The 124,893-nt window shown below is 40.6% G+C and overlaps 9 protein-coding genes, 1 long non-coding RNA gene and 1 other non-coding gene across 20 annotated transcripts in view; 4 read left to right on the forward strand and 7 right to left on the reverse strand.

Moving 5' to 3' along the window:
• LOC147856229 (PX domain-containing protein EREX-like) overlaps positions 1-3,768 on the reverse strand; it is an 8,929-nt gene extending 5,161 nt beyond the window's left edge. Inside the window, exons 1-5 of the mRNA XM_087329200.1 lie at positions 3,612-3,768; positions 3,337-3,465; positions 454-552; positions 140-232; positions 1-48 (exon numbers count right to left, since the gene is read on the reverse strand). The exon at positions 1-48 is cut by the window's left edge and continues 61 nt beyond it. Of these exons, the coding sequence (XP_087185326.1) occupies positions 1-48; positions 140-232; positions 454-552; positions 3,337-3,465; positions 3,612-3,701 (459 nt within the window). The 5' untranslated portion in view covers positions 3,702-3,768. The remainder of the gene's footprint in view (positions 49-139; positions 233-453; positions 553-3,336; positions 3,466-3,611) is intronic.
• A 28,030-nt stretch (positions 3,769-31,798) lies between these two features.
• Positions 31,799-43,260, forward strand: LOC147856230 (uncharacterized). 5 transcript variants are annotated; one of them, XM_087329222.1, is made up of 8 exons: positions 31,799-31,921; positions 38,551-39,263; positions 39,335-39,486; positions 39,578-39,660; positions 40,296-40,395; positions 40,510-40,749; positions 41,487-41,621; positions 42,849-43,260. In XM_087329222.1, exons 2-8 carry the CDS (start codon positions 38,557-38,559, stop codon positions 43,082-43,084), a joined length of 1,653 nt encoding a protein of 550 aa, XP_087185348.1. In that variant the 5' UTR covers positions 31,799-31,921; positions 38,551-38,556; the 3' UTR covers positions 43,085-43,260. The 5 variants fall into 5 exon arrangements, with proteins under 5 accessions (XP_087185348.1, XP_087185347.1, XP_087185344.1 ...); XM_087329221.1 differs by having other exon boundaries at positions 39,335-39,504; positions 39,605-39,660; positions 40,296-40,749; XM_087329218.1 differs by having other exon boundaries at positions 40,296-40,749.
• On the reverse strand, positions 33,049-35,093 carry LOC147856231 (uncharacterized). The gene is made up of 2 exons (XR_015530681.1): positions 35,012-35,093; positions 33,049-33,277 (listed from the first exon to the last, which is right to left on the reverse strand). It is a non-coding gene; the product is annotated as an uncharacterized LOC147856231 (long non-coding RNA).
• Positions 43,261-44,434: 1,174 nt separating the features above from the next.
• Positions 44,435-50,500, reverse strand: LOC147856232 (hexosyltransferase GAUT11-like). Of its 2 annotated transcripts, XM_087329353.1 has the most exons (4): positions 50,435-50,500; positions 47,968-48,144; positions 47,715-47,788; positions 44,435-46,005 (listed from the first exon to the last, which is right to left on the reverse strand). In XM_087329353.1, the coding sequence occupies exons 2-4, from the start codon at positions 48,041-48,043 to the stop codon at positions 44,545-44,547; spliced, it is 1,611 nt and encodes a 536-aa protein (XP_087185479.1). In that variant the 5' UTR covers positions 48,044-48,144; positions 50,435-50,500; the 3' UTR covers positions 44,435-44,544. The 2 variants fall into 2 exon arrangements, with proteins under 2 accessions (XP_087185479.1, XP_087185480.1); XM_087329354.1 differs by lacking the exon at positions 50,435-50,500 and having other exon boundaries at positions 47,968-48,159.
• An 11,452-nt stretch (positions 50,501-61,952) lies between these two features.
• On the reverse strand, positions 61,953-76,416 carry EMB2458 (FtsH extracellular protease family). Its single transcript, XM_087329036.1, has 19 exons — positions 75,017-76,416; positions 74,100-74,502; positions 72,823-73,023; positions 71,781-72,071; positions 71,413-71,688; positions 68,499-68,579; positions 67,740-67,871; positions 67,469-67,642; positions 66,664-66,785; positions 66,381-66,582; positions 66,120-66,248; positions 65,548-65,730; positions 64,337-64,456; positions 63,990-64,175; positions 63,813-63,887; positions 63,445-63,504; positions 63,257-63,364; positions 62,689-62,769; positions 61,953-62,527 (listed from the first exon to the last, which is right to left on the reverse strand). The coding sequence occupies exons 1-19, from the start codon at positions 76,369-76,371 to the stop codon at positions 62,486-62,488; spliced, it is 4,221 nt and encodes a 1,406-aa protein (XP_087185162.1). The 5' UTR covers positions 76,372-76,416; the 3' UTR covers positions 61,953-62,485.
• Positions 76,417-81,306: 4,890 nt separating this feature from the next.
• LOC147856234 (uncharacterized) lies at positions 81,307-89,278 on the reverse strand. Of its 3 annotated transcripts, XR_015530666.1 has the most exons (5): positions 89,065-89,278; positions 87,847-87,917; positions 87,656-87,768; positions 81,653-81,685; positions 81,307-81,584 (listed from the first exon to the last, which is right to left on the reverse strand). XR_015530666.1 is itself a non-coding variant. In XM_087329055.1 (3 exons), exons 1-3 carry the CDS (start codon positions 82,484-82,486, stop codon positions 81,498-81,500), a joined length of 459 nt encoding a protein of 152 aa, XP_087185181.1. In that variant the 5' UTR covers positions 82,487-82,594; the 3' UTR covers positions 81,307-81,497. The 3 variants fall into 3 exon arrangements, 2 of the variants coding, with proteins under 2 accessions (XP_087185181.1, XP_087185180.1); XM_087329055.1 differs by lacking the exons at positions 87,656-87,768; positions 87,847-87,917; positions 89,065-89,278 and adding an exon at positions 82,311-82,594 and having other exon boundaries at positions 81,653-81,848; XM_087329054.1 differs by lacking the exons at positions 87,656-87,768; positions 87,847-87,917; positions 89,065-89,278 and adding an exon at positions 82,311-82,592 and having other exon boundaries at positions 81,653-82,229.
• A 6,565-nt stretch (positions 89,279-95,843) lies between these two features.
• On the reverse strand, positions 95,844-101,410 carry LOC147856235 (Lipase/lipooxygenase, PLAT/LH2 family protein). Of its 3 annotated transcripts, none has more exons than XM_087329305.1 (4): positions 100,977-101,243; positions 98,412-98,540; positions 97,544-97,954; positions 95,844-96,701 (listed from the first exon to the last, which is right to left on the reverse strand). In XM_087329305.1, the coding sequence occupies exons 1-4, from the start codon at positions 101,101-101,103 to the stop codon at positions 95,974-95,976; spliced, it is 1,395 nt and encodes a 464-aa protein (XP_087185431.1). In that variant the 5' UTR covers positions 101,104-101,243; the 3' UTR covers positions 95,844-95,973. The 3 variants fall into 3 exon arrangements, 2 of the variants coding, with proteins under 2 accessions (XP_087185431.1, XP_087185432.1); XM_087329306.1 differs by lacking the exon at positions 100,977-101,243 and adding an exon at positions 101,317-101,410 and having other exon boundaries at positions 95,845-96,701; XR_015530689.1 differs by lacking the exons at positions 95,844-96,701; positions 97,544-97,954; positions 100,977-101,243 and adding an exon at positions 98,698-100,970 and having other exon boundaries at positions 98,411-98,540.
• Positions 101,411-108,945: 7,535 nt separating this feature from the next.
• On the forward strand, positions 108,946-110,651 carry LOC147856236 (fatty acid elongase 3-like). Its single transcript, XM_087329917.1, has 2 exons — positions 108,946-109,335; positions 109,688-110,651. Exons 1-2 carry the CDS (start codon positions 108,971-108,973, stop codon positions 110,208-110,210), a joined length of 888 nt encoding a protein of 295 aa, XP_087186043.1. The 5' UTR covers positions 108,946-108,970; the 3' UTR covers positions 110,211-110,651.
• A 1,521-nt stretch (positions 110,652-112,172) lies between these two features.
• On the forward strand, positions 112,173-112,253 carry TRNAS-UGA (transfer RNA serine (anticodon UGA)). The gene has a single exon. It is a non-coding gene; the product is annotated as a tRNA-Ser (tRNA).
• A 2,351-nt stretch (positions 112,254-114,604) lies between these two features.
• Positions 114,605-118,440, forward strand: LOC147856238 (CRS2-associated factor 1, mitochondrial-like). Its single transcript, XM_087329196.1, has 5 exons — positions 114,605-115,250; positions 115,977-116,104; positions 116,662-116,887; positions 116,980-117,107; positions 117,182-118,440. The coding sequence occupies exons 1-5, from the start codon at positions 114,635-114,637 to the stop codon at positions 117,752-117,754; spliced, it is 1,671 nt and encodes a 556-aa protein (XP_087185322.1). The 5' UTR covers positions 114,605-114,634; the 3' UTR covers positions 117,755-118,440.
• Positions 118,441-119,835: 1,395 nt separating this feature from the next.
• On the reverse strand, positions 119,836-122,144 carry LOC147856239 (universal stress protein PHOS32-like). Its single transcript, XM_087329197.1, has 4 exons — positions 121,878-122,144; positions 120,858-120,955; positions 120,463-120,581; positions 119,836-120,236 (listed from the first exon to the last, which is right to left on the reverse strand). The coding sequence occupies exons 1-4, from the start codon at positions 122,050-122,052 to the stop codon at positions 120,146-120,148; spliced, it is 483 nt and encodes a 160-aa protein (XP_087185323.1). The 5' UTR covers positions 122,053-122,144; the 3' UTR covers positions 119,836-120,145.
• Positions 122,145-124,893: the final 2,749 nt, after the last annotated feature.

Consider the following 124,893-nt stretch of genomic DNA (forward strand, 5'->3'; position numbering starts at 1 on the left):
TATATCAGAAAGCAGTTTTCCTAGCCAATCTATCAAGCCAAGTCTTCTCTGCGAATAACATTCATAATAACATAATTTGACTCTGATATTTTGCTTTACACCTAGACTACAGAATTAAATAAATAGAAAGTCATATTACCTCTTCGAGGGAATTCTCACTTGCTTTCATCCACAATGTAGAGTTTTTTGGTGGCGTCATAGGCAACATTTTCTTTGGGAATGCTCGTTTTAACTAGAAAATAAATTAATTTTAATCATCAAAATAAAGTTTGTTAACTCATTGGGTTGAGTTTCATAAAGTTCCATATGGACTAAAATATAGTTCATATTTCTGCTGATATAGAACATTATGGGAGATCATTGATTTCCCACATGCTTCCATCTCTCCCCAAAACAATTTCAAATCCCCAACTAATTATGACATTAGAAAGGAAACAGATTATCGGAAAATACCGATGCATGGAGCTTTAAAAAATCGCTAAAGCGTCTCAGAACTTTGCGTACTGTGCTTACTCCTTGTGGAGATTGTATCCCAATTTGCACCCTATAAAACTGAATCATAAACAATGTCATATGAAAAGAATGAAATTCTAGCAAATCATGTTAACATCCCTCTCAAATAAATAATGTGGCATGTGGACTAGTGTAAAGGTGTAAAGGTGTAAAACATAGCATTGAAGTATTGCTTCAAATACAAATTACATTCATTATTTTTAGATTTCCTATAGATGAGAATATAATAGCCAAACAGAATCGGATAAAACATGCATACAAAAAAGGTTCAGTATAAGTTACAATAATCTCCCTGAATTGGAAATAACATGATATGGACTTGATATATCGTTAATAGAGACAGCCGACAGCAATTTTCATCCTAGGAAACAAAGCTACCTGCATCCATATATTATTCGGTCTTTTCCGGCACACAAATGCCCCAACATAAATGGTCCAGAAATTTTTGCATCCATAGTAAAATAACAAGCTTCTTATTAAATAGTAAAATAAAAAGCTTTTTTTATACGCAAGTTCTTCTCTGGAACCATATTAAATTTTCATTTTTCCATTTTCAACTTCTATATTTCCTATAAGCAATTTTGTTTGTAATGTAGCATTGCCTTTCTACTTTTTGGTGCAGTTCACTTTAACAACCACACTAAGTTACTATGAATCTTCAATGGAAAGACTGTATGTGACCATAATATGGAGCCTACAGGATTATTTGACCTAAGATCACAGTGCCCCATGAAATCATCAGAACCGAGATGGCAGCATCACTGATACACATCTTAAATACACACAGATTGAGTATTCTTCATACATAATAATTGGGAGCCTCATGAAAGCTCATCATGGAAGGGAACATCTTGCTTGCATGTTTACATGACTTCATGATTTTGAATTGAATCAGCTTAGGGCATCTTCTAGGCATGATTATGACATATGAGGGTGGGTGTCTTTGTTTTAACATCTCTAAGAGGCCACTCAAAAGGTTATATATGAAATTGTTATCCCATCAATAAACTATGAGAACAGACAAAAAGAAGGAACTGATTGAAACTGAAATTGGTGTATTCTAAAACTATTCATCATAGCAAGTGCTAAATGGCGATGCCCAAAATGAAAGGAAAGCATTTTCTATGTTGGTATCTTCTATCTCCTCTTACACTCTTGCTGTACATTCTGTGTTGCTGATATAAGAGATCTTGATCCTCTCTCCATTGGACCTACCTATGTCTCCATTGTCTTCTCACGAGCGCCTTATGCTTTGCACCGTTTAAAGGCCCAATCTTGCTTCACAGACCTTTCGATTTTGGATCAGCCTATGCTGAAAATTTCCTGAAGCAGAAGTTTCAGCTCATCGAACATTAAATGCTAAGCTAACAGGATTCTCTGATACTTTAGGCCATTTTACTCATTCAGTTATATCTAATTTTTTGCTGTTATCAAAGATGAAACAATATTTTAAAATGCAATCTGTTATTTGGTCTCATTGGCCCTTGCGGCCTATTGAAAGATATTAATATATCTTTCTTCTGCTGAACACTTCATCGCATCACATTGATTTGAGAGATTTTTTAATCATAGAGATGTCACAACTTCTGCATGTTGGTTAGACACTAGTCCGCAATCACTGATGCTCCCCTCCTCCAATAACAAGGGAGGAAGAGGTACATTCACCACTAAGAAACCCTATGATGTAGCATGACCAGTTTTGCATTTTGTATCATTCCAACAAGTTTATTATGAAAAGCAGATGTTTTTGTAAGCTAAATTATGTATAGACCTTGAAGATATACAATAGTTTGGGTGTTTTCCTCTTCAAAGATAAGACACAACCAGATTTAACATACATATCTCCCATTCTTGCATTCAGATTTCCCATAATGAGCACCTTCTCCCAGTCCAATAATGGTGGTATCTTCGCATGGCACTTGTTTTCCCTATAAGGTGGATAACTCACGTGGAAATTGGAATGTAGCATCATGCAAAGAGGTCATCTTTATATATAGTTTTTCTTACAGTATATATTGACTCTGCAAACAACTTTCAGAACATTTCTCCACATTGTCCAAAAATTCTATACTCTTTTGGCCATCAGATTCTCCACTGTAGAAATTTAAGTAACATTCAGAGTAAAGAAACGAGCGTGGAATTTCAGAGACCAATTAATGTATAGATCCAATTAGAACAATACCGTACAATCTGATATAGAAATTCAGATGAAATAAATGTTTTGTTTTTTAAGTCCCACTCTACACCATCTGTTTGTCAGATGGCCCACTGCAGAATTTCTAGCAGCAGATCTGACAAATGAATATATGTGTTCAAAACCCAACACTTAAAGAAATCAATTCAAATAGGTATTCGTTCAAGTATGAGATCATGACTTAATGGACTAGGTCATTATTATCATCATATATACATGGCTATTGAAGCTATATATGTCAAGCTTAACAGTTATCATTAGAGGACCAAACTCAGGACCTATGAACTCCTCACCATCACAAACACATCATATTCATGCAGTAAATTCATTAAAATGACCTATTGTCCTCACATTATACATGAAAACTTGAAATTTGAAGCTATGATGCCAAACTCGAATAGTTATTCATTAAAACATGGAGTGATTCCATTATCATCATCACACACACAAAATTTGAAGTTGTACTGCCAAATGAAAACAGATACACAGTAAAGTGTGAAATTATGAAATATGGCCCGATCATCAGCAGAAGCAACGTCAACATCAACGTCATCATCATCAAATCATCACATATACATGAAATTTGAAGCCTCAATAGAGAAGTTTAAAAGAATGGAATTGTAACCAACCACAATGGGACTGGCAAGATTGGAAGAATCTGTAGCCTTAGCATCGGAGAGAGTAGTCCAAGAAGGGATCATAACACAGTAGCTCCATCCCGTCCGCGGATCATGAGGCCAAACAGAGTGTGGTCCAATCTATAGGGGATGAAAAAAGAACACGAAACATATAAAAAAAAAAGGAAAAGTTCAATCGATCTGGTTACCAGGATCGTGCGTGGAAACCGAAGGCATCAAAAGAAGAAGAACGAAGGGAGAGGGGGGTGAGATGGAGGGAGACTTACCCAACGCGATGGAGGAGGGCTATAGTCCATGCCGAGAGGGAGAGGAGAGGCTCCATCGTGGCGATGGCGGGGCGAGCTTCTGCTCGCCATATCCAGCAAACAGCACGCGGAAGTGGATCTCAGCAAACAGCGAAGATGTCTTCCTTTCCTTTATTTTCTTTCTTCTTTCTGTTTTTTTCTTTTTTCTTTATATATTTATTTATTTATTTATTTTTGTGTGTGTGTACAATTTTTTAACCTTTGCACAAAGAAGAAGAAGATTTATTTACTTTACCCGAGTCAAGAGTGGGAGTCGGAATATTGTGTGAGACCCTGGAGTCGGGGGGTCGGGGGTCGGAATTGGAGTCAGTGGCCTGCGTGAGTCGGGAGTCAGAATTTTAGTCGGAGTCACACGTGAGTCGAGAATCAGAGTTCGAGTCGGAGTCGGAATCACGCGTTTGTCAGAAGTCAAAATTTTGAGTCAGAGTCGTGCATGAGATGGAGTGGGGGTCTAGTCACGAGGGAGATGGAGAGGGGGTTTGGGGGGGGTGGAAGAGTTTGAGTCATGCGGGAGGGGGATTGGAGGAGGTTTAGTCTCGGCTTCACTTCAATGACCACCTTCATCATTGCCACTCCCTTTGCCCTTGTCTCCAGGAAGACGTCGAACTACTTGTCTGCAAGCATCTTGTGGTATGTCACCGAGCTATATTTCGTAGTTCAAATGAGTACTTCCCCTGTTCCAAGTCGAACTATTGTTGATCGACGCACCTCTGTTTGAAAAGAATTTTGCGTTTATGCATCACTATTCTTCATGTAGTACAAACAATTCCTCGATTGAGTGAGACTCTATTGGGGATTGTCGATTCATGTAACTCGATTTAGGAATAATATTTGGTCATATGGCATTATTCCCAAAGATGTTGTGCGATACAACCCAGTCCTCCATTGGGCCCCACGGATTTCAATAATCATCTATCCAATTAGCGAGTTCAAGAAATTTTTTGCGTTATATGCTTATTCATCAATTTTTTTCTTACTAAAAATATACTCTTGATTCCACAATATTGTGGATCATGTAGATGTTGTGTAACCTTGGTTTCTTCAACCAATCAAGTGTTAACTGATTCATGTCCTTTAAGCAATCCCTTTATGTCATCCATAATTTGTTGATATGGCTACTTCACATTCTCTCAACTAGTCAAAATTTTAGGGATTGTCTAAGCACGATGCATTGCATTCTTTGTGATTTTGGATGAAGCATCAAGTAGAGATTGATGTTTCCTAGACTATGAAAATATTCCAACTATGAGAAAAATAATGGTTGAATTTTGGGTAATGCATGAAGTAGCTTTACAATTAGCAATGATCCCCAAGGTGTTCTTATAAGCATGGAATGCATAACTATTATGTATAGTATGTGTTTGTGAGCATATGTGGTGGTATCCTATGGTCATTAGTACGATGGAGGGAGGCAATGACATCCACAACTTGCATTAGGTGTCCTTGAGCATATCATGCATCATTGTAAAGAATCGTGGTATGATTATGTGCAACGGAATATGTTAGAGATGTGTGTTTGTGTGTGTGTTTGAGAATAGGAGAGGAGAGAGGCACAAGATAGATAGAATAAACAATAGAAAAATACTCAAGAAGATGTATATTACAAAGGAGATTAACCGGCATATACAAAGTAGGAAGAGAGTGTTTTATATAGTCTCTCTCTCTCTTCATTAACTACCGAAGCTCATGAGTCATGGGGAATGTGCAAACTCATTAGTTATGTGTCATAGAATATGATTCTATGACACATAGTTAATGTATAAAGAGTAGTGGTGTGACTTTTGACTTTTGAGTGTTCATACACTCTTACGGGTGTGTTCACGCACTAGGCTAGGTTGACCTTGATTCTCAACACACCCCCTCAAGCTCAACTTTGGTCGGCTTGTCCGCTTTGGCTGGTACCCGGTTCGGACAATATCCATTTCTCTCTTGTTTGGTGTCCGCTTCAACTGATACCCGATTCAAACGTACTCCCCCTCAAGCTTGGCAAGTCAAGGATCATCAATCCCAGGTCTAACATGAATTGTTGAAGCTTGTCGGCTCCTAGGGCTTTGGTGAAGATGTCGGTTGTCTGAAGATTCATGATGATGTGTTGAAGGTCGACATCCCCAGCCTGGACACGCTCTCGAATGAAGTGATAGTGCACTTCGATATGCCTCGTGCGTGCGTGGAACATCGGGTTCCGAGCCAGATGAATATTGTTCATGTTGTCGCAGTAGAGGGGAATCCGATCTTTGATGGGAATGCCCATATCCTTAAATATCCTCATGAGTCATACGACTTCACATGTGGCCACCATCACGCCCCTATATTCGACCTCTGTGCTCGAAAGAGCGACAATTGGTTGCTTCTTGCTACTCCAAGAGATGGCTCCGTTGCCGAGGGAGAAAACAAAACTGGAGGTTGATCGTAGATCAGCTTTATAGTCGGCCCAGTTGGCATTTGTGTACCCTTCGAGTTGAGTTGGCGTGGACAATTATAGAGAATACCATAGTCCATCGTTCCACTCACGTATTGTAGCACTCGCTTAGCACAATCCAAATGGATATCTCGTGGAGTTTGCATGAATTGGCTAAGGAAGCCGGCCGGATAGCGGTCAGGTCGAGTGATCGTGAGGTAGATGAGACTCCCAATCAGTTGTCGATATTGAGTCGGCTCACACTCTCGATCAAGAGGGGTTGCCACAAATTTGCACTCAATCATCCCAAACTTGTATAACAAGTTGAGGATGTAGTGTTGTTGAGATATCATAATGCCGGTTGGAGTTCGAATTACCTCGATGCCAAGGAAGTAATGAAGCTCTTTCATGTCCGTCATCTCGAATTTGTTGGAGATGAGGGACTTGACCTTGTTAATGTTGACTAGATGCTCACCTCCAATGACCAGATCATCCATGTATAGGATGATGACATTTAGACTTTCGGAATCGCTTCTTACATAGACGGAATTGTTGGATTTTGACATTAGGAAGCCGATTCGATGAAGATATTGTGTTATCTTTGACCCATGGAATTCTATTTGGCCCTTACGACACTTCAGGCATAATCGATTATACCAACTCGGAGTTTGTCGGCTACATAGACAGTTGAAAGTTGACAACCGTATATTGCTTTAAACTCGGCAATGGAGCAATCTCGTGGAAGTTGAAACTTTAGGAGTGCATTGCCACGTCAACGATCGAGGCCGAATATGTCGCCACTTCCAATGGGGCGAAAGAGGCCTTATGGCTTGGTCAGCTCGCACGTTTCGACAAGTTGATTTTGACTTGGCTCAAGTTGTCTACAATGACAGTCAAGGTGTTGTCGCTCTGTCAAAAAATCCGGTTCAGCACAACGCCTCGAAGCACATCAATGTGAGATACCAATTTTTTCGGGACTGCGCCATTTCAGGGAATATCGGCCTCAAGAAGATACCTACATCCGATAACACCCATTAGGGAGGAGTGTCAAATACGGGTCTCTAATGGATGTATTCACATTGTCCCATTGGACACATTAGATTTAGGTTATTTTTATAAATAGTGGAAATGGTAGTTGCTCTATGTCAGTTAGTATTCAAACTGACTTTTGTAACCTAATATGAAGGTGGTTCATTTCTTTGGTTATTACGGCCATTTTCGTTTTGTAACTTAGAGATCAAATAATACAATTACATTGTGCTTGTGCAATCACTGGTTTTCGTTTCTCCTTGTAACTCTGTTGATCTTGTCTCATGATTTAGTTGTCTATTGCTCTCAATCTATTTCTGCCTTCTCCCTGATGATCGTTATCACAAAGAGTGTTGAGATATCGTTTCACACCTAGACGACTGCTTACAACAATACTCACTTGAACAAAAGGGTTAAAAATGTTACAATCCATCTACCCGAAAAGTTCGAGTGAGTCAAGATGTCATTTTCGACGAATTAGCATCCTCTCGGCCGTTGAACAATCAAAGCACATCTCGGCTGAGTCCGACGTTGGACAAAGGGAAGGCCAAAATGCCGAAATACGAAGATCCGATCAACAACGAGTCAACTCACTCCCTTAATGGTGAGTTTGAAGGCCTTGATGTCCCGGTTATCCAGACAAATGGAGTTAAGAAAGCCATAGTTGTTGCAAACGAGAAGCTCCGTTGCTCCACCCTAGAGAAAAACCAGGTTAGCCGATTCGGCTATGACGACTATATGGCATACCGTTGTCGAGATATTTCGCAAGTGCGTGTGGAGATGAGGCGGGACCGCGGGGGTCTCGAACCAAAGAGCAAGCGAGGGAGGAGAAAGAGGGAGAACCGGCTACGCAGGACCGGGGGTACACAGGGACACGGCCCTTCAGCACGGAGAACGCGAACAGACACCGACACAGACAGACGCGAACGACTAAATATGTATATTAACAAAATGGCTAACACGACTACAACCCTCGATGGGGCACAGGTTGGTTACAACCGAACAGGCCGGCGAACAGATGCCGATGCCTGTTCGCTTCGACGCACAAACGGGGTAGCAGGTCGGAGGTGCTGCCGGAAGCACTCGGGCGTTCCTCGAAACAGCGCGAGCCTCCTCGGAACCCTGCACAGAAAGCTATGGAGCTCAAGAAGGAAGGAAACAGAGAGAGAAGCGTCCAGAAACGGTCCGACAGCACTTCGTCCTCTCTGCGCGAGATCTCTGCAACAGCTCTTTCCTGCTCCTTATATAGGCCGACGAGCAGGCCGTCATGTCAGCTTTATTCCCTGTCCCTTTTGGACAGGGATCCGCTCCGTTCTTCACGCATCCGCGTAGTTACGCCGCCGATTCGTACAGTTCGCGCGCGTGACCGAAAAGACTGTTCGCGCGGTCTTTGTCTTTACTCGTGTTAGGGCCCGTTCCTGCCGACCATCCTCCTAATTCGATTCTATGTACAACTTGGAGCGTGCGCGCGTGAAGAACCGGTTCCCACGCCTTGGTGCGCCGATTCCGCTTATGGACGGTTTTCTTCACGACATCTGCCCCCACCTAACCGCGCATCCTCCGGTATGCGCCAAGAGAGTTGGGACGGAGAAAACCGGCCCGTCTTCATTCCTCGCCCGTCGGTTCTTCCTCGTTTCCGGATCGTTCGTCACTGCTGACTAGGAGAGCCGGGTCCGGCTCGTCGTCATGTCGCTTCTTGAACGCTTTGATCCGCTTCCCTGCAACCGGTATCGCCACTCTCGTGCCGTCGAGTTCCGCCAGGTGATATGTCCCGTTGCCATTGGCGCTCCGTACCGCGTAAGGCCCAAACCACCTACGTGCGAACTTCCTGGTAGCTCGGTGCTGGTTGTCGAGACTGCTGTCGTAGACGAGCACCCAGTCACCTTCTTCGATCTTCTTCGGTCGGAGCCGGTGCGTTCGGTCGAACCTGGCTTTGTTCTTTGCCCTCGCCACCCGGAGCCTCTCCGTAGCCAGTTCCACGTCCTCCGGTCTCCGCTCGAGTTGTCGTATACGCGCGGCCAACAACTCCTCCCGGCTCATCTCGTCCCTCCAATCGACCGTTGCCCATGAGGAGATTGTCCGTTCCATCGGCATGATCGGCTTCTGTCCGAACATGAGCTCCGTCGGCATGTACCCGGTTACCGAACTGTGCGTGGTCCGGTCTGCCCACAAAGCATAAGGTAGCAACCGCGGCCAGTCACCGACTCGGCCTCCGCATGCCCGGACCAACGCCTTGACGATCGGTCCGTGTCCGCGCTCCACCTTTCCATTCGCCTCCGGATTGTATGCAGTGGTGAGCGAGAGCTTGACTCCCAGCCGGTCGAACAGCTCCGCGGCTTCTTCGGCGTCCAACTCCCCTCGGTCAGCCACGATCTTCCCGACGCACCCGTACCGGCATATCACGTCCTCGATTAGGAACCGGCATACGGCCGCGGTCGTTTTGTTCGGAAGGGCCCGGCCTTCCACCTGGTTCGTCAGATCCTCCCGCGCTAGGACCAGGTACCGCATCTGTCCTACCCCCATTGGCATCGTCACCAGATCTACCATCCATTTGAAGTGGATGGTCGGAGGGTACGTGGGGTGAAGCTCGTCCCGATGTCGGACTATGGAGTGCATCTGACAGCTCTCGCAAGTTGTCACGAACCGATGCACGTCCTGGTACTGCCCCGGCCACCAATACTTCCCCTTCAGTTTCTCAAACGTAGCCCATGTTCCACGGTGTCCAGCCCAAGGGCTGTCGTGGTAGGCCGTCAGCAGCTCCTCCTGTTCTTCCTTCATCGCCACCACCCGGAGCGGAGCGCCGTCCCTCTTCTTCGGGTGCTTCCATAGGTAGCCATCCCGGAGAAAGAACCGGTACGCTTTCTTCCGGATCCGGTTGGCCTCGTCCTTCGTCCATGACGCATCGGGCGTCATCGCCTTCAAAAACCCACCGATCTGCAGCCACTCCCCGTCGTACTTGCTCGCGTCGAAGTCGTTAAGCGCCGGAGTGCTTGTTCCGTCGGTTGTTACATACGCGGTCTCGAAGAAGTCCACGCCGACCTCTTCGTCCTCCGAAACCATGCCGCCCTCGTCATCGAATCTCGCCCTTGAAAGCATGTCGGCCATGGCGTTGTCTTTCCCGGAAATGTGTCGTATTACCGGGTCTAGGGACTTGATGTACGCTATCCACCTGAGCATTGCCAGGTCCGGCGTCGCGCATCCGGAAACCATGCCGAGAATCGGCATGCAATCCGTCTCTATGATTACCTCCGTCCCGATCAGATAGTCCTTGTCGGCCTTCACCGCCGAAACGATACCCCAGAGTTCGCGTTTAACCTGGGCGTATCCTCGCTGCCGTTCGCTGAGGACCTTCGCGCCGAATCGGATCGGAAACCGATTTCCATCCTCGTCTTCTTGGTTGACGACCCACCCGATTCCGGTCGGACTCGTGTCAACCGTCATGTACACTGGGGTGCCCTTCCTGTAGACGGCCTTTCGGAGCGCCGGTGTTGCCGAAAGAGCCTCCTTCAGCTTCCGGACCGACTCCGTGTGCTTGTCTAGCCATTCGAATCTTCGCCCTTTCCTCAATAATCCGTATAGCGGCTCCGCAACGTGGGCGTAATGCGGGATCCATATGTGGTAGAATGCGCATGCCCCCAGGAATCTTCGTACTTCCGTGACCGAGCTGCAGTCGGGCTTCATCGCGGAGATGGCTTCTACCTTTGCCGGAGACGGTTTCCAGCCATATGGCCCACATAAGTGTCCGACCACCATGATTTCCGACTGCCCGAAGGCTGATTTCTCCCCCGAGAAGGTGAGCCTCGCATCCTCTAGCCTTTGCAGCACCTTCTCGCAGTCGTCGATGTGCGCCATCACGAATCGCCGGCATCCGTCCGGCCCGACCGTCTCGTCCTTCTCTTCTACCGGGCATCCCTTGATCGGGATGTCGTCTAGAAACGGCATGGTGATGTCCGGGATGCAGTCCCTCAGCACCTTGTTCATCGCATTCACCATGTGGGCCACCGAGTTGGTCCCTCCTTGCGGCAGCGTACACATCCGCACTAGGCCGAGGGGAGTTCGCATCGTCGTAATGTCTCTGCTTTCCACGGCTAGCTGGAACTGGTCGTACCCTGAGTATAGATCACCGACCGAGTAAATCGACCTTCCGGCGAAGGCCTCCGCGAACTCGTCTATGGTCGGCCCGATCCCTGCGTTCCGAATGGTCACTCTATTGACCGGCTGCAGGTCCTGAATGAAGCGCAATGATCCGTTTTTCTTTGGTACGGTAAACCAGCGGTTTGAATACGGGGCGCTCGACGGCTCGAGAATGCCCATATCAACCTTCTGCTTCAACAGCTCCATCAACTTCGGGATGTGAGCTCTCGGAACCGAAATTGGCTTGAGATTCCACGGTACATGAGGTACCGTGAATATCACCATCGGCTCTACGATCGCCGGGTCCACGCACCCGATTTCCTCCGGCGAGAATGCGAAGGCTTTCCCGTGCCTTCCGAGCATTCTCCGGAACCGGTCTTCCTCCGCCGGCAGTAGGAACCCGCCCCCACCGACCTTCAGCTCGCGGAGCGTCTCGTTGGTGAAGGTGTGTCCTATGCAGGCCCGATCTCGTAAGCTGGGGTCCGCAGCAACCCCTTTAATCCGGGATTCGCTGCCCTCCGGTAAGGGCGCCGCAACTGGCCTCACCTTCCGGTCCACCGTCTTGTACTTGGTGCTCACTCGGGCCGTCCGTTCCGACTCGAGCCCTCGACCGAAGTCCGCGATGACTTCGTACATTTCTTCGGAACATACCGGTATCGTCCGGTCTTCGTTAAGGTCTTCTTCGACTACCTCCCCCAGCATCCCCAAGGTGTCGTCGAAGGAGACTGCCTCCACGGCTCCGTTGATTCCTTCGTCAGGGCCGAGAACTCCGCACGCCCGAAGTCTCCCCTCCGTCTTTGTTTTCTCTCGGCCGGTGATGCCGACCATCGTACATGCTCCGCTGTCGGAGAAGCAAAATTTCCTACCTATTGTACACGGTTTTATCGTACAGATGTGGGGGTTTCCCGGAGCATCCGGACTGTCGCGGCCCCACGCCTTGGCAGTCCTCTCTAAAAATCCTCTCGGTTTTCGGAACCGAGGGAATCGCGGTTACGTTCGTGGTTCGGCCGTACCGTCAGAAACTGGACCGAATGGCGCCCGTCTTGGCTTTTGACCCTTGCGTAGGCCGAACCATTGTCCAGCACTTTGGTCTCCATTCGCGCCGCCGTGATGTACGGCTCTCCCAGAATGACCGGATGCGAAGACGTCTCCTGCACGAAGAAGTGCTGGTCAATCTCGACGTCGCCGATCTTGACTCGCACATTCGGACAGGCCCCGTGCAGTTCCTCGGTGGCGCGCGTTGCTGCCCTTATTTTCCACCCGTGCTTGGTGTTGATCGGCCATTTGCCCTTCTTATAGAAGTCCATGGACATCAAATTGATCTCCGATCCGTGGTCCACCAAAGCTATCACCGGTTCCTGGACATCGCCGATCTTCACCGGGGTTTCCGTGGTCGCTCGGGCCCAGTGTGGTCTCGAATAGTGGCTTTCCGCCCACTCGTCTCCCAGCGCCATGTCGTCTAGGTGCGTCGTCCGCACTTCCACCGGTCTTTCCGGTTCTGTCTCCGTCGACAGCCTCTTCCGTTTCACCAAGTCCACGATGGAGTCGTGGAACTCCTTCTTGGCGATTCCCAGCACCTCTCGTAACGACAGCTCCACCTTGCTGTCGAGGATCCGTTCCTCCAGGACCTTTCGTAAGTCCGTGGTCCTTTCTATCTCCGTCCCCAGACGGTACCCGCCCTTCTGGGGTTTATCTTGCGTACCGGCCCCGCCGGCTTCGTCCCGTCGTGGCCCGGACCGGGTCTCGTATCGTTGTGAGGGCCCGGTCGTCCCGGGTCTCCCCACCCGCTTCTCTTCTACCAGAGCCTCGTAGTTCTGGCAAGCGGCTTCCACGAAGCCCGTCCTTTCCTCGACCGGGTCGCTCCACCCGGTCATCTCCCGTACCCGTTTCTCCGCACGGTCCGATTCCTCCCCTTTAAGCCTTGCACCGGCAAGGCCTTCCAGCATCGTCGGCCAGAATCCGGCTTTGCTTTCCCTTCGGGCCTCGCCGCCCCCGACTCGAATGCCGGCCGACGCCGAGTAGTGGACGGTTTCCGCGTGTCGGGCCGCCGCCTCTTCCATCAGCCTTTTCATACCACCCTTTCCGTCGTTTCGGCTCAGGGCCCTTCGGGTGTCGCTGGCATGCACCCGTCCTTCCCACAGGTACACCACCCTGTTCCTCAGCGCCTCCGCGAAGTCGCCGCAGTCCTTCCGAATGTGGCCGACTTCATCGCACCACATGCACCTGTTTCCTGCCGCCGGCCGTCGGTCACGAGCCGGTTCGCCTCCTTCTCTTCGGGCCTGCGCGATTTGGAGGTCTTTTATCGCCTTCGTCAATTCCTCCAGCGCCGCTCCTCCGGTTGAGCCTCTGACTACGCCGGTCGAAGCCGAACCGGTATCCAACCACTCTCGGGTCTCTTCTTTTCGCACCTGTGGCGCTGGATCGGGCTTCCTTGCTGCGACCGAGCCCGACCCGGTTGCACCGTTATCCGCCCATTCTCGCCGTTTGTCGAAACGGCCACAGACCTTCCTGACAGCCGCCCAGTCCGTAGTGAGCCCGTCTTCGGTTTCCAGCAAGAGGCCCACGTGCTCCCGATCCCGTTCGTCGACCGACTTGACAAACAGCAAGACCCGGCTCGTGTCCAGGATGGTTCGGTCGAGCGCCGAAAGGCGCGCAAAGTTTTCCTCGAACTCCCGGAGGAGCGCCGACGCGTTTCTTCCCTTCCCCGGGGACTCCACCCATTCCATGAACCTTCGCTTCGAAAGCCGGAGCGCGTCGTCCAGCCCGTATTTCTCTAGGAGCCGACCTTCGAACTCCTCCCAGGTACGGCTCTCCGTCCGCACCTCGAGCACCTCCGCATGGATGCTCGGCATCGCCACTCGGGGAAATCCGGCAAGACGCCTTTCTTCCGGAATGTCCCGCATCAGCATCTCCGCACCGTAGGACGCCAAATACTTCGTGGCATCCTTCCCATCGAACCGGCCGATCGTGCCGATGACCGCCTCAATAGCTCTGTCGAGGGCACCGGTGCTCTCGCGCGCGTTTACAATCCGATCCACGGCCGAAGCCATGGCCTCTGCGAGATCCGACCCCCTCATCTTCTGCTCTTCTGCCGCCTCTTTCACGTCGGGTTCACCAAAGATGTCGAGATATTTCGCAAGTGCGTGTGGAGATGAGGCGGGACCGCGGGGGTCTCGAACCAAAGAGCAAGCGAGGGAGGAGAAAGAGGGAGAACCGGCTACGCAGGACCGGGGGTACACAGGGACACGGCCCTTCAGCACGGAGAACGCGAACAGACACCGACACAGACAGACGCGAACGACTAAATATGTATATTAACAAAATGGCTAACACGACTACAACCCTCGATGGGGCACAGGTTGGTTACAACCGAACAGGCCGGCGAACAGATGCCGATGCCTGTTCGCTTCGACGCACAAACGGGGTAGCAGGTCGGAGGTGCTGCCGGAAGCACTCGGGCGTTCCTCGAAACAGCGCGAGCCTCCTCGGAACCCTGCACAGAAAGCTATGGAGCTCAAGAAGGAAGGAAACAGAGAGAGAAGCGTCCAGAAACGGTCCGACAGCACTTCGTCCTCTCTGCGCGAGATCTCTGCAACAGCTCTTTCCTGCTCCTTATATAGGCCGACGAGCAGGCCGTCATGTCAGCTTTATTCCCTGTCCCTTTTGGACAGGGATCCGCTCCGTTCTTCACGCATCCGCGTAGTTACGCCGCCGATTCGTACAGTTCGCGCGCGTGACCGAAAAGACTGTTCGCGCGGTCTTTGTCTTTACTCGTGTTAGGGCCCGTTCCTGCCGACCATCCTCCTAATTCGATTCTATGTACAACTTGGAGCGTGCGCGCGTGAAGAACCGGTTCCCACGCCTTGGTGCGCCGATTCCGCTTATGGACGGTTTTCTTCACGACACCGTTATGCCTTTATGATGATAGGTGACGACGGTCCAAGAATCAGAAACTTTTTCCGAGACAACCAAGGATCAACGATGGATCGAGGGCATGAAGGAAGAAATGCAGGCTCTATGTAAGAATGAGACATGGGATCTCATCCCTCGTTCCCCACATAAGAAAGCGAACAACTGCAGATGGATATATAAAGTGAAATATAATGTTGACGGCTTGGTCAACCGCTAGAAGGCAAGACTCATAGCTAGGGGATACACTCAAACACACAAAGTCGATTATGAGGAGACCTTTGCCCCAGTGGCAAAGATGACGATTGTTCGGACATTCATTGCTCCAATAGTTGCTAAAGGCTGGCACCTCCACCAATTGGATGTAAAGAACGCCTTTCTTCAAGGTGAATTAACAGAGGAGGTCTTCATGATTCAACCACTTGGTTTCGAATAGACCAAGCATCCGACTGCAATCTGCCGACTCAAGAAGCCATTGTACAAACTCAAGCAAGCATTGCGTGCTTGGCACTCGAAGATCACTCAGTATCTTCATCAAATCGGCTTCCGAATGTCGAAATAGGATAATTCCCTCTACATCAGAAGCATGTTTGACAACCCGATTGTCATCATCCTATACGTGGATGATCTAGTCATCGGAGGAAAGAATCTAGCCGATATTAGTAAGGTCAAATCACTCCTATCCGACATATTCAAAATGAAAGACATGCACAAGCTCCATTACTTCCTCAATATAGAAGTAATTAGGACACCAATGGGGATTTTGATCTCTCGGCGGCACTACATCCTCAACTTGCTCTACAAGTTCGGGATGACTGAGTGCAAACATTTGTCCACCCTCCTCGATCAAAACCTTAAGCTCGATGCCGACTCAGGAACCCAAGAGTGTAAGCCGACTCAATATCGTCAACTGATCGACAACTTAATCTATCTAACCATCACACGACCCAACCTTAGTTATCTGATCGGTCTACTTAGTCAATTCATGCAGAAACCTTGGGATGTTCATCTAGATTGCGCTAAGAGAGTACGTGAGTACATCTGTGGGACGATTGATTACGACATCATGTATAAGTTGAACACGATTGTTCAACTCGAAGGGTACTCGGATGCAAAGTGGGCCGGTTATAAGGCTGACAGTGTCACGACACAATGATGTCAAATACGTAGTCAATGAGGATTGAACCTGCAACCTCACATCTACAAAGATGTCATGCTCAACAATTTTGATATGAGCATGCATTTGTATATAATGGTTTAGTATTCTATAGTCTAGCATATAGTACATTTTCAAATTAGAATATTCTAGTCGTTAGTATATTCTAAAAATATTGTACGACATATTCTAGACGAGTATATTCTACAGATATTTCTCAAGTATATTCTAGAGATATTTAATCTTAGAACATGTATAAATACTTGTAACCTCCTTGGTCCCTTTCAAGGGATTCAACACCAATCATTGACACATCAATCTAGTATTCTCGTTTCATTCCATCTTGTCTCCTTCTTCATCTTTGTCTTCATTCTCTTATGTCGTTCCTAGCTTGTCAAGTTCCTCGTAGCCTTGTCATTCGTGCTCCGTCCTAGTCCGCAATTGGTGTGTCCGTTGTCGCGTTGTTACGCGCATGCGTAGAGAACGAGGCGGGACCACGGGGGCCTTAGACCGAGGAATAACCAAATGAGGGGAGGGGAAGGAAACTAACGATGTAATTCATATGCGCACAGACCCACAGAATCATAGGAATTGCAACTAACTACAGAACGTGAGATGGAGATAGAACGAATGTTTATGTATATATAAATCAAGGTGTTACAACCGGCAAGTCGGCGAGTGGTGGGCTCCGACGCCTGCACACACACACACACACACACACACACAACATGAGATGGAGACTTTGCCGAAAGCACTCAGGCGTCCTGTGGAGCAGAGTCAGCCTCCCGAAACCTGCACAGAACAATTATGGAGACGACAGAGGAGAGGAGAAGCGCTCGGTTCCAGTCCGGCAACACTTCGTCCTCCACAAAACGCGATATTTTTTTCCTCACTTCTCCCTCTCTTTTATAGCCCAAGGAGGGAGGCCGTTACCACCCGTTACATCATGTTTATTCCCTGTCCTTTCGGACAGGGATACGCCTCGATTTCCTCCCTACCGAATGCGTACTACCTAGGATTTTGCCTCATGCGACTTGTACCTATCTACGTACTATATAACAAAACTTGTGCCCACGTGTAAGGGCTGATTTACGCACGTTATACCCGGTTTCCGCCCAGGGACGGTTTTCTCCACGACATCTGCCTCCGCCTAACCACGCATCCACCGGTATGTGCCAAAATTAGACTCTTGCCGGAGAAGACCAGCCCACGCTTATCCTTCATCTTCCAGATCGGCATTTGTTCCGAGCCGGTCGTTGTCGCTATCTAGGTTGTCTGGGTCCGGTTCAACCTCGTGCCACTTTTTGAATGCTTTGATCCTTTTCCCCGCCACCGATACTGCCATCCTTGTCCCATCGAGCTCCGCGAGATGGTAGGTCCCGTTGTTGTTGGCGCTTGTCACCACATACGGCCCGAACCACCTTCTTGCAAACTTCCGCGTTGCCCTATGCTGGTTGTCGAGGTTGTTGTCATATACTAGAACCCAGTCGCCTTCCTCGATCTTCTTCGATCTCAGTCGGTGAGTTTGGTTAAACCGTCCTTTGTTCTTTACCCTCACCACCCGTAGCTTCTCCGCGGCTCGGTCCACGTCCTCCGGTCTTCGCTCCAGCTGCCGAATCCGTACCGCTAACGGCTCCTCTTGGCTCGTCTCGTCCTTCCAGTCCACCGTGGCCCACGAGGAGATTGTCTGCTTCGTTGGCATGATCGGCTTCTGTCTGTACATTAGATCTACCTTTTCCCCGCCACCGATACCGCCATCCTTGTCCCATCGAGCTCCGCGAGATGGTAGGTCCCGTTGTTGTTGGCGCTTGTCACCACATACGGCCTGAACCACCTTCTTGCAAAATTCCGCGTTGCCCTATGCTGGTTGTCGAGGTTGTTGTCATATACTAGAACCCAGTCGCCTTCCTCGATCTTCTTCGATCTCAGTCGGTGAGTCTGGTTAAACCGTCCTTTGTTCTTTACCCTCGCCACTCGTAGCTTCTCCACGGCTCGGTCCACGTCCTCCGGTCTTCGCTCCAGCTACCGAATCCATACCGCTAACAACTCCTCCTGGCTCATCTCGTCCTTCCAATCCACCGTGGCCCACAAGGAGATTGTCTGCTCCGTTGGCATGATCGTCTTATGTCCGTACATTCGCTCTACCAGCATGAACCCGGTTACCGAACTATGCGTGGTTCGGTCCGCCCACAATGCATAGGGTAAGAGCCGCGGCCAGTTCCCGACATGGCCTCCACACACCCGTACCAACGCTTTGACGATCGGCCCGTGCCCGCGCTCTACCTTCCCGTTAGCCTCTGGATTGTATATGGTGGTGAGCGAGAGTTTAATCCCTAGCCGGACAAACAACTCTTCCGCCTCTTGTGCGTCCAATTCTCCGCGGCTTCCGCCTCTTGTGCGTCCAATTCTCCGCGGCCGGCCACGATCTTACCTACACACCCGTACCGGCATACCGCTTCTTCAATCAGAAATCGGCACACGGCTGCGGTCGTTTTGTTCTGCAACGCTCGACCTTCTACCTGGTTTGTCAGGTCTTCCCGAGCCAACACCAGATACCGCATTTGCCCTGCCCCCATCGGCATCGTCACCAGATCCACCATCCACTTGAAGTGGACGGTCGGAGGGTAGGTCGGGTGGAGCTCGTCCCGATGTTGGACTATGGAGTGCACATGACAGCTTTCGCAAGTCGTCACGAACCGATGCACGTCCCAGTATAGCCCTGGCCACCAGTACTTCTCCTTTAGCTTCTCGAATGTGGCCCACGTCCCGCGGTGCCCGGCCCAAGGACTCTCGTGGTACGCCATCAACAATTCTTTCTGTTCCTCTTTCTTCGCCACCACTCGGAGTGGGATGCCGTTTCTCTTCTTCGGGTGCTTCCATATGCTCCCGTCTCGTAGGAAGAATCGATACGCTTTCTTCTTAATCCAGTTGGTCTCTTCCTTCGTCCATGCTGCGTCCGGTGTCAATGTCTTCAAGAACCCACCGATCTAGAGCCACTCCCCGTCGTACTTGCTCTCGTTGAATTCGTTAAGCGCCGGAGTGCTCCCCTTTCTTGTTGTCATGTTAGCTGACCCGAAGAAGTCCTCACCGACTTCTTCGTTATCTGAAACCATGTCGTCCTCATCGCAGAACCGTGCCCTTGAAAGCCTATCGACAATGGCATTATCTTTTCCGAAGATGTGTCGTATCTCCGGGTTCAGGGACTTGATGTACGCGATCCACCTGAGCATTGCCAGGTCCGGAGTCGCGCATCCGGAGACCATACCCAGAATCGGTAGGCAGTCCGTCTCTATGATCACTTCCGTCCCGATCAGATAGTCGTTGTCGGCCTTGACGGCCGAAACGATACCCCATAGCTTGCACTTGATTTGGGCGTATCCTCGCTACCGCTCGCTCAATACCTTTGCCCCGAATTGGATCGGGAACTGTACGTCGTCTTCATCTTCCTGATTGATCACCCACCCGATCCCGGTGGGGCTCGTGTCCACCGTCACGTAAACGGGAACTTCCTTGCCATAAACCGCGTTTCGGAAAGCCGGTGCCACGGTGAGCGACTCCTTCAGTCTCTGGACCGACTCCACGTGCTCCGTCCTCCATTCAAACCGGCACCCTTTCTTTAATAACCCGTAAAGCGGTTCCGCGACATTCGTGTAGTGCTGAATCTAGATGTGATAGAACACACACGCCTCAAGGATCCTTCGGACCTCCGTGACCGACCCACAATCATCCTTCATCGCGGAGATGGCTTCTACCTTCGTCGGGGACGGCTTCCGGCCGTAGGGCCCGCGCAGGTGTCCGACTACCAGGATCTCCGGTTGTCCGAAGGCTAAATTTTCTCCGGAGAAGGTGAGCCGCACGCTCTCAAGTCTTTGTAGCACCTTCTCGTAGTCACAGATGTGAGCCATCACGAACCTCTGGCAACCGTCGGGCCCGACTGACTCGTCCTTGTCCTCCACCGGACATCCTTTGATCGGGATGTCGTCCAGAAACGGCATGGTGATGTCCGAGATGCAGTCCCTCAACACCTTGTTCATCGCATTCACCATGTGCGCCACTGAGTTCGTTCCTCCTTGTGGTAGGGTACACATCCGAACTAGGCCGAGAGGAGTCCGCATCGTCATGACATCCTTGCTCTCTACGGCTAGCTGGGACTGATTGTAGCCTGAGTACAAGTCCCCGATCGAGTAGATCGACCTCCCTACGAAGGCCTCCGCGAACTCATCGATGGTCGGTCCGATACCTGCATTTCGAATGGTCACCTTGTTGACCGGCTGCAGGTCTTGTATGAAGCGCAATGTGTCGTTCTTCTTCGGCACGGTAAACCACCGATTCAAATATGGGGCACTCGATGGTTCGAGGATGCCCATCTCCACCTTCTATTTCAGCAGCTCCATCAGCTTCAGTATGTGAGCTCTGGGTACCAGAATCAGTTTGAGACTCCATGGCACATGCGGTACCGTGAAGATCACCATTGGTTCCACAACCTTGGGTCTACACACCCGATCTCCTCCGGTGAGAATGTGAAAGCCTTCCTGTGCCTCCCGAGCATTCTCCGAAACCGGTCCTCTTCCGTCGGCAGTAGAAAACCACCCCCACCGATCTTGAGCTCCCATAGCGTTATGTCGGTGAACGTGTGTCCTATGCTGGCCGGATGTCGTAAACTTGGGTCCGACGCGACCCCCTTTATCCTTAACTTGTTGCCCTCCGGCAAGGGTGCCGCGACTGGCCTCACCTTCCGGTCCACAGTCTTGTACTTCGTATCCACTCGGGCCGTCCGATCCGACTCGAGTCCACTACCGAAGTCGGTGATGACTTCGTACATCTTTTCCGAACATACCGAAATCATCTGGTCCTCATTAAGGCCTTCTCCGAACACCTCCCGTAACTTCCCCAAGGTGTCGTCGAAAGAGACCGCCTCCACGACTCCATTGATTTCCTCTTCAGGGCCGAGGAATCCGCATGCCCGAAGTCGCTCCTCCGCCCGCTTCTTTTCCCGGCCAACTACGCCAACTATCGTACAACCACCGCTATCGAAGAACCAAAATTTTCTACCGCACAAGTCAAAAGAGAACTGTGGGGAGTCGTGTCGGCGATAAAATCGGATCGGGATTATTTGATCGGAGCCGAAGTGGTGATCGAGACGGATTGTCTTCCAATACTCGGGATGATGTGGTGTTGTACGATACCGGATGTAGCTATGCTAAGGTGGGTTGCATATGTCAAGTCGCTTAATCCGGAGGTTCGACACATCTCGGGGAAGGACAACGTGATAGCGGATATGTTATCAAGGGCTCGGTTCGGAGATGACATAACCGAATCGGATAATGAAGAAGTTTCCGAAGACTACTTCGCGTCGGAGCACATATGCCGAGTGAATGTAATCCGAGAATTCCGGGAAGAAGAATACGAGGGAGAAAGTTTGATGATCAGAAAGATGTTACAAGAGGCCGAGGACTCAACAAACGATAAAGGAAGAAGAGCCGAGATCCGAAGGAAGAAGAGGCAAGTCCAAAAGTTCTTCTTGGAAAACGGATTAATATGGAGGGCACCGAAAAGACCGGATGGTATACCACTTCGAGTAGTCGGGACAAAAGAGCAACGAAACCGGATAATGTCCGAGTTTCACGAATCCGATTGGGCTGGACACCGAGGAACATGGGCAACATTTGTGAAGATCAAGCAAAAATATTGGTGGAAGAAAATGTACAAAGATGTCGTGGAGTTCACGGAAAGCTGCGAGAAATGTCAAGTCTACTCCGGGGTTCGACATCGAGATGAGTTACATCCGACATTCTCACCGACAATCAACTTCAAGTGGATGGTCGACATTGTGGCCATGCCGACCGGGATCGGACAAAAGAAATACTTGGTATTAGCTCGGGAAGATCTCACGAATCAAGTAGAAGGTTGAGCGCTTCAGAGGAAAACGTGTTCCGCGGTATGCCAATTTCTTTTGGAGGAAGTATTTTGCAGGTACGGGTGCGTAGGGCAAGTGATTGCGAACCGGGGAGAGCTCGACTCGGACAAAGCTAGGGGATTCTTCGCCAAACACGGAGTTCGGTTATCGCTGACAACGGCATACAATCCGGAGGCCAACGGGAAAATCGAACGAGGACATAGTCCGATCGTGAAAGCACTTGCGAAGGCATGCGATGGAAAGGTGAAGGACTGGCCGCAGATGCTTCCGTATGCACTATGGGCAGATCGGACGACGCATAGCTCCGTAAACGGTTACATGCCGGCAGAACTCATGACCGGACAAGCACCGGTAATGCCGACGGAAACCGTGATCGCAACATGGACAGTGCTACCGTGGAAGGAAGAGATGAGCCGGGAAGAACTACTAGCGGTCCGGATACGACAACTAGAGGGAAGACCGGTAGACATAACGGAAGCAATATGCCGATAACAAGAAGCACGGTTCCGGAACAAAAGCCGGTTCGACACAAAGCACCGACTACGACCGAGGAGGATTGAAGAAGGAGATTGGGTGATCGTCTATGACAGTAGTTTGGACCATCAACATACAACGATGCGGAAATTCGCGAAAAGGTGGTTCGGGCCATACGGGGTTCAGAAAGTCTTCGACAACGGAACGTACCGATTGTCCGAGTTGGATGGAACAATACTACGAGTGCCTATAGCCGGGAAGCGGGTGAAGATTTTCAAGAAGCGGACCGACAACAAACCCTATGTGATCCAAGCCAAGGCCGACAACGAGGAGCAATCAGACGAAGACCACGGTGATGCGGGAAGCGAAGAAAGTGAATTACAACTCATAGTCGACATTAGGGGAGAATCGGAGGAAGCTTTGGGTGAAGACGGATATGAGGAATCGAGAACTTCGGCACATACCGGAGGATGTGCGGGTTCGGAGGGGGCGAGTGTCGTAGTGTATTCCACACACTACGTGAAAACCATAAAATAATATATCTGATTTTAGATACATATAAATAAATAAATAATATATCAAAATATTTATCACGTGCATAAGGCAAGATTCAAACCCTATACCTCCACGTAGCCAAACCTCAACTTTACCATCATGCTACCTTATCTTTAGTGTTCTACAAATAGATTTAATAACTATAAGTGCTTTATTTGTGCCTACCTTTATTAAAAGGTAAATCATGCATTTTTAGAGTGCGTGAATATTTTATGGAAAAACGCAAGCAACTAAAAAGTGACTCATGCACATCTAGCGTGCATGAGCACTATATTTAGCAAATAAAAGCAAGGATTAAAAAAGCATCACATGCACATTTAGTGTGCATGAACATATTAGAAAAAAGCATGTAGCTATGCTTAGTCTCTCCCATCACTATATAAGGATGGGGAGCACATTGTAGTTATTGTTGATTTTTTTTTCTATAATGATCAATCAATCTAAAATATTCGTGGGATTCACGAATTTGCTAAAATAATTCTCTCTTACTACCTAAATATTGACTAAATATACTAAACTCATGGGATTCACAAGATTCTTATCTTATAACTCTTTATACCTATTCTTTACTAGCCTTATTTGTATTTTTCTTCCTCCTAGTCCAAAACCTCGGCGGTTCCCACCCGACTCACGCAACGATCCGGAGCCGAAAGGCACGACAGCGCCGCTTGTCGAAACGACCGCAAACCCTCCTTACCATGGCCCAGTTTGTCGTGAGCCCTTCATCCGTTTCCAACAGGAGATCCACCTTCTCCCGGTCCATGGCGTCCACCGACTTGACGAATAGTAGTACCCGGCTTGTATCGAGCACGGTTCGGTCCAACGTCGACAGCCGTGCGAACCGTTTTTCGAACTCTTGGAGGAGTGCCGACATGTTCCTCCCCTTCCCAGGGCTCTCAACCCACGCCATGAAGTCTCGCTTGGACAGCCAAAGCGAGTCATCGAACCCATACATCTCGAGGAGCCGCAACTCGAACTCCTCCCAAGTCTGGCATCCGGCGAGCACCTCGAGCACCTCTGCGTGGATGATGGGCGTCACCACCCGAGGGAATCCGGACAGCCGCATGTACACCGAGATATCCCTCATGATCATTTCGGCCCGATAGGCCTCCAAGTAGCTCGTGGCATTCTTCCCACCGAATCGACCTATGGTGCCGACGATCGACTCAATGGCCCTATCGAGGGCACCCGTTCCCTCGCGAGTGCTCACTAGCCGGTCGACGACTACAACCATAGCTTCAGTAAGCTCGAATCCCCTCATCCTTCACTCCTTTGCCGCCTCTTCACGTCGGGTTCACCAAATATGTCACGTTGTTACGGGCGTGTGTAGAGAACGAGGCGGGACCACGGGGGCCTCAGACCGAGGAATAACCGAATGAGGGGAGGGGAAGGAAACTAACGATGTAATTCACACGCGCACAGACCCACAGAATCACAGGAATTGCAACTAACTACAGAACGCGAGATGGAGACAAAACGAATGTTTATGTATATATAAATCAAGGTGTTACAACCGGCAAGTCGGCGAGTGGTGGGCTCCGACGCCTGCACACACACACACACACACACAACATGAGATGGAGACTTTGCCGAAAGCACTCGGGCATCCTGCGGAGCAGAGTCAGCCTCCCGAAACCTGCACAGAACAATTATGGAGATGACAGAGGAGAGGAGAAGCGCTCGGTTCCAGTCCGGCAGCACTTCGTCCTCCACAAAACGCGATATTTTTTTCCTCACTTCTCCCTCTCTTTTATAGCCCAAGGAGGGAGGCTGTTACCACCCGTTACATCATGTTTATTCCTTGTCCTTTCGGACAGGGATACGGCTCGATTTCCTCCCTACCGAATGCGTACTACCTAGGATTTTGCCTCAGGCGACTTGTACCTATCTACGTACTATATAACAAAACTTGTGCCCACGTGTAAGGGCTGATTTACGCACGTTATACCCGGTTTCCGCCCAGTGACAATTTTCTCCACGACACCATGATAGACAGACGATCAACTTTAGGATTCGTCTTCTCCCTTGGCAGCGGAGCAATCTCTTAGAGCCGCAAAAAAGCAGTCGACAGTCGCACTGTCGAGCACAGAAGCCGAATAAAGGGGCGCGGTTGTCACCGCATGTGAAGTTGTTTGGCTGAAATGTATATTAAAGGATTTGGGTGTTCCCATCACGGATCTAATTCTCCTATATTGCGACAACATGAGCAGTATTCATCTGGCTCAGAACCCCGTGTTCCATGTTGTGTGGTTTTCCATCGGGGTCTCGGAACAAGGAGCCGGAAGGTGAGAGCAGGAAGGTTGTCATGATCGGCGTCTAGATATCTTCTCTGGATTGGTGTCCAATCACGTATGCGGTCTGAATCGGTTCCCAGATGTTGGTCAGTGAGCGCACGGGTTCAAAGATGTGTGTTGTTCCTTACCGGTCGTTGGATAACTACTTACAAGCAACGAGCACACAGGGTGAAGACTCAAGTAAACGCGAGTGGTAGACGGACGCAGGATGGAGATGTGTACTCAACATAGAGAGAGCAAATGGATACAATGAAGACGAAATAGATTAAGCAAGGAAGGAATACAACCGGACTTAGCCGGTGTCAGAGCCAAGCGCTCTCAAGACACACACACACACAGAAACAGAATGATGAACCTCTGGTCGAGAGCTCACGGGCTTCCTGTGCGAGCAAAGGCTTCACCTTCTTCCTCCAATCATTACAAAACACAAGACAGAGAGAGGGAGAGAGCTTGGCACTCAAACCGATAACACTCGTCTTCCAAATGGTGGATCCCCTCCTCCGTCTTTTCTCCTTCCTTTTATAGCTCAAGGAGGGAGAGAATGTTACATCAGGCTGTTAAGACAGTCGCTTTCAGTCCCTGATTTTTCTCCTCGATTCTCTCATACCATATCTCTAATTCTTCTTTGTACGTGTGGGGTGAAAAGTACTTTATTAAATCACATACGTAGTATTCAACACACATAAGTATTTACATATGTTTGTACATAAACACTAGTTCGTGTGCATCTGTGCACATCCGCGTTCACACGCATCCTGACCCTCTTTCTCATAGTAGTCGGAATCCTTCATGACAACGTGCACACGAAGCATATCAAAGTGCACTATCACTTCATCCGAGAGTGCGTTCAGGTTGGAGATGTCAACCTGTTGCACATCAACACGAATCTTCAGGTTGCTGACATTTTCACAAAGTCCTTAGGAGTCAATAAGCTTGGGCAATTTTCATCTTCATTGCTAAACTTGAGGGGGAGTAGGACAACAGATGCCGAGTAAAACCCTTGAACGAAGAAGTCGCTACACGCAACCGAATAGCAATCGATCAGTTGATCAATGGACACAAATCGAACAAGGAGCCGAAACAATCGAAGTTGACCGATCATTCGGACACAGAGCCAAGAAACCCAGAAACCTGAAATGAGCCGAACAACAATACAATCTCTTTGATGACAGGAAGTTGTGTTCGAAGGGGCATGTTGAGAATCAAACCCAACTTCCTGTTACTCCCTCCTAGAGAACACCTTCGATTACTGCTCGTGAGTAATCGGGTCAAGGAATCGTGGTGTGTAAGAGACTCGGGTCACAACATACTAATGAGCACTGCTCGTATCGTTTACAAAAGAATACGATGGACATGCTGAGAAATTGGCTACAACCGATTCACACTTACGTCCTTAGACGGACCAAACGTTAAGTAGATATAGATATATGAGATGAGATAGACATAGAATTTGCCCACAAAGTATATATGTATACTTGATTACTTTAACATACAATTACAGATACAAGTACTGAGTAGAATCAGTCACTCTCACTCACTCTTTTCTAGTCTATATCTAGGCTTAGTCTCCTCCAATAATGCCCTCCCCTTCTATGTTCATTTCTCCTCGATATATATAGCTTCCCTTTTGCTCGACGTTTACCACTCACTACTTCCTTATTTGGTTGTTAGTGCTTGGCTACTTTTGCTATGTTTCACACTTGTCCCATTGGGTGACACTTCCCCAATGAAGTGGCTTTCACACTAGCAAGTTAACATACTAGGCTAGTGTTATAAATAGTCTAAAGGGCATTTGCCCTAGGCTAGTTAGTATTGAAACCAACCTTTTGTAACTTAGTTACTAGTTGGATGTAATTTCATTTTTTACTAATATAACTTCTTGTTCTAATATCTCTCTCTCTCTCTCTCTCTCTATGTGATTGTCTTACGTACACACACACACACACAACTCACTACCGCTGCACAACATCACCTACACCCACGCTTCTTTACAGTATGGAATGGTCTTTTGGTACCAGATCCCTTTGTCAGACATGTACTCTTTGAAGCCTCAAGAGGTGTATTCACCTCCATTGTCGAATCAGAGTGTCTTCACTCTATATCATGATCGTTTCTCCACTTCAGTTATCCACCGAGTGAAGACCTTGAGCGCTTTGTCTTTCGACCTAATCGAGTAGACCCAAACCTTCCATGTACACTCATCTACAAATGTGATGAAGTATCAGGAGCCTCCTAGTGATCGCTCGGGCATAGGTCCACATATATCTATGTGCACGAGCTCTAGGGGTTGTCATACTGTCTCATAGTGGAGAGAGTGTGGACTTTGGGTATGTTTCTTGTAACGACAATGCTTGCAGAAGTCCACCTTTGACTGAAGCTTCGGGATGTAGCCGATCGCCATCAGCCAGTCCAGTCCGGCTTGAGACATATGGCCCAGTTTGGATCCTGCGATTCGACTATGTTCACTACCCCTTCTAGACTAATCGCCATCAGTGGATATAAGTTATTGTACTTATATCCATTTCCGATTTTTAGATTTCCTCAGTTGATCATCCATGTTAACTCACTGAGAGTTGTTCGATACTTGTCTTCGGCTATCATGCCGATGTAGACTAGACTCCTTTTGAGCTCGAGTACGTGCCAGACTTGGTGTAGAGTGATTGTATTGCCATTCGACAATTGGATGTTGGCCTCTCATATCCTTGTGATTGTGCACTCCTACATGTTGCCTAGTTGGACTGTGCCACCGACATCAGCCAAATAGTTTGAAAACCATTCGATATTCGGGGACATGTGAAATGTGGCACTGAAGTCTAGTAGCCACGTTTGTGCATATTGCGCACTATAAAGGACTTCTCCGATCATCAAGTCCTCTAGAGAGAGGATTTCTCCTAATCAAGAGTCGGCAACATTGATTTGGTTGCCAGGTAGAGAATGGTTCGAGTCGGATCGTCCTAGGTTCCGCTCGAATCGCCAACCACTCTTCTTCCTCTTGATCGACCAAAAGCCGGAAATGTTGTGAGCAGTTTTTCTACAATGTGTGCAGAAATCACTTGGTCGACTATTCCTAGACTTCAATCGTTGTCGGTCTCCCCTCTTTCTCGGTCGACTAGTATTCCGACCGGTTCTTCCGACTTATTCTCTCGATCAACTCGAACGAGTGGTGGGCTTCTACCGACTCGTCGATGGTGAGTCCCATCAATTTTCGTCGAATGTCCTTTGTGAGGGCTTGGCCGATTGTTTTGTCCACGTTCAACCTAGGGCAACTATTGGCGAAAGTCCTATAGAATACCTCCCAACTCGCCGACAAGCTCGAAAGGAGGGCATGGGCCTTAATTTCTTCTTCGAAGTTGATCCCTTGGGAAGAGAGTTCAAACAACAACCGACTGAAGGTGTTGGATCCATCTCTCTCAACTTCATGTTGAATAACTGTCGGATTAGAATCAACTTTGAAGAGGAGGACTTCTTCTCATATACAACCTGTAACTTCTCCCACAAAGAGAATGTTGTTGTCTCCTTAACCATCATGCTGAAATAAATGTTTTTGGCCAGATGCATCCGAATAGTGGAGCGTGTGATTTCATCCATGGATCTCCACTCTTCAACAGACATTGAAGTAGGCTTTTCGCTATGCTAGATGGCTTCAACTTGTCTTCGAATGATTAGCATGTATTGCATCATTTCTTTCCATAAGGTGAAGTTCTTTCCATCGAACTTCCGAATCTCCACATTTGTGTCGGATTGTGTCGCCATTTTTCTGGAAGATGAATGTCGTTGGCCTGTCGTTTCTTTCAACGTTTTCTACTTTTCGTTCTCGTTGAACAACAAGGTCGCTTTGATACCACTTAATGAGAAGTGTATGTATAGATATGCGAAAGAATGTGTGAGAACATGTGGAGCTATGCACAACAAACAACACAGATGCATGACAAGAGGAGAACAAACAAATAGACTCAGATTTGAGCTTCAATGGAATTTCTTCTTCTTCTGTCTCTCTGTAACTCTTACACTCCAAGACTCAAGAAGATTATAATTACAATGTTAGGGTTGAGCTTATATACTCAAGCCCTAGCTAGAGGACGTGTTCACAATATGGATACAAAGTGGAAGGAGTTAGCATTTTATGCAACAATATCTAAGGCATTAGCTTCATTTGATGCAATGACATCTCCCATTGACAAATTTAATGGTGGCCTCTTGCACATATACATGCCTTGAGTAGAGTATGGTTGATCTTGTATCTCCATGACTCTTGCATAGTTTTGATCCACATCTATTAGCATCTAATTGTGTGAGATTAGCACTTTTCTACTCCATGTTATCATCTAATTGAGTGAATTTACCCTATGGTTTTGTTAATCTTCAAGTGAGCCGGTGTGTGTGATGAAACGTCAAAGGAGTAATATAAGGGATGTAGTTTGTTTATGCAAAACCATGACACAATTTGGATTTGGAAAAAGCAATATTGACCTAATTGAGTGACTTTACCCTATGTAATATTCGAGCAAGTCAATGTGAGTGATGAAATGTCAAAAGAGTAATACAAGGGAGGTAATTTGTTTATGGACGCCATTTGGATTTGCAAAGAGCAATATTGTCCTTGCTCGCCACATGCTTAGAGAATTTTGGACCCAAATTGGCATACCTATGTTGAGAAAGCTTCCATCTACTATGAGAGGAAGGAAAATAGCTTGATTGTAGCCTCTATATTACTCATTAATGGTGCAACCATCTTCACCCAAAAAAATATATTGGGGTATGGATGTTTTAACACGTATCATTTTATAGATAATGGACATATGAGGTCTTTCTACACATAACACATGTATGTATACATATTTACAATGACAATTTGAATTATGAACTCAAATATATGTTATATAATAGTTTAGGGGATCCCAAGAGTATCAACTATCTAAAAGTTTGGATGTGGCTATTAGAGCTATGTGAGATATTCTCCTTAGTTTTCCCAATGATGCATACCCCATTGTAAGTGAAACATGTGCCACCTCTCTCGTGGAGAAGATAAGGAACATGGATACTAGAACATTCTTTCTTGTTCATCCCACCAACTCATGAATGTATGAAATCCACTCCCCTTAGTGTGGCCCAAAAGTTTCTCGACTCACTTAACCCCATCTAGTTTATGGCATCTTTACCCCAATATACCAAACAATGATGCCTTGTGGTTGGCCCGACATAATGACAAGTTAAGTGAACTACCCTCAATAGTTGTTGTAGACAATCAAAACAAACTTATGCTCTACAAATGTTAGTGCACCATTGTAAGATACAAAACTTAAAGGCCACCATGACTTGAGCACTCAATTATTGCTTACTTTCAAGATAAGAAGAATGAACACTTTATTACTTAATTCTAATTATTAGGAGTTGTGCAGTTTTTATCCATTACATGAAAAGACACTAATCACCAAACTATTGTAGTTTGGTCAATGATGTTATGAACATGGCAAGTCACTCAATGTCATTGATTGACCACGATGACAACTAGAACAAATATGATTCTTTGTAGGTACTAGAGCCCAATTGTACCTTTGCATAACTAAAAGGGCAATGCCTTAGAGTGACAATTTGACTAGTAGAGAGCCCGAATGCTAGATGAATGATCAACTAATGGTATGCCCAAACTACACATAAACTAATGCTAATTTTAAAAACACAATCATATAGACGATGAGTTGAACATATAAATGTCAGCGTGCAAGAAATCAATAGCAGTATGGACTTAAGAAAGGCGAAACAACATCAAACAACTATGCTCGCTCAACAATAAAACTAGCAGATGATCACGGAGGCAAATGGTTCGACATGGCATCTCGCTCTAAAACATATCAATTATAGCCAAGCAAAACGAAAGTTTTCCATGTGGACTTTTCAATGCTATTTAAAGTCCTACTAGGTCCTTCATTTTCCTAATTTGCTGAGCGGGGATGTATGGACGAAACCACAACACAGTAACCATGATACTTATCGAATCAGACACCCGAGGTTTCTTTTTTCCCCCTTAGAAAGGGCGTAATGTAGTCGGGACTGGACCTCACTCGCCCACACCACACTACACACCCAACAGTCGAGTCGAGTCGAGTCGAGTCGACGAAGGACACGATCGGGAAACAACTTTAAGCTTCATAGACACTTAAGCGACAGTAGCATCTGGCTAGCGAGCGTCTCAACAACGATCCAATGGATGGATCGAGCCCCTCGGTTCTCGGTGTTCTCGGGGCGTGATTCGATTGCATCGCCCAATCAATGCCTCTCTTCATGGTGATGGTGATGGTTGTGTTTCTTGTGTGTCAATTAGGTATGAAAGTTCCAAAGCTCTGATCTGCAGCTTGGCTCCTGGGAGACCCTTTCTCGAGCGAGACTTCTTTCACTCTCACCAAGGTAAGCTCCTCCCCCGTCTCTCTGCTTCTTCTCCTCCTCCTCCACTGTCGTGCTCTTTTGTTGTTTTCTTGTTTGAATCATTATTTCCTGCCTTGTTTCTGTATATAAACTTTTAGACCTCGGACACGCACACACACACACATGCTCTCCCATGGTGGGGGGTATCACCATTCCAAAAGTTACAAGCACAGTAGTTGTTGACATCCCTCAGCAGAAATCTTTGGCTTCGAGACATGGAAGATGAATGATTTCTGTTTAAGGCGAAGAATGAACAAGGGCTTTCTTTGGTACCATGATTTATCACATTCTTTTTTAATTCAGGAATTTTGTTTCGTGACATGTCAATGGGGAAACTGATGGAGGGGAACACAGCTGCAATTCTCAGTTGTATATGTGAATATATATGCACAAAGAAGATCAGAGAATGAAATACTATATTAAACTCTTCTTAGAGGCCAAAATTGGCATATGATTAACGAGACCCAGAAAACGTCATGTAATATCTGACCCATACATAAAGAAAATCTCATTGAGACGACTGTGCATTGTAATTCCCTTATATAGAACAAGACTACCGAAGAATTTGTGTGAGATAAGAAACACTACAATCCAATATCACACCGGATTACACACATGGTAGCATGATCCCAAAATTTTAAGTTGGGCCTGTGCAGCATGGTGAACTTAATCCTTGTCAAAGAATACGGGGGATGATCCTGAATATGATTGAAGACTGACTGGATTTTAATAGAATATCTGATTCTTGATTTCCTCATAGAGCAACAGGCCATGTGCTGCGCAGATTACCATTGCTTCTAGAATTTCTCCTCAAGGTTAGCATGTACTTGTATTGTTTGCTGTAGTTGGGATCTGGGGATAGTAGTGATATGTACTCAAGGGACAATGTCATAGAACTTGAAGAGACCAGGCAGGATGATAAGCAGTGAGGTAACATTCTATAATTCTTTCTTTTGGAGATGAGGAAATAGCTCTTAAGAAAACATTACACATTAAAAAACTAGCATTTTCTTGGGGATTGAAAATATAGCCGTGCCATTATTAATGAACTTCTCTTCGATTTAATGGTGATCTTGTCACCATCTTAGATCATATTTTCTAATGACTAGTTAATTTGACCTGCACTGATATCTTGTGTGTGGACACACACACACACACACACTTGTAGAGGTGGATGTACATAGAGGGGGTGAAATGATAATAAATAAGATAGATAGATAGATAGATGGATATAGAAATAGATACATAGAGAGACATAGAAAGAAAGAAAGAAGAAAGATATATCAACATCTTTTAAAGAGGTCAGTAAGGCCTATAAGTCCAAACAAGAGACTAAATCTTAAAATGTTCTCTCGTATTTGAGAACAAACCAAAATAAACATAACTAAGTAAATTCATGTGGTCCATAGTGAAAACAAAAATAAAGTCTGTATCTTTCTTAAAGATCTATGATCACAATCTCAATGCCTATGGTAAAATGATTTTGGAATTAGTTTACAAGCATATGAAGTGCATAATTGATATGCATGGTTCAAGTAGTGGGGATTGGACATTGTATCTAAGGTTGGTTGGTGCGTTGCAATGAGGCTATGACAAACTCCAACAATTGCATATGGATCTCATCATGTGTATTGAACGTGGTGAGCAATGATCTCCATGATTTGGTGATCATATGGCCCATGTGTTTTATACACTTGTATTCGCAGTCTCCATTGTCGTTGGCATTCCTTTGCTCTGTGGCACCTGCTAATATATAAAGGTGAATTCTGTATGCTTTTGAAGCTCAAGCAAGATCTGGCTACAGTGTTGTGTTCACATTGAGGGTGACATGCTTCTTTTTTATGACCTTATAGCTGGGTACCCACACATGAAATGATTCCTCACTTTCGATCTCCCCTTCACACAAATTACAAAATCTTTTGCCTCTAGGGATGCAATGTTCTAGTCCCGTGTCGATCTTTAGTTGGCAGAGGAAGCTGAGTCGGCCTATCGCTTTGCGAGCACTACCTTGGCATTTGTATGAATCCATCACCTGAGAAGCTCATCTTTTTAGTTGATCATCTTTGAGGAAGAGGTTCCACTGGTGTGATCCAAGTCTTTTGGGTATAGAGCTGCTATAGATTTTGTCACAATACCTTGTTCCATTTATCAAAAGAGCGGCGAGTTTCAATTTTAAGGCCATTGTTGTAGAACTACTTCATCACTTGTGAGTAGGATGATCCTTTGCGTGTTCTATTGTTTCTATTTACATAGATGCTTCAAACGCCTTATGTGTGATTCTTTGAGGTTGGAATCTGGTTGATGAGTTTCACTGTCTAGAATAATGATTCTACTATCATGGCGGCTGCTGTCAATTCAGTATGGATAATTTTGTGGGGTGGATGCTTTGCTATGTATCATCTCTGACATCATGACTAGTGGATACTCTATTTGCCTCCACATGTACATGGGGGGCCTAGATGAAAGAGCAATGTGATGGTATGGTCAGTTTCTCCAAAACACCAAGGAGTGGGCTGCTGTGTGAGGAGAGAGAAAGTAGAGAAAACTGTGCAGAAAAATGAAGAGGAAACCCTAGCCGCAAAAAGTCCCTATCTCATTATGTGAGATTTGGGACAAATTCTTATTGATAAGTAACTTTTAGGTCATTTGGGCACATTCACACACAATCAATGTCCAAAAATTATGAAGACAATGTAAATGCCTATACCCTGCAAATTGGGGCCAAAAATATAGTAAAGATATGTCTAGAAAGTTCTTGAAGAGAGCTTTCACATGGAAGGGTCAAAATATACACAAAAAGAAAGTTTTTGGGGCAACATTAGAGCCCATTTGGCCAGACCATACATGAGGGTAGGGGTGGCCATTGTGTTGAATAGCCATACCTTGGTGTGTAAATGTGATTCCTAGATATATTTAGGAATCCACTTCTTCAACATGCCCTCTAAAGGGAATCCAGCTTGTCTACGAGTTGTGCAGCTGTGTGGAGGATCATGGTTGTAATCTTTGCTAGGTTTACCATGAGCCCTTTATTGCCACAAAAACCAGCTAGGGCATTGAGATGGTGTTGTAGACCTGCATGAGATTCAGACACCATGATTATGTCATAAGTGCAAAAAAAGAATCTAGACAGATGTACCTAATATGTTGATTCCTCTGCTGCCTCGACATGTGATGTCGTTTGCTACCTCATCAGTGGGCAGTTTGGACACTATAGGGGAGAATGGACATCCTTGCATCACCAGTGGTGCTTGTGATCACCTCTGTTAGCCCTTGTGGATACCTAACTCGTGCCAACACTTGCTCTTATAGTGCATATATCACCCACATAATGTCAGCGGAAATTTACAAAGCATCCATACAATTGCTTCTTTTATGACTTTTCTTGGTCCACAAAGCTTATATCCTAAGGATGTGATTGGTGGTAAGGAAGGCTCTCCAAATCCTCTCTGAGCCTGGGACTTGTATCTCTTCGACCTCAGTGTAAATGTTGAGTTTTGCTTCAAGTACCCTCAATACAGTTTGGTGATTGTGTGGCCAATCATGATAGTCTAACAGTTCTCTGGTTGGAGGGGGTTCCCCAACTTATGTACAAGCACAAATTACAATTCTGTGCATGGTCCATGTGCTGGTAAGGCCCTCTACTGAGATCCTGTTGAACATATGCGCAAGGGTAGGTGATTGTGTTTACTGCATATATGAGGTGCAGAAATATTATCTCCATGTTTTGCCAGTCATTTTGATGACATAAGTGCCAATCTTGGACACCTTTGCTTTAGGAGCTCCCAAATATGTTGGATACAGGTTATTGAGGCCATCTCTTTCAGATTGTATCACCAGTGCTTTTCTCCTTATCATCTGGGCCCCCAAGTTCTTTCCAATAGAAAAGAATCAATGCTATGATTATATCAAACCCCCACAGAGTATTCATTGTTCGTGGAACACCAAGGGCTGCATCCATGGGGAATGGGAAAGTCTGGCAATTGTGACCTTCCATTTGGAGAGCCCAGGCCTTGTGAATATTAGTCCTAGGAATGTGGAAGATTGCGTATATGCCACCTTTCCTCTCACAATAAGAATTCTGGTTCTGATGTTGCTACCCATGTTGGAATGTTGTTGAACACCACCACTTTAGTTCTAACAAGGTTTATTGACAAATCATTGTTTATGCAAAATGACTTCAAAGCATCTAGTTTTTTTGTAGCCCATCGAGAGGGTCAGTAATTCATTATGGTAATATAGCTATGGCTATGTCCTCCAAGCATGCTTGGAAACACCCTTTCTCTCTATGTAGTCAGATGGCTCATCTGTATAAAGACCAAAGAGAGTGTGCGTCCTTGTGTCACTCCAATCCTGGTAGTTACAACTTGCACATAATGTTTCTAATACGGATTCAAATGCTTTATAAAGAGAGAGATATTGATGTCTACTATCTTAATGCATGAAGTGATTTTACTAATGGTAATGATTCTTGAACTAGTTCAAGCATGAAGTGCATAGCTAATATGTATTGGATGAGGGGATACGATATCTGATTAGAATTAGAATTAGAATTAGAATTTTTATCGTCCATAAAGAGGCCAATTTTGACCTATGGGACCAAAGTATACATGTGTTCTTGATATATGTCTCCTTCCTAAGAAGGGGTATTCATACGTTGAAGCACAAAGTCTCTATGTGTTAGTAAAGCATACACATATGAGCTCAACCTTCTAGGTGGTGTCTTAAGTATGGCACTTAAGTTATCACTCCCTCTTAGTATGTCAGCATATCTTGAACGAATTGCACTATATGTCGAGCATGTGAAGAGCAAGTGACATTCATCCTCTACCATGCCTTCATTGCATACTTTACATGCCTTAAAATTCGTTACATTTTGATACCATGATGCAACTTCAATACCTAACTTTTGAGATCGAGTGCGAAGTAGTGTAAGGGCTCTACGAGCATTACTACTCATATTGGTAATGAGATAAGGTTGGATACGATCAATAGACATTCTTGCTTTATATTGAGACCAACATATCAGGGTTGACATTTGCAATGTAGTATTCTAGCTTTGTTCTCTTAGCATCCTCCCACTTGATCCTTAATGATTCCACCAACCTTTCCTCAATCATTACATACTGCATAGCATTGCCCGAAAGCTCTAAAAGATCATCCACACCCCATCTTCTAAACCATTTCCTTATGTCAACAAGCCAACCAGATGAGAGAATCTTACTTTTATGATTCTTTTGTAGCTTACATCCAACATTCCAAGCAAGATGTGGTAATCGATGATTCGGCATATTCTTGACTTTTGTAATGTATTTATAAGAGCATAACCTGGTAAGAGGTAGTGCATTTAACTCCTAATTGCCTCCTTAAAAACATCTTTTGAATTTTCTCAATCTCGTTCCATGCATTAAGAGAGATGGTGCCACCTGATACTTGTACTCCATAAAGCAATACTTGAGTTACCATGGCATTGAACAACATTAGTTTTACTTCTCATCCACAAGTATCACTTTGGTTGCATTGGTTCTCCAAAAGGTAATATGGAAAAAATCCACTTGTACGTTTGCTCATGATCTCTAGCTAGCAGGAGGAAACTCTAAATTGGTTTATTGATTTGTGAGAACTATGTGGCATGTAGGTGTCAGTATACTTTGTTAGTATAAATCTCTCCTTTGAGAAGCTCATCAAATGAACTTTTTAGTGGGCCATCTTTGTTAAGATCTATTTGATGAAATATTATATTAACCTCTTCTAAAGGTCAAAGTCATCAATGAGACCAAAAGTGAGGAATTATGTCTACTTGAAGTCAAAATCACCCTGTGAGATAAATCATGATTACAAATATGGATGGCTTCAGGTTATCCATCCCGAATAAAATAAACTCCAGGTTACGTAAAGATCTGTGATGATAATCTTACTGCAGGATGTGGCTTTCAATGGTACTGATTTTTGAGATGATTTTACAAGCATGAAGTGCATAAAATATTATGTATGGGATGAGTGGTGATGGCGGACATGCTGTTCAATAGTGATCGGTGCGGTAGACTTAGGCAATGATGAAGTATTACAATGCAAATATACACTCATATACAGACATTAAATCCAAATAATACTAACGAGCATGTTGGGGTTTCTATAACTTTTTTCACAATGAGTTTATAGGCAAACTGAGTCAATTTGATTCTTGGTTTTATTTGAAGAGTATATATTTTTCTGTCTTTTGAATTATCCTCTTGTTTGCCCATTATGATTGTTTCTGAAATCTCTCATTTTCTTTCAGTAGTACTGCCTTATTACAAAATTATTGATGAACTTCGATTAGATTTGTTTGGGTTAATTATTTTTCTGGTTCTTCCATCATATGCCTTGCTTCCTATTGCAAATATACTCAAATACACACTTTCCAAGCCTTGAAAATGGCAGCAAATCTGGAGGATGAGTTTACCTATCAGATATTGGTTCATGCTTGCCTGTGTCAATTAGCTTATATTTCTTCTTTCCTATGCCCCTTCATATTTTATAAATACTGCCATACACACTATATTAGCCTGGAAAATGTTTGCAAAATGGAGGTAGATAGCATCTTTCATTGATTCATGAATTTTCCCTATCAGTTGTAGATGGCAGGTAAGGGACCCAGGTATCAGTCAAAAGATGGATATCATCGAAAGGAAAGTCATCATTCCAAAGATGGTCCCCGTCGTGGAGCATCTCCTGGCCGTCCCTCTGTATCAGGCTCTTTTCATGCCTCCTCAAGTAAATTAGATCATGATGGATCAAGATCTATGTTGGGCCCTCCTTTGGGTGGTCAGACCCCTCCTATAATGATTGAACAAAAGCTTGCAATGCAGCATGCTGAAATACAAAGGCTTCTTGGTGAAAATCAGCGTCTTGCCGTGACTCATGTAGCTCTAAGGCAAGAATTCTCGGCAGCGCAACAAGAAATCATGCGTTTGCATCAAAGCAGACCATTCAGTGATCCAGAGAAGGAGCAGCGCTTTACTATTACACAAGTCGCTCTGAGGCAAGAACTTGCTGATGCAAAACATGAAGTTAACAGGTTGCAGGAAGCTATAGGTTCTATTCAAAGTGAAAAGGATGAGCATATTCGAATGACTGTTGAAAGGGGGGCTCAGATAGAGGCTGAATTGAAGGCAGCAGAATCACTTAAACCTAAATTTGATAAGCTGCGATATGAGAGGGATGAGCTTGTGGCCCGTGTTGATCATTTGTCAGGGGAGGTGAAAAAGCTGCCACAAAAAGATCAGGAGATAGCTGCATTGAAAAGTGAGATTGATGAGCTTCGACAGAGGCACCAGCAAGCTAGGTATGCGTCATGCCATTTGGAATCTGGTAGTAGTGAGAAAATTGTTAAAATTCAAATATATTGTGAGACAGGATGGATTTTGAGCACCAGAAGAAGATAAATTTAGATAGCCTAGAACAAAAGCAGACGATGGAAAAGAACAATTTTACCATGGCCAGAGAAATAGACAAACTACGCGCAGAACTGATGAACATGGAGAGGAAGCTTCATAATGCTTATCCAGGTGCATTTCTTATCAAACGTTTTCCTGATACTCGCTTATCAGATAATATAATCAACTGTCTGACACATCTTCGGATACTATCGTTTTCTAGCACCAAATAATGGCACTGCTCCTGCAGTGCACAACTCTGCACTAACAGCAAGCCCATATGAAAACAAATATGGTGGACAACAGGTTTGTAATTTTTTAGAGTTATGTTCTAGATTCTTTACAATGGTTTGTTTCATAGAATATCTCAAGAAATATCAGGTGATGATATTGGAGAATATTGATTATGTTATTCAGGATATAACTAGCTTTCTTTTTTGCAAACAAGAAAATCTTGATATAGTGGAACCAAAAGCATAATGTATTGATATCTTATGATTGTGCGATATATATATATGTATGTATGTATGTATGTATGTATGTATGTATGTATGTATGTATACATAATATCAGGGCAAACACAAACAGAAAATATATGCATCCCACTGAATGAGCCGCTAAACCTGAAATTTATAGGTCGTTATGACCTTCTGCTCCCTTTATAATCATTCTTGTGGCATTTCATTCGTATCCAGTTATCCATGAGTAATATAACTTTATTACTAGAGCAATGTGTGTTTGCACCTTTTATATCAATTGAAATCTCAGAACCACAAATTAATTACAATATCATGTATGTTTATCTAGATCTAAATGATGTTGTACACTGCATATTCACGCTTGATTGTAGATTAATTGTAGTGGTCTCTATCTAGTATTTGACATTCTTATATTTCTGCGGTAAATTCAAGTGTAAAATTCATTCACTCAACGTTCATCAGGATGTTTCAAAGAGCATAAAACAAATCAAGGAGCCTTCAGAAAGTAAATCTAGTGCGGAAAGCATGAAGTATAGGACCGGGGTGGACACATTTCAACCAGGTACGCATACTGCACAGGATAATTTATCTCCGAATTCCCGGTTGGCAGGAGAATGGATGAAACAGTCAGGTCCTAATGGAAACTCATTCTACTATAATGCCACAAGTGGTGCAGCACAGTGGAGCAAAACAGCTTTAAATTCTGTCCCTGATCCACATGTGTCATCACATCATAGACAGATGCCACTGGCACAAGGCCAAATAGCGCAGAATGCAGGTCCTGAGCATGGGTTACTGCCAACACCACCACCACCACCACTACCACCACCGCAACCGGTACATCAGCAACCACCATCTTCCCAGCAGGTTCTGTCTCCACCTACCATGCAACAAAGTGGACAACATTCACCGGATGGTGAGTAGCCTTTATAGTACTTGTTCTTAAAGCTAGATGATATGATCAGGCAACAATATTCCAGAAGCCAAGGCATCTAAGCATCAATATCTGATTGTATAATCACCTACTGTAGCATTCTCTACTTTATCCTTTTCCCCTGTTTTAAATTGAAATGAAAATTCCTTCATTATCCTGAATTTGTATCCTTCATCAGTTTTACGGAATCAATTCAGAAAACGTACATGTTTATATGGGACCAATTTACCCAGTAGAATCACAAAAGAATGAGTTTTTCTTTAGAATTTTGAGATAAAAAAGCGAGGTATGCCCAACCAACAAAGTCATTCTAATATTTGGTTCAGAAAATGAAAAATGGATGGTGGAACAGTGACTTATAAGTTGCTACAATTCTATTTCCATTCATCTTTTGTGGAATTTCGGATGAAGAGAACTTATGTATACGAATTATGTTTTGTTTATCCTCATTTATTCTGGTGTTAGGGTAGGTTATGATCTACTATGTCTATACTTAAGTTTAAACGCAAAATAATTGTTTGATTTGGATGAAATTAGGGTTTTTATTTGTACTTGTAGATAGAGTCATCACCATGCTTGGTGTGGGTCTCAGAAAAAAGGAAAGTGGGGATTTTAAATGGTAGTTTAGGATGTAAATTGAAAATAATAATGATAATGATTATGGTGCATGAGTAATCTATCATTGATTGATTGACATCATTAATTGCTCTTCTTCACAGGTGTCAATCTTTTAGTACTCGGATTATCAGAAGGGATTAGCGATCGTGATCTAGCTAGTTTGTTTCACCCATATGGAAGTATTCTGTATGCAAAAGTAACTATGGACACTAAATCTGGATCTGCAGAATATTATGGTAATATACAACTTCCTGTAATAAATACTCATCATGAATAATAAACATACAACTTCCTGTAATATTATTTCTATTTTCTCCGGAAGTTTTTGAGCATTGGGTTTGGAAGAGACAAAACTGGGGGAGCCATAAGCTTAAATTCTCTGTTTTGATAGGAAACAAATTCTCTTGTAGAATATTAACAGCCTCTGTGATAAACTGTGGAATGTCATGCTAGTTATATGCCTTAATCATCATGCCTAATAATTGAACAAAAAATAGGGTGGGTAAACATTCACATTTCAATGGAAGCACATGTTTAGAATGTATTCATAGCACATGTAGCCTCTGCCTGGTGTAATATTTTCATAACTTATGAATATTGCTTGCTATGTATTTTGACCTCAACGGAAAACTGTACGTGTACATAATTCTGTAGTGTACCTGGGGCAACACAATTCCCTTCAGCATAGTCACCATGTTTCTTTGAATAATCACCATGTTTCTGAGGATTTTAATGAATGACTGAACTATTCATTAACTTTAATGCATGAATGAGCTAATTTTTTAATGAAATGTCCTTTTTTCCTATGCGTATTAGCTATCCACTGCTGTAATGTCCATATAATGGACAGAGAGGCTTTCACTCTGACTCTTCCACGTCCTTTTTTGCGGGGATTCTTGTGGCATTAGTATACTGATGTATTCGATTAGCATTGTAGCTTGAAAATTCTCTAAGGATGTGTCCATCTGTATCATCTCCGGATATTTTGCAGCTGTAAGTTTCATGTATAGAGAGGCGTAAAGACTTGCATCAGGTGGTGTTCATCCAGGGTAGCAGAGAAACCAGGCAGGGTTTCCTCATCTTCCCATCTTTGATTTTATCTCAGTGTCATTACTTTGTTTTATGTAGCTGAAGAAGTTATTGGCTATGAACCTTGTATATCCTACTCTTTGTACATCCTGCAGAATTAGCTCACATGGCAATTCTGGTGTTGTTTAGATTAGAGGGCATTATATAAACTATAGACAAGTACAATTTTTTTTTGTGTGATTTCTGTACCTACTTTATTTCTTTACATCAATATCATTTGAAGAGTTCATGTACTATTTTCAAGATGAAAATATTACTCATGAAATAGAAAGTATTCTTTCTGTTTAAACAATTGGTGAAAGTAACAGGTGTTTATACTAGGGTTTAATGAATGCTTCAGCATTTTTTTTGTTCGGGCTTTTCTTTCTATGCAGGCGTTGTTACTATGGAAAACCAGCAAGTTGCAGAGACTGCAGCAAGTGCTGTTAATGGGATGTTCATCCTTGGAAGACACATCAAAGTGGAGGTACAGACAAAAGAGCAATATGCCCACTCTCAAAAAGGATATCCTCAACAAGCAATGCAACAAGGCATGATGCAAGGAGTAGGTCCTGTACGGTGGCAGCAACGCTCTGCACCAGCTGCTGGTGGTGGTCGTTGGCCTTATTAACCTAGTTTAGTTAATCCGTAATCGCAATCCTGGTTTGGTTGAATATGGTAACTGTTCATGAAGAGAGGTCACTTTGTGGTTGTTATCTTCCCCTTTAATTTTGGATATATTAAATTCATCCAATCAGCATGTAACAACCCTTGTCTTGCAATCAATCCTTGATTTCCAAAAGGATCCTTTTGGTGTTCTCTAATATTGAGTAAGTTCTGTACGATCACACCCTGTAGAAATATAACGTGTCTATATCTTCTTGGCCAGACCAATTGAAATAAAAAAAGTGTGTAAATCAAAATCATAAATTTCATCAAGACAACAAAGGTGTAAATCGATTAGCCAAAGATCATATGTAATAATGTCATGTATGCATTCATATTCCCAAAACTAATGTTCTAGACTCTAGTGTAGAACTTTTTTTGAATTTTTTCATTCAATGCACAACGCTGCATGTCATTGAGATACTTGATGCATTTTGCTTCAACTACAGGTATTCATTATTTTTAACTAAATTAATATCAAGGTTGCTGCTCTAATGATGTAGTATCTTCTTTGGGGAAAGGTACCAAAAAGCCAGCTCAGATTGTCTATGCTGGTAATAGATCCCTCGTATATTTACGTAAGATATGACCCATCATATGATGAAGACAACATAAAAAAGAATAGATCAATGATTTCAAGAGGAAAATTGATGTTAATTAAAAATTGAAGTATTGAATAACAGTAAATGGCATGAACTAATCAGAGGCTTCTGAAATTGAGAACTCACATTCAACTGAAGATATTACCCACTTCCTCATCTGAAGTTAAGAGTGATGAATTGTTCACCATAACTTCCTGAAGACTAGATTGATGGATGGCAGGGTATGTTATTGGCAGTGCAAAGAGCTAAACTACAATAGATTGATTGGAGGATATCTTAATCTCACTGTATATTATGCATGGATTCATGAGATTAAGCTAGCATCAAAACTCTCATGAACGTCTCTGCACATGAGTAGAATAGCTTGGTTTGTTTTACAGGTCTCATGGGTGTCATACACATCTCTTTTTTGCTATTCTTTTGTATGCTAATAAGTCTCATCTTCACCAAATCGTTGGCAACTTTGCTCTTATCCTCTTTGAAGTTTTATTATATTTTATTTAAAAAATACTTCCTTGTGAACTTAACTTGCATGAATATTATCGATTACTTCACTCAGACTGTTGTATTAAATATTGAGCATTCAGAGAAAGTGGCAAATAATTATAGATTTGGCATTGTAACTCCAGAAGAGAAGCCATAAGGGCTGAACATATCCAAGGATCTGCACTTCCTGTACTCACCGACGCTGTAGTGCATACATACGTAATAGGAAACAATAAATTCAATGTAGATTAGTTGCTCCCATTAGCTGGTTTCAAATTTTCATACAAGAGTTTGGTTTACAAAAATCACCAAGAGAAATCAAATATACATACAATAATCAATGAACATTACATTGCTGCACTAGAGGATGGGAAAAGTTCACATATTTTTCCCATATGTATTTATACCTATTCATCGCCAGCTTCAACCATGGCTTCATATTTCCATTATAATGCACTACCGCCCCTGCTTCAATTGCTTGAGGATCAACATTCGGGTCATAACCTAAGCCTAATATATGCAATTCACGATCCAATGGCTCAGTCAAACCATAAAATGTTAGAAGTCCAGGAGGCAAAGTACCAAGCTTCCAGAGTGTTCTATCCACATTCTGCTCTTGCCAGTGGTGATACCTGCTTGTAACATTTGCCTTTTTCCAAGCCACAAGGTCGAATACATTCATTCCAAATGCCCAACCACATGCATCTGGGTCGAAGTTTGCTCGAATCATCGGGTGAGAGAAATTAAGGTATTTATGATATCTGTGGAATGATTCGAGGCATGTCTCCACAGCACCATTTACATTCCCATTTAACTCTATTGAAAATAATGCTGTGATGTCCTTTTGTACTACCACATCATCATCAAGAAAAACCATCTTTTTCAATGCTGGATAGACCTCAGGGATATAGAAACGAAGATGATTCAGCATCGACAAATACTTCGGATTCCGGAACTTCATTGCACTTTTTGGATCCTGTGTCCCTTTAAAGTAGTAGCTCTGAGTTTCTGCATCCTGTAATTGCTTTAGAACAGGCACATAGGAAGCATTTAACCATGTATTGAAGCTATCGATATTCTGAACTTCAACAGTTGCTCCTTTGTACTCATTCATACCAAACCATGCTTGCATGGCCCCAAAGTTAACCTTATCAGTGACCAGATGAAACACAAGCTGCTCAGGGTGGTTAGCATTACAAACCGTAGAGTTTACTACGACCGAAGTCGCAAGCACATTATCAGAGAAAATGCAAAAGTGGAACAAATTATTGTCTGTGAGCTTAGGAGAATGCATTCTTTTTGCTATAAGATCACGCAGACTAGGATCAGTTGCCCATTCCATTGTAAGTCTGCTTCCTAGGCAGTACAAACCTTTAGGAACAGCCTCTGCTGCAAGTTGACCAAAGGTCGTGCTCTGTACAGTTGCTGTATTCACTTTTTCCTCCAATGCTTGGATGTGAGCTTTGAGTTTCATGATCATTGTCGCACTGTCATAATGAAGCTCCTTAGCTTGGTAAAGTAACAAAGATAGTTGTTGCATGACTGGTTCAGCTTCTTTAAGGGTCAAAGGATAGCTTTGAGTTGCTGATTTTGAGAGCAGCTCCTGGCATGCTCGGATTTGTACACTCAACTCCCAAGCAAATTCAAGATTATTATTCTCTTTTGCCATAACCACATAAGTCTTTGCCAATGTCAACTGGTCCCCAAGTTGCCTTGTAACAGATCCTACACTAAGCATCTCTTCTGTCAAGTTCATTGTTTCTGCAGGATCTTGACTGCCTTTGTTCATGATGAGGGACTGCATAATCATCAGACCACAAAGACTTATTAATCATGCATATATTTTACTATTCTCCTTGCAAACATACAGAAACCTGATCGTAAAACATATTGGGAGTAGAAACAAGAGGGTTTATTTGCATTGGTACTTTCTAGTTGCAGCTTGACAGACTTAGTGATTAAAGCCACCTAAACAAATTTCAATTCCCAAGAATTATACATCATAACTAACTTCTAATCAAGAGACACAAATATCTCATGCTATTATTATTAAGAGGTAAAGAAATGAAGTGCAAACATAACTATTAGTTCTCCCTTCAACATTTGAAACTGCTCCATTTTCTATACTACCATCTGGAATAGAGGGATGATTTCCAATAAAAAATCCATGCTACATACTTTGCAATTGATTCATAGGATCTAAGAACACAGAGGGGGTGTACATAGCAATGATGAAGTCATTCTATAATATTTCAAGCTGTTTGATATAAAGTCATGTCATCTGTATACTGAAACTGCTAATTCATTAAATGATTCATTGTAATTTAAGAGGATTGCATAAACTCAAGAATAGAATCTAGAATCTTGATACTTGTTCGCTATCTTCTAATTTTATGTTGTGCTCAGTTGATTAAAGTGCATTAGCTCTCTATTCTTATATCAATGTTAAACAAAGATACCAGATACAATCCTTCATATACTCCCATGCTTTAAAGTCACTATGTACAATCATACTTGACGGCTAGTGCAGAGGACGAAATAGTCATTAAATAACAAGGAGTCTCCCTAACTGTCAATGGTTGAAGTTAGGTCCAACTGAAATTTATACATGGACTGATTGCCTATACATCTGACAAGGTTGACTTTGCAAGCTCACAAAATGCTTCACGTAGTAAAAGCTACCTGACAAATGGCAACACAGATTAGACACTTTGATCATCATTAGTTTATTGTTGATGGTAGCCAGCAAATAAATCATCATGCAGTTGTTGATACAAATACTGTATGGCCCACTATCTTAATAATGTTGTAAAGTACATTGGAAAGCTTTCACGGATTGCTCCAGCAATACATGGCAGATGAGAAAGAGTACGAAAATATCAGCAGCTAAGTGACAAATGGCAATGGTATTCATCATCTGCCATTTCCATTGATGCATATGGTATTCTACCTTTGATAGCTCAGATTCAAAATCTTCATAAATAAAATAAGGAATAGTTTTGCTGCAAGATCTACATAAGTTATAGATTGCTTTTTACGTGCAAATCATCAACATATCTCAGAATTTGCTCTATCTCTTGGGATTTAAGAATCAAATTATTGACCAGATTTATGGGAGAGTGTAGAGGAGAAATTACAGCAGCAAACAAAAAGCGGAAACTCTTGGGGAGACTAAATTTTTGCTTTTGAAAACTGGTATGGACATAAATGGACAAAGTGGGGAAGTTTCTACGAAAACGGTGAACTGAATCACAAAACAAATTAAACTTCATTCTGAAACTTTGCCAAATTCTCATATTTCAACTGTTCAGATGCTTTCTGTAGCAATTACATTACTAAATTGATTGAGGAAGAAACTGAGTTCATCTTAGGGTGCACATCATTGCTTGCATTATTTTTTGTATAAGCAGTGTACAATGATTTCATTCCGTGCAGCTGTACAGATGTACAGCAAAGATGTTCAACTATATTGAATGCAATGACAAAAGCACAAAGGTGATACCGGACCTGCTCATTTGCCGAAGATGCGAAAGGGTGATGGTAATGAGCAAATATTGCCAAAAGCATGAGGGCAATGAGGCCTGCATTATAAAAATAACCACAAATCATTATGAAACACTTCGAGATTTATAGGGACTTAAAAGAATGTCTGAATAATTTTCTCAGCAACTGATGGTTGTATTACAAAATCATGTATAACTTCGAAACTTCTTACATAATAATACATCATGCAAGAAACAAGGGTCTTTAAAAAGCCAACCTGCAAAAAGCACAACATAGGCTTGAGTGTAATGCCTCCGTTGTTGGCGCCGTTGCTCAAAGTTTCTATGCCTCATTGTGCAAGGACGTTTGTTTACCACAAGCACATCATAAGGACTACCCTTCAGCAAGAATAAGTATTTCTCACAGTGAATGTACCCAGCCTGCAGTCTGACCTGTATTCGAAAAGAAACTGGTTGTTTATATTATATTCAGCAGATATAGGCATTTAAAATAATAAGAAAACAAGAAAACAATAATATGTAGACAATCACATACACATACATACGTGTGTATAAATGTAAACATACAATATCCACATTCTCTGGAAAGATGAAGATCATTTCATGAAAAACTATGTGGTTTAATGCAAAGGATCTTATCATTATTTAACATCACAACTGGCAGCACCTCCAAAGAATTCCTTTCAGGGCACGCTTAGTTCATTGAGTCATCTGTTTGTTTGTTCCCATACACTTTGTATGAGTATCAGTAATAGTAGTACTACCTGCTTCTGACCCAAATCATACTACCCATGCTTGATTGTTATCCATCCATTTCCCTTCCATTTATTTCATGCAAAATTTTCATCTTTTGTTTTCCCTTGTAATTAGACATTGCAACAGATGTCATTAGGATGTAATTTCTTTGGTCTCATTGGTCATTTAAGCTTTTCAAAGACGTTGATATATCATTACATTTTTCCAACTAGAAGAGATATCTAAGAATCCTTAGGAGAACATGAGGAAAAACCAGCTACTAGACATTTCACATCACCACTTCTCATTTATGCAAATGATACATAGTTTAGGTAAAATCTACGGTCAGTTACAACCTATTGGATATGATGCATATTTTCTGTGAACATAGTAATTCCATAGCAGTCAACATAGTTAAGACCGAGGTCATGGTGGTAAACACTGACAAATCAATGATACGTAGTGAACTGTGAAGAGGAGAAAATTGAAGTGGTTTACATTTTTAAATACCTTGGAATCAAAATATATGGTCAACAAGGTCAGAAAATATGTTGGCATATTCTAACGCTATGAATTTGAGAATAAGAGCTGTTTGAGAAGAAACCAAAGATGGAATCTTGGAGGAATAGTATTTTATGCATGCATGGGGCAATCTCTGCTATATGGAACTGTGGTTTGGTAAGGCACTATCTCAGCAAGAATATGTAATGAAATGAGAAAATATAAACACTCTCTACATTATATTTAGCAATATGAGTCCAACCCTGTATTCTGTAAAGGATACATTGACAGTGATGGACACTGCCTCAAAATCATTTCCCAAAGGCTGCATGGAAAATTGGATGCGTACTACACAAAACCACAGAAATCAGATCCCTACAGAAGAAAAACCACAAAATCAAATTTGCTTCATCCAGAACATCTGGAAATGGTTTGCAAGATGGCACGTTGAATATCTAGATGTCATGTAGAGGAAAAGAAAGGGACTGCAGAAAATAAGTCCATGGGGTACTCTGGCACCTTCAAAGACCTCCATGTGAAATGGAGAAGCCCAACATAGATCTAAATAAAATTAAGTACTATTGCAAACACATGAACATGCAATATTGAGCAGAAAAAGAGAATCTGTGACCTATGTTGCCTCAATCTACCAGATACAGAATAACATGTCAGTTGGAATGCCTTGCATATAAGGACATTATGCACGATTTTCAGATATTTCTAAAAAGTTATAATGACTTTAAGGAAGTCATAATAAGGACAGAACCATCACTGACAACATTAGACATGCTCTTTGCTTGTGTAGTGAACCAACGAACCAAACTTTGGTATAGCCAAACAATAAAACTGAGCAACTAGCTTACTTTCTCTTTTCAGCTTTTACATTTACCTTTTTTCTACCATTTTAAAATCCCCCACCCATACTGTTGAGGAGAGTGTTTTGTGATAGGTGCTGGACGTCACAGTGGTGCATTGTGGAAGTTAATATCATCATCTACAATGCTTCCTATGTTCCAATGTTAAGATCATCATCATCTATAGTATCTCCATTAACTATGGTTTTTGTGTTTCAGCTTGAATAAACCTTAGAAACGCAAAGTTTATTAGAAACATCTGCCCCTCGCCCTTAATAGTTTAGAATATCAATCCTGAAGGGAAGATCCAACCATTTTATCAGGTTGAACGAGCCTTGGAAAAGGAAAATATTGCTTAACATGTGCATCTTTCTTTCTATATAAGATTTTGATTACCTACATTGTCTGACTAAAGATCCCATTCAGTTCACACAAGCTCGTCTTGAAAATCGCAAATCTTAGTTACATATTTATATCGCTCCATTTTCCTCTCTCATGTGGTAACTAACTAGCTATGTTCTCAAGTGAAGATCTATCTTTTGTTTTTGTTTGGTTCCACTTCACCATGTTCAACAAAACCTAGAAAACGCAAATCGGACTTACATCTCGGCCGCTCTCAGTTGGAAAAAGCGTACCTGCAATCTGATGGCTGCGAGGCGGAGGAGATTCTCGTCCTGAAGAAGTCAGCAGGAACAGCAGGATGGCTGATCAGCATCAATCAGCAGGGAAATGGGAAAGAGGGGGAGTGAAATGGAGATGGAGATGGAGATGGAGATGGTAAGGAGTGAGTGTGTATTTCTGAGATCTCTCTCTAGTGGTAAGTTTTTTACACTACAAAAGCCACTCCTACTACGTCTTGAGTTCGAAACCCAATTTTACTCACCTCCCTATTATATATGTATATACTCCATACATACATACATCTCTTAATTCACTAGACTGATGCCACTGTAGAATGTAGGGCTTGAACCCCATGACCTCCTGGTCTCCATTCGGTTTGAAACCTAATTTTACTCACCTCTCGATTATATATATAGTCCATATATATATCTCTTAATTCGCTAGATGATGCCATTGTGGAATGTAGGGCTTGAAACCCCATGACCATCTCGCCTCCCACCAGAATTGGGCAACCTGGTATTAATTCATGTAGATGATGCCACTGTGGAATGTAGGGGTTGAACCCATGACCCCCTGGTCTCCATTAGACAACCTTACCAACTAAGTTGCATCTCTCTCTCTCTCTCTCTCTCTCTCTCTCTCTCTCTCTCTCTCTCTCACACACACACACACACACACACACACAATAGCAGCGAATTGGGCACTTAAAAAAGGAAGGAGCCGATTAGTAAATAAATACATTAGCTTTAGTCACGAGTCATTTGGGGGGGGGGGGGGGGGTAGGGGAGGAAAGAGAAGACAAACTCTCTCTCTCTCTCTCTTCCGTAAATAATGGCTTTCATTATGAAAGAAAAAACACCACCATGACTAACTTACTACAAAGTATAGAACCTCTTCTATCTATGGGATCTAAATACTACTACGACTCCAAACTCAATGCCACCCTACACACCGACTCAAATGACGAATATGATGGTATATGACCTTGCAGAGTTCTCTCTCTTCATGGTTGAGATTTCATGACTTCTGTAGCACTGTGAATTGCCACAAAAGAAGTCCTTTTAACTTTAGAACATATTTTCTCACCCTAACTTGCGAATCAAAAGTGAAGGCATTCCACATATTCCAATTGAACCATAGTCCCCAATACCTCAAGAACTCAATTTTTTTTTGAAAATGACGCATTGGTTCATTTGTTCTCTATATGTGCAAAAACCCAGTTGAAGGAAGATAGGCTTACTCCAGTTAGAGACATCCACAGTAAATTGATACACCTCCAAACTATCCTTGTCATCGGGCATGAAATAAATCGATGCCTACTATGTTCCAATTCCATTGAACAAAAGAAACACGGTCCTTGAGTAATGTTTCTTTTTTTTAATGCATCCCCCAATGGTAAAGCTCCAACCATAACTCTCCAAATAAATACCTTGGCTCGTAGCATCAATTGAGAACACCAACCTACCTTGATCACATGAAGCCACCAAGTGATGGGATTATGAAAACCCCATATCTTTATAACCCTTTCTTCCAACCACTTATGTTTGTCAATCAACTTGTGATAAGCAACATTTGTTGAAATCATAATCAATCTCTTATTTCCAACAAACCTCCAATCAAGCTCTTGAGGTCACCCATCTAAATTAGGAATTGACTCATACAAAGATAATATTTCTTGCAACTTATCCCAAATAAAGGTATAACCTTTTGGAATATGAAATGTTGATCTTATTGTTCGAAAGGTCATTGATCTTCTTTGTGACACCAACATAGCATCCTTAATTGCAACCAAACCCAATCTAGCCATCCGATTAAATTGAAGGTTAAGAATTTGTTTACCTTCCCACTTCAACAACCTTGATGTCGCCAAAACCTCCATTTGTAATGAATTGGCACATCCCCTTTCTTATGGTGGATGCCATTCCACAAAATCCAACATACATTGCCAAGACGTCAACAAATGATTAACTAACATAGACCCTGCACATTTGACATCCCTGTCAAAATTAATTACATTCCACCAATTAGCTTCAACCTTCATGTTTCCAGGTTTAATTGCAGAGTTCTCTCTCTCTCTCTCTCTCTGTCATTGGGGTTGGATCACTAGTGTATACCACCCTTCCATCAGCAAAACTCGAGCCACACGTGTTCATCACCCACTCTTGCAATCTACTAACACTCCTATACCCATGATTCCATATATTGTTACACATTAGCTACATCCATTCATCCCCCCCACCCAAGTGTTGGTATCAAAGCGAAGGATTCATGTTCAATGAATGTTTAGGGTTTGGTAAAAGTTTGCTCACCGATCTCTACTGCAACTTGAGCATTTCGACCTTAGACATTGTTCTTGAAGTTGCCCATCCATTTTCTGATCCAACATTCTCTGTTGCCCATCATTTCCTGAGAGAGAATCAAGCTCAAACATTGAGCTCAAGCATTGCTCTCTGCTCGAACATTGAGCTCAAGCATTGGTCTCGACTCAAGCGTTTGACTCACCCCAAGCATTCCTCTCACCTCAAGTATTGTTTTTGAGCATTGTCTTCAAGTATTACTCTCATCTTGAGTGTTGTATTCAAGAATTAATCTCTCCTTGAATATTGTCTTCAAGCATTTGGCTTGCTTCGAGCATTGCACTCACCTTAAACATTTGGCTCGGCCTGAGTATTGAGCTCGAACATTGCATTGCTCTTGAGGATTGCGCTTCGAGCATTGTATTTGTCTTGAGAATTGATTTAGAGGATTTCTCTTGAGCATTGCTTTGGATTCAACCATTGGTCTTGACCATTTTGAGCTCTAACATTAGGCTCGGCCTTTGGCGTTGAGGATTTAAAAGAAAAAGAGTACTACACATCAAAATCAATGATTATGTGTTTAAGGAAGCTCGATGGATTGAATTTCAACTTCTAGAAAGCACACAAACCTATCTCATCGTAAAAGGAAAGTTAGATACAATCGAAAATAGATTGGGACATATTGAACATGGATCTCTAGAATGGCCGAAACTTGATCAGCTAGCTAGTGTGGCCATTCGTATGCATCTATTTGAATCAGTGTGCTTCATGCTACACTTATGTACGATAACTTACAAACTCTAATAGATGTTGTCGAACACCTATGAAAAGAAAGGGAATCAGTGTGCTTCATGGTACACTTATGTACAACAACTTACAAACTCTAATAAGATGTTGTCGAACACCTATAAGAAACTCATCTATCGCATAATCTAATAGCTACATATGGGAACGTGTTGAAAGGAAATTGGAAATATTTTTGGAATCCCGAGATTGGCAATCAAAATAAACATGGATTTTATGTATACCCTTAGTAGAGAAATGGAGTCAGCAGGTGCTAGATTGTCATGTATTGGTCGATGGAAGAGCTCAATACATCATCCTAATGGTCTCAGGCCTTAAGTTGGGCTTCCTTAATATTTATGCTCCGAATCCGGGAGGGGCTACAAAGGAATTTTGGTTTAAGATAGGATTTGATTTACCGTCAGTGGATCATTAGTGTATGGTGGGTGATTTTAATATGATTGAGTATTTTGGTGATAGGACTAGAGGCTCTCATGCTTTGATAGGTGCAGTTGAGTTGATAGCTTGGGAAAGATTATGTTTATCATTTAGATTATAGGATGCATGGCATGTTACATCTTTTGTTCGATTAAAAGATTTGACATTAAGTTTCTCTCAATCAGATAGAAGACAACAAGGGCAAAATTTGTCACGTTTGGATAGAATATACATTGATGATTTTTTGTTGGAAAGGGTGGGGAGATTGGTATTGTATCAGGCTCTTTGTTCTCTGATCATGCACCTGTGATTATGGTTGTTGGAAAACAACCATATTATAACAATAGTTGTGGTCGTATTCCGAAATGGATTTATTTGGATACATCCCTTAGGCATGATATTTTACAGATGTGGAAATTGCAAAATACATCTTCTGCAAATGTCTTGCAAATGGTCAACTCTGCTATTCAGAGTACGTCGAAATTTCTTAGATTGAAAGTATTCAAGACTATGGAGCAATCTAAGTTACAAATGGCTACTAATAGGAGGGCTTTGAAGTCTCTTCAACATTTTCAAGAAAAATGTCCACATGCATCTTGGGTTGAACTGCAGTTGGGTCACTTAAGAAATGAATATATATCTCAAACAAAGTTTCATACTACTGCGACGAAGTGGACTCGATTAGGTGATAATGTGAATTCCAAATTTTTTGCATATTATAAAAGTAGTCATTCAAGTATGTGTATGAGACAGGTTCAAAGGGAAGATAGGTCTATTACAAAGGACACTAATGAAAAGAGGGACATTGCTACGTCTTTTTATAAAAATCTAGTAACAACCGAATAATTTTCGGTTCAACACCTCCAAAAAAGAAAAAAAGTTTTGGACTGTTTGGAACATAAGGTCTCAAATGAGATGGTTGAATCATTGGTAAAGGCAATCTCTTCTACATAGGTAAGTGCCGCATTGGTGGTTGTTGAGAAGAATGTATGCCCATGAATCACCAAAATTCTTTTTAGAATATTGGGATGATATATCCAATGTTTTCACATCCTCTTTACAAGAAGTTTTTATGTTGTGAAGGATGCCTACTGAATGGAATGAGGGAATGGTTTACTTCATTCCAAAGCTAAAAGGTTTGGTGGATGATATTAAGAAATGGAGGCATGTAACTATTTTAAATATTGTATATAAAGTTTATGCTAAATTATTAGCTACAACATTTGCAACATTTTCTTCCACATATTGTACATAAAAACTCAAACATGCTTTGTACAGGAAAGGAGCATATTTGATAATATTTTCATGTTTTGGGAGATGATAGCAATAGTGCAAGAAACAAAACAAGAATTAACAATATTGCATTTGGATTTTGAGAAAGCATATGACAGAGTCGATTGGAATTTTTTTTACGAAGTTATGGGCCGTCTAGGTCTTCTAGGTGACTATGTTAAGGCTGTTTTTGCATTATATAATTCAGCATCTAATTGAGTTACTGTTGGAGGAGCACTAGGTAATAATTTTCCGATTACTAGATTGGTGAGACAAGGATGTCCTTTGGCTCCATATATATTTCTATTTGTGGGAGACGCCTTTAGTGCATTCTTGCATAAGAATAAGTGATCTATTAAGGGTATAGAGTGGCCAGGTGTGGAGGAGGTTGTGTTAGACTGTGAATTTGCAGATGACACAACATTATATGTTGTAGGAGATGATAGAAATCTCTGTAATGTGCAAAATGTGATCCATGATTTCTGTGATGCTTCAGGTGCTATTATTAATTAGCATAAATCAGTGGGATTTTGGGTTGGGGAAGGTCACACTCCTACTTGGTGTCCAAACATTGGATTCTGTTGGATACCAAAGGGCTCTCTTGTAAGATATTTAGGGTGTCAAGTGGGAATTCATCTTCATCCAGAAGCTCATATCCAACCATCACCGCATTCTTTGAGGAAGAAGTTGATCTTTTGGTGTTCTAAGAATTTGTCACTTGTGGGGAGGCTAGTTATTTCTAATCAAGTATTACTCTCCTCAATGTGGTATATTCTATCATGCTGGTTATTCTCTAGATCTTTGTTGTCAAAGTTACAAAGGTTGAGTAGGATTTTTTTATGGGGATCTACTGATTTTAAGAATGTTAGACCAAAGGTAACTTGGAAAGCTATTATAGCGCCGACTTCTCAAGGGGATTTAGGTTTGGTAGATCCTCTAATGCAATGTAAGGCATTATTGGCGGTCTTCCCAAATATTGGGGGTAAATGAACAATGTCTCTCCGATGATGGTTTATTCCTAACTTCCATTCGCATAGGATAGTGTTTCAAAATGAAAGGTTCTTTCACTGCGATAAAGTGATCCTAGTGGTCCTTAAAGGATAATTTGCAACAAGTCCAGCCCACTTTGATGGATGAATGGTTACATCAACCATTGGTTTGGAATCCATTATTTCTAGATGATGAAATATCTATGTTGGGGAGGAGAGTCAGATTAAATTGGGTTCAAGTGGATTCATCTTTTGTCTCATCGCTTAGTAATTGGCAACAATTTGTTCATAATCCTATTCATATTATTCAACAAGAGTATAGAGGAATAAGAGGAGGAAAGGTGATAGTTGATGAGTTAAGGATGTTGCAGTTACCCTTGCAAGATAATATACTTTCTAATTATCATAAGTGGGTGGGATTATTTTCATATTTTTAGATTTTACTTGGAGTCTGTGGCCTTAGAGATGATGATACTTTCTTAAGTTATGATGTTCTACAAGATGGTTCCCCGAGAACATGAATGTTTGGTTGAGGCTACATTAAAACCTATTAGAATTCTAACTAAGGTAGAGACTGATTGGGTCCTTGTCCTTGATCCCAATGATGTTCATCCATGATGGGATCTATGGGTAATGGGGAAAAAACCATTATGTGAATGGAATGCGACCCAGGGGAATGGAAGTGGCTACCTACATCATATTCTGGAGAGGATGTTAGGCCGATTCCGTTTTTTCATTATTGTTCATTATGTCGTTCCTATTCGGGTTTGGATGTATTGTAAAGATGTGGATAAGATGTGTGATTTTTTTGGGTTAGAAGTGGAGTCTTTTCATCACCTATTTTGGTCATGTATGGCTGCCAATTTGGTTTGGAAAAAGTTTTTACGTCCCTTACATGAGGTGTATGGCTCTAGAGTATATAAATGGGGGGCAGTGATGTGGGTTGATATTAAGGGTGAGGTACAAGATTATGAAAAATAAAAGGTTAACTTTGCATTATATACAAGAGGTCGATATGTTGAGGAAGTGTCACCATGTATGCCTATTAATTCAGTCAAGAAAGGTTAACTTGTGGGTTTTGTGGACTAATAGATGTCGGAGGATATTTCAACAAATTCAATGGAATGTTGTGGATGTAGTCAAGGAGATTTGGGTGACCTTGGTGCATACACTAAAAGGAGAATATGATGCTATGAAAGGTGATTTAGATGTAGTTTTTCAAAAGCAAGACGTTTTTAAGAAGAGATAGGAAAGGATGAAGGTATTCTGCATGGTTAGTGGTTGTATACGTTAGAGGTATCGACCACCGCTCTGGGTATTTCCTCCACCAACATGAGGCATGTGGCCATATGTAAATAACTATTATTACTAATGCTTTGGGACATATGTATGTCTATAATAGTTCACGAGCAATTGAAAAGGTAAAAATCTATGCTGAAATTTCATGTAAATCGCTTTAAACATAATATAAACCATTGTTGGAAAAAAGAAGAAGAAAGTGGCATCAACAAAGATATACCTCATTCGGTATCTTTACAATATTTGAATGAAAAATCTGACTTTGTCCTTGCTCACGTGAATGTCCATGAGGACATTGTCTCACATTTTTCAGCCCAACCAATTCTATGAGCCAAAACAAGTTGTGGTGGGACTCTCAAACTTGCAATTACTACAAGAAGCCCGGACATACAATGTCCAAATGTCAAGCCTTGAAGGCTAAGAATGACAAAGCTCAAAGATATGGACAATTCAAAAAGGGAACGGATGGAAGAGGTGAACCATGTCGCTTGAATCTCTTTTATCAAACTAACCAGTCGACAGAAGTTGTTGATATGACCAAGGATGATTCAAAAGTTGATGTGAACATATTTACTCTGGAGAGCACCATTGAAGTGGAACTTCTACTTACCATGAATGGAGCTACCAATCGCCTTCTTGACTCCGAGTTTCCTATCATGTCACTCCATTCCAATCCAAGTTCCAACAGTACATTAAGAAGGATTTCAAGTCGGTTCGAGTGAGCAACTCACAACATTGTGTTATGATCAACATTGGACAGGTGGAACTTAAACTTGTAGTTCTACTCTAATTCTACACAATCTCCATCATGTCCTTTAATTTGAACGGATCTTTGATCTTAGTTGGACAACTCCACGGAAATGGTTTTTGGACAAGCTTCTTGACAAGCTAATGGTCAATCCACATAGGAGACCTCAAACTTGCTCAAGGATCCAAGGTACACATTTTGTACCCTCTACATGTCACTCGACGAGAGAGTGTCTTATTCTCGCCCCATCTTCTAGTGTCCTTATTATGGCACAAGAGTCCTGCATACTTGACCAAAACCGGCATCACACATCAATCAAAGGCCGGCCACATTTCCCAATTCTCCTATTTTGACCATCAATTATGTGAGCATTGCCAATATTAAAAACATGCATCCTCGCCTCACTTGACTAACAGACCAAGAGAATTAAAACCCCTCAATTACGTTCATTTGGACATCTCCAAACTTATGCCACACTAGTGTTTTGGTGGTACCTTATGCTTTATAACATTAATTGATCATGCTACCCCGAAGGTTCAATAAGGAAAGGCAAAGTCTTAGCCATCTTTCAAGACTGAATCACAATGGTCAAGCATCAAACAAATAAAAGGTTGAAATGTTTATGATCCAATAATGTGGTAGAGCACAAATCCAACAAATTCACATTCTTTTGCAAACAAAGAGGTATCCAACGTGGTGAAGTGTTTACCCTTGTTCTCAAGGATGATGAAAGAGAGTTGGAGTCTCAATCCCAAAAGTGCATTTTTCTTGGTTATGACTTTAATGGAAATGTTGGTTATCAACTATGAGACCCCAATACTAAGCAAATTATTCAAAGTTTGGGCATACCACACCCTACATATGCGATCAACTACCCAACAACTAGTTGGTGTTGCACTTCAAACCTTACCAACAATAATCAACACCTCAGCCACGTCAAAAGGGATCAATGATGGTTCAATGAGTCTAGTCCTACCACACCAATCCGAGAGACTCTCTCACCCAGTCGAAAGGTATTCACCCAATGTTTTCTTCATAGATGTCGGTAAACCTTCAAAATACAAAGAAGCTACAACAACAACCAAGTTAGCTATAATTGACAACTAGCTATGGAGTCAAAGATGAGTTCCATTTGATAAAACAACACATGGGACTTAGTCCACTGCCAAAGAATCAACGAGCAATTCTATGTAGATATATCTTCAAACTCAAGCAAACATCCAATTCACCTAGTCCTAAGTCGAAGGCCAAGTTAGTTGCAAAGGGTTTTAGACAAGAAAACAACGTCGATTTTGACAATATTGTTTCATTAGGTTGAAAATGAAAACCCTTCAATTCTTACTTGAGCTAGTAGCTACCGAGGACTTAAAGCTTCTTCAACTAACTACATGTCAAAATGGCCATCCTCCATGGTGATTTTGACGAGGAAATTTATATATATATAAAAATAGATAATTTCATGCAATTGGTTAGATTTTCTCAGACTGATGAGGACCACGCCCTATACTTAAAAGGCACATCCAATAGTTCAACAATCCATCTCATCATGTACGTGGATAATATGTTGCTTGTTGGCTGAAATGTTTGTGAACTTGTAGAATTCTGATGGCAACGGCAATTGTAACCATGAATTACCTAGGTCCGTGCAATGCATTTTCATGATGAAAATCACATGGCATAGAACCACTCGATACATGTACCTCTCTGAGGTTGATTACATAAAATCTTTTGGAGAGATTCAACATGTATTTGGCCAAATTTGCAATCACGCCGCTATTTTCTAGCATTAGGCTTTCTCGAAAAGATTGCCTAGTGTCAAATCTAGATGGGGATCATATGAAGTTCGTAACATACACATCAACCATTGGCTCTTTGGTGCACAAGATGGTCATAACCCGAGCTAACTTAGTGCATGTGATGGGCACAGAAACAAGGTTTATGGACAACCTTTGCTGACTACACTGGAATGCTCTAAAGCATATGTTCAAATATTTGATTGGCACACAAGACTCGAGCATCAAATTTAGCCTTACAAAACCTAAATTTGACACATCTTGATTAGTTAGTTGTACAAATCTCGACTATGCTGGATGACTAGAAAGACAAAAATCAACCTTTGGTTTTTTTTCCTCTCCCCAAACACAATCCTCTCATATTCATATTGTGCGTAATCCTCATTCATAAAGTTCTTGAACATCAAGAGACACATGTGAAAATGTTCCACTCTTAGTTTCATTGGCGATATCTTACCTCTTAGAAAGTTTGAAAATCTCTCTCCCACACTAGCAAGTCATGGTTTTATTGGTCAACAAGTCTCAAATTCCAAACTAGCCAATTTCTTTAGACACATCTAGGATACAACATGGAACACTTTGCCCCTCTTCACCCATACCCACCAAGTCCATAGTACTAGATATCTTTTCCCATGACCTCACTTGGGTTCATAAAAAATGAGAAAACACAAGTTAAATCAGATATTTCAACCTCGTAACAAAACTATAGCCATTATCATCTAAATGATACAAAACTCTTATGCATAAGTGCTTGTTTTTCTAATAATATAGAATTTGGTGGCATAGGTTTCAATCAATAATCAATTCATCATGTTCATACATTTGCCATTTACAATATTTTATTACAAATATTGTTCTAATTTCCTCATTGTATGACCTTAACTAAAAATTACATATTACAAAAATTACAAAAAGCACTAATATTTTCTCAGCCTATTTCAAAAACATTACCTTGTTTATGTACTACCACATAAAATTTCTTGTAATGAAAATTCAAAGGAGAGAAGCTTGAAGTGTTTTATAGGAGCTGACTAAAGTTCATGCCACATAAGGAGCACATGACAAGCAACCTAGCATAATATCTCACATGCAAAACATCTCTTACACTTCTTACATCCTTAACTAAATTACACTTCTGTGTTTTACTCATTGATAGGCTTCAATTCTGCTATACTACCACATACTAACTTAACTCGATAAAAACTTGTTAAGTCTACATTCATAGCATGATCCCCATTGAATCAGATTATTCATTTCCAAATAAAAACTCATTGAAGCCACGTTCATGGCATGCTCTCCATTGACTCAGATTATCCCTTATTTTCATCAAAACCACAAACATCATTTTGAACTTAAGAGGAGCCATTTAGCCTCAAGTCAATTTGATACACATAGATTCAACCTCGAAAATTACTATCCATTTGAATTCATGGTTTGCAACATCCAACAAGAAACCATGAAAATGCAAATCACCACATTAGGTTATGAAAGCACCCTAAAAAGAATGTCAACACGTGACCTTTGATAATAAATAGTTCCAAAAGGTGAAATACAAAGAACAAATCATAACTAGCTATCAAGAAAATGATTAAGAAACCACCCAGAATATGCATAGGAATCTTATATATTACAAGTAAAAACTCTGCTTTATACAGACATGAGCACACTCAATCTTTACAAGCCTATATCTGTGACATAAGTCTGAACATTCTGATTCAATAAACTCATCCAATTTCACAGATCTGCTGGTCATAAAAAACTGAAACCAGATTAATGACAGCAGTAATATATCTTTTACCGAAGACCATGAATATCTGTTCTTTCCAAGCTGAAAATAATTATGATAAATAGTTCTATGGACATATTTGCATAGGTATACTTCGAAATGAATTTTATTTCCTTCAAATAGGCAAGACACCCATATGAATCTCAACTAAGTTGATTATAATGTTGTAGTTACATAACATTTTACAGGGGCAAAGAATCCAGGTATACACAACTCAACCAAAACTATGCTTTTGCACTCTGATAACAGATTTCTGACGAGCATTGATCTCAAATAACAGATTTCCGACGAGCATTGATCTCAAATAAAATTGCTCCTGTCTCACTTGAATCAAAAAGTTGCACCTTACAAAGCTAGAAGGGTTCCCCTTTTATTCTCTCCCAATATCTGTTTTCAGTGGCTTTTTATAGGAACAAAAGCTGTAGTGTACATGGAATTCGTTCCATTAACGATTACGTGAATCTCAGCTCAACTTAACAATTTGAGGCACTTGCACTAATTCCACTCAAAATCATCAAATATGGCCTGAAGAAAATATATATAGAAGTTAGGGCTTCACCAAAATAAACTGCCAAGAAAACTGGGTTGCCTATTTGCAATCAAACCATCAGGTGATCAAGGGCGTTGTATATGTAAATCCATTTGTAAAGTGTTTTACACTAACGGATAGGCGTAAGTATCCTCTGTTGTTCCGCTGTTACCTGTTCCAATCAAACTACTAAGATAAGGTACATATATACAATCCAGAGCTTTGGCCAACAATGAATAACTCAAAGGTTGTGACACTACTAGAAGGATATAAAGTTAGACTTATTTTGTTTTTTATAAAGGATCCTAAATAAAATATAAAGAAAGTGCTTACAATCTTATCATTGTAAGGAACAAGCTCGAATGGATCCTCCTCAAATATGGCCCCATTCTCCTTCATTAATCTTGCAAGATCCTGCATTATAGAAGTTGTAGATATAAGTACGTTCTACCCGCTATTTCATCAATTATATGATAAAGAATTTCAACTGATCATTTTTGTTGTTCGCATTAACAAGGATCAATAACAAATGGATTTTAGTGATCTTTGAATAATTCATGACATTATCAAGTTACTAGACGGTAGATATCTTCCAAGGAACTTTAAGAAATCAATAAAACCAATATTGAAATATTTCAGCGATTGTAACTTCTCATGATGGAAGAAATAATTATTCGTTTTAATTATGCGACTCATGATTTTATCAGAATACAAAAAAAATTATATCTTTCATATTCCTAGTTTTTTATTTGTTGACGGTTGTTTTATATGCTTACTCAACTGATAGCTCCAAGATGTTTGACGAGGGATCCAGGCTTTGTTCTTTAAATTAGAACTATCTTATAAATTTTTAGAATACAAGAGGAGAATTTTACAACATCACATTTATTGAATATATCACCTTCTTAGAAATGGAATCAAACTGCAAAAGATGCTCAAGAAGTGCATCTAACACATTCCGGTTCTTTGCAATCATTTCTGCTGCTCTATCAGTTGCAGCCTCATAAAGCTGCAAGAAGATGTTTACAACTTCATGTCAGCCATTGAATCCTCCATAAATGTAATCAATGATGAAAGTTATTGGCATACCTCACGCGCTTTAGCTTCTAATTCAAGTTCCAAATCATCACCCATACTCAACGTAACATCCTGTGTTTAAGGAAGGCATCAGTTGTTCCTCTGCTGAGGGTTTGTCAAAAGCAAGGTACTGAAGACAAAGAAACAAAATTCTGAAGGAAGACTATGTAGAAACCAAAAGTCTAAGTTACCACAATGCAAGCCTGGTAACTGTAAAACCTAAACGCTGTCACCCATATACAATTGAAGTTGCCAAACCAAAAACTCATGATCTTATTACCAAAAATGTATAAAGCATCATAAACCATACACTATTTCAAGATGGCCATTACAAATTACTTTGCACTGTAAAGTTGTAACTTGTCAACAAATAGGTTTACCTTAGATGGTGAAGCATATATTGTGGGGCTGTTATCAGGTCCCCATCCATACTCCAAGACCATTGAAGACGCAATCTACAGGATGAATTTTAGGGTTTGAAGTATCAATGTTTAAATGTCTTAAGAAACGTGCGTAACTAAAGTTCTAGTCTGTGAGCCTTACAGAGCAAGTCTTACCTTCTTTGCCTCTTGGATTTCATATTTTGACAAATCGTTCTGCTCACCAAAAGGTAATAGTAGTTGTGCAGCAATAGATGAACCAAAACAAAGAACTAATTTCTTTTCATAGTATGACCTTGTAAGTGTTTTCGTTTCCTCATAGCCACCTTCTCTCCTCTTTGAAAACCTCGTAAAGCCAATGCCCTACAATTCACCCACCAACAGGCATTAAAAATATGGAACCTTGAAAGTAAAAATCATAGACCCCTTCTCATTGAGTTGCTAGAAAAAGCCCTCCATTGAGAGTACGCTTACTGTGTTCTGGTAAGAGAGCTTTTGAGGCATATTATAGAAACTAATAATACCTCCCATGAACTTTTGTCAAGCCAAACATTCTCAACAATGTCAAAATTTGGAAGCAGGGCACAGATCAAGCCACGTCCAGCAGCCCAGACAGCGTGCGGAAATTTAAATTCCCTTGTCCACTGTCAACACGCATCAATACTAGTATTAATTTGATGCAGCCCTTTCTAGCAAGCCATTTTTATTGATTTACAAGTTTCAATGTGCAGTATGTGTTTCTAATTGAAATATGATTTCAAACTTGTTATTCCATGAACTGCAGAATTTAGAAAAGAAATGTTGTCCCATATTAAAAACGAAATGTCTCTCTGAAAATGTTGTCCCATATTAGAAAAGAAAAGAATTTAAAAGTGTTCATTGATGACAATTTAATGTTCAGAGACTGAATGGAAACGTTGGACCCAACCACCATCTCTTACAAAACACAAGTGATCCACATCAAGTGACAGGAAAGACAGAAGTCTAAAGCGATATATTCATGTGTATGTCTGCTTCTACTTGTTTAGAAAGCTTCATAGAGACAAATGTATATGTATATGTATATGTATATGTATATGTATACGTATACGTATACGTATACGTATATGTATATGTATATGTATATTTATACGTACACGTATACGTATATGTATATAGACAGTTTCTATGGGGCGTAGAGAAAGTCTTTTAGGAACCAGGAGCCATGAGAAATTAGAATTACATGCACGGTATATATATATATATATTATATATATATATATTATATATATATATATATATATATTCTTTTAGCTAAAGTTTGCAAATGAAATCTGTATTTTGATTCTATGTTAATAAACAAAGTTTTTATCTATGATGAGATAGAATCCAGTTTCAAAATATTATTCTCCCCTTTCGGTCTGACTTTGAACAAATGATGAACATAATTATATTTTCCATGATTAGCACAAACACAACACATCAGTAACTTCAGAACTATTTTCTATGGATTGTCTACACTTGAAAGTGAACATGTGTAATTCTCACGTAATATACTTAAGGACATGCGGTAATTTAAGGACATTTCTATGAAAGTTTATGCATGTAATACAAGTTACAGCAAACGCAATACGTTAATTAAATAATCACTGACAAGCATTGTACATGTAAATTTAAAAATTGCACATGTACTGTGCATTATTTATTTGAATTCAGCAGCATACATCCTGTGTATTATTCTAATTCAACTACTCACAATGTAGCCAGGGTTGCGATACTCGATGCCAGGTTGACTCTCATTGAACACATCAATGCATGCTACAGCTGCTTCAACATCCTCTTTTGTAACCTTCAAATCCAACCAATCCCTCAAACCAGATTTCCAGCTCTTCATCCACTTGGAATTCGCAATCCATCCAGGTGTAATTTTGTTAAATTTCTACATGGAAGATTCTCAAGTCAGTAGTGATCCCATGTGGTCACGAATACCATACTTTAAACATACTAAGATTTTTTGTGATTTGAAAACAATGATGACAAAAGTTGTTCAATTTGGACATAAAAAACAGAAACCATAAAAATTCAAATAAAACTCATGCATTTGAATGCTTATACATTGTACCTCAAGAAACATCTAACATACAAAGATGAAGAACTTCAATCTTAAAAACAGTTGAAGATTTCTGTCAGTTTACTTATATTTATGATTGGAAAAGATAAAAGTAATCAAAGGGTAAATCAGAACTGGCATTCATAGCAATCTCTATGATTGTCAACCTCAAACAATGGAAAAACTATCATAATTTGCATTTGTGTGAGACACATTACCACAAGCCATTTAAAGATGGTGAATAGTTCCTCATCATCGGTATATTTCCATGACGCAAAGCTTGATTCCAAACCTCTTGGAACTGCCTTTAATTGTTGAGGTGTCATCCCATCTGTTTTCCTTGCCATCTGCTTCCAGAAACACCAAAAACACCACTTGTCTTTACGTTATCTAAATGCAAAATGATAGAGAACCTATCTATGAAGAGTCTTTTTTTGTACAGTGCACCAGTTTAGATTTTAACACAAAGCAATACATACCTCCTTCCAGTCTACAAGCTCTATTAAATCATCATCCATTGTTGCTTCTGCAGATTTCCGCAATATAAATTCACGCTCAGTTTTACTTGGCATTGGCAGCGCGATAGTTCGGTCCATCCTTCCTGGCCTCCTCAGAGCCTCATCTATACTATCCGGTCGACTACAAGTGGCAAGGAGTACAACTCCTTCCTGTGTTTCAAAACTTCATAAAAACAAACACAAACTTAATTACAATTTGTCATGAGATGCGGTCTATTCTAACTGCAGGAGAGCCTTAACCTACCCATCAAGCTCAACAAGGAGCTGATTAATCAATGATTCATGGTCTTGTTTTCTGGTGTCCCCAGAGTCACCACGTACACCAGCAAAATAGTCAAAGTCATCCAAAAATATGATTAGAGGGGCCTGCACAGAAAAGGCATAAACTGAGTGCTGACTGAAACATAAATTGAAAAACTAAGTAGAGTGTTTCAAGAATCTCTTCTAGAAACCATTGTCACGATACATTATTCTAATCCGGTTGATGTGGATCATGAAATTATTTTCCATTTTAATCTATTCTACCTATTCATGAGCTCATTTGAAGTAACGCAATATCTATTAGGGTCATACACAGACTTTCAAACTAAGAGAATCATTTTTTACAAAGTGAAAAATAAAGAAGTAAACTCCAATAATTGCAGGAGATAGACCATTGACTCAATTAATGGTTTCTTTGTCTATGCACACTCTTTCTGCTACAATGTCAGTACTGTATATATATTTTCTGCAGAAGAGATAAGACCACTGGCTAAAACGAAGTTTTAGGAAACACTCAAATTCAATACGCTTTCATTTTACTTCCCATTGCTGAAAATTTGGAAAATCTCAAGATAGTATATGGCTCTATCCTACATTCAGTAATGAATCCCAAATCTGCTTGTGAAATGGTAAGTAAGGTAGACATCAGAGTTACAACTTATGAACCCCTGACAGCTTGTGCTTGAACTACTTATTCTATTTTGTAAAATGCAAATGCTACTTGGCAAATACTGTTACTTTCATGATTTGCCCAAATAAAACTCGGATGAAACTGAATTATTACAAACCAATTCTCTCGCTGTTTTGAATAGTTCGCGGACATTTGATGCTCCTTGACCAACCCATGCTCCACCCTCAAGTTCCATGCCATCCAATTCCACAACGGGAACTCTTGCTTCAGCAGCTATAGCCATTGCAAGTGACGTCTTCCCTGTCCCAGGTTCACCAACTATGAGGACACCCTGTTAATATTTATAACATTTTGAATTTTCACACATAGTGAATCATAATTTGTACAGAAACCAAAAATTTTAATATGCCCTCGTAATGAGTGTTTACCCGAGGTGGTCGTGCACCCATGTCCTTGAATATTGAGGGATCGCGTAGAAAAGTAATTATTTCATTTATTTCATCCTTCACCATGTCAAGCCCAGCAAAATCTTGTAGTCTCAGCTCTGGCTTTTTTATTCTCTGTACATAAAACAAACATAAGCTTGAATATAAAGTAAGCATGAAACTGAAACTACCTGACCCCTTACTTAATCCCTAACACGTGATCATCCTTCTAAACCTTACACAAGAAATGACTCCCTGCATATCAGATGACTCTGCAATATGGTCCAACAAAAGCCATCATTTTGGGGCTAAACCCCCAACACTAGAGGTTTCTCACATTCCAAAATTTTCTTTATCTTCAATTCAATATACATGAACCCTCGAATGAAAATAGGGTTTTGCCACCTTCTCATGCATACATGTATGTTTCTAACTATTTGCGCAAATTTAACCCAAATAAGAACTTTGTGGTTACACTGTAAATGTATTTGTGTGCTTGGAATGTGGTTTGGTGCCTTCACATTCATATTGCAAATAATCATTTATCACTACTCTACTTTGCGATTCAGCCCATTTTGGAAGTCAATGACCACCCATATAGATCCTTATACAATAGCTTTAACTGACTATAGTAGGAATTCAGAATCTACATTTAATACTAGAGTTTCCCTCTTAAGCAGTTGCACGTACCTTCCTACCAAATATTTTTAATTTTCTTTCAAATCAATAGACCTGCCAGACATAGGTACAAGTTTTTCATACCTTCATTCTGTCGAATGCTTTCCGCACAGGATCCTCTATAGCTTTGGGATTGTCTGCTTTCAACTTCTTCATTATCTCCTTCTGAAAATAAAAAAGTTTCCTCTCACTCTTCTCTCTAGTGATAAACAAAGTATGATTTATAGGACTTTTTGTCTCAATGATTGCCCACATGGTAAGGAGCAAAACATCAATTCCCCAAGATATAATTTGGGCTGAGATAGGAACAGCCCCAATAGTACCCGGGAACTAATCTAATCAGTGACCCGTAGCCAGCATCTTTGTGAGCTCCCAAAGCAAAGGTACACAATATTGGCACTATCATCAAAATAGATTGAAGAACATGCACATAATCATTGTTTGTATGCTGAAATCCAAGAATGGTCCTGATCACATGGCATAGACATAAATGCACTACCCCCATACCAATATAGCTTGGACTGTCTACACTTGATGTTACAGGCATAACCTTAGAGACCAATTCTAAAGGTTAATCTCAAACGATTAAAGGGTAGGTAAAGCTAGAAAAGCAATTATCCTACAACTTGAGACAACACATAAGGATTTGAGACACTAGTCAAGACATAGTGCTCTGTAAACACCTTTGGCACAGGATCTTATCCACAAAACTGAAAAAGGATTCATACTACACCATGGATTAAATGGATATCCATTTGTTTCAAGGATTGAGGTGGACCTTGGACTGATCTGCACCTCATTGCGCCAGTTGAGATAGAGATTGGTAGTACAGTTTACTACGAAATCCAAGGCCTCTTTAGGGAGTGATTTGGAGCACAACCCCGAGTCATGGACTTCTATGATCAAAGAGGTTTGGTGCTGTTTTATAACAGATCTGTATATTTAGAGAGTCTCGACCATGCAGTAGCAGGCTGAGCCTGTAAAAGGCGGATTTCAGGCTTCTTCAGAAGTTTCTGCCAAGAGAATTCAGAGAAAGGACAACCAGAAAAACAAAAAAGAAATCTGCTTGACTGAGAAGTTCATTTGGCTCACTCTATACAACCAAGGATACGCAGATTATCACATAGAACATGTTGCATCCTTAGGAGAATGCGTAGTATCATTGCCGAAAATTGAGCATGATCCCCTAGGCAGTTCAATAACCTCTGCATTGAGACCATGCCAATTGTTTAGAATTAGAATTTTTATGGAGAGCGAGGAAACATATGAGGAAAGACCATGCCAATTGTTGTTAATGATGGTTCCATCCTTGTTGGGAGTCTTGAAAGATAATACAACCTTGTGACTAGGCTGCAATCACAGTACAATGATATAGGAACCATGGGACAAAAAATTGGGAGGTGACAATGTACACAACAAAAAAGACATATCTGAGGTAGAACGTGTGGGAACTCTCATGAGATGATGTCATATGGGATCCCCTAGGCAGTTCAATAACCTCTGCATTGAACTGCCTAGAATCTGCAACGCTTTAAATGCATTCTCTCTCTTCCACTTTTTCCAAGATATTCCCTCTTATTCCTAGTTTATCATACCTGTTTGGTAGTACAAGAGTCACCTAACTACCGAACAACCATTTCACCCACTTTCCCCAGTTTTGTATAAATAGGCTATACCAGCCTCTTTTGTAAAGACTTTTATTTTTGCTGCTACTTACAAACAAGCACTACTCTTTAGCTGTGTCTCTACTCTTTGCAACCATTTTTTCTACTGCTGTCTAACAGCCTTCTCACAGCTTGGCTGTGTCAATTTTGTTCTAACAACTGTTCCGCTGCCGCTATTACCAGCTTTTCTCACAAAGATGTCATTGTCAGACTAGGGACTGTGTGTCCAAAGTGGTGTAGCACCAATAGAAAGGCACACACTCAATGCCAAAGGCCACAAAACTGTAAAGAGAAGAACTAACAAAGAAGCCTTTCAACTGGCAGATACAATTAAGAATATCGTGTTCACATTAAAATAAATAGAAATAGAAGATCAATTCTGGGAGATTGGGGTGTTGTTCACTAGCATATAAATGCACTAACACATGATTTGAAAACTGTCCCCAAACATATTGATATACAGAGCCACCTCTAGAACACGCCCAAGAGTCAATGTAATATCTGCACACTGACCAGAGGCTAGAAAAGGCGACTTCTCTGACATTCGAAACCCTAAGAAAATAAGATGGATCCAGGTGAATGGTCAAAGACTGGAAAGTGCCATGCATTTTACCAGAAAAAAGGTGTTGATTTCATGGACCCTGCTCAAGATGATAAAATCTGAGTAAAGTGAGACTCATAGACCTGACACTCTACATTATTTAGTCAGCTCCAGGAATCCACCATCAGTCACACATGCAAATATCCGTCCAAAACAGATGGCATTAGACAGACATGGACTAAATCAGAGCATCCTCAATACGTAAGAAACCAGAGTAGTTCACTCCAAACAAGTTCTTACTCGCCAAATGGCTGGCTCCAAGAAACATCCTAAGACAGCAAGCATAAACTTAAAGGACAGCTGAAATTTTGATGAAGACATTTCAAATCCTAACAGACATTAATTCCTAAACCCCCCCCCCCAAAAAAAAAGGATTCAGAGTTAAACCAAGGTAAGGGTTATGTGAAAGAACTGAGAAGTATTAACCATGATTTCTCTAATTTCCTCTCTTTCAAGTTTATAAACCTCGCTCTCCATAAAGAAACCTAAGATCAAATCTATGGCCAATTGAATCTGATGATATGCGGCACTAGCAAAGTAAAAAGAAAAATGGTTTCTAACTAACAAAAAACAATAAGCCTTGAAAACCAACTTGCCATGTCAAAGAAAAACTAAAATTTAAGCCAGTAATTTTCACTTTGTACTTGTTTTCTTGCATTGATCCTAGCCATGCATTTAGGATTTTTATAAAGCAAGCCCTATAACTCAATAGTAGGATAATAAAACAACTTACCCCTTTTTTCTGCTTCCATTCCACTTCATTCATCTCTTCCCCTGTGCCAAGAAACTGGTCCAACACTTTGACCACAAATCTTGTAAAGTATGTAAACGGCATCCATAGAACATAACACTTTACAGGTAGTGCTATCCACCACGCAGCTGAGCTCTCACCTTGCCCATAACGATCTTCCATTATCTTCTGGATTTGTTTCTTCAACTCCATTAGTAAAGGGGCTTCACTTCTTGGAGGCGCATTATCTGGTAGTTGCAGTCCTACCCAGATTCGGAACTAAAACAAAACAAATGACAATCTTCCATCAACCGTGAACATCTTTCCCTATTCATAGATAATGAAGATGTGCTTATCATTTGAATGCATACCAGCTTTGGAAATCTTTCTAGTATCGGAAAGAATAACCGTCCCAGAATTTCTTCGAATGTTTCCGTCACAAACTTGAAATATCGTAAAATGATTGCCTTGGCAGGAATAAACTTAAGTAAATCAATAGTGGCACTAAAAAATAGTTTAAAGGGCAAGAAGGAGACACGTATAGGGTTCAACTGACTAAAGGGTATCCTCATAAATTCTACAGAAACAGGAATTCCAGATCCTAGTAGTTTAAGATGCAATGCGTCTGCGCCCCCATAGTTCAAATAGATATCATCATAAACCTGAATACGTGGAAGACACACAACTATGTCAGTACAGTACATATTTCTCAAAGTTATGTTGGTTCTACTTCTTTTCCTAAAAAACTTACATTATGATTTCTTCCTTTTCAGGAAGCAAGGGTAGAGCTTCAAGACAAAATCATGAATACAATGCATTCTTTTTGTTTTTCTGGCTCTCAGATACACAGTACATCGATTATAATAATTAAACTCGGTATCCTAACTCTTCCATATAGGGGAGGGAATCCAACTAGGTCAGGTCACAAATACTTCAAAACATAGTCAACAAACCAAAAATTCAGACTGCTTTAACTAATCAGATAGGTAATGACCCTCATACAAATAAATGGAAACTCCAAAACTTTTAGCATCAACATTTGACAATTTCTTGTTATCCTCCTGAGTAAGCTAGAAGATTCTCCACATCCTCAGATTATTGATTGGACCTTTGATACAATGACATCATAAGATGTTTAAGATAGAGGTTAATGAATTCATATATGTGCATATTATAGGTTCATAGAATATTTAAATTCTGAATATGTAATCAAGACTTCAGATTTTCACAAGAAAAAGATTAATGTTGTCTTTATACATGCTAAATAGACTGCATAGTATACATAGGTTGATAAAATACTTAAATCTCTGACTGAATACATGATCAAATCTTCAGATTTAACCCAGAAACGTTTGTGTTGTCTTACATAGATATCGAAGACATATGTAACGGAGACAAAGTAAAACACACAACCTGAAGATCAGCAAAGAAAATCCGATCATCCCCTTTGACTTTGAAATTCATTGCACCTCTATCCTGTCTAATTTTCACACTTTCTAAAAGCTCCTTGTCCACAGCATATTTGAGACCTTGAGGAGACATTTCCCATCGTTTCTCTCGCTCATTGTAGCACGCATCAGCTAACACTCTATCTCTGTATTTAAGGATGCGCTCCTGCAGATGAACTCCAAATGTTCATCACAAAATTACTGAACTTAAACTTGGTAAAAGAAAAATACAAGAAAAGTTCAGTTAATATTTCTTCATACTCATATCATCTAATACAAATAAAGAAACACTTTAAAATGTATGTAGCATATATTTGTATAAGTACAATAATCAGGACTACTAGTGAGTGGGTGAGATGAAAGAGCTAGATTATTAAGTAATGAATTATGACTATCACAAATTTAAAAGCATGTCGTGAAAGAGGTAAATTATTGCGTAAAGAGTTTTTAAAACTTTAAAAAAACAATTAAATTTGAATATATATATATAATATATATCAAGATTTCAAGTGGGTGAAGAAGACATCCATATGCACGAGTGCAATGAGGTACTATTACAAGTTCAACAGTTGAGGAAAGTTCTATTGACCTTGTTACAGGCATAACCATAATTTATCCCGGTGTAGTTTGTATTGTAGTACTCTACACACAAGGATAAGAGTGTGAAGGTTAATTGAGAGTGTAAAGAAGGGAGGATTAGTTTTAATCCTAGGGATTGAGACAAACCTTACGGCCATGTGAACTAGCACGGGGGGCTTAGGTCTGGCTATAAATATGAGGCCTATCTATCCTCATTAGACACATTATACAACTACATCGAGACTATGATGTTGTGGTGAACAGAATCTTGTGGCAAGCGCTCACCAATACGAGGTATGACTCGAAGCCATAGTGGTGGTATAGGACGCTGTAAAGGCTTGGGTCTGTATCAATCCCTTCGTTAGGGGATTGTCCAGTGGATCAGCACCCTTCTTTCTCTCTGTCTCTTAATTATCTTATCTATTTCCTTATTTATATGTTTACATTAGAATTAATCTCTAACAAATCTGAACTTTAAAAGCCTACCTTAATATTATCTAGTCCAACTCTTCTAATGCTAGTTCATAAAGCTAGGTTACATTTCAAAGTTTGCCCCATAAAACAAGTCTTTCATACTCTTCACTCCTTGATTCACAAGCCAGGGTAGAAAATTTGAAAAACCAAGAATAGAAACCTAAATAAAAAACAAGAAAATTTAAAAACCTGTTTCTCCGCAGCATACTGACGTCCAACCTCAGGGTTTTTTCTCAAAAACTGTTTCAATGCTTCTTTTTTTTCTACTTCCATCCTCTGAAGGCTAGGAGCTACTACAAGATTTCCTTGTTCAGCTTCATTATCTAGGTTAGTAGTCTCAGCTTTGATATCCTCCTCGATCATCTTATCCATAGTCTCAAGCAACTTCTTCGATGATTCATCCTGTTGTCTCAATGTATCCAAAAGTATCTTTGTCTGCTCATCTATAGATGGCTCACGGTCATTGATCTTAACCGCTTTTGGTAAGAACCTGTGTGTTAACATGTCGTTGAGTGCCTTCGTCAAGTCATCTGTAAACTTTTCTTGAACCTCTGTGTCCTCTACCTCTATCTTCTCTACTTCTGTCAGTGAACTGCAAATTTTGGTGGTGTTAGCTATGGAGACTTAAAGGAAAAACAGATTTTCAAATTATTTTACCACTTGAACGAAGCCGCATGAAATTTATCCAAAATACTAGCTGGAAATATACATGACTCACATGGAATAACATACATTGCAGCAGCATCACATGTGGAAGATCAGAAAACCACTCATCAGACTTTTGCTAGCATCTTCCATAGTAATTATACTTCGAGTTTTAATGAATTACAATATCTAAGGAGTCAGTCAAGTTCTTCTAGAAAATCGATATAAGAAACCACGCCCATGCAGAAACAATTGAGTAATAAATACATGGACCGAAATATCAATATGAACATTAAGAAACCCTCCATTATTATTGATGTTAGTAAGCTTGTTTGGTAACATATGTGATGAATAATTTGCTTATCTAGGTTTGTAATAATTTTTGTTTAGAAAAGAGTAGAAAACTATGCATTTCATTTTCCGATTGGTTCAATCTCAGTTGCCTGAGCAGGGACACAAACCTTGAACTCTTAAATTCTAGTAGCTTTGCAACAGTCTCATCAACTCGCTTCTCAAGGTCAGGAAGCTTCTTAACTGCAGCCCGAAAGCTTCCTATCTCTGTCTGATACATGTCTTCTTTCAAATCTAACAGTTTTTCCCATATCAGTGCGATTTCCATATCTAATATCCCAATATCCTTTTCATATTCTTCTTTGTTACCATTAGAAATCTCGAATTGTTGTTGCAGTGTGAGATGTCTTCTTATAACATCAGCTAACTTGCTAATTAATTTTATTTCTTCCATTTTAAGCTGAGAACGAGCTTTTTCCATATCTCTGAGGGCCCTCATCTGAAGTCTCATATCTTCTACCCTAAGATAATTGATGATTTCGCTTGTCCTCTTCACTAATTTTTCTTTGTTGTCCACTAACTCTTTTTTTGACTTCTGTAAGGATGCAAACATTGCATCCAAAACCTGCCTTAGATTAATTTCATATGAAGAAAGATAAGAACTTGGCCCAACTTTCAGCCCAGCTCTTTCGTTATACTGCTGAAATGTCTTATCCAATATCGTTAAAACCCTCTGTTCATGTGTGGGAAAGGATTTTTCTATGTTATTTTCTCCAGCCTTATGAGGTTTGAGCCATCGGTTTTTTGCTTCTGCTGATAATACTTTTTCTTTCCTTAATTTCTGATAAATCTCCTGAAGTATAGATTGCATATAACCACTATACTCAGCTTTATTGAGTTCTCCTTCTTCTTCTCTAACTTTCTCAAAATGGGTTCCATAGACGCTATCTTGTGACGATTGTGAAGAAATGCCCATGTCTGGAGGAGAAATAGCTGCATATGCGGCACATGTACGTTGAAGAAAGAAAGGAGAAACTGCACCGATGAAGAACACTATGGAAAGCAATGTTCGAGAAACCACATTTGCGACTGAGCTTAGATGAAGCAAAGAAGGTCTCTTCAATGGCAAAAAATATGAAGATGCAATGCATATACGAAGTGGTAAATCTCTGAGAAACATGAAGATTTTTAATATTGGCTTCACAAAAATCTCCATCTTCACAGCCTGACAAACTTTCACAACCAAGCTTTCCGTATCCGAGCTCCATTGTTCCACGCTATAACTTTCTGAGAATTGAGAACAACATGAGATACTATGTTTCCTCCATTGCCGGGGAGGTTTCCAAACAGAGAAGCTTTGTTGTCTCCGAACATGGCAGAAAAGAGGATGTTTGGTTCTCTTGGAGACAGAGATTCGTCTTCTTTTGTTGAGAAGGGAGACATTACCGAGGGATAGAGTGCCGTATTGCAGAGTGGAAGATGGAGAAGTGGGAAGAAGGGAGGGAGGAGAAACCAGAGTCTCCATATCCACCCAGAAGAAAGAAGAAGAAGAAGAAGAAGAAGAAGAAAGAAGGGAAAGAAGGGAAAGATGGGATGGGATGGGATGGGTGGGGTTCAAGAAAGAGTTGGGTTTTAATGTATATGTATGTATGTATGTATGTATGTATGTATGTATGGGGTTCAAGAAAGAGTTGGGTTGTAATGTATATGTATGTATGTATGTATGTATGTATGTATGTATGTATGTATGGGGTTCAAGAAAGAGTTGGGTTTTAATGCTCGTGACTAACTGCTACCAAATATTAAAGAGGGCAAGTGAGGGAATCGCGGAGAGGGACGGTGCAGGTCGCACCGTTGTTGGCGCGTTCGATCTCCACCGTCCAAGATGGATAAAAAGCTGACAACGTCTGTCACAAGGAGCCCGACTCTGTGAAAAGGAGCCCGACTCTGTGAAAGGGAGCCCGACTCTGTCAAAAGGAGCCCCGCTGTCAAACAACCTCTACAAGAGGGAGCCCGACTCTGTCAGGAGGAGCCCCGCTGTCAGACCACATCAGTAAGAAGGAGCCCGACTCTGACAAAAGGAGCCCGACTCTGTAGCAACAAACATCAAAAACTCCACAAAATTGTAAGTGTACAACAAATATTTGCCATGAAACTGATCATAAAATTTCTCAACAAAACCTAAAGATTCAAATAACAAGTCTTACATAAAATATTAAAATGTCAAATGTTGACAACCCTAAAATGAAATATGAATATACACGTTACATATTAAGATTATGGCTCATGTCGGGATGATTGCAAGATGCAACCACAATTTTTACAGCATGTAACATTTGAGTCCCTTGAAGTCAAGGTCAAGCCATCACAACGCAAACACCGAACCTTCTCATGGTCAACCAATGGCAATCTCCTCCTAGCCCGACTAGCACCTCTTTGTAGTTTTCCGGAGTGGGATTTGGAAGTGTTTGGGGAGCTGCCAATAAGTTCTTGCGAGATGTCTATTGTTGCACTTCTTTTGGCACCGATTTGTTGGTTGCGACTTATTGATCTACCATCTTCTTTATTGGTTGATTTTGGTGCACCAACGCGATACACCTTCTCAGCCACATCTTCCAATGTTTGTATACCTTCGACAATAGTTGCACGGTCGAAGGTTCCTAACCCTTGCTCGAGACATTGAAGTGCTTTCATGACCGTTTGTATTTTGGACTTGAATGATTCAATCTCGGATATTGTGGGGTTTGTCTCCTCTACTTGCTCTACCTCTGCCTCCACTTCTATTTCTGTATTATGGTCCATTCGCATTTGGGTCGCGTGATCTATAAAAGGCAATGAGCCACATAAATGTGGCATATGCCTCTCAATAATCATTCGGATACCTAGTAAATGCTTACATTTACTCACAATGTCTTGGCAATCACAATATGAGCATTGGAGTGAGACATTATACCATAGAGTGGGAGTCGTCATGCTCAAGATTCTAAACCAATATCGGGCCTCGTCGACAATTTCAATTGTGGAAGTATTGTCGACATACCTTTCCAATATTCTCTCCGCTTCTTTAAGTCGGGACCTTTGATCCCTACAATTCGCACGGGGTGCAAACCGACCACTCTCACATATTTCTTGTCGTTGCTTGTACCACTCTATTACCGTTCCTCCTATGCAAGTGCCAGTTTCACTATCCCCGATTAAGACATGCAGAAGGTCGGTAATTGATCGGTTTATTCTTCCCCTCAAGGTAGTATACTTGATAAACTGCCAATGTCTTTCCACAATATTGGTAGTGTCAACGTGTCCATAGTTGAACATTCTACCAAACTTGGGCCAGAGTTTCCTCCACACACATGTCAAGCCACACCATCCTCCTTCTATATATTGCCAAACACCGGGCTTGTCCACATATTCTAACTTTAACTCCTCACACATTGCATTGAATGATGATTCAGTAATGCATTGCATCAGTTGGCACATTCGTTGATAAAGATGGATTCTCTCATTTGCACTTACTTTTGGCAACAAGTTGTCCACCCATGACTTTTTGGCGTGAAACTGACACAACAAAAGTCGACAATGTGTTTGGGACCGTTGCCCATTTACAACAATCCAAGATTGACGGTCTGTTGCAACCACATTAGTTATGGCATTATATGATGTCCAACATTTATCGATCACTATCGCATTTGGCCTCACCATGGGCATCCTTGCGAATATGACTCTCAAACAAGTTTCTAATGCCACTTGCTCATGGTTTGACCCCTTATCAGAACTACAAAGCATGTACCATAATGGGATCCCAATTCCCATGGCGTTGGGGGCAACTGCTGCATATAATGGTAGCCCGAATTGGTTTGTTTTAAATGTCGAGTCGATTGCCCAAGAGTTGTTTAGGGTCAACCGCTCACACATTTCCAACATCCATTGATCTTGAAGTATCAAGATAAATGGTTGTATGGGGGGAGATCCTGGTTCACCAGTCAAGTAGGGTTGAACATGAGCCACTTCCCCAAGATCTCGGAGTGCATAGGCATCTTGCATCATCAAAGCCCAATCAACCTTAGTCATGACACTCCCGATTTTTAACCTATTTGCCATGTTATGGACCTCCTTTGGTATCATAAAGAACCGATAGGTAACAAGCTCTAATGGACTAGCCTTGGACTTATGATATGCTTCCTTACGCATGCTCATTCGTGCCACATGCCTTGCACACCCAACATCAAATAGGTCATCTTTGCAACAACTTATGACATTGGGGTGTACTGGCAAATGGTACACATCCGACCTACTACATGGTACATGACCACTGTGAGGTCCATATATTGAAATGGTAAGTGTCTCAATGTCAACATCATTATTGATTCTAACATCCACATGGAATGTGCACCCACATCGGGGTGTGCACCTGTGTCGTCGAGTGGAATTAGACGCAAGTCGAGATGTCCCAGCACGATGGCAACTATACCTAGTCACACGCATACCCTTCTTGACTCCTTTCCTTAAACGTGTGTGGTACTTGGTTTGCAAATCCGTGAGCGCATCGTCTAATTGGTGGGTTTCTACCTTGATCACTTCTATGGGTAGGGTCTTGTTATATTTGGCCATGCTTGATCCCAAACCTTCTATCGAGTCGACCTTCGATACCGTTTGGCAACCACAACTTGTAATGAGTGCTTTCACGTACTCCGGTGGGATGCCATAATCACGTACATCAGTCGCATAAACTAGCTTTAACTCTTTAAGAGTCTTTGAAAACGTGTGATGGGATGTGTCACCATGTGACGCTAATACTACTTCCCTCCATTTCTCAACGTATAAGACTTGAAGATTAGGTGATGCTTTAAGGTAAATTGCACTCTCAAACCTGAGAATGAGACGACTCTTCATGCGCCTCCATGCATGAAGTGAAAGAGGTGCTCCCCTTGCGACATCACGTAATGCTTCCAATGTTACCTTAACTTGTCCCAATAAATCTTTAATCATCAAATTATATGTACCTCTTGAAAATGCAAAATACCTGGGGGAACAATACATGAAGGGATCGACCGCCTCATCCTCACGATCGGAATCTGATGACTCAAAAGGATCCTCCAATTCGTCCTCGGATGCATTGGATGACCATGACGTATCCTCCAATTCATCTTCTGACATGGCGAAGACACCATGATGCATTGTGCTCTCCATAGCAAATACAATATGATCAAGAATGCCAATGATTGAGGTGAATGAAATCAAATGAATTCAAGTGAATGAATTCAAATAATTCACATGAATGGAGTAGATTAATGATCGAGAATGAGAGTGAATGAAATCAAATGGCCTACAATATGATCAAATGAAATCAAATACAATATGATCAAGAATGCCAATGATTGAGGTGAATGAAGTGAATGAAATCAAATGAATTCAAGTGAATGAATTCAAATAATTCACATGAATGGAGTAGATTAACGATCGAGAATGAGAGTGAATGATATGAGTGCGAGTGATTAATAGACTATTAAGGAAGGGAATGGGTTAATTGGGAATGATGGGAAGACTCTTAGTGCATGCTACTGAATTTGGTGAATTAATTTACTGTAGTCGTTAATATGACTGTTGAGACGCCATCATTACACGTAGTTGGGCACTTCCCTATTACTGTGTCGGGCTCCCTTTTTTAATGAGTCGGGCTCCACATTATCAGTCGGGCTCCCTTTTTACCAGAGTCGGGCTCCCTTTTTAATGAATGGGGCTCCCTTTTTTAATGAACATGAATGAGTCGGGCTCCCTTTTTACCAAAGTCGGGCTCCCTTTTTAATGAGTGGGGCTCCCTTTTTTAATGAACAAGAATGAGTCTGGCTCCACATTAATCAGTCGGGCTCCCTTTTACCAGAGTCGGGCTCCCTTTTTAATGAGTGGGGCTCCCTTTTTTAATGAACAAGAATGAGTCGGGCTCCACATTGATCAGTCGGGCTCCCTTTTTACTAGAGTCGGGCTCCCTTTTTAATGAGTGGGGCTCCCTTTTTTAATGAACATGAATGAGTCGAGCTCCACACTAATCACATTGAGTCTTGTTATGTCTTTGAAGAAGATTGACATCGAGTCTTGTTATGTCTTTGAATAAGATTGACATTGAGTCTTGTTATGTCTTTCGTATTGTTTACAACAAGGACCGAAGCACTCTTTCTATATACTTACTCTTTCTACAACAACATTCTTTGATTACAACACTCTTTCTATATACTTACTCTTTCTTGGCCTTTCTCAAAAACCATTGCCGTGACTACTTGTCAATAAGCTAATAGTTTTATTCTTTTGACACCCAAAACAATTCCAATATACAACCAAAATGAGATTCATACACAACCAAAATGAGATTCATATACAACCAAAATGTGATTCAAAAATTGATTCATATTCAACCAAGATGAGATTCATATACAACCAAAATGAGATTCAAAAATTGATTCATATTCAACCAATATGAGATTCATATACAACCAAAATGATTTACATTGAGTCATATACAACCAAAATGATTTACATTGAGTCATCTACAACCAAAATGATTTACATTGAGTCATCTACAACCAAAATGAGATTCATATACAACCAAAATGATTTACATTGAGTCATATACAACCATTGCAAAATGACTCCACGTAGTCATATGCCCAAAGTCCTTCGTGCCCATTTTGCCATGATTTTCCGAAGGAGCTCCACGTCTTCGAATCCAAACCATTGCTCCTTACCCTACAATTGAAGATGCCATCAACAAAAACAAAAACAAATGCTCAAATTCAAATCTCATAAATACTTACAAATTGATCGGACTCAAATCCTTGAATCAACTCCTCGACCAACATGCGAATAGTTTGCATCACGTAATACCCACAATCGGTCCCATTAGGTTGGGTTGGGATACGCAATTCATGGAATTGCCCGTTGTTGATGATGCAATGGTCATGTGTCCGACTCGAGATATGTCGTATAGCCAAATCACCCAATGTCCGCACCCTGGTAGTCGGATGAATATTTAGTGGATCACAAAATATAATTGGGCTCCTCACCTTGGCATCGAGACCCGTAGGAGTTTGTCGCATCTTCAACCAAAGCACCCAATGCCCTGCGTTCAATATTGGAATGAAGACATAATCCCTTTCAGGAACACGAGTGAGTACGTCTTTGACCTTATCGCCTTGGCCTTCTAGTTGTACCCATAGCGGATCCACAATATGAAACCGCTTGTTGATCTCGGGGGGCAGCGAGTACTCCATCCATAAATGGAAGAGGGTTATCATCCATGTGGATGCCATCTCCCCTACTGTGATCAACGAACATAGTTGTATCTCCGACAAGAAGACCGCTACATCCAGTCGTCGGCATGCCACCTGATACCTGTTTATTAGGCTAGATTAGTAACTACTAAACAAACATGATGTTAACTATTGATATCATGCCCCCAGCATAACAACATACCTGGTGAACTTATTTCTTGCAGAGTTATCCCATGTTTTCGAGATTGTCCCTGGACCAACAAAGACAATCCCAATGTCTGCATCCTCATCTGTGTCAGATGATGTAATGAACTCCGAATTACATGGGTCCACTTCTTTCCTGCGGATTTGGATTTTCGGCCTCCTTGCTTGTTGCATTGTCGATTCTGACAGTTGGTCTTGACCACCATCGATCTCGACATGTGCCTCATCCTTTGGTATGGGAATTCCATGACTCTTACACTACAATTCATACATAAGATTCACACATAATCATAAGTTTTAAACTCACATAAGTGTCGTGACTCTTGAGTAGGAAGCAGAGAGAGAGCGATGGTGATAGAGATAACGATAACGATAGAGATGGCGAGAGCGGTAGAGATAGCGATAGTGATAGCAAAAGAGAGTGAAAGAGGGAGAGAGTGCGAGAGAGAGAAAAGTATAAGTGAGAGATAAGAAATGGGAATGAGATTATATTATGAGAAAGAAGATTACAAGGAGTAGGCTAAGGGCTAAAGACTGGTGTTGAACCGAATGAGTTGTGATGAGTGTATGGACTCTTATTTATAGGCCCTTATGGAGTATTCTAGAATGTTCTAGAATATTTTAGATATTTATGAATAATAATAATAAATATAATCATGAAATATTCAAGAACATTCTAGAATAATCTAGAATGTTCTAAATATCTCGTAATAACTAAACATATAATTATTATGATTACATCTCACATATGTTATTACAATGGTTAAAGTACAATATGTAAACCAAGAGGTTATGGGTTCGATTCCTGGTTCGCCAAGATGAATGTCATGATAAGCCAAGATGTATGTCTTCATGACATTATCCCCCCTTTTCGATGACGAGTTGCACGAGTCGGAAGAAAAGAGTTCAGACTTGGTTTATGAGGATATTGGTTGTGAAATGCAACAACCATGTCGGAGGCATTGGCAAGATGTTCGGCAGGCTCCCATGTTCGATCATTAGGTGTATAGCCTAACCAATCAACCAAGTAGTATAGTTTGTTGCGAATGATCTTGGAGTCGAGGATAGCGGCAACCTCATATTCAGAGCCATTGGAAACGTCAATTGGAGGTGGGGGAGGTGTAACACGACCCGGAATAGAGCTCGTTGTGTAGGGCTCCAAAAGTGAAACATGGAAGACCGGGTGAAGACGCATATGAGGAGGAAGATCAAGACGAAATGTCACATCATTGATCTTACCACTTATGACATATGGGCCAAAACGTTGATAATCCAATTTGTAGCAAGGTCGGGTCGTTTTAATGCTACCTTGTAAGAGCCATACACGATCGCCTACTTGAAATGTAGTCGATGAATCACGCCGATGACGGTCAGCAATCTTCTTTTGAGTGTTTTGGGCTTCACATAAATGATGCAAAAGCATATCCTGAACTTCTTGGAGTCGAGTGAGCCGATCTTCAGCAGCTGGGTTTTTTGGGAGTTCAGGATGTTCAAGCATCGTCCAACGAGGATGGTACCCAATGTTTGCAAAAAATGGGGAATATCCAGTAGAAGAATGCTCGGAGTTGTTATAAGCAAATTCTGCCAAAGGTAGTAAATCCACCCAATCATCTTGTTGATAGTTGACAAAACAACGTAGATATTGCTCGACTGTTTGGTTGGTGCGCTCACTCTGCCCATTAGTCTCTGGATGGTAGCCGGAAGAGAGTTTACAAGAAGTATGTAAGAGTTTGAACATGTGCCGCCAAAATTTTGAGATGAATTGGGGACCCCGATCACTGATAATATCATCCGGAAGACCATGATGGCGAAACACCTCCCGCATGAGTAAATCAGCTGTCTCTTGACTAGTAATGGTCTTTGTGCATGGAAGGAAATGTGCCATCTTCGTAAAACGATCGACAACCGTGAGAATCGAATCAAATCCCTTGGAAGGTGGAAGATCCGTAATAAAGTCCAAGGAAATAGATTTCCATGGGCTCTCCGGAATAGGCATTGGCTGTAATAAGCCATATGGATGATGTCGAGGCTTTTTTGATCGGCAACATGTATCACAGCTACGAACATAATCCGTAACAAAATGGCGAAGCCGTGGCCACCAATATCGGCGAGAAATCAACTCAAAAGTCTTGTGGATGCCGAAGTGTCCCGCCATTGGTGTGTCATGACATTGTTGCATGACTTTGAGTCGAGAAGGACCGTCAGGCACATACAAGAGAGTTTGTCGAAAAAGTAACCCATCATGCCAACTAAACTGGGTGTAGTCTAGACGAGGATTTTGAGTTTGGGAGCTAGATGCACGATTTGGGATAATATGGCTCAAAACCTCTTGGGCGAACGCATCAGTCGCAATCTGCTCACGAATGGAATCAAGAAGCCTTGAATCTCCCGGTGTGTTGATGGTATGCATTGCCATTATTCGTAGACGATCAGGACCTAAGAGGATTTGCTTTTGGCTTTCAAATGCGGCCTCTCCAGGTTGAAGTTCCATATACGAACGTCTAGATAAAGCATCTGCTTTTCCTTGTTGCATCCCAGGGCGATATAGAATTACAAAATCGAAACGAGTTAAGAACTGCGCCCAACGAGCTTGTCGTCGATTCAAGACTCGAGCACTTTGAAAGTATGTTAGATTTTTATGATCATTGTAGACAATAATCTGCTGAGAAGAACCCTCCAGAAAATGACGCCATTGTTGAAAAGAATCCACAATGGCAAGAAGCTCTTTGTCGTGAATCTCATAGTTGATTTCTGCGGCTTCAAATTTTCGTGAGTGAAAAGCCACCGGGTGCAGTTCACCATCATCACCAATTTGGGATAGTACACTTCCGAGTGCGAAATCCGATGCATCAGCTTCAAGTATAAAGCGCCTCATTGGATCGACATGGATTAAGATTGGTGCGGATGTAAATGCTTGCTTTAAACCCTCAAATGCAGAGTTCGCATCTATACTCCATACAAATGGTCGATTCTTGTGCGTCAGTTGAGTGAGGGGCAACACAATTTTTGAATAATCTTTGATGAACTTGCGATAAAAGTTTGCGAACCCCAAAAAACATTGCACATCTCGCACGGACTGTGGTGTTTGCCAATCCAAAATTGTTTGAACCTTTGATGGATCCATAGAGATGCCATTTGAAGAGACTATGTACCCCAAAAACTCCACTTGACATTGGTCGAAACTACACTTCTCCAATTTTGCATAGAGACCATACTCTCGTAGCCGTTGCAAAACTTGGCGAACATGTATATCATGTTCTTCTTGAGTTTTTGAGTAGATCAAGATATCATCCAGGTAAACAATGATGAAGATATCGAGGAAGTCTCGAAAAATATCATTCGCCATATGTTGGAAGACTGCTGGTGCATTCGTGAGGCCAAAAGGCATCACTGTGTACTCAAAATGACCATAGCGAGTGCGGAACGCCGTCTTCCATTCATCCCCAGGACGAATTCGAACAAGGTTGTAGGCACCTCGAAGATCTAACTTCGTGAAATACTTTGCTTCACTGAGGCGTTCTAGAAGGCTTGAGATCAATGGGAGAGCATATCGGTTTCTAACGGTCACTTTATTCAAGCCTCGATAATCCACGACCATACGAAGCGTACCATCTTTCTTCTTAACGAATGCCTCGAAATCCTCCAGTAATGGTGATTTCTTCTCAAGAAGTGGTGCAAACCAAGCTAACGCTGTACCGCTTAGCAAGGTTCCTATTAATCCCACACGGGCAGCATCAGTTGGATACCGATTGGGATGTAACTGAATCACCAAACGAACTTGATTCAGGAAACCTCGAAAGAGAGATCTGGTACCATCAAACTTAGCAGGGAGGCTAATCTTTGGTTCCCTTGGGGAGTTTTGAACCCCCGCCGCTTGTTCTCGTAATGTTAATATAGTAGCCTCAAGTTGATGAACCCGTTGTGATAACTCCTCATATTGATGAGCTTTCTCAGTACTGACTTGTTGAAGATCCCCGAGTAGCCTTTGATTTTCTTGCTCTAATGCCACAAACTTAGTGGTGAGCATATCGAGCTCCGAAAGGACACGCATATACTCTTGCTTGCTGACCGACTCCATAACCGCGGGGGAAAAAGAAAGAAGGATAAAGAAGAAAGCTTGCTAGGGTTATTGGAGAAAGGGAAAAGAAATATTCGGTTCAAACTGTCGTGACTCTTGAGTAGGAAGCAGAGAGAGAGCGATGGCGATAGAGATAACGATAACGATAGAGATGGCGAGAGCGGTAGAGATAGCGATAGTGATAGCAAAAGAGAGTGAAAGAGGGAGAGAGTGCGAGAGAGAGAAAAGTATAAGTGAGAGATAAGAAATGGGAATGAGATTATATTATGAGAAAGAAGATTACAAGGAGTAGGCTAAGGGCTAAAGACTGGTGTTGAACCGAATGAGTTGTGATGAGTGTATGGACTCTTATTTATAGGCCCTTATGGAGTATTCTAGAATGTTCTAGAATATTTTAGATATTTATGAATAATAATAATAAATATAATCATGAAATATTCAAGAACATTCTAGAATAATCTAGAATGTTCTAAATATCTCGTAATAACTAAACATATAATTATTATGATTACATCTCACATATGTTATTACAATGGTTAAAGTACAATATGTAAACCAAGAGGTTATGGGTTCGATTCCTGGTTCGCCAAGATGAATGTCATGATAAGCCAAGATGTATGTCTTCATGACAATAAGATGCACACAAAATCATAAACCATACTTACATAATCTTTAGACGCATCCGCAATCTTCAACCTCACTTTTGCCATCCTATGCTCCTTTCCCTCGTCATACCTGGCCATTTGTTGGCTAACGAATTGAGCAATGAAATCAGCCTCCTTGCATGTTCGAAGTGAGTCCGGAGTGGCTTTGAAGATTTTTATTGCTCTTGTCCTCAACTTCCTCATGTGTGATTGGCGTGATCTATTATACTTGAGCTCCGGATCCAAAAAACGATTTATTGATCGTTGTCTTTCGTATTCGCTGAAGAATGATGTGGTTGTACTCCTCATGGAGGTCGATTGCTCTTCTTCGTCTATCTTTAGCCCCCGAGGCAGTATTACATGGATGCCATGTGCCTTCTGTAAATGGGCCTCCATGTCCGCTTTTTTTCGAAACCATCTCCCCTCTTTTCTACACGAATCTCCCACAATACAGGTGCGACATTTGATACCTGTTGAGTCTCTTCCACACTTGAAGAGGGACATAGGGTCCACTACAACAATGGTGTCACATTTGCATTAGAAAAACCCAAAATATGCTTACATCAATAATGATTATAAGAATGGACATAAACTCACCATTTACTTTAATATCTTCAACACCTGGACCCACGTCATGCATGGGGTTCGTATCCATGCTCGAGTCTTGAGTAATGATGTTTTCAGCCTCCGTATCATTGGATTTGGGGCACCTAACACCCTTTCTTACATAAACCCTAAACCAACATTCAAGTTAGCACACAAACATTATTATTTATACACAATATAAAGTAGAGAAATGATTCATGCCATACCTCCCTTCATAGGGTATTGTTTCACCCCAATCTGCATCAAAGTCTATGAAGATCTTGGACCGACTAGCCATCTGTACAAAACATTTTTAGAAAGGCATTCATTACATTACTATTATTTAGGGAGAAAAAACGCAAAGAATGTATACAAGATTTTAGATTTGACATTCAAATGTGGGCATAAAAAAGAGCCCAATAATGCATGAATCACATGGGCAAATTCAAGCATTCAAATGTTGGCATTTAAATGACATTCAAATGTTGGCAAAATCAAAATCATACATGTATTCAATCATACACAGCCCATGGGAGATCTTAAATGCACACATACATGTATTAAATCACAGCCTATAGAAGATCTTAAATACACACAAACATGTATTCAATCATACACATGCACACACATTCGCAGCCCATGGAAGATCTAAAATACACAAATACATGTATTCAATCATACACATGTATACACACACATTCCCAAATAAATGTATTCATCATACAACAAACACACACATTCACAGCCCAAAGAAGATCTTAAATACACACATACATGTATTCAACCATCACACACACACAAATGTATTCAATCATACACACACAGAAATGTATTCAATCATACACATGTATACACACACATTCCCAAATAAATGTATTCAATCATACAACAAACACACACATTCACAGCCCAAAGAAGATCTTAAATACACACATACATGTATTCAACCATCACACACACAAATGTATTCAATCATACACACATACATGTATTCAATCATACACACATACATAAGTATTCAATCATACACATGTATACACGCACATTCCCAAATAAATGTATTCAATCATACAACAAACACACACATTCACAGCCCAAAGAAGATCTTAAATACACACATACATGTAACCCTAAACCCATCACACACACAAATGTATTCAATCATACACACACAGAAATGTATTCAATCATACACACACATACATGTATTTAATCATACACATACACACACAAATGTATTGAATCATACACACATACATGTATTTAATCATACACATACACACACAAATGTATTGAATCATACACACATACATGTATTTAATCATACACACATTTATGGTACCTATTAGAAGGAATACATGTATGTGTGTGCAACCCTAAACCTAATAGAAAGAATATGATACCTAATAAAAACCAAAACCTAATAGAAGGAATATGATGCCTACCTCTGGACTGCAGGTGCTCGCAGTGCCTCACCGGAGATGTTTGCAACGAGTGCTCGCAGACAGGTGGTGCGCCTCGCTCAAAAACCCTAAACCCTCAAACCCACGAATGACAGAAAATGACAGAAAATGACAGAAAATGGGTTTTTATACTTCCTTGAACATGAATGAGAAGGGCTCCCTTTTGACAAAATGGAGCCATTCTTTAATGAGTCGGGCTCCAAGGGAGCCCTTCTTTAATGAGTCGGGCGCCATTTTGCCTGAATGGGTTTTTATACTTCCCTGAACATGAATGAGAAGGGCTCCCTTTCACAAAGTGGAGCCCTTCTTTAATGAGCCGGGCTCCCTTTTTACGTGGCGCGCTTTTTCGCGCCTATTCCACATCCATCTTGGACGGTGGAGATCGAACGCGCCATCAGCGGTGCGACCTGCACCGTCCCTCTCCGCGATTCCCTCACTTGGCCTCTTTAATATTTGGTAGTAGTTAGACACCACGGGTTTTAATGGATATGTATGTATGTATGTATGTATGGGGTTCAAGAAAGATTTGGGTTTTTATGTATGTATTATGTATGTATGGGGTTCAAGAAAGAGTTGGGTTTTTTATGTATGTATGTATGTATGGGGTTCAAGAAAGATTTGGGTTTTTATGTATGTATTATGTATGTATGGGGTTCAAGAAAGAGTTGGGTTTTTATGTATGTATGTATGTATGTATGTATCATGTATGTACATGTATGGATGGGGTTCAACAAAGAGTTGGGTTTTTATGTATGTATGTATGTATGTATGTATATGCATGTATATATGGCTCTGGTCTATTTGTTTTCGAATCATAACGAAGCTTAGCGGGGAATCAAGGCCAAAGACGTGCAGTGCAGCACACATTTCCAAGGGTCCAAAACAAGCGCAAAATCAAAAAAACTAATTTTTGGGAGCCCAGTAGCCCAGCTTTGAGGCATAGAGGGAGTTCGACTCAAATGAGCCTTAATAAGTGAGGGAGTTCGACTCAAAAGGAGCCCGAGTTATAACTATAGTCGACTAAAATCCCGATGCCTGTCATATTTCTCAAAATTTTGAAACAACAATGAGGGTTTTAGGAGGGAAGAAGCCATCATCACCACATCAGGATATTCAGCTTGATTGTTTATGTACATACTCCCAACGAGAAGTGACAAAAGCCCGATCCTAAATCAGATAAATGTATCCTCGTAGGGTACTCACTCGAACAAAAGGGGTACAAGTGTTATAATCCATCTACCCAGAAAGTCGTCTTGTTGTTTGGCTTGTTTCAAGTTTCTGAATTCCTCGACTCTGTGTCTGAATAGTCGGGTCGACTTCGGCTGGTCGAATGGCATATGTTCTCCTTCATCTAACTACTTCGTGGTCCTTGTTCGACTAGCCTGTTTGTTCATCTGCTAAGTTCGGCTTCATGCTTCAACTCCCCACGGTTGGTTGTGATGCTACTTCGACTACTGCATTGTACTCGTCGGTTGTGTTGTACTGCCCCTCAAGTTCAGCAATGCGGCTATCGTTAGACCAAGGTCTGATATGAATTGCCTGAGTTTATCGACTTGTAAGGCTTTTGTGAAGATGTTGGCTACTTGAAGGTCTGTGCTAATGTGTTGCAAGTCAACATCCCCAAGTTGACCGCGCTTAGTGCACTTTGATATGCTTTGTGCACGCACGGAACACTGTGTTACAAGCCAGATGAATATTGCTCACGTTGTCGCAGTAAAGGGGAATCAGATCCTTGATGGGAATGCCAGATCCTTCAATATTCTCTTCAAACAAACAACTTCACATGCTACGATGATCGCGCCCCTATATTCTGCTTCTGTGCTCGACAATGCAACTATCGGCTACTTTTTGTTGCTCCATGAGATAGCTTTGCTACCGAGGGAGAAGACAAATCCTGAGGTCGATCGTCTGTTGGCCTTGTAGCTGGCCCAGTCTGCATCTATGTACCCTTTGAGTCGAATGATTGTTTCCAACTTATACAAGATGTCGTAATACATCGTCCCACTAGCGTACATGAGTACTCTCTTAGCGCAATCCAAATGAATATTCCGAGGTTTCTGCATGAATTGGCTAAGTAGACCGACCAAATAGTTGAGGTCGGGTCGTGTGATGGTAAGATAGATTAAGCTACCGACCATCCGACAATACGGAATCGACTCGCACTCTTATGTCCCAGAGTCAACATCGAGCTTTAGGTTTCAATCGAGAGGGGTTGACACAGGTTTGCACTCTGTCATCTCGAACTTGTATAGCAAATTGAGGATGTAGTGTCGTTGGGAGATCATAATGTCGGATGGGGTTCAAATTACTTCTATACTTAGAAAGTAATGGATCTCGCGCATGTCTTTCATTTTGAATCTGATGGACAAGAGGGATTTGACCTTATTGATGTCAGCTAGATTCTCTCCTCCGATGACCAGATCATCCAATTACAGGATGATGACAATCAGGCTTTTGGAATCACTACTTACGTAGAGTAAGTTGTCTCATTTCGACATTCGAAAGCCGATTTGGTGAAGATTATGAGTAATCTTTGAATGCCAAGCACACGGTGCTTGCTTGAGTCCATACAATCGTTTCTTGAGTCGGCAGATTGCGGTCGGGTGGTTGGTTGATTCGAAACCGGGTGGTTGAATCATGAAAACCTCCTTTTCTAATTTGCCTTAAAGAAATGTGTTCTTCACGTCCATTTGATGGAGATGCCACCCTCTAACAACTGTGAGTATAATGATTGTCCGAACAGTTGTCATCTTTGCCACCGGGGTAAAGGTCTCCTCGTAATCGACTCTATTCGTTTGAGCGTATCCTTTTGCTCCGAGTTGTGCTTTGTAGCGGTTTACCAAGCCATCGACACTATATTCACCTTGTAAATCAACCTACAACTAATCGCTTTCTTGTGTGGTGAGTGGCGGACGAGATCCCATGTCTCGTTCTTGCATAGCGCCTACATCTCCTCGTTCATGGCTTCGACCCATCGTGCATCCTTGGATGCCTTGGAAAAAAATTTCGGTTCTTAGACTATCGCCTCCTTCATCATAAAGACATAGTGATATGCCATGTCGTCATCATAGCTGAATTCGCTGACTGGGTTTTTCTCTCAGGTGGAGCGACAAAGTTTCTCGTTTGCAATAGCTCTAGACTTCTTTACTCCATTCGTCTGCATTATTGGAGCATCAAGGCTTTCAAACTCACTATTGAGTGAGTGAGTCAATTCGTCATCATCCAAATCATCGTACTCTAGCATTTTGGCCTTCCCTTTGTTCATCTTCAGACTCCGATCGAGATGTGCTTCAGTCACTCAGAGACTCTTGTGGTCCATTGAGCCTAGTCGTAATGGGGCTTTGTCCTATTATATGCCTTGGTCGACTGATGTCTTCTATCTCTTGGTTGGCCAAATTCGGGTCGACTGGGATCAAAATCAAAATCGACTCTAGTTCATACCATGATGCCGACTCGTCGAAAACGATGTCCCGACTTACTCGAACTTTCCAAGTAGATGGATTATAACACGTGTACCCTTTTTGTTCGAGTGAGTACCCTATGAGGATACATTTCTCCGATTACAATCAATCTTTTATCACTTCTTGTCGGGAATATGTACATAAGCAATCGAGTTGAATATCCTGACATGGGATAATTACGGCTTCTTTCCGAATAACATCTCGTGGGGTGTGATGTCGTGCGCTCTCAATGTTGTGCATCGATTCATGAGGTAGATGGTTGTGTTTGTTGCATCTACTGAGAACAACTTCGGTAGGTTGTTTCTCGTTCATCGTTGCTCTTGCCACCTCCAATATGTGCCGATTTTTCCTTTCTACTACTTCGTTTTGATGAGGTGTGTGTCAGTAGGTAAATTCTCATCGAATTCCTTCCTTTCAGAGATAAGTTGTAAATTTGTCTCACAAGTACTCCTTTTCCTCCGTTTGATCGAAGGCATTAGACATGCCTACTTGTTGTTTTTTCGACTTCAATTTTCAATGTCTAGAAGTGTTCAAACAGTTCGTTCTTTTGTTGCATGGGGTAGATCCAAGTGTGCCTAGAGAAGTCATCAATGAACGTCACGTAATATTGGCATCCACCGAATGTAGCCATTTGAGTCAGTCCCCATATGTCAAAGTGGACTACGTCCAAGACTCCTTTACTCAAATTCCTATTCTTCGGGAATGGATGTTGGTGTTGCTTGCCGAATCAGCAAGCTTCACAAACTCTAGTGCTTTCTTTTTCGGTGAAGGTCGGAAGTCCAACGACTCCTTTCGCCTTCATGTTCTAGAGCTTTTGGATATTAATGTGGCTGATTCTCTTGTCCCACACTTTCAAGTCGGCGTCGACTTTGAGGCCTTTCGCGAACATGGTTGACTTCACCTCGTTTGAGTCAAGGATGAACATTTGACCTTCTCTTCGACCCCGAGCAACAAGTCGACTGTCTTTTTTGATCAAGCACAATTTGTGATTGAACCATACTTGCATGCCTTGTTCTACAATTTGGTCGACCGAGACCAAATTTTTCATGATGGTCGGGACATGCAATATGTTCTTGATGTAGGTTAGTTTGTCATCGTTCCCAAATGGGACATTTCTGACATGTTGAATAGGGTTTATTGTGTTGTCCCTAGTTTTGACATAGCCGGATTGATCGGGTTTTCGCAACTCTCGGAATCAATCTTCGTGCGACGTCATGTGATTGGATGCTCTAGAGTTGACAAACCATACATTGTCTGAAGTAAAGGTGCTAGTTGGACTCAATGTTGACATTGAGTGTGATTTATGCGTCATTATGAACATTCCGCCAAGGTCGTCATAGTCAGAATTCGTAGCATAGTTCATGAGTTGTCAGCTAGTTGAAGCCGACTCTCGTTTCTTCTTTCGACACTCCTCTTCATAGTGGCTGAATTTTCCACAATACCCCCATTCGATCGGGTTGTTTTGGTGACTTGGTCCAACATGATGGCTCCCCCTTCTACCGAACTCCCTTGATGTGTTCTTGGCCTCTTGTCGATAGTGAGAGTCACGTTCTTGGGTCGGTGGACCATTTCAGCCTCGTTCGACTCGGCCTCTATTTCCTCAGCAGAATCCTCTTCCCTCGTCCGACTAGGAGTAGAGCATGTGACCATCTAGTGCATTGCTCCTTGGTTGGATGTGATTTTCTTCAACCAATAGTATTGATTGAAGATCGAAAAAGGAGGGCAAATTCTCCCTTGCAAGGATGGCCGACCCGATTGTGTCAAATCGTGGTGCTAAGTTGTTGAGGCATATTTGTACCATTTCATCATTGTCGATGCTACCGTTGATAGATCTAAGGGCAACACACAACTCCTTGATCTTCAAGGTGTAGCCCGTGATCAACATATCCTTTGTTAAATATTGTTAAACTCCTAATGGAGTTGAAACTTGTGTGCGGCCGTGTTGGCCACCAAAATCTTCTGTTGTAACCGCCGGTTGGCGAAGACAAATCTCGAGGTCGTTGTCGCTGAGTCTCGCATTGTTGTACCTCTCTTATAGTGATACTGTTCGGAGTCAGTGAACTCCTATGGTTTTGCCTCTCGAGGTTTTCCACATTAACATACTGTATCAACTCATTCCTGTGTAAGTGCATTAATCCTTATCTCTGTTTCTTACATTGTGAGTTTGGAACTTGGTTGTGGCCGAGAACGATTCCCCACAAATTGGTATCAAAGCGAAGTTGGAAACTTCAAACGAAAATGGAAGACTCATTCAGAGGCATGTTCAAGCTCACCGGCTCAAAACTACTCAGTTTGGTAGTCGAAGATGAGAGACATGCTGGTGGTTAAAGATCTTTGGTTGCCGGTACAATTTGGAGACAAAAGACCGAACAAGATTGATGTTGCGACCTAGGAAGTAATGCACATGAAGACAACAACATACATAATATGCTTCATCGACATTAACCTGTACAATAACTCCAACGAAGAGAACAAGGCTGATGCCCCCTCGGAGAAGATCGACATTATGTTGGATAGAGTCTTAGTATTCCAAAAAATAGTGAGGCTCAGGTATCAAGACGACGCCAGTATGGCAGAGCACATGAACACCTTCTAAATTTCTCAACACATGGCAAGTGATAGTTCTCAATATTTGCTTGACATTTTCACTAAAGTTTATTTGGATGACAACTTGATCTACTTGAAGACTCGAACATGAGCATTATGTACATGTTTGTCAAGTTCTACAACGATTGTGGGAATAAAATCATAGTTCGCAATATGATCACAATGCTTTAAAAAGGAAAATAGAAAATATGGACTAGCCAAGGAAATATAGTGACATTTGCTTTAAACAAGCAACAGTTTGGATTACACCTTGCCCAATATCAAGATCACACTTATGCCTCGGGGAATGTTTATCCCAAAATGAAGAGGAAGGCCTTTTTGCTGCCAAAGGTGTCTTCTTCATTGTTGTTATTAGGGATTATTGATCCCAAGATGCGGATGGTTTATAGTTTTGTTGGGCCAAAAGTTGCTCCAAGATGCAAAGGTAGATCTAATTATTGTTGAAAGACTTTACTAATCAAGCTGAGTTCCCTTTCCATGCATGGAAAAAATAGAGAATCATGAAAAAAATACCACAAAGGAATTTGGTAGAACATTTATAATCATCCAATTGGAATCTGTTCCCTGTATAAAAATGTTTCCAGCCCTGGCAAGTTTTAAAAAAGTGACTAGGGATTTACTTTCTAATACAAACCCTTGCAAAAACATAGATAAAACTTTCATTTGTTATTATACATATTTACTTACACACGCAATCTCGTTTCTAATATATACATGATAATCTATATCAGCTTTTGCTAGCCATGGAATATGTTTTTATATACAATAGATGCTCTCATTTGATGCATACACTCTTTTCTTCAAAGAGAGAAAAAGCTGAAATCTAGTTACGGGTAGATACTGGCAATGGTTTACTAGAAGCCAGAACAGTTGAAATCTTGGACATTAAGAACCCAGCAGCTCCAGCAAACAACATCTCTTTAGAAAAAGGCTGTTTATTGGTAGAAGAAAAGAGAACTTCTGATATTACACCCAAAACCATAAAACTTGCTGCAAGTCCTATTAATGGGGATCTGAATATGGCAAGATTTCCTGTGGATTCAGATTCATTGGTTCTGGATACATCTGAACTGTCCATTGCATCTTCTTTCCCAACACCTGCAGGGATTCGATCTATGGCTCTTTGTAGAAGAAACAAATAAAAGAAACCAATCATTCCACCTATGCAAAAACCTTCAGCGATCTCATTATGACCAGACCCAGCTAACATTACACTGCCAAATGTCACAAGCAATGCATCATAACTTAATAAAGAGAGTTTCAAAATCTCATACTCTTTTATCCACTTCTTTCTTGATTCCTCTATATCCTTTCTAGATCGTTTTCTTCTAGCATGCAGCATACGATATTCAGAGGAGGATAACAGAGAGATTTTGGATGCCTTCAGCTCTGCAGCTGAAACAACGCCACCATCTCCAATTCTGATGTTACAACACTCAAAATCATATTGTATGATTTTGTGATCGCTCTCTTTTGCACCATCTAGACCATCTTTCATCACATGTTCAGGAAACACTGTTGTTATGTTCACGTTTTCTATTCTCCAGCTACCTGCAGATTCAAGTAAAGCATACTTTCTGTAGTGTATAACGGGATGACAACCTCTTACGAAATGTATGTTGAAACACAATGTATGTAATAAGTTTCCAAAAGAATCCTTATACGTCTTGCTACTCTTCTATAATTCTAGAACAAATCCATACCTTTTATAATTCCAAAACAAAAACTTAGTCAAGCAAAGCATTTACATATTCCAGGAATTGAAAATCAGTGCTTACAGCGACAACATTTATGTGAACAGGGTAAGGTGAATCGATCAGAGTAGGTGTGAGGCCAAACTGGAAAAAGGCAAGTATGGAACCAAAAAGCAGAAGATACAAGAAAAAGATAAGTTTGAAGGACGATGAAGGAAAAAGGAGTATTACAAAATGAACGCAGCACATCTTTTTATGGATATAATCATGTCTGATTTATAAGCCAATAAACTTAACCTAGAAATCTATCATATATACCGATATCAGCTGTGAATACTCTTTGGTCTCCTTTGAAAAATAATCTTACTCTTTAAGAAAGTGATCTACCAATCACATGCTTGAGAAATCTCTCAGTGGGTTGAGACGCGATCTTAGTATCAACTCCACATTTTCTCTTCTAAAAAGGTGATCTATCAAATGGGTGCTTGGAAAACCACTCAGTAGATTGAAAGATTGTGTACAGAAGATAGTAGTGTACATGACCTACTATTGACCCATCACTTTGAAGTGATCCTTACCATACGTTGTTACAGTGTTAACCTACCATGTCTTAATATCTGTATTTATGGACTCTACTTGTTTTCACTCTTGATGACAATGTATCATGAAAAAGCAGACAAAAGTGATGAAATGACTAACCTCTTTCTGGAGCAATCCATACAGCTTGGAGTTTCCCCAAATCTGGTCCATTAAATGTAATAACATCATGAGAACCTCTCTGAAAGCATTGATCACTTAATGCAGGAATATGTGTACTATCGCTTTGGTTACTTATTGATATTTCATCATCACCAAAGGCTACAGGTGACAATCTATACAATAAGCTCCTTCCTTCTTCTCCAATCAGTGCCAATAAAATGCCAACAGTCCAATCAGAAATGCCCGAGCCATAATCTTTACTAGTCGCTATAAAAACTCGGTAAGAGGCCTTGCTCGCATCTGATTCATTAGGATTATTCAAGATGATGGGTACACTAGACTCTACATCAGTATCTGCAAGTGATTTTGGTTCTGTGAAATTATAACAATTGACTGTATGTAATTTTTCTCCTGAAAAACAATATGTTGATGGTTAATATCAAGAAATGAAATTTGTGTCAGTTGCCCCAAGTATAGAGTTTATAGGATTTTGAATTTCAAACCTTGAATTTCTCTTACTTATGAATTTACCCAATTCCAAACCTGTCCCAAACCTTCAGCACCTATTTTCCTTTCTATGAATTTGCCGAACTTGCTATATTCTAGCTCCATTTATATTTAGTTCCTAATCTTTCGGAGATCTTTGCTCTGTTGCATAGTGTCTCACAAATTTGATAAATGGTACTATGCGCAAAGGTATAGAATGTGTTCTTATCAAAACAAGATATTCATCTCCTGCTAAATCTTAGCTCATTAAAAAATTAATTTCCTGCACTTTTAATTCTTTTATGTTTCCTCACCTCCTAAAGCTCTCTAAAGAGACAAACAGAGAACGCAGCACATGAAACATCGGTGAAGGCAAACGCACCTCTCGTGATGGTGATTTCTCTTCTTAAACTTCTCAATACACTTAATGATGGATGCCAACATTTGGATGCCCAATTTCCAGAATAAGATGACTCCACCTCATGCAGAGGTCTGATGCCAAAAGAAGTTACTAAACAAAACCATAAATCAGAGTGAGATGCGTAGATAACAAATAAAAAAATGGAGAAATATTTCTCCTAACAGAAAAGGTAAAAACTAGAATGTGCAGATGTAATGAACTTTCTCCTAGCAGAAATGAGACTGAAGTATGTGCCATAAAACCAGACCTAAAACACTCTTGCACTTGGTTATTGGTTCCAAACGTGGGCAGAGTTTATGTCGGTTAGCTCTGTCCTTCAAGTTTGTCTTTTGTCAGTTTTCTTAATGGTCCATTATCTGTCATTCGAAATTACTTATGTTGCTGAGATATCTCCTTGTAGATTATGCTTCTGTTGTTCTTTTAATAGTCCCATATTATGTGTGGCTAGAACATAGATATCTTAGATTCGAAAAGTCTATATTCCTCCAATTTGGATAGTTAAAAGACTAAAACCAAAATCTCTTTAAGATGGGTAACAACGGCAACAGGTAGTCATGGTTTTCTCAATATTCAACATACCTCTTACCCTATGTGATATTCTTATGATTCCTTAAACAAATTTTGGGAAATTCCTGCAGGCCACAGAATTTCTGGAGATGTCAACTACACTCAGTTACACAACATCCCAAACTCCTCAAAAGCTGAAATATAGCCATCATTGTCTGACCTATTTTCACCCCTGGGCATTCTCAATCATTGTGGCCATCTTTATCGATCTCGTGAATTCATTTCAAGTAGAAAACGTGGTAATCTTCCAATACAGTGTGCATCCACCTTCGCCATTTCCACAAACACAACAGACAAACTGGCAGTACAAGATTACTCTTCAGGTTATGTACCTATCTTCCATTTGACAGAATCATCATGCATGTCAATCATCAGCAAAAATATCAGACATACACATATATGCTCCAGAGTCTATTACATCCAGTCCTGTTGCTTGACTAAATGCAAGCTTTCCAAACACCACATTGCTTGACTTCCGAGAAGCAGTCAACAATGTCTTCCAGATAGTAGAATCCGGAATAAATGGCATCTCTTGGATTATTATTACTGCTTTTTCCAATTGTCCTGCACGACCATGCAGATCAACCATGCACGTATAGTGCTCGAGAATTGGAGCAATGCCATAATCTTTGCTCATAACATCGAAATACCAAGAACCCCTTTCTATGAGACCAGCATGACAGCATGTGTTGAGAATACTAATAAATGTAACATGATCTGCCTTAATATCGTTTTGTATCATGCTGTCAAAAAGAGTGAAAACAACTTCATGCTCTCCAAGTTGGCCATATCCAGCAATTAGTGCAGACCATGACACTACATCTAGGTCTTGAAGCTTGTCAAACACTTCCCGAGCCCTTGTAAGAGAACCACACTTAGAATACATAGAAATAACCATATTTCCCAGAGTCTGATCCTCTTCCAATAAACCTCTTCTTAAAATTTCCAAGTATATCTCCTCACCCTTGTTCATAGCACCAAGGTTGCCACAAGCTTTCAGGCAACAAAGAAAAGTGACAACATTTGGAGAGACCCCTTCTTTTTTCATATCATCGAAACAGTCGAGAGCTCTCTCATTCTGATCATGGTCAACATAGCCCGTGATAAGAGCAGTCCATGAAATTACAGAGCGAACTTTAAGATTGTCAAATACCTCACGAGCTTTTGCAAGGAACCCCGATTTTGCATACATGGAAACTAAAGTGCTTGCAACGGCAGGCTCAGTCTCTAATAATCCATAACCCATGATTTTCGCATGCATTTCTTGTCCTTTATCTACATCTCCGATGATTCTGCAAGCTTTCAATATACAAATGAGTGTGACATCATTTGGACATATGCCCTCTTGTTGCATTAGATTGAGGCAATCTAATGCTCGCTCAACAACATCACATGTTACATATGCTGTAATCATAGCATTCCATGACACTACATCTCTTACTCGGAGCCTATCAAAAGCTCCTCTTGATCTTGCTAGTGAACCACATTTTGCATACATATCAATCAAGGAGTTCGAGATAAAAATATTTTGATCAAACCTTCCTTCTCTCAAAATCTTGGCATGTATTTCAATGCCCTTTTCAAGGTTCTTAAGCTTTGCACAAGCCTTCAATACGGCCACATATGTATGCCCACTAGGTTGTATAATGGTATTACCAACCATTTTCTCATAAAGCATAAGGGCATGTTGAGGTTTACCACACCTAATACAACCACTTATAAGCGAAGTCCATGCGAACTCACTTGGAGAATCCAACTTTTCGAAGACCATTTGAGCATCTTGAAGCATTCCAACATCAACTAACATGGACACAAGGCCATTTCCGAGAGATGGGTGAGTTTCAAGTCCACACTTTTGTATATAAGCATAGAAACGGGAACCTAATTCGAGGTTTTTATCTTTTTGACATTTTTTTGAGATGAATGCAAAGTAATCGACCGAAAGTGAGGTGATCTTACCACTCTCTAAAAAAGAGAGAATTTCCTCTAGGTTAAGCATCTTTCCTGAATCATTATCACTCCTGGAATGAGAATATCTCGTTACAAAACCATCTCTATTGTATGGTATTGTGGGAATCAAAGCCATTTCGGGAAACTTATTAGGGTTTGGTTAAACTGATGTTACTCTGTTCTTTCCTCTGGTTAAGGAAAGCCAGCAGGGGGGATTCAAGTGCTTATGGTGTGCTCAGCACCTCCATCTCTGTTTGGGAGAGAGATAGAGGGTTCATGATTTATGTAAGATAACGCAGCAAAGGACTATGTGTATCAAATCAAAAGAGAAAGGGTTAGCATGGAGTACCTGAAACTGGGTTGAAGGAGGAGGCCATTCACCATTCAAGGAGATAGAGCAAAATTGTGCTGAATCAAATTATGGTCTTCTAAGACAAAATTTGGCCCACTTACAACAAAATGGAATGTGTACCCAATCATCCAAAATAAAAATAAAATAAACATAGATAAAAAAAGAGAGCTAATATTGTACAAAATATGTTATAGTGTAACTATGAGAACGTGATAATAGAATCTGCCTTCTTCATACATCCTATGAGACGCAACACGTGAGATGAGATGAGGCATGACAAGTGGCGTGGAGTGGAGCGTGGCGAATAAGAGATGAAGTGAGCCACCTCGTAATGATTACACATGTGATCGGGGATGATGTGGCACTCGTGCTCGTCACATGAAGTTTGGAATTCTCATGAATGGGAATCGGTCGCATGGAATCATTGATCTGTGGCACATGTATGTTGGTGATTAAATAGATGTTGATTTGTTTATACGGTCCTTTTCGGTTTCCCAAGGACATAGATTGGATTCAAAGGCATTGAGTTTTTGGATGGCAATAGGGTTTTGGGCCGTGATCTCTTGATTGTCATGATAACATATAAGAGGACTTTGACTTGTGGCCACTTGGGTTTTGCTTTTCTTGGACATTCGTTGGAGAGGAGGTTTTTTTTGGATGCTAAGAAGGTTGAACTTGTTTCTAAGTTGAACTACAGTTTTCTAGGTCATTTTACCCTAATCATTCTTCAAGTATCAACTTAATTGAAACCTCAATTTGAGACCACGAGTTATGATTGAATTCCTAAGATTGTTTTTCCATCTCAAAATGCATTTGTAGAGATGCATATGGATTTTGTGTTTCGAGAAAGCACGCCACATCACCTTTGAGTTTGCTATTTAGTGATTAGAAGTTTATAGAATAAGATCGTGGAAAATTAGGGAGAACAATAGTGGAAGAAATTTCAAGATAATGTAGTGTCGAAAACTCGAAGCAAGAAAAAGTGGAAATGGGAAGTTTGAAGCTAAAGACAATGAGAACTTGTGTTAATAGTCATGAGCTCCTCATAAATGGATATGGTTGATTGGAGGCACTTTCCAAGTCAATCGATGGGTGATACAAGTTAGAGTTCATTGGTAGCATTCTTGTTGATATTTTATTTTATCTCTTTCTAGTTTTAAGCTGTCCCAAAGTATTTGTGCATACTTTGCATTCACATCATGTACATCTAACCTTTTTATAGAGATTTGGACATTTTCTAGCCAATGAGCAACGTGCACAATTTGATAACATATCTCCATTAGAACTTTTCGACATCAAATATCATTCATTGGTCTTGGAAAAGCTAAGGTTGACATGTTCAATTAGATCTCCAAAGACTAACAAGGAAGGAATGTTTGAACTAGTTTTAAGATCTCCATATTTGCCTCCCAATACATGCCTCTACCAAAACTACTATGGAGCTTTCAAGCATGATTTTTTTGCCTTACGGAAAATCGTAGGCCAACAACATTAGATGCTATTTTACTTGGTCTTTTTGGGTTTACAATTTTGGCAAATTCCACAACTTCCCCAACCCATCTATTCAAACCAGTAGATATGCCTTCTAAAAAGCATTGTTAACAACATTATATTCTAAAGCGCCACAGTAGAACATTGTTTTTATAGTCATAATAGATATTTGAATTGTCCCCTCAGATTCACGATGTTGCCTTATTGAAATTCTCAATTGTAAGTAGGTCATATTGACTATAAAGCATCCTCATGTTTTATTTTGAGATTAAACATGCTAGAATGTGGCTCCAATAAATGGATTCACCGTGTTGGCATTAGCATTGTAACATAAGAAGCCAACGATGTAGCATTAGCATTGTCATTTAAAAGGCAATGCTAACAAATGTATTGGCATTTCCTTTATCTATTGATATTAATAGCACATGAAGTTGTTTAAAGACAATTCAACATGCAAACTATTATGACTAGAAGGATTGAGTTTCTTTGATGCTTGACATTAGACATTCATTAAACGGTTGGTGTCAAATCAAGGGCTTACACTTCATTGTATGTTTTATTATAGAATGATATTTGAGAGATGACATACGTGATTTTTAGTTTATATTGTCAAGTTTAAAACGAGGCATAGAGAATCCTACCAACTCGTGAAATTAAAAGTGATATGCAACAATCGGGAAGAAGATGTAGGATTTTAGTATAAGGATAGTAGGGCACACAAGCACATGAAGTGCACAAATGTGAACCGTGTGTATTCTCTTCATAATTAACCCAAGTCTTAAACTACTACTCAACTAAATCGAATTGTGCTTTGACTTATCATGTTGATGTCCTTAACCATTCGCCTTGTTGGATATGATCATAGAGTTATTTATATACCAAGAATTCAAATGCTTCATTTAATCTACTTCAACACACTCAAATGCATTGCAAATTACCAAATCGTTAGAGTTTGCATAATAATATCATTACGTTTTGTGTTCCCTAGCAAATTGTGAGATCTACATGAAAAAACTACCTTGCATTAAAGATAAGTTGATGTTAACACATATTATCCTTGTAAAATGTGTCGTTCTTGTGAAAACTCACAAACATGTTTTTGTCCATAGTGTTTTATTTGTGTAATGCAGCTTAAATATCGTTCGCAATGTAGCGCTTGCTACATTGTTTCATGACTAGCAACACTCTACACTTTTTGGGCAATAAACAATGGCATCCTCTTTATTAATGAAGAACAAGGAAACCAATGTTCATGCCTTGAAGGCTCTTACTTTACGTTTTAAAGTTGTAACTTTAAGCTTATCGCATCAAATGTATTTCATATGGGCCCAAGAAATCCTTAATGTTGAGGGTTAAATATTTCAGAATAAAGAGTAAGATCTACCCAATAAATAGAGAAAGCTCAAAATCTTTCCGTGATTTTTTTTATTGCTTTTTAGTTTGGTTTACCCTTGTGGTCCTTTTATGTTGTGTGCATATGTTTTGTGAAACGTGTTCCTTTTGGAACTAGAATACCAATGCAATGGAACAGACAAAAGGCGTGATAATTAGCCATGGTGGGTCTTGGAAGCACCGCTCATGATATGTGTTGCAACTACAAGATGCGTTGGCTCTTGTGGCCTTTAATAGAGATCGTGTGCATCTTCAACCTCCTCTAATGATAAGGTTCTCCAATTACTTCATAAGGTACCAAAGACCTATAGCGCTCGAAAAAACTATTGGTTAAAACAATGGGGAACCTCCTATGCACATTGCTAGTTGAGTTTTCTAACATCGGACTGATACTTGGAATCATTTGCATTTTTTCTTTATCCACTCAAAGATCAACCATTTCATAAAACTAATTGTTTTGTGTTGAAAACCCAAATATTTTTTATGGTGGTCATTAACTTATTGACACCATTCAAAGCGTGATTGGTGAGGAAACTTGGGTTACTGTCTAGAAATATAAAAGAATTCGATTGTACTAGTTACAAAAGACAATTGGCCAAATTTTTCTTTAGGTTTTCAATTTGTAGTGCCTTTATGATAGTCATAAATGATGATAGATAGAGATGCATATTAATATATTACTTAGCTTTACGATAATATGAACGGGTGCTTGATATACATTTCTACCCAATGTTAATGTTATATAGTACCCGACAAACGATCATCAATACTTGCAGATAATTATCTGATGCTTATCCACAGAGAAGTAATGCAAACTTCTCGACAAATTTGATGAACCTACATGAAGAGTGTGGAATGAGCGATGGAGGCACTAAAGCCAAATAGGAAGGAGTAGCTCGTGTTATTGTAGGATACAAGAGAGATGTTAATCAAATACCCAACATTATCCACTACCCCACTCTTCTTTGCACATTATCAAAGTGAACTTCGAAACATATTTGGTGAGACTAACGTGGAGGGTGCATGGTAAGTGAAGTTAGAACGAAGGACAAAAAGGATGGAGTTGCTCGTGTTGATGTATGACCCTAACGAGATGCGTGATGTAGAAGGAGGGATATAGAGTTAGGCATGCAATTTTGAAAGATTCTTATAGACAACTACAAAAGGATCTTACATTGCTCATTGTAGTGGGTGCATCCTTTATGTTGGGATGGTGTTCTGGTACAACCGTGGAATTCAATCAAAGTGGAATGGAACTGGTTCACTACCTTTATCTTAATATTTCTCATGTATGATTGATTGCCACTCGTAGTTGCTGAAGAATGTTGTGCCATTGTTCTTCTTGAGAGTGCCTTGCTCCTCTTCCTCTATCATCAAGCCTCTTGGAAGCGCTACAATCAATGCCATGTACCTTCCAATGTTGTGAAGATTTTCGGCAATGGTGTGAAAATTGCGAGGAACATACAAAATCGAGTGTGGTTCTTCACACATGATATGAAACAATAATAGTAAAGATACTATTTTAGATTAGTTTAATATTGTAAAGAATCAATGGTGATTCTTGTGTAGCGGAATAGATGCGTGTTATGTGCATATATGTGTGAGAGAAGATGAGTGGAGAGAAAAGAGAACTCAAGATAGATAAATGATAGGAAAATAGAATACTCAAGAAGAAGGTGTATATTTCACAAGTAGAATGAGATTTACAAAATGTAGCATAACAAGGAGTCACAACCGACTTAGTATGAAGTATGAGGAGGGTGCTTTATATAGAGTCACCCTCTCTCTTCATTAACTTTACAACAACCACTCTCTCTCTTGGGGAATGTGAAGACTCATAGTCATGGGGAATATGTAACTCATTAGTTATGTGTCATAGAATATGATTCTATGACATATAGTTAATGTGTAGAGAGTAGTGGTGTGACTCTTGACTTTTGAGTAATCATGGATTCTCAAAAGGTGTGTTCACAAGTTGTGCTATGTTGAGTTTGATTCTCAACAAATATCTTGGTACGAAAAGATGGATGTCTTCAAGAGCTTCTGAATGTACTTTACTACATTTGAAACGGACAACTAAATGTCAAGTTATGTGAATGTGAAGTTTGAGAAGAAGAAGAGAAAAACAAAACTATGAGATATCCCACATAGATAGGACAAATCAGGATCCCACAATATATAAGCAGAGCCAGAACTTATTGCTTTTTGCCTATGTGTGGAGCACACAATGTTTTGGAGGAACCAGACGGATGACGACAAAACCAGAACCAGACTGGATAGATCGGATCACCGGGTCGGATGCGGACCAGATCGATTAGATAGGTTGATCACGACGATTTCGGTGTGAAACGAACAAAATCATCTAGACTAAAAAACCTAGTAAAATTTTGTATGCAAAGAGATATAAGCAAGGCTTGAACCCTACACCTCCAAGATGGGAGGCAATAAACTTACCACTAAGCCAAGTTGTTTCCTTAAGAATATTTTTCCTACCATTATAATATCACATGTAAATTCTCATATTAGAGCTTGAATGAGTGACATGGTTATCATGCATCACATGTAATGCATAAGCGCCAAATGGCAAACATGCATTCCATGCATTGTATGCATGTCTTGCACCCTCAATGCATCATATGCATGGGGGCGTCTATAAAAGAGTGAATGAAAAAGATCAATGGGGAGCGATATATGAATCAAGAATTTAATAAGAAGAAAATTCGTTATCCAAATGATGATATATCTTGTTCTTCAAATCTAAAGTCAAGAGTTCAATCTTAATCTCTCTCTCCATTTCAATCTGTTTCAAAATTGGAATCTTAATCTTAATCTCTCTCTCTCAATCTATCTTAAATCCTATCTCGCTAAAGCTAGTACAAACTTCGAATCTTTCCGATCTAGGACCCCGACGGTTCCGCCTCACGATCTGCACATAGTGACAGATCTTCACGACACCACAATTGTGCCTACATCTCATATTTCTTCCGAAACCACGGTTGCACTTGTCAGCATGATCAAGCACCATGCATGACTGAGATTTGGTCCCCACGGGCCATAGAATCTCAGCCACATTTGAAGAACGAGAGTGGGTCGAGTAAATCTGGTGCGATGTATGCATTACAATAAACCAATATATACATAGCTATTGTATGATTACAAGGATGTACATCAACTCACCTTTTGGAGGAGCATCCAAAATTGATGTTTCATGTTCTGATATGGGGTCCAACGCTAGATGAATCTCTATCATTGCCACCTCCATGTTGTTTACAACCTCGATCTTCGTGGATGTGTTTCTTACCCTTACAAAAACCTTGCAACCAAAACAAAGGTTGACACTCATGCATCACTGTTGTACCCTATTTTACATTGTTCAAAAATGAATCATGTCATACCTCCCTTCACTGTGATATGTATCACCCTACTTGTCATCAAACATCTAGAACTCTTTGGACCTGGTCGCCATCTATACAAGCAATCTGTGTACAAATAATTATGATCATAAAAAACTACACGAATCTAAACCCTAAACCTAGATTCAGAAATTGCAAGTTTTCAAAAATCATGCAAACAAAATTTGATAAATGCCACATGCAACTTTCCAAAAAATCATCCAATAAGAAAACAAGACCATTTTTAGAAACATCTGCATGTATCATACAAGAATTTTAACCTTGATATCATTTTCAAGACCATTTTTACATTTTAACCATCCATTTCGTGAAAATTAAAAACTTTTAAAATACTATTTTAAGTATCGAAGAAAAGTAAAATCCAATAAAACATATACCTGGCAAGTAAGCACATGTGGTGATGCAGATGCATGTGCAATTGTTGATGACTTCTTCCCTCCTAAAACCTAGATTGTCAGTTCCAAAAATGTGAAAAATTAGAAGCATCAGGTTTTTTTTCCCCAAAAAACAAGCATTAGGGTTTTATTACCCAAAAATTATAAGTCGAGCACCCACAAGTAGTAGGGGCTCCCATCACGAGTTGGGGTATTGCCTGAGATGGTCGGGTTCTTGTGTTTGAGTCGGGCGACTACAAAAGTCAGCCTCTTGCTTTTTATTTGGGCGATTGCAGATTGTGAAAGTCGGGGGCTCTCGAAGACGAGTCAGGTGAGTGTAGAGTGTGAAGTGGGGGGGCGACTACAGATTTGAATGGACAGGCAACGACTTGGTGACCAACTTTTTCGATGGCGTGTTTTTTTTTCGGATAATGATCAGATGCAGATTGCATGTGCCCTTAGCTAAGCGTCATGCCATGTTCGTGGCCGGGATACCCTCGCCAGGAAGACTGCTTTACATGATTTGGGTGTAAATAGACACATATAGAATAGGCATCGCATAGTACGTAAAATTCGTGTTTATCTAATATAATATTCGTTTTCCTACGTTGGAAAACGAATGCGAATGTTATTCAAGAATTTTTTTTTTCTATTTAAAAAATAATTTTTAATGTTTTTTTTTTTTTTTTTTCTATTTCTCAGGCTTATTTACCTCATAATAAATAGTTAATACAAGAGTATGGTATTGATCATTCTTTGAGGGTGTTTTTCTTAAGAGAATGCGAATGCGAATGCACATATGGTATGGTATGGTACGTATGCATAGCCATCGCCATAGCCATAGAAGCCATCGCCAGAGCTTCCGTAACCCTAAATTTGACTCGAGTGGCACACCTACTGAAATAACCCGCTCTCAGGTCCTCCTGTTTTCTGCGAGCATTGCAAAGCTTCCATAGCCGACTGACTGACCAGTTCTGAAGCATGGTAGCTCCTCAATCCCCTCTCTCCATCCGCGAGTTCCAATGGAGCCCGCATTCCACCATAGCCTCCTCCCCTCTCTTCCTCTTCTCTGCCATCCTCTCCTACCTTCTCTGCACATTCGGTCTCTCCTTACTTCTCTGCAAGAGGAAGTCTCCAATTCCTCTAGGCCCCCTCCCTGTCGTGCACAACCTGATCCTCTTCCTCGGATCCTTCATCATGTTCGCAGGATGCCTCGCCTCCGCCATGGAAGAGATCATCGGAGCGCCTGGACAGTGGCAGACATTGTGGCCAGAACAGTGGAAACTATGGTCATTTTCCTCCTCGTCTTCCTCAACCTTCTCATCATCGTTACCTTCTTCTTCAAGGTATTGGCTATGGATTTACTTCTCTTCTTTATGGCAGTTTTCTTCTCATCTTAGTCATCATTATCACTGTTTCTCGGCTTCGGCTTCGTCTTCCTCACAAATGTCATTTGTCATTCCCAGCATTTTCATCGTCATCATCGTCATCTTCTTTTTCTTCAAGGCACGCTTGGCTATGATTTCTCTTCTCTGTCTTTCAAAACTTTTATGTCTTTGTCATCTTCATCCTCATCAATTTCGCATTGTTATCATCGTCATCTTTAAGAGTGTCTTGGCATGCATTTTTTGCTTATTTCCAAATGGTAGTCTGCATCTGATCCATCATCTTTTGTCTTTTTTCGGTTCCTTCATCAAGATCATGGATATGGCTTTTCTGCTTCCCGAAAGGAACTTCTGCATCTGGACCCGTCTTCTTCTGGTCCTACATCTTCTACCTCAGCAAATACTACGAGCTTCTCGACACATTAATCATGGTGCTAAAGAGGAGGCCTCTCACATTCCTACACGTATTCCACCATTCTGTTGTGATCCTGATGAGCTTCTTGTGGCTCGAATATGTGCAATCTTTGCAAATCATAGCTCTCCTCACAAACACATCTGTTCATATGCTTATGTATTCTTACTATCTTCTATGTACCTTAGGGATCAAACCACCGTGGAAGAAAGTGGTAACTAACTGTCAGATCGTCCAGTTTGCGTTCAGCTTTGCTGTGTCTATTGTAATGGTTTACTTGCATTTCAATGGAGATGGCTGTGCTGGATTTGGTGCTTGGATTTTTAATGCTTGCTTCAATGCTTCGTTGCTGATTTTGTTTGTGAACTTCCATCGCAAACAGTATCGAGATGCAAGAGATAGGAAGATGAAGAAGAAGACTTAGTGCGGAAGGAAACGGGTTTGATGAATCAAAGGCCTGTTTTTTTGTTTCCATTATTTTTGCAACGGACAGGAAAAAAGAAAAGGATGACCAGAGAAAGCTTAGTTTTAAAATCTGGATGAAAGCTCCAAAGAATCGAAAGGCTTGGTATTTCTTATGATGGAATTGACTGGATTTCGATGAAAGCAATCCTGTGTTTTCTTCGAAAATAAAAAATCAAGGAGATTCATCAACATAATGGTTGAGATTGTCTTTCTTTGTATCCATGAATTGGAAATTCTTTATATGATCGGATTCTCAGGCTTAGAGTTAAATTGTTTGCTGACATTCCCATTCAAAAATTTCTGTTGTCAAAAGAGGCTTCTGCTTCATTGGACTTGGTTTGAATTTGAGAATAATCAATGCATTTGATACCGACTCATTAGATTCAAATGAGTTACATACTGGATATCTTAATTTCATTATAAATTAATGCATATCCTGTTTTTGATTGTTATCTGCCCAAATATTTCCTATTGCACACAAATTTCATGATATAATTTGTGCATCCTAATTCAAAATTTCTGTGGAATAGAGACAGGATTCTTAATGTATACATGTCGGTACTGGGATTAATAATTAAGCTCCTTCACTTGCCTACAACTTACCCTAATCTTTATATACGTCTTCAGGTTTCTGGGGGTCAATATACTATATGTATTGTAGAGTTCCTAAACCCTAATCTCTGAACTATCTAGGTCAATACATTATCTTCTACAGTTTGTGTAAATTTGAATATTCATTTAACCTATGCATTACCGTGGACCCCATAATTGCTGACTTTTGCTAGTGTATTGTGTTTTTTCTATACATCCCTAACAAGATTCAAGATAACTTGATGATGGCAAAAGTAATCTCAGTTTAAGTAATTCGATTGATTCTCTCTGAATATTTTCAAAGCTTTGCATAGACACCACCATGCCTCGTTGGAAACACTGCAATGATGTGAACGAGCCAGATGGAACAGGAATCAATTGAGGGACAATATCAGTTGTCATCTCTAATACCGGAAGCTTTAATTATGTACACTTGGTCCATGCCTATAGGCAATTGGAAGTGATGAAAAGAATAACGTTTTTGTGCACTACACAACTAGGTTTCTGCCAAGCCAAGATGTTCACTAGGGGTTCAGATAGCTTAGATGTATTGATTTCAATTCTGCAAAACCAATTGGATGCTCGAGTCTTCTCACATTTTCCAAGGTGCCATGACCGAACTCTGATTGACATGTTTTTCTCATGCTATTGGTGAAGCTTTATGTTCCATTGTGAGGAAACTCTCATATTGGTTTCATCACCGTGTAAACAATTAAGCCCTGAGTTTGGGGTTGATTGACAATGTCCCGTTTTCTGAAGCAATGTCCCTTCTAAAAGGACTCTTTATAGCCAAGTTATTTCATATTTTACATTGTGCATTGCACAAATTATATTTGTATGCGCCTCTCTACTTACACACGTACGCGAAAGGTTTCTTTAATTTCTTTCAATGCATTGCAAAGAGTTCATGAAACAATACCTTGATAAACCACTTTATTGGAGAAAATATATGAAGCAAAACATTATAGAGAGCCATTCTAGGCAATATGGTATAGAGCCACTCTCATGGATGCGCGCGCGCACACGCACACACACACACAAGAATGGATTTTTTATTGTACTTGTAATGAACGACAAATTTTAAATGAGATTACACATTTTTCAATTTCTTGGGATAAAGATAGATTCTCTTTATTATCAAACTATGTATGTATGCTATGTTGAAACTTGAACGAAATGGGTGTGCTTAAGCGAATATTTACTAGTCTCGAAATTTCATGTCACCAATATCCAACAAAAAACAACGTTGGGACGAGAGAGGCAGGAAACCACGAAGAAAGTAAAGAGTTTATAAATTATACTGAAAAAAAATAAACCGTCTTATAAATCAGTCGGTTTGGCCGAGTGGTTAAGGCGACAGACTTGAAATCTGTTGGGTTCGCCCGCGCAGGTTCGAACCCTGCAGCCGACGATTTTAACATCCGCTTGATCACCACAAGCCCCCCTCAAAATTCCCTATGAGAGCCCTAGCTCTTCTCTTTTGCTTCTTCGCATGAAATCCATATAGAACATGATCACCATTGGGAAATAATTTTGGACACCCTTGTGGTGTAGTTGATTGATTCAAAAGTAGCTCGCACTTTAGTTGGGCGCGTGTGCACATGTGGCATACGATGAGTTCTCAGCACTTCCTTAGTAGGAAGGAATTCCATACTTTTGAGCTCGAAGGGATCCTCGATTCCCTTAGTGAATGGATTGTAACTTTGCACTTGCTGAATTGTTGAGATCGAAGACACCCTTGATCCTCGTGGACAATCAATCATAGTGGGTCAAATGTATGTTTACATAATTCTCATTCCGATATTCTTCACTTGCACCCCCATTGTTATCGGCATCTCGTAGAGTGACAAGGAAAATTTGATGGTTCATAAGATGGTCTAACATGACATCACTATCCACTCGAAAGATAGGATAATATTGTCACTAAGTTGTAACGACATGTTGCAAGTTGCAACACGATTTCCAATTGTCACCTTCATACATCTTAAAGAAAATAGTTTATAAACATCGCCACCAATTTGATCTAACAAATTCTTGCTTATTGATTCACGATTGTATGCGATTAAAATATATTTAAACTTAATGTGTGAGTTTGATAGTGCAGTTACAAAGGTTGTATTCTGTAAAGTTAGGGTTGTGACTTTAAGTCTCAAGAAGTGGATTTAGTACTAGATCATGTGTAAAAGTATGGTTTGGCAAACCACTTTTTGCAATCCAAGTGTTGAGAACCCTCCCATTGTCTTAAAGGTAGAGCTAACAAACATATTGGAAAAGACACTTATAAACTTGTTGCTTGATATAACCACATAACTGTGATATATATGCATTGATTAAGAGTTTGGTTGTCTTTAAATTCGGGGCAATCTATTATTGAAGTGTTTACATAAACAACTTATTTATTTTACTATGTATCAAACATACATTCCAAGAACATATAACAATTATTGTGACACATTGAAGGGAATGAAGTTAGTGAGTGTGAGAAATTGCATTCTAAGAGGGAAATAAAATGTTATAGTGTTAAATGATTGCAAGAAATGGTGTCCTAATGTATTATTCCATAGCATCGTCATCGTTTTCTTTTTTCATGATGATTCTGTATCAATTGTTATGATATGCATTTGCTTAAAAAAGCGATGTTGTGTTTACTTTTCCAAAGAACCACATTTACAAAATGTAAAAAGGGGTGGCCAAGATGCTACATCTTCAAACAAAATATAAGAAAAGAGTGATAAAGGATTCACACCAAATGCATGTAAACATAACATTCGTCGATCACGACATTTGAATAAAAACACAAGAATACCCCTACACCCTCTAAAAAATGAGGAAGGTTTCAAAACACTAAGGTACTTTAACCCTTTATTCTTAAACGGGTTTCAAATGATGATGACATCATAAGTAAGACGAGTCGGTCGAAGATGGACGCACTCGCTACAAGAACATCACTTCAGAGCCTTGGACACAAAAAACACCATCCTACCCAATTGGTTTTTAGTCCAATACATTATCATCAATATAAAGGATTCACTTAATAGTCTGTAACATAAGATCCTTCTATGATCGGAGCATCGATTAAGAGCTTTGGACACCAAAACACCACCATCCCCAGTTAGCTAACTATCAAGTATGATATCATCAATACAAAGGATGCATCCACTTGTCAGAGTGCGTAACATAAGATCCTTTGTCTATCAAAGAATCGATTAAGAGCTTTGGACACAAGAACACCATCATCTGCAATTTGGCTTATTGTCCAATAAATCACCATCCTCCCCAATTAGCTAATTGTCCAGTACAGTAGTACCATTAATAGAAAGGATGCATCAACTCCAAAGAAGTACGTAACATAAGATCCTTCCTCGATCAGACCACCGATGAAGAGCCATTGGACACGAGAATGCCATCCCAACATAAAGGATGCGCCCACTACAAACGTTTAAACGCAAGATCCTTCGTAGATTGAGATGAGAGCATCAGGTCAGAGATTTGGAAATTTGGACACCTGAATACTATCCTCCCCCAATTGGCTCACTCTCCACCAGGTTACCTACCACCAATATGTATGTATATGTATACATATATGTATGTTGTGTATGTATATGATGTATGTGGGGCTTCTTCCTATGGGAGGGTTTAAGGGAAAGGGTTTTAGGATTTCACTGAGAAAGAGAGAGAGAGAGAAAGAAGGTTTAATGGAAGGCAGGTCTTCTTTCACCCCTTTTTTTCTCTCTGCCACTCTTTTTTTCTCTGTCACAGAGGTGAGAGAGAGATTTTGATGCATCAAAGAGCATGGCTACCACCAATCCTGGTGCCATCATCAAGAAACTCTTCTTTGTTGCTTTCTCTGCCACCGCTAAGCAGCATACATTATTGCTATTATCACATCCTTATCAGACCTTCATCAAGCAATCCCTCTTCTCCACCATTGCTTCATCCTCATCATCGTCGCATGAGTTGAGTTTTTCAGAGGAAGTACAGCAGAAGAAAGAGCTATACCTCAAGAAGAAGATGAAGAAAGCAAAGAAGAAACAGAGAGAAACACCCATCATAGAGCCTCTAACAGTTCTTGAACCTGCTCATCATGACCTAAAGTTTGCATTCAGGTATAGCTACACAGAGATACCTAAAGTAAAACCAATTGGGTTTCAAGAGAAATTCTCTCCTTTTGGTCCGGGACGTCTTGATAGGCCATGGGATGGACAAGAAGCTCCCCCTGTGACCTCTGATAAATCTGCTTCTGATACGAGAGACAGGAATAACAGTAGCAGCAGCAGCAGCAAGAAGAAGGCGAAAGTTAGTAACAAAGTCAGAACTAGAGAGGAGATCCTTGGCGAGCCTTTGACAAAAGAAGAGACCACTCAACTTCTCGAAAGTTCTTTCAAAACTACCAAGCAATTAAATATAGGTATTACTCCATGATTGTTTTATTTGTATTATCATAACATTGTATCATCCTTAGCTTGGTAATGCAGGGAGGTTATACCATATTGTAACAATTCTTCCGTGTAAATGATGCCAGACATTTGTTTGCGTTGTTGATATGGTTTTGTATAAAGTGGTATTTCACTGGAAAACAAAACCGGTATCAGGTTAAGATCATAACTGGGTGATATGTTTTTTGTACCAATGCGAGGGACAATGGGTTTTACATAGATGCAAAGAATTTTTTTTTCGACTTTCCACCCTTAGATTCTTCGAATGGAGATCACACTATTATGATAGATGACCTAAATTTGACTTTGAATTGGCAAAGGAAGTTCTATATACTATTATACTCTCATGTTGCTGGTATCTGTGTACGATGTTTGCACTTGGTAGACAGCGCACATGTTATGTGCAAATACAATTTGAACGGCTACAAAATTTCAATGAACTGATATCTCGACACCAAAGCAGATGAAATCGGCTTATATCTCCCATTGACCTCCTATTCCATCGATTATTAACCTGAAATTTCTGGAAAAGTGTCTAATCAGTATTAGCATATTTCATGCATCTAGTGCAGATACAAGTATTTCACCGCGTCTCATTTTGTACATGTCTTGTCATATTCCCAACTAGAAGTGAGAAATTTACTTACATTATATGTTTATTTGGAATTTTATTTTTAAACCCTCATTCCAACCTGCAGGTAGAGATGGTTTGACCCACAACATGCTCATCAATTTCTATAATTATTGGCAACGGGATAGTGTGATACGGGTGAAGTGCAAAGGGGTGGCAACTATTGATATGGACAATATTATCTTTCAGATAGAGGTAGACTATCTCATCTCCTTCCTCTCTGTATAGCAATGGCCAATCTACCAAGTGTAGGACCTCTATTACAATGGCAAAACACTCCACCTTCTTGGCCACACACACACACACACACACACACTCGCTCTCCCCCCTCCCCCCCGTGTATGTGTGAACCTAGTAGAGAGTCTTCTTTTGCTTATACTACCTCTATATACATTAATGCCGGCCTTGTATATGCCATAGAGACATGCTCATCCAATACATCCTAAGCATTTTTGTATGTGAAATGAAAAGTTAGACGAGATATATCAAGCACTGACTAACAAACAGCATGCATAAAGTACATTTTTGTTTTATTTGCTATTACCTTACATTTCCAATTTGTGTTGTACAAAATTATCATGTTTTTGACATGCATAACAGCAAAATATATTGGCAGATATGGTTCCTAATATATGAATATTAAAAGAGTCTTTACGTTTGGTTGTTATTTGTTCTTTGCTGTTGTTGGGTGCAAAGTATTTTATGTGTTACTTCTTTTTAGAGGATTGAGATCGTGGAAGCTCCATGTACAGGATAAAACAGGAGGAAAAGTGATCCATAGAGCTGGTGGTACTCTTCATGTGTTCAGAGGAAGATATTACAACAAGAAAGATAGACCCAACATTCCTTTAATGCTTTGGAAACCTCATTCACCGATATATCCCAAATTAATTACACAGAAACCAGGAGGTTTGAAACTACAGGAAGCAAATGCATTAAGGAAAAGAGGCCGTCAGATCATGCCACTTTGCCGATTATGTAGATTTTGTTCTGTACTTTATTTTGCATCCAGAATGTCGCATCATATTTAGCATGTGTTTTAAAGAAAATGTGAAAAATCTGTTTTGCAGCGAAAAATGGGTACTATGCGGACCTTGTTCATCATGTAAGGGAAGCCTTTGAAGACGACGATCTTGTGAGGATAGATTGCAAATCATTGAACATCAGTGATTACAAGAAAATTGGAGCAAAGCTTAGGGTAAGTCCAAGCGTTAAGATCAAACAGAAAGCTTTTTAGCTAACCTGTTTGTAATGCAACATTCTTGCTTTCAGGATATGGTTCCTTGTGTATTATTATCATTTCAAGGAGAACAAATAATTCTTTGGAAAGGTAGATCCAGAAAGGTTGAGATGAACTCCACTGAGGAAGATAAAATGGAGTTTCATGTTGAAGATGAATTAGGGAATAATGCTATATGCGAGAATACTGGCAAGTCATGTGGCATTGATGATGATGCCTTTGAAGTGGATCAGACTGATAGTATATCACAGGGATACCGAAGTTCTGGAAACCACGTGTCGGATACTGATGATGATAGGGAACCAAAGGGCTCTGAAAATGTAGATAAGGATATATCTGATGCTGATGATGACAGTATATCGGATGCTTCTGAAAGTTTAGCAGAGGATATATCTGATACTCACGATGATAGTTTATCAGAGGGTTTTGAAAGTGTAGGTGAGGATATATCTGATACTGATGATGACAGTATATCAAAAGGTTCTGAAAGTTCAGGTGAGGGTTTATCTTATACTGATGATGATAGTGGATCAGAGGGCTCTGAAAGTGTAGGTGAGGCTATATCGCACAGTGATGATGGTGCATCCATGGGTGCTTCAAAATAATGTAGATGAAGCGCAATTGATTCATCATCCATGTATAGAGCATCGAGGAAACTTCTGGTTTGAGGAAATTCTTTATGGATGAAGACAATCAGATGAGTACAGTCATGACTCTGATAACATTTCTATAGACAGAAAAGTTTGTAATATTGACAAGAAGACACTACAGGAGAAATAAGAGAAGCAAATTCCATGTGAATAGAGGATTAATTGCTCTTGAAACTTAAAAGGGATTTGGTACTAATTCTCGTGTCTTGAACTGATCACAAAAATGTCGCTTTTCTCTCCATGCGGGCTTAGGGTTATTGTCTTGTGGCCTCACTCTAGGGACACCCTCTGAGCTCTCATGCAAGTAAAGGAAATATCAGTATATCCCTCAATTTCTCAACAAAGCTCAATTTTTGGGTACATTATTGCTGTTAGTGTAGTTAATTCATGGACATATGTTTAGCTGAAGTAATGGCAGATAAGACTTCCATCACTTCAGGTAGAGATGAAACATTGATCTGTGATACCACCTGAAATGGGGTCACTTGTGTGGCAAAAATGAGTTTAGGGCCCACTCACATTTAAGCTTGAGCTAAGATGCAATCGGGAGAGCAAATCAATGGTAAGGAGTAACCTTTATAATAAACTACTAGCAGTGATGAATCATATTATGGTTCCTTAAATATTGTCACTGTGATTAATATGGGTTCTTTATCAATTTAAGTGGGTGTCTTTTCTTTTCCTTGAATTTCTTTGTTGAATCTTGTCTAATTCTCTTTCTCTGGTGTACATCATAATCACTGTCATGTTTTTCTCATTATTAAAACACATGCATTGACGAGTAATTTGCAGACGTGCAAACCACCTTTGTGCACTAGCAACAATGCAAATGCTAATTGCTTAATCTTTGCAGCTATTATTTGATATTTCTCTGCCTGTTGTACCTGACCCCACACTTTACATTTCCTCTTTAGAATGGTAGCTGTAAAATTGATTTTGTTTGTAGTTTAATAGGGCGATCTACTGTTTTCTTGATGTCAAGCCTTCACAAGTAGATTTGCATAAGTGCAAATGGATCAGTTGATTTATAAACAAAAAAGCGTGCAATCTGTGCTCTATCAGGATTGGTGGTATAGGCACAGTGGTCAGACATTCAGTGAGCTTTTTGGTCATGTAAACACAACCTTTATGGTTTCCTTATGATATATATCCAAAACTGATTCTTGCAGGCTATGGATAAGAGAAGACCCCACATATCATCAAAAGCAGCCACAGGGCACGATCTACTACAAGAACTTTCTAGTAACCATCCAGATTTTGTCCTCCTCATCACTATTATGTTCTCAGAGCAACCTTCACTCAACCGACTGCCAATGGATCTGACCTTCCACCAAACAGCAATAGCCTCCTTGTTACTCCTCTTGACTTTCACACCTCGATAAAGCTCATGTGAGGCCATGCAACACGTGGGTTTATGGACTAAAACACTCCTCAAAACTTCTGAGTTTCGCTGTGGAGTTCTCATATCTAGGCACCTAGACGACTCAATGTTGCTTTGGATCACGTCACCCATTATATGGATCTGTGCAGATGCAGATAGTGTCCATCTCCCTTGCAGACAGCCGTGTACAAACACAACCAAAAGCTAAGTTTGGATTTACAAGTAAACCGTGAACAAAACAATGTAGCACCTTGCAAATGCTACCTTTGCGTTTAGCTTTGCTCTTATACTGGATGCTCCAAGAGCTCCTATCCAAAGCCTTATCTCTCGAGTGAGACTGTTGTCTTAAATCCTCATGGTATTATGACCAATGTGTGATTTCTTATCTTTATCATTAAGAAGCATTAATTTTCCATAGATTGCGTAAAAGATTGTGCAACATTGAGGATTTATTGGAGCAACATCGAAATCATTACCAAGTCGCACCAAGTCGCATGAAACTTGGAAGTGAAGTTGATAGGTATTATAATGGTTTCAAACTTTCAACTATTCTGAAGCTCATCATACTTGAGTAGCTAAAAAATATTGAATGAGGGCACAAAGATTAAATAAGAAGATAAAGAGTGAGCATTAGCTCATTGGAGGCACATATAGATGAAGGAAAAAAACCAAAGTTTATCTTAAAATGTCGTGAAGTTCTATACAGTAAAGATCTCTCACAAGTACATTCCATATGCTAAATATTACAGGGGATGGAGGAAAATATACATTAACACGGCGTTTACAACAGGAACAAACCTGCCACTCAGAAAAAGGTATTATAGTGTGAGGTGTGTGAGCTAAAATAAATCATGTGGGATCATTAAAACCCTGTTCAAAGCCACCATCAGAACTGTACATGCTGCCCTGATTTCTAGAAGGGGAAAAAACCTGGCTTTGTCATTCTGTGTAAGATGATATGTAGACTAGGCCTTGAGATCACCTGGGAGCTTTACTACAGTTACCGGACAAGGAGCATTATTCACCACATAGTTGCTCACACTACCTAGCATTGCCCTGCACATTTATGAATTGATTTGAGTAACAAGTCTAAATTGAGATCTAAGTATTGCATTTCAAATTGTATATGCATTAGGGAAACAATCAGAAATACCCCTGGTCAATCCCTGAAAGAGGATGAATTGACATTTCCCAAATAAACATAAAATGGCTCGAGGAGTTGACCAAGGGCATTTTTGGGAAATAAAGAAAAACTTTTGCACACTATCATGGAGATGCCAACCTCTTTAGTGACCCCAATCCACGACTTCCCATGACTATGCAATCTACTGGTAGATCAACCACTGCATCACAGATTTTCTCCCTAGCATCACCCCAATAAACTTTGAAGAGAACCTCAAGCTGATTTGCACACACAAAGCATAAACATTACTGCGTTGCTGATAGCAGTTAATAATGAACAAGTATTGAGATCCATATATTGCTCAATTAGGGTTGCTATGACTTGAGCAAACACCATGCAATTTTGTGTGGAGACCAGATCAATGATCTGATTATCTCAATTGAAACACATAAATGCACATAATTATGGATCACATATTTCAAGATGATTTGTTTGTGTGAGGGTTACCTAATATCATACATGGGAAATAAAACCAATAAGAGAAGATTCCATACTTGTTTCTCTTGGGCCTCCTGTTGAAGTAACAAAGGGATCTGTAGATCATCTACAATCCCATACTTAACCCCTCCAAAGTCTGTTGCGGGGATCAGTGCTGTACAGAAACAGCTATTTTATCAGAAATTTTGATTCAGACAGATGAAACCTCATCAAATCATCAAGATTAATATAGATCCAGAAGAAAACCATTAGTATAAATGCAATAAGCTATTAACACAACATAAAACATTGCATATCTGGATCGTCTCAAAACAAATATTTATGATGATCTAGTTTAGAACTTCTAGCAGTGTCTCTTAAGACGACCTACTCACACCTTCTAAATTCCCACTACACCCCTGAAAGATCACATACGTACTTATCTATCTATCTATCTATCTATCTATCTATCTATATATGACAATTAAGCAAGAAGGAAAGGTAGATGCATGAAGTAGGAGCCCACAAATCTCTCAGATAATATACGTTTCACAAACATAAGACATATATTTCAAAACAAATATGATGTCTGAGATTGTTCTTGATCCTTTACTTGAGTTTTGGGAAGAATCATTAGTCAACAGGCTTGAACGAATTGTGGGAAGTGTGATACCAAACCATTAAAGATGGTGAAAAGGAAGTAGAAACTTTACCATGAATCCCTATTTCACTTATGAAGTTTTCCAATTACCCTCTCCCTTCCCTAACAATTCAATATAATTTCTCTTTCTACCTATGCCACTTCCAAATAAAAAAAGCCTTCTTTCCCAGGGATTGAAAATAATTCTCTTTTCATGTACGAAATTTCCAATAAAACAATCTTCGCCTAGGATCCAGTATCAGTTTCCCTTCCATCTATGCCATTTCCAATAAGAAAATCTCTCTTTCTGAATGATTTTCTCCTTCCATTGATGTCTCGCACACAAACAAGATAAACTAAGAAGCATAAGACACAAGATCCACAATTGGTATCTCTTCTCCTCAAAACAAAGATCATTGAAGAAAGAGGGAAATTGAGTTGAAGAGAGTGTACTTACGAGATCCACTTTCCTGCCACAGGTGCATCTCTCCGATTTCATTTAACTTCTTATTGACGACGATGCAGATGACGCAGTCTCCTTCCTTCACAATGTTCTTCAAGCCCCATTCCAAAGCATACTTGCTCCCGGCGGAGAAATCCAGGGGAATCCCGATTCTCCGAGCAGCGGCCATAGATTAGATACGAGATAAAAAGGAGGAGGGAAGAAGGGAGAAAGTCAGAAGACAGAAGGAGATGATGATGATGATGATGATGATGATGATGATGATGAGGAAGGGGGAAAGAATTGAAGAGATATTTCTTCTTTCTTGCTTTCTTTCAGTTTTATATGCAGAAAGGAAGGAAAGGAAGGAAGGAAGGAAGGAAGGAAGGAGGGACGACTGGCGATGGCGATGGCTACAGACGGAAATTCGGAAAGCGTGTTCAGAAAATAAAGAGGAGGAAGAAATGCTGTCTACTTTTCCATGGGCGGCCAAATTCATAAATAATCCAAACAAATGATCAAATATGGATGACTTGTATTTTGGCTCTACATATGTATATGTATCCGTATATGCATGTATGTATGTATTTCATAGTTTCATACATCTGTATATGCATGTCTTTGTATATACGTATACCTACACATGCGTACACTCATACATTTCTTTCGTTTGATTCGTGTATATAACTATATCATACATATATGTATGTATATATACGCTATTGAGATAACACGACAACACAACAAACGAACCTGTATTTGTTTGTTGATGTAACTACTTGTTGTGACATAAAGGCGACTCCTTTCAGCTCTGCTTGTTCCAGTTCATGATGGTTGTCGTGTTACTCCATTGATAGATTTGACATGTTTTTAACATCCACGGGAGACTGATTGCGATCAAACTGAGAGGGGCCCTGGTAGATGCCTAGGATCGAACTTTGGTTCTCTCAATTTTATGACTTTTTGACACTATGGTGTAAACTATCGAACCAATTCCATACAAACCGGTCATATATAACAACCTGTTTCCTTCCAATTGTATCGCCGCCCCCAACACCTAAGGTATTTGTTAAATACTCCCTCGTCTTGTGGGGAGGGTAAAGCTTTGGCCTCCTAAACAAAAACCACATACACCCATCAAAAGGGTTATGAAATTATCCCATCTTAAGGATGCCCAAAGTTGTTGCAATTTAACAACCCAATATAGATTCTGGCAACCTCATGCACATGTAAGGGATTCTTGATTGGCATCCACCTCAAACCCATATTGTACAAAAAAAAATGTGCGTCCTATATTTTGAAAATGTGGTAGCTTTTTTTAATCTACAACTAAAGGTAGCGTGATTGTCATTCCTTGACAAAGAAACACTTATGCATGTAATGGCATTTATATGAGATTGTCATCCTATGTTCTAACCCTTGGTGCAATAATTTGCAATGTTAGTAACATCTTCACCCCAACCAAACCCTCATTCAACCCTGGTAGATATCAACTTTTTCCACAAATTAATAGATTATCTCCTCTCAAGCTTGAGTTCGTACACACAACTTTCAAGAGGTCGAAAAAATGTTCCTCTCTCTCTCTCTCTCTCTCTCCCTCTCTCTACTAGTACTTGTTTTTCGTGTCACTCTTATGATAAGCCAAGTACACCATTTGGTTCAACTCTAATTGATGTCAAATTTTTTTGTCCCAAGTACACCATTTGGTTCAACTCTAATTGATGTCAATTTATTTGATATTTGATTGTTCACTATATTGGATGACGCCCAGGTTGAACGCATGTATACGCCGGTCTATGTTTGAAAACCTTACTAATTAATGTGCATCATCTACTCTCTGTTGCTTTCTCTCTAAGAATTTTGAGAGGGAAATATATTCTAAGATTTCTTTGCATTTATAAAGGCATATGTACACAAAATTGTTTGGGTTTTCATTTATTTATATGTAGTTATTTGAGATGGTTGAGTTTGACGCCTACTTAAATTGAAGGGACAAGGTCGTGGCATTTCTATATTATATAATCGGATACTTTTAAGGAATAAATGATGTTGAACTATACAACAAATGATAATTATATATTACATAGTCATTTGATGTGGTGGAGTTTGGAACCTACTTGCCTACTGCATCTTCCTGAAGTTTCTCATCTCGTTTTTTCAACTCCGAATTGCTTTCTTTATTTATTGCAATGGATTATATTTGCATTTGTTAAACACGTTCCGATAAAAAGAATTTGTAATCTATACAACAAAATAGTGAAAATATCAACATTATGCACATATATTCATTTGATGTGCTTGCATTCGAAACGTATATGGCACGCACGTCTTCATGGTTGTCTTTTTTTATTATTGTGCGCACGCACGCACTCATGCACACCTCTTCGCAAAATCTTGCCTCCTTGTTCAATGTTTCCTTTATTTTTGTTTTGCTTATAATGGGTATTTTTGGTATAGGAATAAACAACTTGGTCAACTAAACGGCTTAATCAAACCATAAATGGAATATGTTGATTAATGCAATGGCAAATTCCAAGAGTGCACGCATTTGCCTCATGGAATATTTGGAATGTTTGTCTGTACTATGGCTATCGTGCCAATCATAAACAATTCAACAATTAATGGAGATGGATCAAAGGAGGTGAATTGCTACACTGGTAAACTTTCAGGTCAACCCACGAATGTGATGTTTGCAATTTTGGATTGATTGAATACTTGCCGTAAATGTGAAAAACATATTTATTGCCCTAGAATTAACCTTTTGACAAAAGGATGTTACTTGGGACATTCTTTCTTCCCCAATGTGGGTGGTTACATCTCCAATTGTATTTGGCCATGCTAACATCCCATTGTGCCAGAGTGTTAAAGTATGAAGCTATGTTTCAAATGTTGAGAATTATGTCCTGGATATAAGAGCCTACACAATTTAGATAGGACGTGCCTAGTTTGGTGAGGTCCATGGACCATATTAGGTTCTCAACCTCATAGAGCATTGGTCCAAAAAAATCCAATTTCATCTACTAATGTTTAT

Source organism: Azolla caroliniana, unplaced genomic scaffold, assembly GCF_043228905.1.
Source record: "Azolla caroliniana isolate FFs.n. ecotype wild unplaced genomic scaffold, voAzoCaro1.0.p SCAF_13, whole genome shotgun sequence".
In the NCBI taxonomy this organism is placed as follows: Eukaryota; Viridiplantae; Streptophyta; class Polypodiopsida; order Salviniales; family Salviniaceae; genus Azolla; species Azolla caroliniana.

Bases quoted from the DNA above. Each gene is read 5' to 3' on its own strand.
- LOC147856232 (XM_087329353.1), bottom strand. From the start codon at position 48,043: ATGAGGCATAGAAACTTTGAGCAACGGCGCCAACAACGGAGGCATTAC. The intron at 47,789-47,967 runs GTTGGCTTTTTA...TTTATAATGCAG, and splicing joins CTATGTTGTGCTTTTTGCAG to GCCTCATTGCCCTCATGCTT. The intron at 46,006-47,714 runs GTCCGGTATCAC...ATGATTATGCAG, and splicing joins CATCTTCGGCAAATGAGCAG to TCCCTCATCATGAACAAAGG.
- LOC147856230 (XM_087329218.1), top strand. From the start codon at position 38,557: ATGGCAGGTAAGGGACCCAGGTATCAGTCAAAAGATGGATATCATCGA. The intron at 39,264-39,334 runs GTATGCGTCATG...ATTGTGAGACAG, and splicing joins CAGAGGCACCAGCAAGCTAG to GATGGATTTTGAGCACCAGA. The intron at 41,622-42,848 runs GTAATATACAAC...CTTTCTATGCAG, and splicing joins TGGATCTGCAGAATATTATG to GCGTTGTTACTATGGAAAAC.
- LOC147856236 (XM_087329917.1), top strand. From the start codon at position 108,971: ATGGTAGCTCCTCAATCCCCTCTCTCCATCCGCGAGTTCCAATGGAGC. The intron at 109,336-109,687 runs GTATTGGCTATG...TCCTTCATCAAG, and splicing joins TCGTTACCTTCTTCTTCAAG to ATCATGGATATGGCTTTTCT.
- LOC147856234 (XM_087329054.1), bottom strand. From the start codon at position 82,486: ATGCAACAAGCAAGGAGGCCGAAAATCCAAATCCGCAGGAAAGAAGTG. The intron at 82,230-82,310 runs GTATGTTGTTAT...CCTAATAAACAG, and splicing joins GCAAGAAATAAGTTCACCAG to GTATCAGGTGGCATGCCGAC. The intron at 81,585-81,652 runs GTAAGTATTTAT...CTTCAATTGTAG, and splicing joins GATTTGAGTCCGATCAATTT to GGTAAGGAGCAATGGTTTGG.
- LOC147856238 (XM_087329196.1), top strand. From the start codon at position 114,635: ATGGCTACCACCAATCCTGGTGCCATCATCAAGAAACTCTTCTTTGTT. The intron at 115,251-115,976 runs GTATTACTCCAT...TCCAACCTGCAG, and splicing joins TACCAAGCAATTAAATATAG to GTAGAGATGGTTTGACCCAC. The intron at 116,888-116,979 runs GTAGATTTTGTT...TCTGTTTTGCAG, and splicing joins CATGCCACTTTGCCGATTAT to CGAAAAATGGGTACTATGCG.
- LOC147856239 (XM_087329197.1), bottom strand. From the start codon at position 122,052: ATGGCCGCTGCTCGGAGAATCGGGATTCCCCTGGATTTCTCCGCCGGG. The intron at 120,956-121,877 runs GTAAGTACACTC...GTTTCTGTACAG, and splicing joins GTGGCAGGAAAGTGGATCTC to CACTGATCCCCGCAACAGAC. The intron at 120,237-120,462 runs GTTGGCATCTCC...ATAAATGTGCAG, and splicing joins GGATTGGGGTCACTAAAGAG to GGCAATGCTAGGTAGTGTGA.
- LOC147856235 (XM_087329305.1), bottom strand. From the start codon at position 101,103: ATGGCTTTGATTCCCACAATACCATACAATAGAGATGGTTTTGTAACG. The intron at 98,541-100,976 runs GTAAGATCACCT...GGTTTTGTTTAG, and splicing joins TCTCTCTTTTTTAGAGAGTG to TAACTTCTTTTGGCATCAGA. The intron at 96,702-97,543 runs GTTAGTCATTTC...TTGAATCTGCAG, and splicing joins ATGGATTGCTCCAGAAAGAG to GTAGCTGGAGAATAGAAAAC.
- EMB2458 (XM_087329036.1), bottom strand. From the start codon at position 76,371: ATGGAGACTCTGGTTTCTCCTCCCTCCCTTCTTCCCACTTCTCCATCT. The intron at 68,580-71,412 runs GTAAGTTGTTTT...TTTTATTTTCAG, and splicing joins AATGGAAGCAGAAAAAAGGG to AAGGAGATAATGAAGAAGTT. The intron at 67,643-67,739 runs GTAAACACTCAT...AAATATTAACAG, and splicing joins TGGGTGCACGACCACCTCGG to GGTGTCCTCATAGTTGGTGA.